Source organism: Osmia lignaria, chromosome 7 (assembly GCF_051020975.1).
Source record: "Osmia lignaria lignaria isolate PbOS001 chromosome 7, iyOsmLign1, whole genome shotgun sequence".
NCBI lineage: Eukaryota > Metazoa > Arthropoda > Insecta > Hymenoptera > Megachilidae > Osmia > Osmia lignaria.
The window spans coordinates 1,604,177-1,748,355 of NC_135038.1; the positions used below are offsets into that span (position 1 = coordinate 1,604,177).

The 144,179-nt window shown below is 40.8% G+C and overlaps 8 protein-coding genes and 2 long non-coding RNA genes across 21 annotated transcripts; 5 read left to right on the top strand and 5 right to left on the bottom strand.

Annotated features, from left to right (window-relative positions):
* Positions 1 to 270: 270 nt before the first annotated feature.
* On the top strand, positions 271 to 777 carry LOC143305445 (uncharacterized). The gene has a single exon (XM_076689113.1). It carries the CDS (start codon positions 271 to 273, stop codon positions 775 to 777), a length of 507 nt encoding a protein of 168 aa, XP_076545228.1.
* A 1,287-nt stretch (positions 778 to 2,064) lies between these two features.
* Positions 2,065 to 12,810, bottom strand: LOC117609769 (uncharacterized). The gene is made up of 8 exons (XR_004582677.2): positions 12,433 to 12,810; positions 12,134 to 12,326; positions 11,993 to 12,068; positions 3,947 to 4,714; positions 3,811 to 3,886; positions 3,626 to 3,720; positions 2,298 to 2,436; positions 2,065 to 2,228 (listed from the first exon to the last, which is right to left on the bottom strand). It is a non-coding gene; the product is annotated as an uncharacterized LOC117609769 (long non-coding RNA).
* A 2,731-nt stretch (positions 12,811 to 15,541) lies between these two features.
* On the top strand, positions 15,542 to 18,423 carry Tgt (tRNA-guanine transglycosylase). 4 transcript variants are annotated; one of them, XM_034336405.2, is made up of 9 exons: positions 15,543 to 15,684; positions 16,082 to 16,225; positions 16,289 to 16,378; positions 16,527 to 16,680; positions 17,087 to 17,219; positions 17,301 to 17,462; positions 17,532 to 17,700; positions 17,785 to 18,134; positions 18,281 to 18,423. In XM_034336405.2, the coding sequence occupies exons 1-8, from the start codon at positions 15,625 to 15,627 to the stop codon at positions 18,127 to 18,129; spliced, it is 1,257 nt and encodes a 418-aa protein (XP_034192296.1). In that variant the 5' UTR covers positions 15,543 to 15,624; the 3' UTR covers positions 18,130 to 18,134; positions 18,281 to 18,423. The 4 variants fall into 4 exon arrangements, with proteins under 4 accessions (XP_034192299.1, XP_034192296.1, XP_034192298.1 ...); XM_034336407.2 differs by having other exon boundaries at positions 15,585 to 15,901; XM_034336406.2 differs by having other exon boundaries at positions 15,585 to 15,814.
* Positions 18,424 to 18,445: 22 nt separating this feature from the next.
* Positions 18,446 to 21,804, bottom strand: LOC117609764 (coiled-coil domain-containing protein 25). 2 transcript variants are annotated; one of them, XM_034336427.2, is made up of 5 exons: positions 21,589 to 21,804; positions 21,419 to 21,466; positions 21,247 to 21,353; positions 20,792 to 21,174; positions 18,446 to 20,724 (listed from the first exon to the last, which is right to left on the bottom strand). In XM_034336427.2, the coding sequence occupies exons 1-5, from the start codon at positions 21,611 to 21,613 to the stop codon at positions 20,643 to 20,645; spliced, it is 645 nt and encodes a 214-aa protein (XP_034192318.1). In that variant the 5' UTR covers positions 21,614 to 21,804; the 3' UTR covers positions 18,446 to 20,642. The 2 variants fall into 2 exon arrangements, with proteins under 2 accessions (XP_034192318.1, XP_034192321.1); XM_034336430.2 differs by having other exon boundaries at positions 21,247 to 21,338; positions 21,589 to 21,795.
* Positions 21,805 to 22,050: 246 nt separating this feature from the next.
* On the bottom strand, positions 22,051 to 24,326 carry Kpc2 (Kip1 ubiquitination-promoting complex subunit 2). 2 transcript variants are annotated; one of them, XM_034336403.2, is made up of 8 exons: positions 23,989 to 24,326; positions 23,728 to 23,921; positions 23,508 to 23,665; positions 23,221 to 23,426; positions 22,954 to 23,150; positions 22,510 to 22,700; positions 22,308 to 22,446; positions 22,051 to 22,231 (listed from the first exon to the last, which is right to left on the bottom strand). In XM_034336403.2, exons 1-8 carry the CDS (start codon positions 24,039 to 24,041, stop codon positions 22,089 to 22,091), a joined length of 1,281 nt encoding a protein of 426 aa, XP_034192294.1. In that variant the 5' UTR covers positions 24,042 to 24,326; the 3' UTR covers positions 22,051 to 22,088. The 2 variants fall into 2 exon arrangements, with proteins under 2 accessions (XP_034192294.1, XP_034192293.1); XM_034336402.2 differs by having other exon boundaries at positions 22,052 to 22,231; positions 23,221 to 23,432.
* Positions 24,327 to 37,900: 13,574 nt separating this feature from the next.
* Positions 37,901 to 41,815, bottom strand: LOC117609767 (uncharacterized). The gene is made up of 3 exons (XM_034336433.2): positions 41,600 to 41,815; positions 41,398 to 41,501; positions 37,901 to 38,733 (listed from the first exon to the last, which is right to left on the bottom strand). Exons 1-3 carry the CDS (start codon positions 41,812 to 41,814, stop codon positions 38,585 to 38,587), a joined length of 468 nt encoding a protein of 155 aa, XP_034192324.1. The 5' UTR covers position 41,815; the 3' UTR covers positions 37,901 to 38,584.
* Positions 41,816 to 47,763: 5,948 nt separating this feature from the next.
* Positions 47,764 to 53,910, top strand: LOC117609759 (uncharacterized). Of its 7 annotated transcripts, none has more exons than XM_034336414.2 (7): positions 47,764 to 47,961; positions 48,128 to 48,337; positions 48,574 to 48,784; positions 48,926 to 48,964; positions 49,046 to 49,162; positions 49,238 to 49,429; positions 53,518 to 53,910. In XM_034336414.2, exons 2-7 carry the CDS (start codon positions 48,182 to 48,184, stop codon positions 53,616 to 53,618), a joined length of 816 nt encoding a protein of 271 aa, XP_034192305.1. In that variant the 5' UTR covers positions 47,764 to 47,961; positions 48,128 to 48,181; the 3' UTR covers positions 53,619 to 53,910. The 7 variants fall into 7 exon arrangements, with proteins under 7 accessions (XP_034192305.1, XP_034192302.2, XP_034192301.2 ...); XM_034336411.2 differs by lacking the exon at positions 53,518 to 53,910 and adding an exon at positions 50,841 to 51,197 and having other exon boundaries at positions 47,764 to 48,044; XM_034336410.2 differs by lacking the exon at positions 53,518 to 53,910 and adding an exon at positions 50,841 to 51,197.
* Positions 50,301 to 53,347, bottom strand: LOC117609761 (uncharacterized). The gene is made up of 2 exons (XR_013062334.1): positions 53,043 to 53,347; positions 50,301 to 52,614 (listed from the first exon to the last, which is right to left on the bottom strand). It is a non-coding gene; the product is annotated as an uncharacterized LOC117609761 (long non-coding RNA).
* Positions 53,911 to 103,041: 49,131 nt separating the features above from the next.
* LOC117609679 (uncharacterized) lies at positions 103,042 to 103,881 on the top strand. The gene has a single exon (XM_034336292.2). It carries the CDS (start codon positions 103,042 to 103,044, stop codon positions 103,879 to 103,881), a length of 840 nt encoding a protein of 279 aa, XP_034192183.2.
* A 17,807-nt stretch (positions 103,882 to 121,688) lies between these two features.
* LOC117609680 (uncharacterized) lies at positions 121,689 to 139,130 on the top strand. The gene is made up of 5 exons (XM_034336293.2): positions 121,689 to 124,344; positions 126,304 to 126,771; positions 136,932 to 137,378; positions 138,486 to 138,642; positions 138,695 to 139,130. The coding sequence occupies exons 1-5, from the start codon at positions 121,689 to 121,691 to the stop codon at positions 139,128 to 139,130; spliced, it is 4,164 nt and encodes a 1,387-aa protein (XP_034192184.2).
* The last annotated feature ends 5,049 nt before the right edge of the window (positions 139,131 to 144,179 follow it).

Sequence of the window (144,179 nt, forward strand, 5' to 3'; positions counted from 1 at the left end):
CAATAATAGATAGATACTCCAGGTGGCCAGAAGCAGTGCCGCTCACGGATAGTTCAGCAGATAAAGTGGCAACAGCCATATTATGCAAACTGGATTGCGAGATTCGGAGCTCCAACAACAATCACATCGGATCAAGGCACGCAGTTCGAGTCACAAATATTCCAAGCGTTGAGTAAATTAATCGGTTGTACCAAGACACGTACAACAACGTACCACCCCCAGCCAAATGGGATGATTGAAAGGTGGCATCGGTCATTAAAAGCTCCCATAATGTGCCATGAGACCAAAAATTGGGTCGAAATTCTTCCGACAGTGTTGCTGGGACTCCGAGCCAGTTACAAGGAAGATTTAAAGGCGTTTGCTGCCGAAATGTTGTATGGTGCTCCGATCAGACTGCCTGGAGAATTTTTTATACATGCGGATGAAGAAATTGATCCGCAGATTTTTGTAGAAAAATTCAGACAGCATATTCGACAAGTTAAGCCTCGTCCAATTTCGCATCACGGGAAACCTAATTCATTTGTGCACAAGTCATTGCATTCCTGCTCGCATGTTTTTGTACGGGTAGACACAGTAAGGAAATCCCTTGAACCGCCTTATGAGGGTCCATTTGAGGTCCTAGAACGGATTACGGATCACGTTTTTAGAATTAGGTATAAGGATAGAGACATAAATGTTTCTGTCGAAAGGCTCAAGCCAGCGTTTTGCGAGAGTACACTTGACGACACCACAAAAAGCAAGTCAAAGACATATGCAAAGAAAGTAAGATTCAAGTAAGATTTAAATAAGAATCGTGAGTTAAAGATTTGTAGCTCACTCGGAGGGGAGTGATGTAGCGACCAGCGACCAGCGTTGCTGGCGTTCGATGCGCCATCGTATTGTAACGTGAAACGTTATCACGTGAATATGTTTAGAGTGTTATGGCGACACTGCCATGGGAATATTTATCGATAGTCTGTTGTATCGATATGTCTTGAATGTTCTTGGAGGACCTTTTGTATCGGTGGTCATAAATTAAGAGCGAAATTCAAACATCATCTGTGCGTACACTTATATAAATAGACAAAGATTAAATTGTAAACCCCTCGACGTGGGTGATCAAGCTGAGAGAAGGCCGGAAGTCCAGAGAATGGAATAGTTTCACTTCGAAAATTCCTAAAAGACTAATTTATGATAGACCATAGCCAATTCGTTGTTTTCGACCAAGTCACGAACGGTCCTTAAAAACTACGAAGTCTTTTTCGATATCCTGTCTTTTCATACACTCTAAGAGGGTCGTAAATTTCCTTAAGAGTTGCTTTGGCAAGTACAAGGTCTTGTCGTTTCCTAATTTCTCTGGGTCCCACGCCTTCTCGTAGCACATGTGCGCTGCAACGTTCTAGCGTCTTGGCGGAGCGCCTCCACTTCCACGCGCCTGAGGGTGGACCATAACCAGGAGAAGGGGCCTACGCGGGACGGAGTGGACTCCTCCACCATTGGACGAGGGATAATCCTGAGGGAGGATCCAGGATCCACGAACGAAGGGGCATCGAACGACAACGCGCGAAGATCTTCGCCAAGCGCAGAATCGTCAGAATGATTTTGTCAGTCAATTAGACAAATCCTTCTCACGCGATAAATTGTAAACACAAGTTACCAGTCAGCCTGAATAAACCTTTAAAATATTAAAGTACAGTAACCGATAATTAGAGTTTGTTATTTTCATCCGCGCCTTGCGAGCGGAGCGCCTCGGCGCTCCACGGATTGTCATACCTGCGCCTTAATTCCCCAAATATCCCTATTTTCCGCGAACGGACACGCAACATATTTGGTGACAGCGGTGGGATACTTAAAAAAGGGATAGTTCAAAAGTGGGGATAAACATTTAAAAGGTGATAAACATTCAAAAGGTGACAATTTAAAAGGTGATAATTCGGAGAAAACAATTTCAAACAGTGAAATAACTGAATAGTTAAATAAAGTGATTATGACAAACTTATGTACACTTAAATTACTTTATCAGCTCGCGGGTGTGTATTAAACAGTTAATTAAACATTCTACAAACTATTTTATTGAACTGTTACATTATAAATAAGTGGACAAAGTTTAGTGCAACTTCTCCCTCTTGGGTTTTGGCACGGTTTCCCCAAGAGCGAAGGGTAGATACCGGAGTCAGGTGATTTCGGCTGCCGTGCAAGCCATCCACCGAAATCACGCGCATCTCGTCCACGTCATCGTTGATTCATTCCTGGAGCATAAGAGAGGACGAAATAAAATCCAGAGACCTGAGCGGACTGCTCACGGAGCTGAGGCCTACCTGAAGCAGCTGACTGCGGACGGATTTTATTAGAGTACCTGTTGCTGAATTGGGGACCATCGAGCTGGAGTACTAAGGGATTTTCCCATAAACCGAGGTCAACCTGATCAACGGGTCGCCGACGGATGGAGCCGTACACCTGTAAAAGAAGGATTAGTTAAACAAAACTTTAAGTGACTTCTTACGGATTATAAATTGATCGTTGCGACAGAACTGTAAGTCTAGAATATAAGCAATTAAACTATAGAATATTAGTTGTAATCGTTAATTCTAATTCGATAAGACGCCGCCGTTTTTAACGAAACTAATAAGGGCCAGAAGGAGAAAGGGTCGCAAAAATAGTCTGCGTGGTGATAGCGTTATACTTGAGGAAGAAAGCTCAGTAGAATCTCCCAGCATAGAGTCTTCTTCCTCAATTGGAAGATTTAAACCCCAATTACAGGAGTCATCTCTTGTACCTGCCCAGTCTATAATACAGAGTTGGGGTAAGCCGGGCGGCGTATGTGTTTCTTCTAGCAGCACGGCAAATAACACGCTAATGATTCCACCTAGGCCATTACCTTCTAATGTTTTGAATTCCTCTTCGGATGCGAATGAACATCCGATAAATACTTTAAATTTAGAGTCATTGCAACCTTCCAAGGACAATATGACTAAGGACGCGGTCACGTCATCGCCTAAACTTTCAAAAACCTTTACGGGTACCCAATATGACGTAGTAAAAGGTTTTATTCCTCATTTTGATGGAAAGCCATCCCAAATAAACCATTTTATTGCTCAATCTAAGCTTGCCGACACCTTAGCCAAAACCGAGGACAAAACTCTTTTGCTCGCTATAATTCGGAATCGAATGCAACACCGGGTTTACAGGGGCATAGTGGGTGATGACGAACCGGAAACTGTGGAGGAGTTGATAGCTCTGATCAAATCCACGTTCGCCCAAAGTTTTAATTTAAATGATACTCAAAATGAGTTGAAGACCGTTCGCCGTCATGAAAGCGAATCGATCGAAGAATATGGGTTCCGGGTAAATGATATTTTAGATCGCGGGGTACAGGCGGCGAAAGAAGATTTGAATTCAGAGGAATTTGGGGGCATTAAAAAATTGCTCATGACGAGCGCGGTGACTGGATTTTTATGGGGATTGGGAAACGACGTTGTCGCGAGTATTCTTTCTAATGATGACGTTAAAGATTTAAGAGCAGCAATTAAATTAGCATCAAAAATTGAGACTCACGTAAATTCATCGCGGACTTCTCAGAACATAAACGTTTCTGATGTAAATTCTAAAGTTCTGATCGCGGAAACGCGGACCACAAATGTTTTACCTGTGGAAAGGCCGGGCATATTTCTGCGGATTGTCGAGTGCGCCGGGATCGTCGCTTCATAAATTCGAATCGTGACCACCAGTTTCCTTCAATTTCTGAAAAGAAAATTTTCTTCAAGGAAATCCTTTGAAATCGAGAAAGAATTGTTAGCAGTTTTGTTTGGAGTGGAACATTTTCGACCTTACCTTTTTGGCCGGCAATTTACGTTGCTTACTGACCATAGACCTTTAGTTTGGCTACACAGTGTCAGGGATCCAACGTCTAAAATTATGAGGTGGCGTACTAGATTGAATGAGTATGATTATACTGTAGTGTACAAACCTGGAAAGGTTAACGCCAATGCCGACGCACTTTCACGGAACCCCGTAGACACCTGCATAAATTCAGATCCTCTACCATTTACCGTACGGTCTAGCGTGGATTCCAATCCCGGTTCGCGGTGTCTGGAAAGGGTGCTAGCCTGCGCAGGTGGGACACCAGTTGCAGGTTCTGAAACGGCCGGGATGGATGAAATGCAGTTCGTTAATAATGAGTCGCTAGTGGCCTCTGCATTCCTGGCGCGTGGAAAGGCAGCGGCTAAATAAAACGAGGTCACCAACAAAGTGCAAGGAACTTTGTATTTGGAAGCAGTATCATCAGGAAGTTTATTTAAATCTCTGAAGGGATCATCCCATGAGGGTGCCTGTGTGGTCCCGGTGCAGCTTGTGCCAGCGCAGGGGTGTGATCCCCGTGACTGTGTGGTTTTGTCCTCGCCTCGAACAGTGGTTTCGGGTGAGAGTGTGATGAGGTCGCAGCTAGTGGATGTGCTGGACCCACCGTGAAATCCACCCCAGACTTACATGCGGGTGTGGCTCGGTGAAATGTTTCCAACCGAACAGGCCATTAATTTGCCCAGCGTGCCATGATTCGTGCTATGTCGGGCAGACCAACGTGCATTTGCGCGCTCTACCTGTACAATGCCCAGCGCGCATGGATACGTGCTTGCATGGTTCTAGGGTTGATGTTGTGGAATGCCTTGGCAGGGAGACCAGGTAGCGTGGACAAGTTGGCTGGGATTCCCAAGGGGATTTGTGACCTCGTTAACAGTTTCTGTAAAGAAAAAGATAAAGATTATAAATCTTAATAATGTCGAGAGCGGTGAAAATAGTAGAAGTACAGTATTGGTCAATAATTTAGATAATGAAATAAATAGACCTACAGTAGATCCTTCCCTTTTGCCTGTTATACATTATGTAGAGGATAATCTTTTTATGAGACGCGATAATCTTGTTCATTTTACGCCTCTTCTTTTATTTTATAAAAATGAACCCCATGACGAATTAGATCTTAGTCACGTTGAATTATCGTTAAAGTCATAGAGAAGCTCTCTTATAAACTTAGACAAAGCAAACGAGTGAAATGTTTGAGATGATGAATAGCCCCAGGGTTTCGAATGATTCCCCGCGCTTTATATATCTCTCTGTTTACAAACGGTGTACAGTAAAAGCTGGATATACAGTAAAAGCTGGATATATGCAACAAAAGTTTGGCTGGATATATGCAACATCGCTATCCCCTCCACTTGGGGGGATCCCCGTAAGCCGAACCGAGCCGCTCGGCGAGGAAACCGTGTAATATGATCCGACCGTAATCGGTGTGACTAATACTAATTGAACGATAAAACTTTTTTGTTTTTAACTTTTTCTTAATGAAACTTTTACTAACGCATTTGTGAGATTTTTCTGATTAAAATGGTACCAAACACGATATAATTTGAATTATATTTATTTATTAAAATAATAATAAAACTGTACATATGTACAAGGCAGGCCGTACACCAAAGATACATCAAACACGCAACATGCAACATGCAACACGTTGCATGTTGTGTACGAACGTAGAATAGGTGACGCGGCAGGGTACAAACGATTTGTACGAACGTACAATAGGTAACGCGGCACGGTACAAACGATTTGTACGGACACAGAATCGATACCAAGACTGGATATATGCAACGTTTAAATGCCCAGAATCGACACCTCGGCTGGATATATGCAATATTAAATACCCAGAATCGACACCTCGGCTGGATATATGCAACGTTTAAATGCCCAGAATCGACACCTCGGCTGGATATATGCAACGTTTGAAACCCGAGCCGACACCGCAACCGGTTTTCATTTCCAATCGTCCTTTGCTTTTCGCCAACTTTTAACATCAATTTTAGCAAGTAATTATAATTCAAACTATATTGTGTTTGGTACCACTTTAATCACAAAAATCTCACCAATGCGCTAGTACAAGTTTCATTAAAAAAGAGTCAAAAATAAAAAAGTTTTTTGATTCAATTAGTATTAGTCACACCGATACGTTTCGGCTCTTTCCTTTGATCATCGGACCTCTCTCTTTGCGCCATTGTCTGTCCTTTTCTACGTTCACGCTTGGCTGCTCGTCGCGTGTAACCCGAGATTCGATACCTCGACTGGACATATGCAACGTCTGGGTCCCAATCTTTGTTGCATATATCCAGCTTTTACTGTATGCAACAAACTTTGGGACCCAGGCGTTGCATATATCCAGTCGAGGTGTCGAATCTCGGGTTACACGCGACGAGAAGCCAAGCGTGAACGTAGAAAAGGACAGACAGTGGCAGAAAGAGAGAGGTCCGATGATCAAAGGAAAGAGCCGAAACGTATCGGTGTGACTAATACTAATTCAATCAAAAAACTTTTTTATTTTTAACTTTTTCTTAATGAAACATTTACTAACGCATTTGTGAGATTTTTCTGATTAAAATGGTACCAAACACGATATGATTTGAATTATATTTATTTATTAAAATAATAATAAAACTGTACATATGTATAAGGCACACCGTACACCAAAGATACATCAAACACGCAACATGCAACATGCAACACGTCGCATGTTGTGTACGAACGTAGAATAGGTATCGCGGCACGGTACAAACGATTGTTTTTCTAGGGACCGTCGGTAAAGTTTTCGACTCTGAAGGTAATGCGAGCGTCGAAAACTTTATCGACAGTCCCTAGAAAAATCCCTAGACCCGAGTTCTCAAATTATGTCGTCATTTCTAAACAGAATGCAAAAAAATTTGAGGGACATGTCCAGGAGGCCCTAAAGAATGGTAGTCTGGTCTTTATATTATCCAAATCGTCAAAAAATTATAAAATATTGAAATTTATGTGTGTCAACCGTCAAGAAAATGGCGGATCGGACTCACCAGCATCAATTTATTCGTAATATAAACATTTCTGCCAATAGTTTGTCCAAATGGGTACCGGACTACCATTCTTTGGGTCAGAGAGAATAAAATAAGCACCCAAGGGATGATGTATAAGTCTCCAGGAAGAAGTAATTTGAGAACTACGATTTCGTTGATTCTTCATTCGCGAAAGACGTCAGAAAGGTGAAACAGACCAGAAATTTAGTTCCTCGTTTATTCTGTAGGGCGCAGTTCATTCGTTTTCTATGCTCGACCGCGCGCTCATTCGCAGCTCGTATATGTGAACATGTGTGCGTTGACCGAAACGTCGACGACGATACAATGTATCGTGAAGAACAACACGCTCGAGCCTGGAAGAAGCGATGGGCTTCGACGCGTGAATTTCTTTTCCACGCGACGTTCTATCGACTACAATAGCGATTTTCAACCCATATGTCACGAGATCATTGAAAACATGAAAAAATGCAATAATGTACAAGAAATTATTGATATAAAGGGAAAATAATTCAGATAGTGCTTTCAATCCCATTGTGAATTCGCGGCAAGAACAAAAATTTTGAGCTAACGTATTTTTATAAAAAACTTCGAATTAATATAAAAAATCAGGAATTTAGATTTCTCTTCTGCAATTACGGACGCTCCTTTTTCTATAGGCCCAGGCATTTGATTCAATAGTAAAGATTCTATGAAAACGAAAAATTCATCCCCACTACTGGGGGGTATACTCCTTGAGATGCCGGGAAGTTCGCTCGTTGAGTAGTGTAATATGATCTGGGATCGAATATATGAGTGAGGTAATACTAATGCAACGACTGAAGTTTGTTATTTTTCATTTCTTTTTATAAACCTTTTACCAAGATATTTGTGACGTTTTTCTGAGTAAAATGATACCAAACACGGTACAATTTGGACTAATTGCTCGCTAATAAGCCTATGCTCTAACAGTGCATACATTACTATTCTCCTATTCGGTCGGAAAGGGCAAGATTTGTAGGAATTCGGAGCACAATAGCGGGACATATTATTTTTAAAAAAACTAACCTTAGGCATTCGATTTGAAGGAATTCGGAATACAATATCGGGACATATTATTTTTAAAAAAACTAACTTTAGGCATTCGATTTGTAGGAATATTCTTCCCTTGGTTATGTTATATTACAAGAAATGTATATATAATATTTGGCTGAAGGAGTTAGGTCATTCATACATTTCCTAGGTCATGTATGCAGTATCGTATTTTATACTTTGGCTGTAACGTAATATAGCTATCGTAGCATCCGTGTGTCATTTAGGTGTATGCGAAGAGTGACGTAGAATAGCATGCCGTTAGTTGGATGCAATAACTGAGGTAGCGCTGTTATCAGTTTCTGTTCGGCCTAATTTTCAATGAAACGTTGACTGTTTTACCGACGCGGAATTCGAAGTTCGGCCTCGACGCTCGCATCACCTGATACCGTAGAATCGGGATTTGAACTGAATCTCCTGGTTTCTCATGGTTTCTCACTTCTACCATAGTGCCATGGACGAAATTATATTATTTTATCGATTCGTCGATGCTGCTGCCACGTGCTTTGGTGGTTTGAGCATCGAGCCGATAACGTAGAAATGACGAGAGCAGCTGAACCCGCAGAGCTCACACGGACACGTGGGACAACACGCTTGTGTTAGATGAAGCAACTGAAGTAGGGGAGACACTGGGACGTCGCACAGTGGCGAATTTGCCCGAAATCGTGGCCAAAAGTGAAAAAATTTTTTTTGCGAATTTGAAAAATCTTCGTAGCGTATTTCATTTATGAATTATCAGAGCATATTTTCCTCCTATTGTCAATCTTTTATATGTAATTCTGTTAGAGATATACGAGTTCAAAGTTGGCATTTTTGTAACGTCAGTTTTTTCGACCATAATTAAGGCGATGCGAGCGTCGAGGCCGAACTCCGAATTCCGCGTTGGTAAAACAGTCAACGTTTCATCGAAAATTTGGCCGAACAGAAACTGATTTCAGCGCCACCTCAGTTATTGCATCCAACTAACGGCATGCTATTTACGTCACTGTTCGCATACACCTAAATGACACACGGATGCTGCGATAACTATATTATGTACATACGTAACAGACAAAATATAAAATACGATATTGTACACATGACCTATGAAATATATGAATGACCTAACTCCTTCAGGCAAATGTTATATATACATTTTTTGTAATCTAACATAACCAAGGGAAGAATATTCGTACAAATCGAATGTCTAAAGTTATTTTTTTTATATGTCCCGATATTATACTCTGAATTCCTATAAATCGAATGTCTAAGGTTAGTTTATCCTTCTAAAGGAAATCGTCAGTGTAGAGGCACTCGCAGCTAAATTTGTGGTCTGTTTTACCTTTTTGACGTCTTTCGCGAGTGAAAAATCAACGAAATCGTAGTTTTCGGTTTTCGTCTAAACGAAAGCTTGTACACCATCCCCTGGGTGCTCGTTTTGCTCTATCCGACCCAAAGAATGGCGCTCTGGTCTCTATTTGGACATTCGTTTCGCAAAAATGTTTATATTACAAATAAATTAATGCAGGTGAGTCCGTTCCGCCATTTTCTTGACTGTGGACAGACACAAATTTCAATATTTTATAACTTTTTGACGATTTGGGTAAAATAAGGACCACAGCGCCATTCTTTAGGGCCTTCTGGACACGTCCCTCAAATTTTTTTGCATTCTGTTTAGAAATGACGACGAAAACCGAAAACTCGCGTCTAGGGATTTTTCTAGGGACTGTCGGTAAAGTTTTCGACACTCGCATCGCCTTAAAAGTAGCTTAGTGATTTATTATCGGGCTATGATGCTAGTTTATCAGTATTGATGTAAACTAGCATGTTCTTAGTTAATATACATCCCAGTGTTATTACGTTTTCTTAATTATTAAAGGTGCGATAGATAAAAATACAAGACCTATACATTTTTCTACTTGATTAATGAAAAAGTTGTCCATCGACCAAGATCGACCGGTAATTTTTTTTTTAAATGAAACCTTGAAGATTACTGAACAAGTATCTGCTTCATTTAGCTGCGGCTTTTTGCGGTCTTATGAGTTATTATCATTTGTTTACTGGCCGCACGGTTCGTGGAGCGGGTCGTTTATAGCATAGGATGGCGAGTACGCTGCTTTACCTGCTTGATGTTCTTATTCCTACGGTTAAAAGGGTCTAGCAATTTGATAAGTAGGGTATGTTTATACCACAGGCGATGAATACAGTCTTCTACCTGTTTTGTATTTTCAATCCTACGGTTACATAGTTTTGGCAATATGACGATGGGTACATTTATGACATTGGAGTTCTTTTTTACATTTAACATTTTGTCTGCTTCATTTAGCTGCGACTTTTTGCGACCTTATGAGTTATTATCATTTGTTTACTGGCCGCATGGTTCGTGGAGCGGGTCGTTTATGGCATAGGGTAGCGAGTACGCTGCTTTACCTGCTTGATGTTAACTAGTAAGGATTTTAATAATATAGACTTAGTAATGCATCAAACTATTAACAACGAATCAGCATTACAATTTGGTATATCGCCATTACATGCGTGGATTCGCTTTTTCGAATGTTTATTACATTTATCATATAAGCTAAATATTCGTCAGTGGCAAGCTCGTGGGGATGAAAATAAAAAGAAAGTGTTAGAAAATAAGAAACGAATTCAGGAGCGTTTCAGAACTGAAATGGGTTTGATTGTGGACAAACCGAAACCGGGATTTGGTACCAGCAACGATGGTAATACCGCTCGCCGATTTTTCACAAATTCTACATCTTCTGCAAACATCACAGGATTGGATGAGGAAATAATACAACGATTTCATGTTATTTTAGCCATTATTTCTAGTACCTACCCAATAAAAATAGAACCTTTTAAACTGTATTGCATCGATACTGCACAGAAATTTGTGGCACTTTATCCATGATACAATATGCCCACAACTGTCCACAAAATATTATTTCATTCTGGAGACATAATTAAACACGCAATCCTTCCAATCGGACAACTAGGTGAAGAAGCTCAAGAGTCCCGGAATAAAGATATTAAGAAATTTCGGGAGCATCATTCTAGAAAATTTTCCAGAATAAAAACTATGGAGGACATTTATCACAATTTATTGGTATCGTCAGATCCATATATAAGCAGTACGAGGAAAGTATGGCCGAAAAAAGGAAAAACATATCCTCCAGATGTTATTCAATTCTTCGACATTCCAAATATTCATGAATTTGAAGAAGAAGAAGAAGAAGAAGAAGTAGAAGAAGAAGAACGGGAATGATGTTTAGAACAATTTAGAATAAATTTTTTTAGAATATTTTGGAATAATCTATATATATATATATGTATGTTTATCTGTAAATATTATTTGTTTCATGTATATTAATGTATATATGTATTATATTGTACATTTTTCCTTCTTCTAATATTGAAATTTAACACTTCATCATGTGGAATGGTCTAAAAAATCAATCCATGTAAAAAGAAAAGATATGCTACTCAATCTAATAATTTAAACATGATTTTAAAGTCATATTGTATAAGAAATTAATATTTTTTATTAAAAAAGTACATTATTATCATTCTAGAACCATAATACTGTAAGTTATTTCATTAATTTGCATCAGATACCAAAATATTAATTTTGGCCACGAATTCGGGCAAATTCGCCACTGTGCGTCGTGGAGAGGGTAAAAATTTGTCCCAGGCCAAACTCCCGTATTTAATACTGTAACGAAAATTAGTTCACCCCCGGAATTCTAGGTAGCGCTGGTGTCGCTACAAACACATAGAAATTATATCAGTGAGATACGCACACAAGCATATGCTCCCTATATACGTGTGCATAGTCTTACCCATTCAAAACTTTGAAAAATAAAAATAATGAAAGGGAAAAAATTATAACAATATATGTGGAGTAATTTCCATAATACATTTCCATATATTAAACTTTTACTACTTTTACTGACCCCTGGTGGTCAGGTTTAACTATAAGAACAAAATTATATAATATTATACATACACTTCATGCTAGAAGTATTATTATGTATACCTCAGTGTATTAATACCATGTTAATGCTTTTATATATTGTATATGTAAACTGGATACTTACAATCTTCTTCTTTTTCTTCTTTTCATTTGCATCCAGATGTCTTGTTGCTCTATTTTAATAAAGGCAGCCTCAGACACTGTAATAAATATTTTCGTTAACAATTATTTACATATGTTATAAAAATTATATAAGAGTTATTACCAAGTAAGTTCAGTGCGGGAACTGCTGATGTTGTTAATCTTTTTCTCACGAAGTATTTTTCTTCAAAATAGCTGTTACAGATCATCCAGAAATTCAGTTTTCAAGTGGAAGCACTGACTTTGGGTTACCACGTACTTCCACCCACTGCTCCATCCTCTTCTTATCCTTTTTCTCTTGAGTGAAGGAGAACATCCTTTAAAGATACATTTTAATAATTAAAATTAAATACATATATTACTAAAACACCAATGTAAACAGTTACTGTTTTCAGTAACAATTTTAAACAATTCTGTACTTACTTAATTTCTATCTTCTTCTGCTGCATCTCATCAGTAGAAGTTATTAAAAACCTAAAAACCTAGAAAAAATTTTTAAAAATATCTTTTTAAATAATAATAATAGTAATTATTATAATAATGGAATTCACGAACCTGGAAATTCAGTCACCCACGCTGTCACCATGTGCAACCATGTGCGCCATAATTCTTTTGTCTCTTTAAATTTTGAAACAATTGAAAAAGCGGCGACAAATTTCGCGGGAACATGACGTCACGATATCTTTAGTTGTGTATGTTAAAATCAGTGATACAAGCTATGCATGTAGAGAAGCGACATCAGCGCCGCCTGGAAGTCCGGGGGTGAGTTAAAATTTGCATCAAATTCACAAGAGTGGAGCTTGGAGGTCTGATTTGTCCCACGTCCCACGGTTCTGGCCTGGCATCAGTGATCTTTACCCTCTCCACGACGTCCCACGACGTCCCAGTGACTCCCCTACCGCAGTTGTTTCATCTAACACAAGCGCGTTGTCCCACGTGTCCGTGTGAGCTCTCTGCGGGTTTGGCAGAGTTCGGCTGCTCTCGTCATTTCTACGTTATCGGCTCTATGCTCAAGCCGCTAAAGCACGTGGCAGCAGCATCGACGAATCGACAAAATAATATAATTTCGTGCATGGCAATATGGCTGAATTAAGAAACTAGGAGAATCAGTTCGAATCCCGATTTTACGGTTTCAGTTCTGATTCTTAATACATTAACGTTTTTCTAATACATAAAAATACATTTTTGATACATTAATACTATGAAACACATTAACTTGGAAAGCAGTTAAAAAAAGGAGAACTGCATCTTTCTTTGATATTGTTTTTAATATTTAAGTTTTATATATATACATATGTATGTACGTACATATGATAAAAGTACGTGATACAGAAGTAATTTCTTCCATTAGATATTACTGTTATTCTAACTATTACAATACGTAAATTCGAAGACATACGAGGAAAATTGGTTAGGTTAAATTGTAAGGATATAAAGAAATTTCAATCTTTAATGGTTTGTCAGTTTTATTTCTTATTCCTTACAACTATTATAATTTTATTCTCTGAATGGTCATTACAATGAAAGTTGGATTAGATACAACTTGATTCCTCATTTAATTTGTTATATACATATCAGGTTTCTTGCAACTATTGCACCTGGTCCACGCTTATACAATATTGCATATTTTACTTTCCTATAATACAACCAAAGAAACAAAACTATAATATAGTGATTACGATAATACAATAGAAAATATTAAGCTTGGTATAAACCTTGTTTTTTTTGTGTACTTAATCTGCAGTTACGCTTCGTTGCTTTATAATGACTGATTTTTCTTTTGAATGAAACTTCCACTAGCGTATTGATGAAATTTTTCGATTAAAACAAGATCAAACACGACATAATTTGAATTATAGTTACTTTATATATTTGCATTAGGTTTTAAATAAATAAGTAAATATAATGCAAATTATGTCGTGTTTGGTCTTATTTTGATCAGAAGAACCTTCCAATTACATTGGTAAAAGTTTCATTTAGCAAAAATGAAAAATAAAAAAGTTATGGTTAAATTAATATTGTCTCACTCAAATGTTTTTTCTCGGGCCCTTTAATTCTCGGACCTCCTTCTCTTTCGCTATTTGTCTTTTTCTACGTTCGCCAGCATTCAAGAACTCGCTCGAGCTGTGACGTTCTGCCAGCCTCGCACACTTTCAGGAGAATCGGGAAAATCCAGCATAATAACACATTCTATGCTGAAAGAATATACTAAGTTATCTGTCTAAAAAAATTTTAATAAATCTGACAACAGATTTATTTTCGGGATGCTTTTCTTAAGTAATCAGCATTTTACCAGTCTCCTGTACGGATCGGGTGTAGCAGTTTGTAGCAAACTCAACATATTTTCGATATTATGTAGAATACACAACCGATCAACAAATATTAAAAATCCAGGATATTTTGTGCCGCTTTTTATATTTCAAGGGCCATCGAAATGAAATAAAGTAAGACCAAATTAAAATAAGACCAAACACGACATAATTTGCATTATATTTACTTATTTATTTAAAGCCTAATGCAAATATATAAAGTAACTATAATTCAAATTACGTCGTGTTTGATCTTGTTTTAATCGAAAAATTTCATCAATACGCTAGTGGAAGTTTCATTCAAAAGAAAAATCAGTCATTATAAAGCAACGAAGCGTAACTGCAGATTAAGTACACAAAAAAAAGAAGGTTTATACCAAGCTTAACATTTTCTATTGTATTATGGTAATCATTATATTATAATTTTGTTTCCTTGTTGTATTATAGGAAAGTAAAATATGCAATATCGTGTAAGCGTGGACCAGGTGCAACAGTTGCAAGAAACCTGATATGTATATAACAAATTAAATGAGGAATCAAATTGTATCTAATCCATCTTTCATTGTAATGACCATTCAGAGAATAAAATTATAATAGTTGTAAGGAATAAGAAATAAAACTGACAAACCGTTAAAGATTGAAATTTCTTTATATCCTTACAATTTAACCTAACCAATTTTCCTCGTATGTCTTCGAATTTACGTATTGTAATAGTTAGAATAACAGTAATATCTAATTGAAGAAATTACTTCTGTATCACGTACTTTTATCATATGTACGTACATACATATGTATATATATAAAACTTAAATATTAAAAAAAATATCAAAGAAAGATGCAGTTCAACTCCTTTTTTTAACTGCTTTCCAAGTTAATGTATTTCATAGTATTAATGTATCAAAAATGTATTTTTATGTATTAGAAAAACGTTAATGTATTAAGAATCAGAACTGAAACCGTAAATTCGGGATTCGAACTGATTCTCCTGGTTTCTTAATTCAGCCATATTGCCATGCACGAAATTATGTTATTTTGTCGATTCGTCGATGCTGCTGCCTCGTGCTTTAGCGGCTTGAGCATCGAGCCGATAACGTAGAAATGACGAGAGCAGCCGAACTCTGCCAAACCCGCAGAGAGCTCACACGGACACGTGGGACAACGCGCTTGTGTTAGATGAAACAACTGCGGTAGGGGAGTCACTGGGACGTCGTGGGACGTCGTGGAGAGGGTAAAGATTTGTCCCACGTCCCACGGTTCTGGCATCACTGCTGATCACTGCCACACTGCACTTCAGTGAAGTATACTTATGGAGTGTGATAACGTGATAAGCGGTGATGATAATAATCGCTTAAATACTAATAAGCAGGTTATATGATGAATTAAATTGATATATATTATATTTTAACTTTAAAGTGTAGTTTATTTAATAATTACAAAAAAATACAGTTTCTGACTTAATAAAATAAACTTTATAAACAATAGTTATATTTATATTTGTAAGTACATATATACATATATTCATACAGCTATGAGGATATAATTAAACAAAAATACTTGTTGATAATTTTTTAATATAAAGTGAGGTAAGATTAATCCAATGTATTACTGTGGTATAATTTTTTATAAAATCAACAAAGTACTTCATAGAAACTTAATTTACTGAATAAAATGATATCACAAATATTTTTATATTCATACTAAATGATTATTTCAACATAAAAAGGTGATATACAATACAGATCATTTGTTTTTGATTTTATTAGTTTCAAAAAATGGCAAATAGCGTAAAACCAGCATTATTTTTTGAAATATTTCATGAATGTCAAACAACAAAAGCTAGAACTGGAAAAATAACTCTCATTCATCATTGCGTGGATACACCTGTATTTATGCCTGTAGGAACCCAAGTAAGTTACATTATTCAAAATTTATTTAGTATCTTTTAAAGTTCAATATTAATATTATTATAGGGCACATTGAAAGGTTTATTACCTCAGCAACTAGAACAACTGAATTGTCAAATTATTCTTGGAAATACGTATCACTTAGGAACAAGACCTGTAGGTTATTATTAAAATTATTTTTATTTAATTTATAGTAAAAATTATATATAATTATTAGAATCGAGTAATTTTTATTATGGAAATTAATTAATTTAAATTACTTCAACAAGTTAACTAAATTAATAAAAAAGTAATTATTTTGTAGGGTCTTAATGTTATGCGAAAAGCTGGAGGATTACATAATTTCATGAATTGGAAAAGAGCTTTACTGACTGATTCAGGTGGTTTTCAAATGGTATCATTATTAGAGCTAGCGGAAATTACAGAAGAAGGTGTTAAATTTAAATCACCATATAATGGTATCCAAGATTTCAGAAAAATGTATATTTCATTAGAAACAACCATTGATGTAACTAGGTAACAGCCAGAGTAGATCTACCTTCTTCCCCCTAGAAATGTGTACATTTTATAGTCATAAAATTCAAGAATTCAAAAATTTTAGAGTCACAATGTTTCAAATTGTTGAATTTCAAATTTTTAAAAAAGTATATACTAACATTTTAAGATTCTAAACGTACAGTAAGGTTCTTATTACGTGAAATTGTGAATAAAAAGAAGTAAACAATATTGAAAATAAGTTTAAATTAGACAATATTAAACAGTTGATACTGTTAATAAAGATAAGGGACCTAGCCCAGATTAAAATCCTAGTTACACTAATGGAAATAATAGAAAAAGATCAATGATTTTTATGCTATCTTTTAGAATCGGATTGTATGTTGACCCCTGAGCACTCGATACAAATACAAAATATAATAGGTGCAGATATAATTATGCAACTTGATGATGTAGTTAAGAGTACATTAAAAGGGCCCAGAGTAGAAGAAGCAATGCATAGGTACTTATGTGTTGTGTTTCTTGCATAACCCTATTAGCTGTCTTATTAATTCATTTTTTAATATCTGGTATTTAATTTTAGAACAAGTAGATGGTTAGACAGATGTTTAACGGCTCACAAAAGGGCAAACGATCAAAGTATATTTCCTATTGTACAAGGAGGTCTTGATGCCAAACTTAGATCTGACAGTGCAAATCAATTGATTAAGCGTAAAGTAAATGGTTATGCTGTGGGTGGCTTAAGGTAATGATTCATACGATATTCTGTGCAAAAAAAAGGAAAAGAAATTATTTTATTATTGATTGTTCCTAGTGGCGGAGAAAGTAAAGATGAGTTTTGGAAAATGGTACACCTTACTACAAATATACTTCCAAAAAATAAACCACGTTATTTAATGGGTGTTGGATTTGCCATTGATTTAATTATTTGTTCTGCTTTGGGAATAGATATGTTTGATTGCGTGTTTCCTACAAGAACTGCAGTAATTATAAAATTCAAATTCAATCTATACAAATTCTCATAGAGTTTCATAAATAAATCATTTATTGTGTATATATTTTTTCAGAGATTTGGCTGTGCATTGGTGCAAACAGGACAATTGAACCTAAAACAAATTCAATATTGTAAAGATACAAGACCGATAGATGAATCGTGTGACTGTAATACATGTAAAACATATACACGAGCCTATCTTCATCATATTGTGACAGTAGAAACTGCTGCATGCCATTTATTGTCTGTTCATAATATTGCATTTCAAATGAAGTTAATGCAAAATATTAGACAAAGTATCAACGAACAAAGATTTCCAGAATTTATACAAGAGTATATGTTAAATATATATCCAGACAAAAAATATCCTTCGTGGATAATTGATGTCCTTAAAGCTGTTAACGTTAATCTGTTATGACAAGTGTAAGTGTTTAGTCAAGTAATCGTTAAAAATTTAATAGTTATACCTTATAGAAGTGATTCTTTACATCATATTAGCTGTAAATACAGATTAGCAATGTCCAATGAAACTCCAGCATTACATTACTTTTAATTAACTTTATGATTAGGTTTCTTAGTAATGCCCATGCAACATGAAGTAGAGAAGTATTGGTCACTATCTTTTCAAAATCTTGTATATACAAACGAGGGAAGGTAATGACAGAAGAATTCCTGAAATAAACCTACCTCAAAAAGTGGCCAAGCTCAGTTCCAAGCAATAACCACTTCACAAGTACATATTGTATATTTCTTATTTTGTTGTACATGTATTTTACAGAATTAAATTATACACATTTGTATATATTTTAATGCTTAATGATAAAACACTAATGATTAGTATAAAATAAATATTTATACCTTATACTATGTACATTGACATAACTAAGTAGACAGGGGCCAGGATGAGACTAGGTCCTCTCACCATTCTAAAATTCTAAAAATCTAAGGTTCTGAAATTCTAAAATTTTCTTGTAAAATTGTAACTTAATAAAAATAAATGTTTTGGACGAAATGCAATAAGTGAAGCAACTGAAAACAAGATACACGATATTGTTCTTGTTAACTAAAATTATGAACAAAATAATTGAACCATTAAACTGGTTAAAACTGTTTTTTTTTTCTTTTTGATAGGAAATTGTCGGTACACAGTATTGATCCGTAATAAGCAACAGTTTTCCGGCTCGAAATAAGGAAATCTCTATCCCCACCTTTTCGTTTAATGTCGCCCGCAAAGTGAGAGTTCCGTGAAAGCGAGAAGCCGATGTTTTGGGTAATAAATTGTCACGCTCGACTGAGCAGTGACATCGGTTAGTAGAAGGATGGAATATATACAGGGTGTCCCAGAACTGGGGTAGGAACGGAAGAGGGATGATTGGTGAGGTCATTCTAAACAACTTTTTCCTTTGCCAAAATGTTGGTTAAGGCTTCGTTTTCGAGTTATTATCGAAAAACACTGGCCAATCAGAGCGCGCCGTTAGCGCGGGCCGAACCACGAGAGTGTTGGGTATGTTCCGCGCGGTCGTGATCAAGTGCATCGGCACCACGTCGGTGTAATAGAATTCGTTGTTCATGAGTAATCAATAATTCGATACAATTATTCTTTTCTTTTTTTTATTCATTATCCGATGCAACTTCTACTCAACGAATCCCATCATACCGACATAGTGCCGAGGCACTTGATCACGACCGCGCGGAACATACCCAACACTCTCGTGGTTCGGCCCGCTCTGATTGGCCAGTGTTTTTCGTTAATAACTCGAAAACGAAGCCTTAACCAACATTTTGGCAAAGGAAAAAGTTGTTTAGAATGACCTCACCAATCATCCCTCTTCCGTTCCTACCCCAGTTCTGGGACACCCTGTATAATGTTTTCTCAGTCTAGCAGATTTGCCTTGAAATAAGCGAAATAGTGCGAGAATGAGAGGGCATGCTATATTCTATCCTTGTTCAATACATAACATCCTTGCTCGGCCGATCACTTTATGATTTGCCGCTACCTCGGATCTCTCACTCGTTTCTCGTGTTCTCTATCGTCCCGTTTCGAGAACAAAGTCGAGCCGAATAGCCTACCTGATCCGTAATAAGCAACAGGCCAGACCCGAGCGTGTTGCTTATTACGAGGCAATCCTGTATTTCATTTTATTTTAATAATAATATTCTTTATTGATACTGCGGGAGGTTTTTTATTAAATGATTTTACACTTACTTTTTCTAATCTGGGCTTCGAGGGTTTCAAATCATTCAAAAATATAAATTTCAAATTTTCGAAACTTTCTTGGATTTCGATGTTTCGAGTAACCCATCTCTAAAATCAGGTTCGGATTAAATAATATTAAACACTTGACACTGTTAGAAACGCTAAGGGATTTGCCCCCCCCAACAAAAAAGTTCTAGCAACGTCAATAACTATGTATGCATTTTACTTGTTTAAAAAAAGTTTAAAATTAACAACAGTATTAACATCATTAAATAATGTTGTAGGGAATCACTAAATTTGATTGTTTCTCAAGCAGGTAAGTGTATCTCGAAATTTCACAATTGTTGTAAAATACAATATCTTAGAAATATTTTTTGATAGCCTGAATTTAATTTGAACAAAATTGATGAAATTACAAGAGTTGAAAATATGTTTCTCAAAATCTAGTACAAAGCATATTCTAAGAGAATGTTAGAGAATACACCATTTTATTCAAAAGAAGAAATGAAATAACTTGTAATAAAAAAAGAAAGAAAGTCAGTAATATCTCAAATTTATCTCATTCAATACTACTGACATCATATTAATATATTCACATATTTCAGTGATATTATATTTGATTTTGTAATTGTCTGCTATAAATTATGAAAAACTAAACTTTTAAATTGCAAGATTTGTCTGTTTCAGAAACACTTTTCTGTTGTTTCAAACTATGATAAACATCAGTAATTTCATCACATAAAATCATCCGAGTCATATCCACTGTTCTCTGCATTTGATGTCATATTACAGGTACTGAATAAGGAATTGTAACTCCTAAAAAAGTACAAAATAATACTACTCTTAAGAATACTTTTTGATAATAAAATAAATGTTTACTTGCCTCATTTCTGCCTCTTCCTTTCGTCGTTTTTCTTCAGCTTTTTCCTTTTCCTTTTGTTCCCTTAAAAGTTTCTTTTTATCTTCTCGTTCAATTTGGTCTCGTTTTTCTCTTTCTGCTCTAAAATTCACTTCTTCTATACGCTTAGTTTTATTCAATCGATTAACAATAGTATTTATTCGTTTTGCAACATGAATCTTACGAACATCTTTATCTTTGTGAAAACCAACTTGACCTACTTCCATACCCTGAGTTTTTTTTAAATTAGACCACATTGTATATACCACATCAACATCATTCATTTTATTTCCTTCAATACTGTTTGCTTTTACTAATTGTGCAGCATCTTCTAAAATTGCACTTGGTATGTCATCTATTGTTTGTCCCTATAAATACATCTATGTGTGAATACTAATATATGTGTAATAATACATATATTTATAATGAAAAATGTTTACAAAATTGAGACGCAAATATACGTGTGCTGATGAGTATTTATCCACATGAAACCAAATATCCTCTGGCCAACCCCATTTTATAAGGTCTTCATCTATAAAATCGCATACTTTAAAACCTATGAATTACGGGTGTTTTTAAACATTATGATAAATTTTCATATTTTTAACTTACTTTCATATTTATCAACTCCCATAAATAATGTTACTGGTGGTTGAATAACTGTAATTCAAAATTATGAACATTATTCTAACCTTATTAAATGCTATTATTTTTATTATCACCATACAAGAGTTACAATTGATATATACAATAAATATAAAGCGAACAATAAATAAGAATACCTTCGCTTGTAAAATAATAAACCATTCTTAGAAAACACGATTTAATTTCAATACTTCTTGCACTATTATATCTTAAATGTTAAACCGACACCACGATAAACGTTATAATACAAATTGCTTTTTTCAACTAAGTAATATGCTTTCCGTTTTAAAGTAACAAGCAATATTCAGATTTTTATATACATATATATATATGTGCGTGTATACATTTACATACGTAAGAGCTAATAATGATATTTTTTAACAGTTATAAAAAAAATTAAAGTACGACGACTTTGCATTTTATATATATATATGTATTTTGAATAATTCTATATCATATCATATTATATATCTACTATAACAATAAAAGCCATATTTTATAAAGTATCAACAAAATTTATTAGATATATAATAATTTTATTAACATAATTAATAAAAAACTATATTATTATAAATATTTCTAGAACTTTTTATTATAAATTTATAATAAGACAATTTCATTTTTTGTGATAATAATATTAGTTATTTATATACTGATTTATATGAATTGCATGTTTTTCAGCATGATATGTTTTAATGATTTGATTAAGTATAGGTGACACTTCAGGATCGCTCAACCACATATTTATAGAAACTGGGGTTTCTAGTATAGATAAATACACTAAAAATCAAATTTATATTAAATATTACATTTTTGCTATAATTTTTATACAATTAATAAAAGTAATTAATTTTACCAAGCAACATTTTAGGATTGGTAAGACTTAGTTGAATATGCGAGTTGCTCATAATCGCTTTGAAAATTGGATTCTCAGAGTCAAATCCTTCATTTAAATCTTGTAAACTATGTCTTCGTTCTCCGAGCAACCATTCACACTGAAAATAATAATAGATTCTGAATTTAAAATACAACTACTGAATTAAAATCATGGCACTTACAGCATTAATTTGATTGTTTCCAGTAACTTTTAGTGCATTAATAATACCTTTTTCATCAAATCCCATTTCTAGAAGTGATTGCACTGTTTTAGAATTAGGTTTGAAATCCATCTTTTTATAAAAATGAAAACTTTCTAGTAGAAGATCTACTATATTAATCAAATTTTCTTGTTTCTGCAACCCTTGATTTTCTATGTGATTAATATTTTATATAAATGTAATTATAAAATACAATTAATAAAAATTCATGATTATGAAATTACAAATAAAAATTTCCTAATATTAATGCCTTGAAAAGATTTTAAATACTAAATATCATTTCTAAAATAATTCAGTATTAAATTTTCAAATAGTTGATAGAATTTTTCATATTATCAAAAAATCATTGTTTTTTTGATTGTCTTACAAATGTGTTTATAACTTTTACAACTTCTAAGTAATTACCTCCTTTAAATAGTTCAATACACATTTCCTTCAAAGATCTTCTTTTCGTATTATCAGATAAACTGGAACCTGCTACAACATTATCATTATCTCTTTCAGTTAAAATGCCTAAATCATTATCATCACTATTATCATTATCATCATCTGAATCGTCTTGATGTTCTATTAACCACTCCAATGCTTCTGATATATTTGATCTAAAATAAAATTAAAGTTTTTCTATAAAACGTTGTTTTTAAATTATTACCACTGAATAATATTATGTACTTTCGTAAACAAAGAGCTTTTATGACTCTTTGATGAGAGTAACCCATTTCCATTAGAACTTTTACAATATTTGGATCAATAGTAGGTTTACATTTTATTTCTAATTTTTCTTTTAAAATTTCACAGAACTTGTTTACTTTTGAACTATACGTTAAAATTTTCGCTGATGCTTTTACAAGAGTTATTAAAATTTTCCGTATTTCATTCTGAAACTACAATATTTCTGCAATACAAATTCTCTTTATATGAAAAGAATAATATAAATATATGTATATAAATATATTTACATCTACAGAACAATAAATAGATGAAACATGATGATGTGGATTAAATATAGGTAGATCATTTGTTGCTTGTAATATTACTTCTTCGCTTGGACCTTTTAAGGTATCTTCAGATAAATTTTCTTTTGATACAGGACGAATTTTTGTTAATATTAATTCATCTACAATGAATAAAATTCCTTTTATTTTTATATATAAAATGTTTAGTTGATTATAGTTTTACCATGTTCATTGATTTCTTCATCATTCACGCTACATCTATCTGTAAGTTGTTTAAACTTGGATAAATGAATTAAACGGAACTGAGACGATGTTTTTGCTGTATCATGACCATAAAAATGCTTTATTACATTTATTTTAATTTTTTCTATTGTGAAATCTGAATTTACAGCCACATCTGTAACATTTCCTTCAAGACTATATAAATAAATTATAATCGACTATTAACAACTTAAAAAATTTATTTTTAATATTTGAGATATACCTTATAACATTAACCGAGAAATTTTTTGGTGGCATAGGTATTGCCAAAAGCATTCTGTTGTAACTTTTAGAATTGTCTGCTTTAATATTCAAATTTGTCCTTTAGCTATTCTTGTTACAATTTTTAGTTGAGTGTTTGATATATTACATTGATGATTTTATAAGACAAATATTATATTTGTTTACATAATACACCAAAATTTTGTTTGAAAATGTATTTCAATCACACATATTTTGAAACATCAGTTTTCTTAATAACTGAGGTTAATACATATGTTTTTTCATTTTACGCATGTCAGATCTTGTTCACGAATCATTTTACCACAGGCCCTCCAAGCTCCACTCTTGTGAATTTGATGCAAATTTTAACTCACCCCCGGACTTCCAGGCGGCGCTGATGTCGCTTCTCTACATGCATAGCTTGTATCACTGATTTTAACATACACAACTAAAGATATCGTGACGTCATGTTCCCGCGAAATTTGTCGCCGCTTTTTCAATTGTTTCAAAATTTAAAGAGACAAAAGAATTATGGCGCACATGGTTGCACATGGTGACAGCGTGGGTGACTGAATTTCCAGGTTCGTGAATTCCATTATTATAATAATTACTATTATTATTATTTAAAAAGATATTTTTAAAAATTTTTTCTAGGTTTTTAGGTTTTTAATAACTTCTACTGATGAGATGCAGCAGAAGAAGATAGAAATTAAGTAAGTACAGAATTGTTTAAAATTGTTACTGAAAACAGTAACTGTTTACATTGGTGTTTTAGTAATATATGTATTTAATTTTAATTATTAAAATGTATCTTTAAAGGATGTTCTCCTTCACTCAAGAGAAAAAGGATAAGAAGAGGATGGAGCAGTGGGTGGAAGTACGTGGTAACCCAAAGTCAGTGCTTCCACTTGAAAACTGAATTTCTGGATGATCTGTAACAGCTATTTTGAAGAAAAATACTTCGTGAGAAAAAGATTAACAACATCAGCAGTTCCCGCACTGAACTTACTCCCTTTCATTATTTTTATTTTTCAAAGTTTTGAATAGGTAAGACTATGCACATGTATATAGGGAGCATATGCTTGTGTGCGTATCTCACTGATATCATTTCTATGTGTTTGTAGCGATACCAGCGCCGCCTGGAAGTCCGGGGGTGAACTAATTTTAGTTACAGCATTAAATACGGGAGTTTGGAGGGCCTGTTTTACCACGCCCAGACCCTCCAAGCTAGGGATGGGCAATATGTTTCGATTAATTAAATATCGATAGTTTTTTTCCTAATAATCGATTATTTTTGTCAATGTTTCTGTAAATCAATTAATCGATTATCGATACTTTTTTACATAACATCGAAATTTTTTTCTCTGTGAGAAAACTGAACAGCATGATAACGAGACGCGCATTAAGTACATATGTATATACATACATACATACATTTCCCCTTTCAAGTATGATAAGGGTGGCGTTCTTTAGGGACTCTCCGTCCCTTCCCTTCCTGCTCAACGAACACTGACGACCACGCGCTTCAGTGGTTGGCAAGTCTGCCAATCCCCTAGCGCCTTTATGTATGTGAAGCCTCGTACTGACCTGAGCATTCGTGTGCCGAAAACGTTCGTTTGGGCAAAAATGCTCATGTGAGTACGGTCCGTTAATGTGTTCGCGAAGGCCCAGAGCACGAATGAATGCTTTTCGACGGCTGTAGCGTTGTACTCACTAGAGCATTCGTGCGCCGAAAACGGCCCATTATGTGTTCGCGAAGGCCCTGGGCACAAACGAACGCTTTCCGACGGCTGTCGGTCCATCAAAGGATATTCGTGCGAACAATTTTACTGTGCCGGTTACAAATTTCCAAGTACCGTTAGTTGACCGCTGTGGAATTTACCTTTCGGAAAAACTCAGTTTATGATATGGCCTGATGAACCGTCATAAACTGATTTTTGAAATCCGACATGTGCAATTGTTGATATTAATTGTTTGGACACTTTAAACAAATATTGAAGACTCGTATATGAATCTCCCGTTGCTAAAAAACGTAGCGTTATCGCTAAGCGTTCTTTCACCGTCACAGCTTTTCTAAATCTGGTGTCGTTTTTTTGTATTTTGGGGCCAATAGCATTTATTAAAAATTCAAAATCTTCTGACGACATCCGCACAAAATTTTTAAAATGTCCACTAGCTTTTACCTGTAAATCTCTAATTAGATTTTCATCACTAGAGGTTGCTCTATTTTTATATATTTGACTAATCCACCATCGTTTATCTTTTTCTTTTAATTATTGTATTCATAACAATATACGCTGCACTGGCGATCGTGACATCTGTTCCTGACGATATTCTGACTTCGACTGGTTTACGGTAGAAAGAACCCAAATAGAAAGGTTTACGGTACCCCACGTAGAAAGGTTTGCGCGAATAGCCGGAGAAATTTCAGTTTGGGCAAAATGCACAAGTCAGTACGAGGCTTAAGGGGGTAGACACGGCACGTGACCTCGCCGATTTGGGACGTCGGTATTACAGCAGTTTTTTCGTTGGGCCTGGTGGAGCCACTTGCCTGGTCTGGTATGAACTTGAAAGGTTTAATTCTCAGCTAGCGTGCGCGCAACACGATCTAGGAAGGCAACAGCGCCTCAAGTATTTTTACAAACACATTCAAACGTTCATCTCGCCAGAGGCATCGCAACGATACGCCTGAAGAACGAAAGCGAAACATTGGCGCGTGTTTAGAGTGAGATGTACGGTGATCGTGCTATCCTTCTTTCAACCCAAATGATAGAATTGTCCCGCTCCGATAAATTCTGACTGACTGAACGCGTGGATTTTATATAGCGCACCGTAGCACCCCTCGCTGCTGAAAAATATATGCCTACTCTGAAGAACCGAAGGAACGTGCAATCTGAGAAATTTGTTAGAAAAAGTTATTAACTCTTTAAATAAATGTTTTTTAATTAATAAAAGTATACAGGATACGTCATGCAATTGGGACGGGTTATATCTTGAATTTGGTAAGAGATAGGAAAAAGCTGTTTATGTAAAGGTTCAATGGTATGATAATGTCTATTTTTCTGTGATTTCATTTTCTTCGTGAATGCAACGATGCACTCAAAAGATACAAATCTACTTTTTATTTAAATGGTATTGCATTTTTTTTTTACTTGTGTCAACTCCTTGAAACATTCTGCATAAAAAAGTACTATGGTACTATCAGAACTAATAAATGGAGGGTCCTCGCGTCTATACAGTAAAAGTTGACTACATATATGCAACAAAGATTGGAACCCAGACGTTGCATATATCCAGCCGAGGTGGCGAATCTCGGATTACATGCGATGGCCAGCCAAGCGTGAACGTAGAAAGGGACAGACAGTGGAGGAGAGAGAGGGAGGTCCAATGATCAAAGGAAAGAGCCGAAACGTATCGGTGTGACTAATACTGTTTCAATTATAAAACTTTTTTATTTTTGACTTTTTTTTACTGAAACTTTTACTAGCGCATTGGTGAAATTTTTCTGATTAAAATGATACCAAACACGATATAGTTTGAATGGGGCGAGGTTTGTTATGGGGTGCTGTGAAAAATCCAGGCGGGCGGCAGTCAAAACCTGGCGAAAAGGGACAATCTCAACATTCAGAATGAGAGAAGGACAGCATGACTGTAGTGCGTCTCACTCAGCGTTCGGGCGTTGTTGCCTTTTTCGCTTGCATTCGCAGCACAGTTCGAGTGACGTAATCAGGCTGACGCTTGATTCTGGCTACGATTCCAGATCGGCAGCGTTTCTACTTAGACGCCACCTTATAACTACTAGCTGAACTAAATTTGTCACGTGACTTGCTCTGTAGTATCCAGATAATGGCGGAACTCGTCTTTGGGAATGCTTTTACGGGAATCGGTTATTCGTCCTGAGCTGAATAAGGGCTCATTCGAAAGAGGAAGGTTCAATGCAGGGCGGTCAACTCACCGTTTGAGTCACAAAACTCTTTTAGTGGCCTAAAAGTGCTTCGATTCCGGAACTGTATTTTGTCGATTTTTTCTTGTACTTTGGACACTGATATTATTAAATATGGACTCAATCTCGTTAAACCATGAGTTGGCCGCCCTGCATTGGACCTTCCTCTTTCGAATGTGCCCTCACCCAGCCCTATGTGTTCTCATATAAGGACAAATAACCGATTCTCGTAAACCCATTAATAGGCCCATTTTTGCCGGTAATGTCACCTCGCTGCATTACCCGTGTCTACCCCCTTAAACCATCATACCTACTGCATTCCCACAAAACATGGTACAGATCTTCCTCCGCTTCTCCGCAGTCGCAGGTAGAATCGTGTATAATATGTTTGCGTGCAAGCGACTCGCCTAGATTAAAATGGTTGGCCCTCAGCCTGCTTAGCAACGAGATCGTGTCTCTCTTTTGCTCCTTGAAGCGTCTGAACCATGGTCTCCTCGCATTTTCGTTGGAGTCATACTCAGTGAAGTATCTATGGCCCTTGAACGACGCCTCACCCCGGAGTTTGCTCGCAGCCGCACTCCACGCATTTTTAAGAGCATTGACTATAAGGTCCTCTACTGGGATCACCACCTCAGGCTTCGGTTCCCTCTCGGTCGCTCCCTTGGCCGTTTCGTCTGCTCTCTCGTTGCCTTGGATACCACGATGGGCGAGCACCCACACGAAGACCACCGGAACCGATTTAGTTGACACACCTCCATCACATGGTAAGTTCTTTTTTCTATAAATATCTTTTAATGTAGTTAAAATTCTCAACAACCACACATCGCGCTTTCGAGCCTTGACTTTATTTAAATTTTTATTTTATTTTCTTTATCCAGCACTTTCAGTACACTGGCCGAGTCGCTGTATACCATCAGTCTATCGGTACAATCGGACGAGTTATAATGATCGAGGGCACGCGATATCGCAATTGTCTCCGCGGTAAAAATCGTCGCTCTCGCATCGACGCTCACAGTTATTTCAGTTCAACCATTGTTAGTTTCTTTTCTCACCGCAGCTGCTCCAACCGCTATTGCACATGGCCTCTTCGAACCGTCTGTGTAGTACTCAGCAAATCGCTCGTCCACGCGGCCATACTTCAATCTGGCCTCTCAGGGGATGGAACCGGGCCGACCTCCAGAGGCTGCTATCGTTTCACCAATCCTCCACTCGACCGCAGGCTGCACCCCAATCAGCTGGTCATCGCCATCACGCTTGCTTCCACCAGCTACCGCCAACGCGTACACGTCCAAGCTCCTGCTAAGATCATCCAGTACATTAGGTATCGTACGAAGTGCGTGTGGTCCAGCGCAACCTTCTTCATAATGTATTTTTTTAGTAGGAAATCCGCTCGTATTCTAAGATCCATTACGCCTGACTCCACATGCATAACATTCGTGGGCGTAGATATGCGATAGCCTATCGCTATTCTGAGTCCGGCATTCTGGATCCTATTGAGTTTGCTCCAAATTTCGTTTCTTCCGTCAGTATATATAAAACTGGCGTACTCCATCACGGATCTGACCATAGTCTTATACAGCAAAATCATTGTAGACTGCGATACACCCCTATACAGAGTGTCACATAACGTATTTTCACCCTCTGAGGTGGTGGTAGGTGGGGTGATTCTGAACAACTTTTTCCTTTGCGGAAAAGTGGTTTGAAGCTTCCTTTTTGAATTATTAAGCAAAAACACTGACCAATCCGAGCGCGTATAGCGCGCGGGCTCATGGACGGCAGCGTCGGCTACGAAAGCGGGGCTTGACGTAGGTCGTGAACGAACGGCTCGGCACCCCATTGATATAGCACAATAAAAAAATTAAACTGGTAGAACATTTTTAGTCGTTGTTTAAAATGAATACGGAACCTAATCTCTTGTCGCCTATCATAATGTAAAAAATGAAATTCTAAGCATTCTAAACAACAAATGAAAATGATTGAAATGGAATAATTAATAAACGTTTGAATTGGAAGCCACGTTAATGATGAAAAATTTGAAAACAATATAAATGAAACTTTCGCATTCGTTCGTAAATTAACCTACTACGCTAAAAGCAGATAATTGTCACTGGGAATCGAGGAAACACGTTCGGTAGAACAGCAATTTTCATGATCGGGCCAGTGAACTCCCCTCATTTATTGCACTTAGGTGTGAATAATAGGCGAGGTGTTTGCTCATCGAATGTCCAGAATCGACACAGTGATCTAGTGGGAATTATTTGCTTTGAGCGTAGCAAGTTAATTTAGAAACGAATGGGTAAGTTTCATTTAAATTGTTTTCAAATTTTGCATCATTAGTGTAGCCTTTAATTCAAACGTTTATTAATTATACCACTTCAAACATTTTTATTTGTTGTTTAAAATCCTTAGAATTTCTTTTTTTACATTATGACAGGCAATAAGAGATTAGGTTCCATATACATTCTAAACAGCGACTAAAAATGTTCTATCAGTTCAGTTTTTTTATTGTGCTATGCCAACGGGGTGCCAAGCCGTTCGTTCGCGACCAACGTCAGGCCCGGTTTTCGTACCCGACACTGCGGTCCCTCGGACTGTGCTCTATCCGCGCTCGGATTGGTCGGTGTTTTTTGTTATTAACTCGCAAACCAAGCCTTAACCAACAATTTGGCAAAGGAAAAAGTTGTTTAGAATCCCCTTAGCAATCATCCCTCTACGGCTGTCGAGGTAGTCGCCTGACACCCTGTAATTCCTACCAAATATGAAAGGTTTCATCGCGAACGATACATTCCTTGCAGAGTAACATGAAGGCGTAGATTTTTTGCTATAATAGTAGTTATTAACAAATTCAATAAATTTTTGCAAGTGAGATCACCTCGCGGATATACCTCCTACTAAATGTGAAAGTTTTCTTCACAATCGATACATTCCCTGCAGCATAAACGCCAGAAGACATAAATGAAGTATTACGTTTTTTGCGACATAAGTCGTTAGGAATGAAAAAATACAAACATTTTTTTGCGAGACCAATCGGGAAATATACTTTACAAGATGCAAAATTTTTTATTTGATTGGTTCATCTGTCTCGCGGTAATCGGTGAAAAATGTAAGTCAAGCATTACGTTTTTTGTAAAAAAATCGTTAACAATGAAAAAATGCAAAATGTTTTTTTAACGGGACCAATCGGGAGACATACTCTACCAGATGCAAAAGGTTTCGTTCCGATTGGTCCATCCGTCTCGGCGTAATCGGTGAACATACATTAAAAAAAAAAAAAAAAAAAAAAAAAATATATATATATATACACATCGAATTGAGTATCCTCCTTCTTTTCGAAGTCGGATAAAAAAGAAGTTTTTTACTCAATCACCATTAATCCACTTCCAGTTTATTATATTTATTACAATTTTTTAAATTCTTATCGATCGACCACGCGCCCCTACTTTTTTTCCCACCGTTTATTATTTACATGAATGTCCGAGACGCGCATTATTCAATCAGCGTATAATTTTTGGAGAAATGTTCATTGGGCATAAGTCGTGTTCAGAAATTCACTGCCAGCACTGAAAATCGTATCTAGATTCCAGCACTAGCAGTGAATTTCGGAACGTGACTAAATAAGAACGCCATACGCATTTGTGTTATTATATTCTTGTAACTCTTATTAATTGTTCTTCATTCTTATTCTGTGATCTTAGATTTAAAAAATTATCTTATCCAAATACTCTATCTATAATTTTCTTTATCATTTCAATCCTTTTGTATCTGTTTTGCTATTGCAGGTGCAGTGACTTTTTATAATGTACGCATGATGTTTTGAAGTTTATGCTGCTTATGCATATTTATTCTTAGAATATCCCATTCCCTATAGATTTAATAAAAACTTTTTTTCTAGTCGCGAAGTCAACCCTGTTGCACTTACAGTTCAAAAACCCGCAAAATACTATTACTACTTGGGGGGAATTCATTAATATTCTTCAAAGTTAACATTAAATGTACGATTTTGATTTAAATATATTTTTTAGTAAAACTTAAATAAGAAATATAGTGTAATATTTCTTGTTTACCTGTATATGCATTTTGTAGGCTACGTCCTAGGAAATGTGCTCAGGGTGGTGTTTCCAAAAGCAGCCTTATTAAAAAAGAATTCGATACTTCGATATTTTTTAAACAACATCGATGTTCAATTATCGATTTTTTAACTAATCGATTATTTTAACATCAATATTTTTTTCGAACATCGCCCATTCCTACTCCAAGCTCCACTCTTGTGAATTTGATGCCAATTTTAACTCGGCGCAGAAAATTCAGGCGGCGCTCATGTCGCTTCTCTACATGCATACCTTGTATCACTGATTTTAACATACACAACTAAAGATATCGTGACGTCATGTTTCCGCGAAATTTGTCGCCGCGTTTTTCGATTGTTTCAAAATTTAAAGAGACTGAAGAAATATGGCTCACAGTTGCAGTGGGAGACAGAATTTCCAGGTTCGTGAATTCCATTATTATAATTATTACTATTATTATTATTACTACTATTATTATTACTATTGCTATTATTATTATGACTGTTATTATTATTTAAAAAGATAATTTCTTAAATTTTTTCTAAGTTTTTAGGTTTTTCAGTAACTTCTGCTGATAAGATGCAGCAACAGGAGGAGAAGATAGAAATTAAGTAAGTGTGTGTGTGTGTACCTCACCGATATCATTTATATGTGTTTGTATCGACACCAGCGCCGCCTGGATTTTCTGCGCGAAATTAATTTTCGTTAGAGCATGAAATACGGGAGTTTGGAGGGCCTGCATTTTACTACCTGCGCTATCTACAACCAATGACTACTAATGATGGGCGATACAGTATCAATATTTGGAATATCGATACTTTTCAGTTCAAATATCGATATTTTGTAGCGATATTTAACATGACGATATTGTCACGTCCGGCAAATTTTACAAATTTGTCCACCTCACGTTCCCTTATCAAGCTTTTCGGGGGTTGTAGGAGTCTCCTCATGTAAGGGGCATGAGGAGGGCGAATTACTACTTCATCGTTTCAATTTTCTCCTCAACTCCTCAACCCCAAGCCTTCGGGTTGTAAGAGACTCTTCATGTGAGAAATGCACAGGGAAGAGTTTGAGCTTATAATTATTCTATTTTTGTCTTTCCTTTCCTTTAGTTCTCTTTTTCATTTCTCAATTCCTTTCTTTAGTTTATTACCCCTCCTTGGAACTATCGTCGTGCTCAACCGCGTAGTAACAGAATCCGTCATAGAAAACCTCGGTTTCGACCGAGGAGAGGTATCGTAAACAGCGTTCGCTGCGCAGTTAGCCAGTGCTTCGCATTATAGGGGTCTCCTCAGGTTAACTGCGCAAAAGCGTAAAGATCAATTTATCTTTTAGATTTTCCACCGATACTCTCCTCTCTTTCACGCGTAGGCGCCAGTCGGTCCCAAACCCGATCATAGGTGTGAATCGAATGCTGGAATGGATGTGCGAGATAGCATAGAAATTTGAATATCTGTTTGAATGTAAAGAACGAGGAATGAGAACCCTCACAAGCGAGCGTTCGAGGACTGTTTAGAGCGAAGGGTCGAACGGGGCAATAAAAGTCTTTGTATCGAATTCCGAGAATTTGCCTGAAACTACGGCCCAACGGTAGATTTCAAATAAAAAGAACGTTCTCGAAGACTGCTGGAATACCAGTAAATCACCGAATGCTATTGTAATTTTCACAACTTGCGTTACCAGCGCAATTCACATTGTTGTTCCGTTTCTTTACGAACAATATAATTATGGATAAAGCCGATTGTTAATTAGATATTTCATGACGATCAATCTGCTAATTACATATAAAAGTTAATGTTCATCAATCATAATTTACGTCCAGATTTGAATTGTTAGTCTGCTACAACCTGTTAATCATATCATTTTTATGTTTAATAATGAAATTATCGATGAGGATAGAATATTCCGGAAATTGTACGGCGTAGAAACACCGAAAAGCCGTTAGACAGAGATGAAACACCAGATGAGAGAGAAAGTACGATCTAGAGAAATTCAGCTAGCACGCGCCCTTAGCCAATAGCGATGTCAGCAGGTTCTGATTTGTCGAGATGTCCCCACGTAGGACATCGTCCTCGCGACGGGCCCTTCCGGCCAGGATCGCGATCGATTCTGATCACTCTTCGTTGAGCAATCGAGTAAGTCGTGACGGGAGCCCGTGTGTCTAGAGATAGAGTTGCGCCTTTTGTACTTTGTGTAATTTAGCTGCGCGGCAAGTCCTAATCGTAGGCAGAGTGTCGTGAGGGTGAAATTCCAAATACGCGGCAAGGACTCAGAGACGCGCACGTTAAGCCTTTTCACACTTCTAAATTTCTATCTTTTCTCTTTCTTTTTAATCCGTTTGATCGCGTAAATTCCCGAATTAAATTCACGGCGGCGAGATTGAACGGAGCCTCTCGCAAGCGCTCGTCCGTCATGCCGTTCGGATATATATAAGTTCCGAATAGCGGTACGATAGATGTCTGGGGCAAGGATCGTCTGTTGTCAGCCCCACTGACGAGTCTGACAGACGATCCTGAAACGGAACGCCTTTTTCTCTCCTACATATATTAAATTTTTACAAAAATATAATAAATATACAGGGTGTCCCAGAATGGTAGCTGGGGTAATTCTGAACAACTTTTTCCTTTGCGAAAAAGTTGTTTAAAGCTTCGTTTTTGAATTATTAAGCAAAAACACTGACCAATCCAAGCGCGTATAGCGCGCGAGCTCAGGGACGGCAGGGGCTTGACGTAGGTCGCGAACGAACGAAGCTAAATTCAGGAGGAGGAAAGAGCTGACAGCAGCTAGGGAGGCCGAGAAGAACAAATAAATTGAAGAACGGGAGGCAACTAGAATCCTCTCTGGACCATCGTCCTGGAGAAAGGAAATAGATAGGGAGTTGGAAGAGGAAGCAGAGTCAGAAGAGAGAAGACGAGAAAGGATGGATACCCTGAAGAAAAAGGCTTTTGGTCAACACCCCGCAGGGGGTGCTAGTAAAAAATAAAAAAGGCTAGGGAAGCGCGTTTTAAAGTGGAAAAAAAAGTGTTTGGGTTTGTGTTCTTGGAAAACAATGTAGAAATGGAAACTTTATTTTACTGATTTATGAGTGTGTTCTGGTATGGAGGAGTGTATTCACTGTTTACTTTAATTTTTGGTTTGGTTATGTGGGAAATTTTGAGTTATTGAGTCTCACTCTATGGTCTATATATTATAGGTTAGTTTTAGGATTTAAGAGGAACTCTCGCCAATATCCATGGCTGATCACTATACCTGGCAGAGGTCGCGGAGGGACCCCCACGAGCAAAAGGCAAATGGAAAAAAGGGGAAACCTTTTTGAGTTTTTCGAAGGCCCAATAGGTCAGTTTTATGTTTTGCCCCCGGATACCTTTAAATGTCGGTGGTACGGCGGGCCTGGATAAGACTATGGTAATGAATGAATTAGTGGATTTGTGTCTAGAAAATCTGATTTGTGGGAAAAGGTTTGAGACATGTAATTATGGTGTAGTATGGATTTTCCTGCACCTGAGACCTCGAGGGGTAAGGGCGTCGGGCTGGGTTTGTTTCAGGGCGGGACCTCCCCTTATGGCCACTAGTAAAAAAATAAGAGCCAGGGCGATTGTTATGCGATCGAGGAAAAACGTCTGCAGTGATGGAAGAAGCCCCAGTAAGGTTAATTTGTTCTTTTCCTTTTTGATTTTACTAACAATAAGTGTTTGTTATGTTATAAGGAAACCTAGAATAAGGATTACATGTAGATCCATGGAAAAAAAGAATTTATTAAATTTTTATACTTTTTTAGGTAGGTCTAGTTATTACCTTGTAGAAACCTTGACTGAGTTTAAGTTCGACGGGATTTTAGAAGGACGGTCTTGGAAAAATGGAAATAAAAGAGATCAGACGTGGGGTGTAGTAATGAACCACAATGGCTTATATGGACAATGAACAAGGTGCGACGACAGCCGCGGATCGGCGTCGCGCATCGCGGGCCCCCACCGCGGCGGCCTCCCCACTCCCGCGAGCGAGGCTATAAGTAGGATCGATCGACGCGTGGATCAATGAGGTAGGCTCGACGTCGCGGTTTGTCCAAGCGAAGAGCTCACCGGCCGTCGGACCGTGACGTACGTCGCGGGCTGGCAGCTCCCAACCGGTCCAGCAGCCGTAGGCGCCTAGTTTCGTCAGCCCCGAGGTTTGTCCCAGGATGACCAAACTAGTGCGCGTCCGTAACATCCGCCGGTTTGACCGCGGGGTTCCGAACGCTAGCTTACACGGCACCGCATCCGGCCTATGGCAATCGATTCCGTCTCGTCCCGAGGTCCGACCCAGGGCGAGCCAGGAATGGTCGTCGCCTCGTTCGCTGCTCGGTTTGACCACGGTGTACGAGAAGACAGCCGCGTTAGGCAAGCGGGCAGCAACTCCACCGCAGCGTGAATTTAAAATAAAGACCGACGGTTCTAAGGGGCCATCTCTTCTCCCAGTCTCCAACGACTCCGCGTTTCACGCGTGCGCCGTAACACCGCGTCTATCTCGTTCGCGTTCGCGCTCTGCTCAGCGCTTTCACTCCGCGCTCCGATTCCGCGCCGTTAGCCAGTAAGACCGCGTACCGACAGCTACGAACCGCGCTAGGTTAAGACCGCGTAACTTCTGTAACGGACCGGGGTCCGCCCGTAGCTTGTAAGTCATGTACACCTAGGCTTAAGTACGACACGGCTCCATCGCGAGACCATTTTCTGTTGCAGCGAATCCGGCAGGAAATACCGCCACCACTACCGGCATCTCCAGGGGCCGCAGCCGGCGGCCCAACCCTTCCACCGTTATAAATCCACGTTACTTTTTTTCTTGAATAAATATTTCTATTTTTCATACTAACACCTCCTCGTTATTTCTCGAACGTGTTCCCCAGCGAACCCTGGCACGGGGAAACTGACCGCGGTGCGCAACGCCGTGCGCACCGACCAGACCGCCCCGTTACAAAGGTAATATCTGTCTAGGAATTTGGAACGCTAGAAGCATCAGAGGGAAATTTAGGGAGCTTAGGGAATATATCCCTACATTTCATATATTTGGAATTACAGAAACCTGGCTGAAAGTGTCAAACTGGCTGGTAATCCCGGGATTCAACGTTATTAGAAAGGATCTTGGAGAAAACAGACAGGGGGGAGGGATTGCACTGTTAGTTAGGGAAAACATTGATTATATGGAGCGAATGGATATAAATTGGAGGGGAGATGGCAGGGAAGTGATGGGGATAACCGTCAATTTAGATGTAGGGGAAATGGACATTGTGGTGGTATATAGGAGACCGGGGGTACCGTGGGGTAAACAGGATTGGGAAGCTTTAATTGATAGAAACGTCAGGGTTGGGGCTAACACCCTGATAATGGGGGATTTTACTGCCAGGAATAGAATTTGGAATTGTGCGGTAGATAGCAAGGAAGGTAGGCTGCTAGAGGAGGTCTTAACGGAAACGGACCTTTTCGTAATGAATAAGCATACTTTATCAAGAATTGGTATGGGGGGTCGTCCCACGTCCAATCTGGACTTGTTTATAGGGACGCATTCTTTGATGGATAAGGGAATTATTGCCCAAGAGGAGGAAACCCTGGGGTCAGACCACCAGGTTATTTTATTGTATCTGGAAAACTGGAATTTTGGAAATGAAAATGTGTTGGGAGGGAGAAATAGGAAATACAAAGAGAATAAGGTTAACTGGGGGCTATATAATGTTTTCACGGGCGAGGAGGCAGTAATGCTGAAGCAAAAATGGGGGAACGAGGGATGGGAAAGGTGCAATATAAATAAAAGGTGTAGGGAACTAACTGAAGCCCTAGATAGGGCAATAGTAAAAGCAGGAGGAGGCCCCAGGCCAAACGGAGGGGAAAATGCGAATGGAAACCGACCTAGAGTTAGGAGCGGGAGAAATGTAAAAAAGCAGGTATGGTGGGATGGGGAATGTAATGTTGCGAAAGGTAACAGGAGACTAGCCGTAACAAACTTTATTAGAAGACCGACTCAGGAAAGATGGATTGAACTAACAGAATCCGAAAAAGCCATGAAAAATGTAGTTTGTAGCCATAATTAATCGAAAATGCAAGGAAATCTGTTGGAAAGATAGGATTTATTTTAGGAGAGGTTACAAGGTGTAGGATACAGTTTTCCTTTTTATTTATTCGTACAAAACATTTTACAAAGAGCGCCATGTTTATATTTTTCCCGTTCGATAGGCGTCCAGGTATTATCGCCGAACTCTCCATATCGAACGGGCGTTTAGAAAACTAACTCTACTAGGGCGTCCAGGAGATGCTCTGTACTCTCTCGACCGACAGGCGTCCAGGTATTATCGCCGTACTCTCCGTGTCGGTCGAGCGTCCAGGTATTGTCGCCGAACTCTCCTACCGGGATCTCTCTCTCTCTCTTCTCCGGCAGGCGTCCAGGTATTATCGCCGTACTCTCCTGCCGGAGTCCCTAACCGGCTGACCAAGAGCGGCCGATGGTTTTACCTCGTCCTTTCTCTCTGTTAACAGCAGGCGAAGTAAACCGAGGCCGTCGCGAGCCCTTAATTTATATCCGCTCGTTGCTATGCGTGGTCGCCGAAATCAACGATCTCGTCGTCAGGAATCAATTTGGCGTTTTCCGCGCTCGCGTTCCGCGTGTCCGCTCGCGCCTGGCGTCTGTTTCCCGCAATACTCTATCATCGGTTTTCTCGAAATCGTCTGGACGTTTCCAGACTGCGTCGCTTTTGCGAAGTTTCTTTTTACCGCTGTTACAAGTTAAGGAAAAAAAACAAAAGGCATGAGAGACGTTTGCGGAATCGATTGATTGTTTTACTAGTGTGAAAGATGCGTGGCAAAAGATCAAAAGACTGAAGAATGGAATGTCTACAGAGGGGGTAGAAAGTATACGACATGCGGATAGAAAATTATTGGAGGACAGAGAGGTAGAAAAAATTCTGGGCGGGGACTCAGAAGCAGATGGGAACCAGGGGATAGCGGGGGCGGTGGCCACGCAAAGCTCCAGGGAAAAAGGACAGGCGTCCTCGTTGGATAACGAGGTAAACGAAGCCTTTGATCATAGGGAACTAGTGGGATCCTACAAAGCAACAACAAGTCAACAGCCCCAGGAGAGGACGGAGTCACGTACCCCTTCCTTAGGATGGCGTATAAAGAGATGCATGCTTTATTTTTAACCATATACAATTGGATCTGGGAAAATGGTGTTGTCCCGGATAGATGAAAGGAAGTTGTGGTTAGCTTTCTGGACAAACCTGGGAAAAAAGCGGTAAGGCCTATATCCATGATTGACTGTTTAGGAAAGACGTTGGAAAGACTGGTCAAAGGAAGGCTTCAAGAGTGGTCAGAGGAATTAGAAATAGTAGACCCTCATCAGGGCGGCTTTATGAGCGGCAGGTCAACAATGGATAATATTATTACGATTACGACAGATGTGAAGGCAGCTTTTGGAAGAAAAGAGAAGGTACTAGAGGTGTTCGTTGATGCAAAATCGGCTTATGACAATGTCAACCATAAGAAGCTGATTGAGATTTTAAAAAGGAAAAAGTGTCCGAGAACTTTACTAAAATACATCGAAAACTGGTTGACTAACAGGATGGCGACCTGTAGAAGAAGATACGGTGCGGAGGTTAGAGGGAGAATTAGGAGGGATCTCCCACAAGGGTCGGTCCTTAGTCCCCTGCTGTACAATATATATACGGCAGGAATCACGAGTGGGATAAATCAGGAGGAGGTGAAGGATCTCCTGTACGCGGATGACATTATTCCCTACATAATAGGTGGAACTAAATCCAGGAGAGAAATCATCTTGAATCGGGCTCTGGACGTTTTATTAAGAAACCTGAGGAAATTAGACTTGGATTTGGCGGTGGAAAAGACACAGTTGATTAATTTCTCGAGAAATAGACTGAGGGGGATAAGGGGTTGCAACATATGGATTGAGGAAAATAGAATAGAAAATTGTAACGAAGTAAAATTCTTGTGCGTTATCTTACAAGACGAAAGCCTATCCTTTGGGAAACAGGTGGATTACGTCTGTACCAAAGTTAAAAAAAGACTGGACCTGCTGAGATATGTAGCAGGAATCAAAAAAGGAGTAGAACCAAACACCATGATAGTTTTTTTCAAGGGTTTGATACGTTCCGTGTTGGAATATGGGATTATAGCGTACTTTTGGGAAAATAAAAAGGGAATGGAAAAGTTAATAAAACTGCATAATGCTGGAATAAGAATGGCTATGGGTTATAGGATCACAACACCGATAAATGTGATGAATGTAGAGTCGGGTATCATGGACCTGGAAACTAGAGTCGAAGCCCTGGTGGAGAGGTTTTTCCTCAAACCCAGGATTAAGGGTTGAGGAATGGTATGGGATAGCATATCCACGTCCCTGATTGTCCGGGATAAGGAGAGGTTAGAAAATATGGAACCTTGGATAGGGGCGTGGTACAGATTGGAAGGAATAATTCATAGGATGAAGAAGGGTGATCTTAAAAGAAAGGAATGGATAAAACTGGGAAACTTAGTGCAGGAGGAGAGATTTAGGATAGAATGGGAGATGGGTAAAATTAGAAAGAAAACGGAGATAAATGATAGAGGACTCATGAGGGAAATCAAGGGGAAGCTTTGGGGTTGGCAAGATAATCAACAAGTCATAGAGATTTACACGGATGGGGCTAAGAAGCAGGGAGCGGAGGCGGTGGGAGCGGGTATATATGTAAGGATGGGGGAGGGAATCTGGGAGGATAGAAACTGGGCGCTTCACAAGGCCACCTCAGTCTTCTCAGCTGAAGCTTTCGCAATTCTTCAGGCAATGAAGTATGCTAATAGTCCGTTAATGGATTGTAAAGTGTGAATAACCACTGACTCTGCCAGCGTTCTGGAAAAAATGAGTAATATTGCAAACAGGGTGTGCGATAGCCCGTGGATTCTCGAAATTCTAAAAGAAATTGAGGTTTCTGAAGCGGAAAGAGAAAATAATGAGGATAAGGGAAACAGGGAGGCTTACAGAAGAAATAGGGTGGGTTTCGCCTGAATCCCAGACCACGTTGGGATAGAGGGAAATGAGAGGGCGGATTTACAGGCGGGAGAAGCAACAAGAGGGGAGAAAGAATACGAGTATGAAATTTCGGAAAGGGATTCGAGAAACTATATCATGGAAGGGGCGTGGACAAGGTTTACAGAAAGAGCATGTAGAATAGGCGAGTGTAAGGGTACAAAGTATTTTAGAAGTGAGAAAAACAACATAGGGAATAGAAAACCATGGTTTAGTAAAATCAAAGGGGCAGAGAGGGCTTTTTTGACTAGGATCAGTAGGTTGAGGGCTAACCATAAGGGAGTCTTTTTTTAGGAAGAATTTGGTAAATAGCAAGGCTTGCCCTTATTAGCTGACATATTATCTGCATGTTGCTCACTGCTTTCAGTGACATCCTCATCATGTTTGTCGACAACTTCTGCCTTAATTGCTGGTGTATCATTTCCATGCGTATCAGGCAATATATCCTCTGTATCGGCCACACTACAAAATAATATTTCAAATGGACAAATACAATACAGTGAAGTAATGAATATACCACAAATTTCAACAATGCACTACTGATGTACTGTAATTGGTACCTTTCTTTCACTTCATTGAAAAACAGTGTTGGCACAGCACCTGCTTTTAGCCGACTAGGTGCAAATCCATTTGTCAGAATGCAATGTACTTCAAAATGTAAACTGCATATGCTACTGTGTTTTACTATATTATCTTGACTACAACCCCAATTTACAATGACTTCTATCCACTTACTTTGAAAGGAAGAGTTTTTCGGAAACCTGTTAAATAACATCAATTAGCTTAACTACTATGTTAATATGCAAATATGTAATACTGCAAAACACAGTTGAATGTAACAAAAAATTTATGCGTTGAACATAAATAATTTCGACTGTTATTTTTACATACGACTCACTGGAGTTGTGAATGTTGTAGGTTATGAACCAGATAAACTACTTATTTACCTAAAAAATGTTGTAGCCCGAGTTTTATTCCCGTTCGCTTTTCTACAGGGAGATTCTCTCGGCGCGCAACACAATAGCCGCCCCGCACAATGGAACCCTGCTCTGTTTGCGGGCAAAAAGCCCAGAAGGTCAAGTCGCCGGACCCAAGACTGCTCTGTGCGTCTTGGGTCCGGCAACGTGACCTCCTGGGCCTTTTGCCCGCGAACACAGCAGGGTTCCATTGTGCGGGGCGGCTATTGCGTTGCGCGCTGAAAGAATCTCCCTGTATAATCCGTGGATTTGCAACTTCTGATGCAGCAATAACGCGTCATTATAATATTACATCAATCCTCAATCTTTCACGCGTTGTACTTCCGTAACAAAGCCAAGAGTCAGTGCTTTTTCACTAGACGAACGGACACTTCGGGCCGTATTCACAGTCGCAACTTAAGCAAAGACTTAAGACGTTCTTGACTAAGATCGTCTTATTCGAATAAGCTTAGAAATAAGTTGCGACTGTGAATACGGGCCCTTATGAACTACATGAAGCTAGCCGGAAGGAATAATAAAATATAATTATTTTTAATTTTTCTTAGTGTATTTCGTTTGTAAATCGTTTGTGATTGATTGTTAGTCTATTTTTAACGTTTGTGACAAATTAGTTCTTTTGTAGTTAGCAATTTTATTTCAGTCATGATGTGAGCCGAAATTTTTTAGTAATTTTTTATAATAAACAGATTTTGTGATAACTGATAAATGTAATTGATTGGAAATCGTTTGTGATTTACAAATATATCAGTTTCATTGCTTGTGAGTGAATAATTTCCTAATTATTTACAAAGTTTTATAATAAATAATTGTAGTGCGCATGCGCAAAATATACTCAGGACTCTTGCCAACAGAGAGCGTATCGGCGCGTTACGCTGTGGAGAACTTATTCCGTATTTAAAATGAATGATCAACGCTTCAATTGTGAAAATATATATTTGGAAATATTGATGTAAAGGAGGATACGTCTTTTTGCTTGAATTGATCTTTTAGGAATGAATAGTTACAAAAGTTATTCCAATTTGTTTTTAAAATAATAAATGAACAATAAACGTAGTTATGAAAAGGTGGCGGTGAGAATTCGACATCAGTTGTAATCTTCCTTATCGACGACGGCCAGCTGCAATCTTCCTTATCGACAACGGCCGCCACAACGCATAGCGGAAAAAAGTGTAAACTATTTGAAATGCCTACGTCATTGACTCTGGGAGAGAATGAATACAGATTAACAGGAATTGCACCATATTTACCAAATCATTATTTAGCTTATTGTTGCAGAACAACGAATCGATGGGAAGTATAGAATGATCTTTCAAAAAGCGTTCAATCATGTTCATCTCATCAGGATATTGAGCCACGTGCCGCAATTGATATCATAAAAAGTAAAAATCAATAATTTTTAAATGATTTCATATATTTTTATCCGACTTCGAAAAGGAGGAGGATACTTAATTCGATCAGTATATTTTTTTTTCTGCATCTTGTAGAGTATGTCTTCCGATTGGTCCCGTTAAAAAAATATTTTGCATTTTTCCATTTCGAACGGTTTTTATTGCAAAAAAATGGGAAGTTTCTAATCTCAACATAGAATGATTTCAATGATCCTTTAATATATTGTCGGGGGCATGATTCTGAACATCTTTTTCAGTATGCATAATTAACGGAAAGCTTTAGTTTTCGAGATATTCGTGAAAAACTATTGTTATTTTTTCTGCACTTGTTCGCCGATTACTCCGACACAGACGGACCAATCGGAACGAAACCTTTTGCATCCTCTAAAGTATGTCTCCCGATTGGTCCCGTTAAAGAAACATTTTATATTATTTCATTCCGAATGGTTTTTATTGCAAAAAAACGTACTATTTCATGTACGTTCGGCATATGTTCACCGATTACTCCGAGACGGATGGACCAATCGGAGCAAAACTTTTTGCATCTTGTAGAGTATTACTCCCTATTGGTCCCGTTAAAAAAACATTTTGCATTTTTTCATTGCCAAGGATTATTATTGCAAAAAATAGAAAGTTTCTAATTTCAATATAGGTTGGTTTCAATGACCCTTTAATATGTTGTCGGGGGCATGATGCGGAAGAACTTTTTTATTATGCATAATCAACTGAAAGTTTTAGTTTACGAGATATTCATGAAAAATTATTGTTACTACTACATTGAATTCTACGTATGCCGACGTGTATTCTACTGCCTACTCTGGCGGTGTATGGGTCAGCATGCAGTCGCCTGTCTCTACTGTTGATCAAATATACCATAAATGCTTCTGACTGAGAATCATTGAACTATTCTTATGTCTATTTTACGTCTGATGCGTGCAAATCGATTTTACGTCTTCCAGAAGTGATAAATTGTGAAAAATCGAATTTCAGTGATATTGTGCTAGTTCAAAGAAGGTCGGTCTGGTGTGCTATCGGTGAAAAAAACCATTAAATCGTCCAATATTTGCTAAAATGCAGCCGAACGCAGCATTCGGCAGCCATGTTGTTTGCTTACAACAGCGTCTGTCTCAATCTTACAATTTCGAAAATACGATTTTACTCAACGTATGGTGTTTATTAGCGTTCAATCGGACTAGACTGACCTGTACCGAAGTCTACCCGTGTGTGCTGTACCTGCGAAAATTTTATTTATGCAATTATCGAGACGAAAAATCGATTCTACGAAATTGAGTGTCTCTCTCGCGCATGGCGTATACGTGCATGCTTTCCATTGATTGTGTGAGTGCATGCATACAGGTCATGGCATAAGGAGTCTGTGCCCTTAATTCCTATTTCCTACTTAATGTATAAAAGTGAAAATGTCTGATTGTTTGTTTCTCTTTCACGTTTAAACGGCTAAACGGATTTTAATGAAATTTGCACTGTTGGGCAGCTTATTCTTTCAAGATGGACATAGGCTATGTCATATTGCAATTCGTTATGTTTTTGACTAACAAAGAAGCATTAAAGAATTGGTTTGGTAATACTCGGCATTGCAACCTAGACCCCATCAGTATACTACATTCATAATATACATTTATCAGTTTTTTGTTTTTCTTTGGCATTCGTTTTCTTATTCATGTCGTATTAGATGACACAGAAATATTTGTCATTAAAAAAAAACTGCGTCTTGCATTTAATAGTATTTCTGTTTGTATTAAAGTGTGTTTTAGCTGATTTTTTTTCCATTTTTAACATTCAATTTAAAATGAACTGTTGGCGAATTTACGAAAGTACCGTTTAATTGTTGGGACGTTACGAAAACGCCGTCGAACACTCTCCAAACGTCACTGCTGTTAGTCTATCGAAATATGACTCTCTCCCCACCTATGATCGTCACCTTCCTACCCAGATAGCACAGAGACATCGTTAAAACGTCTTAAATATATCTGTCCCAGATATTCAGATGTCTTATGGACGATTGAAAATCCTGCTAATGCCTGAAATACGTCTTGTAAACATCCTATGTTAGAAAACAGGATGTCTTAAAGACGTCGTACGAATGTCACAGAGACGTCGTTAAAACATCTTAAAGATATCTATTCCAGATATTCAGATACGACGTTCCTTTCGTACGTTCTTAAGACGTCTTAAAGACATGAAATTATTTGAATTCAATTCAAAAACCGCGTCACTAAGTAAGAAATAATGCTACATTTTCAAGAATCATTTTCATTGGTTGTTACAGCAGAAAATCGACGGAAATAGTTGAACGTCAAATAAGCATTGCTTAAGCATGGACTTCACTAAGCAAAGCTTAAGCATCGCTTCCTCAACTAAGTCGGTCTTATCCGCCGACTGTGAATACATAGCGACTTAAGCATTGCTTATTCGAATAAGACGATCTTAGTCAAGAACGTCTTAAGTCCTTGCTTAAGTTGCGACTCTGAATACGGCCCTTAGTGATCAGGAGCTGTATACTTGCGGAATCGCTGTCCTTAATCTTTTGTCCTTTGTTCTTTGTAAACGCTCAAGAGAAGTACTCGTGTAAAACATTTTCAATCCAATTTATTGTTCTTGTTCCAATACATTAAACTTAAAGTTAATCGTTATTAAAAGTTTAGTTCATTTTAAATAGTTAAAAATTAGTTTTCTTTTCTTTTACATAATTCACGTGAGCAGAGTGCTTTAGCGCTCCACGGGCGGCTTACCCACGTTCCTTAGATTAAAAAAATCCCTAAGTAAATCATCGTTAGCAACGCTCATTAATTCTATCCATGACTAACATTTGATAACGAAAAACCGATTCTCTTCTACTGATCGAGCTGTATAATAAGGAGTCCTTTATAACAAAATACTGTTCTTCGTTTACAATTTAAATTTGACGCACTTCAGCCACCACATTCAACTTTCCTTACAACCTAGTTCATAATTTATACAGCCTGGTTCATAATACGTTTCGCATCTATATTCCATTAAACCAGCGAGGATCGCAACAGTAACGCGCCGATACGCTCTTTGTTGGCAAGAATCCCGAGTATATTTTGCGCATGCGCACTACAATTATTTATTATAAAACAAACTTGTAGATAATTAAGAAATTATTCACTCGCAAACAATGAAAATGATATATTTGTAAATCGCAAACGATTTCCAATCAATTACAGTTATCAGTTATCACAAAATCTGTTTATTATAATGTAACGTGAAACGTTATCACGTGAATATGTTTAGAGTGGTATGGCGACACTTCCATGGGAATATTTATCGATAGTCTATTGTATCGATATGTCTCGAATGTTCTTTGAGGACCTTTTGTGTCCTTTTGTATCGATGGTTATAAATTAAGAGCGGAGTTTAAACCATTTCTGCGTGTACACTCATATATAAAATAAACAAAGCCTAAATTGTAATCCCCTCGACGTGGGTGATCGAGCTGAGAGAAGGCCGGAAATCCAGAGAACGGAATAGTTTCACTTCTAAAATTCCTGAACGACTAATTTATGATAGACCATAGCCAATTCGTTGTTTTCGACCAAGTCACGAACGGTCCTTAAAAGCTACGAAGTCTTTTCCGATATCCTGTCTTTTCATACACTCTAAGAGGGTCGTAAATTTCCTCGAGAGTTGCCTTTGGCAAGAAGTACAAGGTCTTGTCGTTTCCTATTTTCTCTGGGTCCCACGCTTTCTCGTAGCACATGTGCGCTGCAACGTTCTAGCGTCTTGGCGGAGCGCATCCACTTCCACGCGCCTGAAGATGGACCACAGCCAGGAGAAGGGACCCACACGAGACGGGGTGGACTCCTCCACCATTGGACGAGGGATGATCCTGAGGGAGGATCCAGGATCCACGAAGGAAGGGGCATCGACGGACAACGCGCGAAGATCTCCTCCGCCAAGCGCAGAACCGGCAGAATGATTTTGTCAGTCAGAATAGACAGATCATTCTCATGCTCTAAATTTAACGCATTATAAACACAAAGTTACAAGTCAGCCTAAATAAAGGTTTAAAATATTAAAGCACAGTAAACAATAATAATAGTTTATTATTTTCATTTTCGTGCCTTGCGAACGACATGTGCCTTAATTTCCCCAAATATCCCTATTTTCCGCGAACGGACACGCAACAACTGAAATAAAATTGCTAATCACAAAAGAACTAAATTATCACAAACGTTAAAAATAGACTCACAATCAATCACAACCGATTTACAAACGAAATACACTAAGAAAAATTAAAAATAATTATATTTTATTATTTCTTCCGGCTATCTTCATGTAGGTGGATCTGTAGTCACTGCTACAATTTTACATATATTTATTGCATGGAACCGAGCGGCCTGTGTCGTACCAACCTTACTTTTGTCTCTCTTGTTCTTGGAATCACTCGTTAATTTTCAAAAACATTCTACAGGTCAAAGTTCAAGGAACCAAACGGTGTTTTTTTCAAATTGGTTCTATGGAATGTGTATTTGTGTATATACATACAAATGTAGTAATGCGTATGTGGCAAAGTGTGTAAGTAAATACATTGGAAAGGTTATGCTATAACTTCCAATATTAATTCTATAAAAAACAATACATTACAATGACAATCATAAGTATGGATATACTATGTTCAAATTTTAATGATAATCATAAAGAATAACACTCGCAATTGTATATTTAAAACAAATTATTTCAGTTTAAAACAAATGCAGTTAGTAGATATTTATTATTAGAGTAATAAATTATTAAAATGACTGAAAAGTCTGGGTGTGGCGAATTACAACAACTAGTACAGGAAGAAGAATGTGAGGAACCATTAAGTCAAGGTGGAGAAGCTACTCCGCCTTCTACTCCAGCAAAATGTTATCATCCAAATAAAAATGATACTCATAGTTCTCACGTATCGGTATGAATTAAATATTATTTATTCAACTTTGTTGATATGATATAAATGGTTTATAATGAAATTTTAAAAACAATATTTTTAATTTTAAAGCATATGAATTTAAGACTTATATTAGTTTAAATAAAAAATAATAATATGAATTTTGAAAAGTGACAATAAAGATAAGAATAAAAAAAGAATACTCTATATATGTAAAAAAAGAAACAGTTTCTAAGAAAAAATGTATGTTATTTTAGCAACAAGTATTATGGGAACCTAATGTACAAACATCGCCTATGGTTAGTAAAGGAAGTTCTGGTCAAGCAACAAGTCAAGGATCTATGATTTCTGGCCGTGCTGTGAACCTCTCAAATCATGGAAATCAATCACGTTTAATTTTCATGAATGAAAAAGAAAAACAAAAACCAAGTCGACCAGAGCTATCAAAACTGAATCGTCAACACAAAGGTAATTTTATGTGTTGCAACAATATTTTCAAAATTTTATTTAAAATATTCTTGTTCTTGAAAAGTGAAATCTCACATACAAACCTTTTTTATCATAACTTTATTTTCATAGAGAATCATACCTGTTCAATTCTTATTACAGCTACTCTGTCATCACAGATGTATAGTCACTATTATTATTGTTAGTATATTATCTTCTGATAAATTATAATTTTTATGTTTTTATTACATTTTTTGGTTGTTTTGGTGTCATAAAATAAAGCCTTGACGCCATGCAAACATCATTGCTTTTTGTCAGAGGTTCCTGATGTCCGCCACATGGAACAAGCTTTATTACAACTGTTGGAAGATTTTCATAGTGGCAATTTACGAGCATTTGGTACGCTAAATGTATTTTTATGCCACATGTATTATAATAACAACTGGATTCTAAAATAAAAAAAATTCAATTCAGGAAAAGATTGTAGTATGGAACAGATGACAGAAATACGAGAACAACAAGAACGACTGGCTAGGCTTCACTTTGAATTAGTACAGAGACAAGATATTGGAGGGGAACAGTCAGGTCTTCGACATTCAAGTGCTAATATGCATCATTTGTTGCATCGCCTTCAACAACTCAGTGTTTGTATTGAAAAATTACATAGTAAGTGATTTTAAAGTACATGTAAAGTGTACAAAAATTATTTAAACAAAGTATTTAAATAAAAGTATAAATTTATATTTTATAAAAGATTTAAATTTTAGAAGCTTCTTGTGACACTGTTTTTACATAATTCAATATTTAAATCGTAATTATTTAGTTTTGAAGATATTTGCGAAAAGCTTTTGGTATTACTGCAGGGAATTCGGCCTATGCGCGAGCGTCGCATAGTGGGTCAAAACGGCTTCGGCGATCAAAAATCTGTAACTTCGGTTCTATTGGAAATATTTTAATGAAATTTTGGGAAGTTTTTGCCTATATTATGGTACTTAAGTTGTACCAATATAAATCATACTGAACTACAGGGTGTCAAAATATTCACGTATAAAATGTAACGCGTTCAATATCCTTCACTTGTTAGACATATTTTATGTTATTTAACAAAAATTTGATTCAAAACTGTTAATAACTATAAGAGAAACGGATTTAATAATTAAAAAATGCCAAGACATGTGTTATTATAATATATTTATTTATATTTATTATGATCTATACCAAATCATTCGTGAAAACAATTTCGACAATTATGAAAGATTATTATGGCATATTGCAAGGACGAAATAAAGTTTTGGATGACGAATATACACGTGGAATGCAGTTAACTGATTAATAATCGTATCTGGTACTGTTTTTTTTGCCAAGATGGGTGTAATTTCATTCAATCGCCATTTTCTTGAACGGGGGCAAGTAGGGGCAACCAATTTTTTTTGATTCTGATAGAGGAAGGTTCACTCTTTACTACAGTAATAATCAAATCCCACGCAAGTTGCGGCATTTTTTTAAAATCAAACACAAAGTTAAGATTTTAGTTAAATGTACTTCGTTTCAATCAGATCCTATTATTTAAAAAGTTGTTAACATTTTAACTTACTTTATGCACTGAATAGAATCTATACTAATCTAGTAAACTTTATAATTCATTTGAATTTTATCTTTCCGAGTAAAGTTTTTTAAATTCGTACATTGAAGTTACGGGTAATATCATCAGCGTTTCGTGCTGACGAATTTCTACTGACTTTGAGTGCGAAACCACAGAAAACCGGAAGCAAATATAAAAAAACAGATTACACTACGTTAAACTACAGTTTATTCTCTATCCATGTACGCAAATAGTTTTTCAATTTTCGAATTCACGAAAATCGACTTTTGATCGCCGAAAGCCGTTTTGTCCCACTGTGCGTCGCGTCGGTGAGAGCGCTCGGCGTTCGTATTGGTGAGCGGTAGCCGACCGCTTATCTTTTGTTTAGACACGGGGAACCGAGTGGTTCCACTACATGGTGGCCCAGAAATATCTATTCTAGTATATATCAGCTGTATGTAAATATCAATCATAGTGTCCGTTCGTCTAGTGCAGGGGTCGGCAAACTTTTGAGAGAGAAGAGCCAAATTGTCGAGGAAAACAGGATAACGAAGGTATCAAAGAGCCATATATATACATATGGATACCCCCCCCCCCCCCACCGGTGGCAGTCATAACCCAAAATGAAGAGCCATATGCTAAGGGCCACATGCGGCTCGCGATCGGCGGTCTGCCGATCCCTACTTTTGGTAATTAGTATATTTCTAGGCCAGTGGTCGACAAACTCATTAGTTAACAGAGCCAAATGTCAAAAATACAACGATTGAGATTTCTATTCAGGGTCTAATTTCTTAAACTTAAGCTATATAGGTAGGTACTCTGTTTATTAACTTAATAAACTTTAGTTGAAGTTTTGAATCTTAATTAAATTATAAGTACACTGAATAAAACTTGATATCATGCTTAATAATGATCTTATTTATTCATAGAAATTAAATTGTAAGTAAGGTATCCATAAAATTAAATTATGACAATGACTGACAGTGACAACACTTAATGTGAACAATGGCCTTGCATCTCCTTCGAAAGTTTGGGTAAGTTAGGTTTGTATGTTGTTGTTTTTAATTTTAGGCACGATTCCAGGTTCTCATCAGTAAGTCGACTTCTTAATTTACTCTTGATGAGGTTCATGTTCGAGAAAGATTGTTCGCATGAATATGTAGAACCGAAAAGAGAAAGAACATCAAACGCTAGTTTTTTCAACTGATCAAATGAGTCAGGAATACTGTTCCAGGTGTTAAAAATTATCATATCTTCCTTCTCCCGGTCTCTCAAAGCAGACCACTTCTGCTGTGAACTAAGTTCACATTTGTTTTTCTCTAATATTTCCAAATCAGCACAAAGACGTTCAAATTTAGAGCTCCATAATTCTTTGTTTTTTAAATCCAGCAATTGCATTTCAAAGTTGCCAATGTCAACATCAAAGGGAGAAAAGTTTAATTCTGTTACAATAGCATTAAGAGGATTTTTAACAAAGGCTAACGTCGCTTTGCTGTTTCTGAATTCCTGAAACCTACTCAGAAAAGCCTCCCTCATATTTAAGATTGTTATTTTGAAATAGCAAATATCAATATCAGAATTATTTTCTTGGTGATGTTTCCGCAGGCTTGGAAAATGAATCAAAGTTTCCCTTTCAAAACCTTGAGCAAAAAGGGATAATTTGTTTTCGAATGAAATAACTTCTTCTAACATCGAAAAAATTGTATTTCCTTTCCCCTGTAGTTTACGATTAAGCTGATTTAGATGAAATGTAACGTCTACATTAAATACAGAACTTGATTTTTCTTCACTTTTTAGAAGTTCCTCAATTGCTTAAATACAGAACTTGATTTTTCTTGACTTTTTAGAAGTTTCTCAATTGCTTTGTTCCTTGCATCACCGACAGGATATTTAGTGATAAATGACTCGTGTTTAGTTATAAAGTGTCTCTCCAAATTTGACTTCTTATTATGCGCCAATTTTTTTTTACAAATAAGACAGGTCGGAACGCCATTTAAGTTTTTAATAAACGCAAAAGTCTCGTTCCATTCAACTTGAAATTCACGGTTCCTGTCCTTCATTTTTATTTGCTTCCTCTTTGTAGCCATGTCAAATGGGTAGCACCTGTAGAATTTGCAACTTGCTTGAAAAATACAACTAACTTTATACTTCGAGTATGCAACTAGCACTGACAATTGTATGGAACGCTACAAAACCTTGCGTGAACTAACGCGATGTGTCCAGCTGGCGCTATCGAGTGTACAATAAAATCTCTCTAGTTGTTCGTAAGCTGAGAAACGAAAATGGACATGTAGGCAGGATAGACACGATTTTTCGAGCTTCGCGGCTGCTTTTAATCCCCGGCGACAAGTCGTAAAAGAGAAGAATAGCACGAGAGCAGTAGCAGACAATAAATTAACAACAGTTTAACTTTCTTATTTTCAGAATTTTCTAGATGCAAATTGTGTTGCATATTGGTACAATTTTTCTGATTAAAATGAGACCAGATATGACAAAATTTGGACTATATGGACGAAAAAAAAAATTCGCACTGGATGTTCCGTTGTACATAAAATAAAGTAAAAATGCTCCAAGTTATGTCGTGTTTGGTTTCATTTTGATCAGAAGAGTTTGGCCAATATGTTTAAAAAATCCGTAGGTAAAAAGAATTAATATTAAAAAAGTTACAGTGCTTTATTATGAACTACCAAACTCTACCTCTCATCAAAGATGCCGCGACGTGTGTCGCGTGACTGACTCGAATAAACAAAACATAGGCGTCGAATAAGAAATACATAGGTGTAGGACAAAACCGACGAACACTGTCAGCAGGGAAACAAACGAAGAACTAGAGAGATTTTACTGCGCGGCGCGATATTTGAAGCACCAAGTGAGAGCTGACATAGCGTATACGCGATATTAACCACCATTAGCGCCTGCACGTGGTCATTTGCAGAAGAGCCACACTCGAGGGGCCAAAGAGCCACATGTGGCTCGCGAGCCACGGTTTGCCGACCACTGGTCTAGTGTATTTTGTAATTTCAAATAAATTATTGAAATTCTAAATTATTGAATATTCTAAAGCTTTCATCAGATGATTATGATAATTATTTTAATGCTTTTATTAAATAATTACATTTATGATATTTGCTGCGGTTAAACTTGAACTCCAAAGTCAGTGCTTTTTCACTAGACGAACGGACACTATGCAGTGACTACAACATGCCTTTGTTACCGATGGGGCGTCATTATTGGAGTACCCGGTATCCCAAGGCATCGACGAGATACTGTTAAAGACTGCCAACCCCTGTGTTAAAGTTCGGCACGCCAAGTGGGCCCAGTGGGCCTGGGGTACGATCGGTAAATAGGAATGATGGATAATGTAGAATAGTGATATTACCCAGTGTACCGCCGAAAAAAACTGTTATACCACCAACGAGATGATTTAGCTTTGCCACAGTACAATAATTATCTCGTCGGTGCTGCTTGGAAAACAATTATATTTAACCTTATAATTGGATTACATTTTTATTGTAATAAACGATACTACATAAATATATGAAAAATAAGAATATTTGGTACGTAACATTCTGAAAAAAATAGAAGAATTGAATAAAAAATAATTCGAAAATTACTGTTATATTTATAAAATGATTCTTGAACCAAAAATATCATTTAACTGTTAACAGAGACTCGTCTCTTAGCAGACTGTTAACAGGTGGGCATTTTTACCTTTCTCACAGGTAGCGGAAGTAGGCATTTTTAACAGAGAATGACATACTAGTATTCCCTTATTCTGCCATGTGGTGAACAGAGTCGAACGTCCCAATCGTTTAAAAGCTTGCGTCCTTGCATACCCGCGCTGACAGTGGCGCACTCAAGGGGGGCTAAGGGGCTCTAGCATCCCTCAAAGAAAAAGGAAGGAGAACAACAGAAAATTTTCCAAAATCTGTTCCTAATTAAAGTAGTGTTACTGTTTATGTAACATATTAATATCACTGTTTTTTGTATTAAAAATATTTTTATTCGTTCAACTTAGCTCCCTCCAAGAATAAATCCTGAGTGCTTCATTGTCCGCACATACCCCATCATGGTCTATCATTGACTGTCCTTTCTTTTTCAAAGTTTTATGGCAAGACTTTATAACAGAAAACAGACCCCGAATATTCTGAAAGGTCGCAGACTATGTCAAGCAATAGACAAATTTGTATATACTATTGTGGTAATTTTAGATATTTATTTTTTCGTGGAATACAAATCTAACACTGAAAATACCGCGACTTACAACTTTTACAACTTTTGCTATCAATCGCACCGTGTGTTGCTCGACTCACAATCAAACATGGAATAAAGTTAAAAATAAAAAAGTTTCATCGTTGAATTACTATTAGTCACACCGATATTACGGTTCGGATCATATTACACGGCTTCCTGGTCAAGCGTGTCGGTTCGCCTAGGAGGGTCCCCCCAAGTGGAGAGGTATAGTACGTTTGCAGTGTTGCCACATCTGTTTCCATATGCATGGCAATTGGTGTTCGCACTTCACACAATCATATATCTGCTTTCATCCGTGTACGCTGCCGCTTCGGTGCTTTCCACCAACAATTCACGTATTCTGACGCGAGTCCCGAGTAATCTGACAGTCACAACCAGAAGATCGAGTTCGAATCCCACAGGAACAATTTTATTTCTTATTCTTAATTAATTCGTAATTGTACTTTACAAATGTTTAGATGTTACAAAATTCGGTGAACCTGCATTACAATTACCTCCTCTTCGATTTAGATGAGTTTTGGATATGTTATAGAAATCGATATTTTGAACAATTTTTCCTTGTACATATAAACGGCGGCCCTGCTTAGTTAGTATCCGAGATATTCGTGAAAAATTTTCGATAGTAACACATTGAATTCTGTGACAGCACATTTCTGTTTAGAAACGAGAGTCTAGGGAACGTAATGGCTCTGTTTACAGCTGCACATACGAGACTTCAAAAAATGTCTATTAAAACTCAATTAAAAATGAATATTATTGATATATTAGGAAATTTATTAAGCAATTCTAAGAAATGAACAAAAGCAATTAAAAATACATATTATACATTATGTGTCCGAAAAAAAGCGATATTTTTGGACGAAATTACTACTTTTTACTTCTTTGACGAGTTTCTACTACAGTGAATTCTGCCTCTATGCGTCTGTAGCAACAAGTGCGACGGCCGCTTGCTTACTGTTTCTGCAAACAGCAGCACTAGACTCATCAACTCCTTATATATATATGAACGTAAAAGTCAAACTTTACAGATTTCAATATGTTGTAGTCTTTAGTTGAATTCAAAGAAAAATAAAGTTTATTCAAAAGTATAATGCTCACTCATTCCTTCTCGCTCTCTCCTCGTCCAACCTATCACTCGCTTCATTTGAAATACATTCACTCGCCCATTCGTCATTTCATACTCTCGCCATTTCTCTCTCTCGTTCAATCCCTCTCTCTCTGTCACAGTCACTACTCCCGTACAAATTGAAATCTTAATACTTAAATCTTATAAATCTTTTACCAGGATATTTGTAACATTTTTCTGATTAAAATGATATCAAACGCGATATAATTTGGACTATATTTACAAGTTGACGATAATAAGTATCGAACACGGGGAAGGATGGCGAATGAAAAACGAAGAGAATCCGCGATCGTAACAATCCGCAGTCCTTTTTCCATTCGCTGTCCTTTTCTAACAATGTAAGAAGTTTATGTTTATTTGTTTCTAGCGTTACGTTCTTCCAGTTCACGTCAGTCTAAAGAACTTATGCAAGCGGTGCAAACGTGTAATATACAAATTTGTAACCGCTTTCAGTGTTCAAAAAATGGTATTTCGTGATACGCGCGCTAGATATGAAAAATGTGTTTATCGCGGTTGAGGTGTTACGTCGCGTCCCAGTTGCAGACAATGATCGGGTAATACAGTGGATCGTGAATAATGGAAACGACGATTTCGCGCATTTAACTGATCTCCAATTGAAACACCGGTATATTTGTTCAAGGCATTTTGCCGAAAAAGACAAGGTGGTGCAACTGAAATTGAAGAAGGATGCCGTACCGGTATTGTATGATTTGGGTGAGGAGAATGAAGAGCCTAGGTGTAACAGTCGTAAGCATTCACTCAAATTCCTTTGTAGATTGTTCGAGTTTTTGCGTGGTCAGAGCGGGCTGAGTGAGACACGAGCGTGTAACAGTAACAACACTTAATTTATTGAACACAATGATATTTACAAGCGAAGGTATTTACAACAGTTCATAAACGAGTTCTGAGCTGACACACAAAAGTTCACAATGAACACGTAAAACTGTACAATAACTAAGAATTAAATATAAGTGTTTATAATTATAACAAAGTGTAACTAACTGGATAAATGGCGCGGACTAACAAGGAAAGGCCGCGAAGTGTCCCCCTTCGATTTTGATGAAACTTTGTACATTTGTTAAGCAGGTAAAAATAAGGGACACGTATTTTTTTATATTGGCTGAGACGCGACTTTAAGGGGTGAAACCACCCCTCAAAGTTTCGACTTGAAACTGCTATCTCCAAAACCAAAGAAGATACGTGAAAACTTCTAATGGGCGGATTTAATGGTTTTTTATGTACAATAATATGGCGTTAACAGATTGTCGAAAATACCATTTGTTTATAACAAAAAAAAGTTTATAACATTATTTTACAACTTATTTAAATTTATGTAATGAACAAAAATGTAGAGCATTTTATTCCAAATCCATTGATATATAAGAAATCCGAAAATAACGGTTTTTGATTTTTGTAAGTACGCTGCACTACACCTAAAAATCTGAAAAAAATTCGAGATAATAGTCATGCTAATATCTAACTACTGTGAAAGTAAAAATCTAGTCGCTCGAAAGCTTCTATCCGAAATCTCAATTTTTCGACTTTTTTTTGCGTTTTTGATTCTTCACGCCTAGGATTTGCAACCGAAAAATCTGAAAAAATTCACAATCATAAAGAAGCATGTCTAGAACATTTTAGAATTTTTTCCGATTTTTTCATAATGTTAAATAGGAGATATATGGCAAATACTACTTTTTCTTTCTTACCCTGTAACTACTCTCCCGGTTGAGGTACAGGGTTGAAACTTGGTGTACCATGGTTTTTTGGGATAAGCTATCGAATGGTGCATTGCGAAGTAAAATCGGTTCAAGGGCATTTTTGACCATCTTATCCTGCTATACCCTTTAAACATGTGAACATTTTGAACAAGTTTTTCCTACACACATAACCGCCGCTCGGCCTTAGTTTTCGAGATATTTTCGAAAAACTGGCGAAACTAACATATTGGATTCTGGCCATACGTGTGTGTCCGTGACAACGTACGCATTAGTATGGGATCGCTGCTTTTCTACTGTTTTTGCAGGCAGCAACACGGCGACCGACATCAATATATACTGAGCAACAAAATTAGCGCAACATACATTTTTATCAAAATTTCACTCAAATTTAAATAATCATAACTCCGCGAAAAATGACTGTATCAGATAAATTTGTTTTTTATCTTAAAGCTCGAAGTCTCCACTTTCAACAGAATTTGTCATATTTTGATTTTCTCCTTCCCCCTCCCCGCCATCTCCTTTAAAATGAGGTGATGTTTTGTTTTAAAAAGTTTGCACACTTTGACGCGTTCCACGGGGTGCAATGAATTTTTCCCGCAAATTTCACAAAAATTGTCGCAGAGTATAAACTATTCTGCAGAAATTAAAAAAAAATTGAAGTCTCTACAATTTTTTTGGGCGGAGTTATGAGTGTTACAAGTGTGTGCGTGTGTGTGCGTGTCCGTGTGTATATGCGTGTGCGTCTGTATGTGCGTGTGTAACATTTAATAGTGTGTGTTCCCGCCTCGTCTTTGATTAACTTCCTCAAGACGTTCCTGCATATTGATTCAGGATCTTATTGCATCTTGAGGAATTTCGTGCCATATCTATTGTAATGCCGACTCCAGTTGTTGGAGGCTAGTCGGCGGTCTCTCTAAATTTGGCAATACAATCCGAGCGGTTAGATTGTATTGTTGTGGGAACTGTCACTGGTTTCACCGGGTTTGAAGAAGAATGCTAATGTGGGTTTGATACAGTAATGTATATTTTACAATCTCAGACTATTATAATTGTTCTTGTCACGATACACACCTTTATAGGTGTGTAATGTGTATATTACCTATTTTCGCTGGTGCTCGGTTTCGACGCATTGGCAATGCGAGGGTGTGTGGTTGATTAAAATGCCAAATAGAAACACAGACTCGCGGATTCTATAAGGTTAAACTTTGCTTGAAGGGGACTTCAACCCGATCTCACACAGTAGCAACCAGCTCACGATCGTACACGACGTGCTCAACATTAGATCAACTTTGGTACTGCCCCAGAGTGTTAGTACGAACGGGTTTATATATATGTTAGAAAAGGGAGGGTCACGTGACGATAGTTATAGAGACAGTACGTGTCGGAGAGAAGTGAAATAAAATCAATCAATTCCGAAGGAAATTCTTAACGGATAGAGGTGCAAAAAATACCGCTGGAAAGAGAAAAAGCCAAAGAACACAGGTGAATAACGGCATCAAAAAGGTACACAGAAACAAGTTACTTAAAAGAAATGAAACTGGCGAAAGAGGTAAGAGGTTAGATTGACTAATAAGCTACGTGGAATAATACGTCGATAACAGTAGATCGATTGGATGATAAACTGATAAGATAAAGAAAAACGAAGGCAGCGACATCTAGAGGCAGACCAGAGCGGCCGCGTCAAGTCTGGCGCAGCCACGTAGTGAAGCATAGGCATAGAAGCGAACACAGAGAGAGAAAAACATAGATGAGTAAGACAGGAGAGACGGAGAGCCCAAAGGATTCCGGAAAAAGAGGAAGGCCGACTTTAGCTGAACAGTTTGGGAAGTATAGGTCGGTCAGCCAAGGATCACTGCTGAACTCTTTTAAAAGAAAAAGAGAAGAAGAAGCAGAAGAAGAAAGAAGAAGAGTGGAGAAAGAACTGATAGAAAATTTCCAAAAACCAAGAAGAGTAGGAAGATCACCACCGCACGAAGCTACGGAAGGGGAAGGAACAGAAAGCGAAGGAACAGAAGGCGAACCTAAAGATATAAAAATGGACAAGTTAGACGCATTGACTGAGCTTGTACTGACAGTGAAGAAGGACACACAAGATATTAAGGAAGAAAACGAATCCATAAATAAGGAAATAAGAGAATTAAAAGAAGAATGGAAAAGAAAGTAAGAAGCGGGGGAGCGAGAAAAAGAAGAAATACAGAAGAGAATTAAAAATCTAGAAACTAAAAGAGATAAGGCGGACGAATTAATTGAAAGAATAAACTGAATAGAGCGAAAAGAGGAGGCAAGAGAAAAAAAGAAGAAACGAAACAATATCACACTGAAAGGAGAAGAACTACCAAGGGGCGAAACACCAAAAGATACAGCAGAAAATGTAATATCAGAAAATTTGCAGGTGGAGGTGGAAATAGAGGATGCTTTCTGGACGAGAAAGGGAGAGAGAGGGAGTATTTTGATAGCAAAGTTAAGAAACTGGCAACAGAAAAAGGAGATAATGAGGAAGGGCAAATTGAAAGATAAGAAAATATACATTGATAATGATTTAACAAAAAACGAAAGAGAAACTCAGAAGGCAATCTTAGGAATTGCGAAAGCGGAGAGAGAGCAGGGAGCACATGTGAAAATAGGATACAGAAAGGTAAGGATAAACGACAGGTTTTTCAATTGGAAAGAGGGAGTAGGACTTGAAGAGGCAAAATTTTGGAGCCGACAAAGTTCGGTGACTCTCTAATTTCAGAGAGAGACACCGAGCGAAAACGGACCGCGACAGAAGATAAGGCTCTAAGTACCACTCCTCCCGCGTCTGGAAAGACGAACAGGGGAGGAGAGGGAAATTACAACAATAAAAAGAACGAGAAAAGAAAACGGAAGGTACAAGCTAAGTAGCAGATAAAGAATAAGACATTATCGATAGGTTTCTAGAACGTCGCAGGTCTGTACAATAAAGTCAAGGAATTTTTGGAATACGTGGAGACATACGATTTCGTCGGACTAACTGAAACTTGGGTAGATGAGAAACAATGGAATGGATTACAGAACAGGTTGCCGAACAGTTTCAACTGGGAATGTCAACTGGCGAAAAAGAGAAGAACAAAGGTAGAGCGAGCGGAGGCATCATAACGGGAGTGAAGAAAAGGATAACAGAAAGAGATACACAGGAGGAAAATTCAGGATACAAGAAAGGAAGATTGAGATACAAGGTAATATATGGAGGGAAGGGAAGGATAATATATAATCACGGTATACAGCAGACATATGAAAAAGACGAGAAAGAATATAAAAGATGCAATCGGAGGTATGAAAGAAGAAAGACTTATAATTTCAATGCAAGAATAGGTTTAGAAGGACCATTTAGCAATGAGGATGGGAAGGGCAAAGAAACGAGAAAATCGAGAAATAAAATAAAAAACACAGAAGGAACCAGGCTAATAGAAATGGTAGAAGACAACGGATGGGAAATTATGAACGGTAATTTTGAAGGAGACGAAGAAGGTGAATATACTTTCATTGGGGGCAAAGGAAACTCGATAATCGATTATGTATTGATAAACCCAGCAATTAAAGAAGATATCAGAAGTTTCATTTACCACTGAAATTAGAAATTTATGGAGAAACTAGCGTAGAGAAGCAAGAAGAAGAGATATGGAAGGAGAGACGGCTTTGGACGGAGGAAGGAAAGAGACATTACCAGGAGGAAGTGGAACAAATTGAATTCGAAAAGGAGGATCCAAACGAAATGATGGAAGAAATGGTACATAAGATCAACGGTACGGTACTCAAGAAAGTGGTAAAGGTAATGAAAATGAAACTAAGGTACAAGAAATGGTGGGATAAAGAATGCACAGAGAGAAAAAGGGAAACGCGAAAAGAGCTGAGAAAATGGAGAAGAAAGGAAGGGGAAAAGGTGACATATATTCAGAAAAGAAGAGAATTCAAGAACCTCTGTGAGAAGAAGAAGGACCAACAACAGAAGAAAGAAGAAGAAAAAATAGAACAAATTAAAAACACAAACGAAATATGGAAATATATCAGACGGGAAAGGAAAAGAAAAATAAAAACAACAACCAAAGTAAGCATACAGGGCTGGAGAAGATATTTCATGGAATTATTAGAAGGAAAAGAACAAAAGGACCAAGAAGAAGAGAGATCAGAGGAAACAGGAACAGCAGGATACAAATGAAATTATAACGGAATAAGAAGTGAAGAGGCAAATTAAGAAATTGAAAAAAAGAAAAGCAGCAGGGAAAGACGGCCTAGAAAACGAGATCTGGATACATGGAGGAAGAAAGGTACTCACCAGAATCACAACACTGATAAACAAAGTATGGAAGGGAGACGGAATGCCAAGGAGATGGAAAGTAGGTATAATTAGCCCTATATTTAAGAAGGGAGACAGGTATGATGTAAAGAATTACAGAGGGATAACGCTGCTAAATACGCGATGATTCTGGAGAACAGATTAAGTGCAGAACTAGAGGAAAAGAAAATCATACCAGAGACGCAAGCAGGCTTCAGAAAAGGAAGAAGCACAATGGACAACATTTTTATTCTGAACTATGCGGTAAACAGAGAAATCAAAGAAAAAGGAGGAAAGCTATATACTTTCTTCGCAGATCTAACAGCGGTTTTCGATGAAGTAAACAGAGAAAAACTGAACAAGGTTATGGAGGAAAAAGGAATAAGTAACACTCTAAGAACGAGAATTAACGAAATGTACAAAGAAACAGAGAATAGGATAAGAATTAATGGGTATCTAAAAAGTTTTGGACAACGAAAGGATTAAGGCAAGGATGCGCACCTAAGGCCTACCTTATTCTCGTTATATACGGCGGACCTGGTAGAGAAATTGAGAGAAGGACAAGCAGAAGGAATGGTGATCGGAAAAGAGAAGTTTTGGTCACTGTCGTACGCAGATGACATCGTACTGTTAGCAAAACATTCGCCGGACTTAAAGGAAATGATAAACAGAATGAAAAGATACTTTGAAAGAAGAGAGTTAATGCTAAACGCTGGAAAGTCGAAGATAATAATTTTCAAGAAAGGAAGAAGTCAGAAGAAAAAGAAGATATGAAAATGGGGAGAAGAAGAATTAGAAGAAGTAAAAGATTTCAAATTCCTAGAGTATCACTTCCAGAAAAATGGAGGAACGGAGATGCACTGGAGAGAAACAGCGAAAAAGGCGATGATAGTGATGAAGCAAACATGGGGAATAAGAGAAAGAAGATTCAAAAGCCTTTGAAAGAAGGATGAAGATCTATAGAAGTTTGGTGAAAAGCGTCATGATGTATGCAGCAGAGATATGGGGATGGAGCGAATCTGAGAGACTTGAAAAACTACATACAAAGTACATAAAATGGGTGTTAGGATTGGACATCAATACACCAACATATATAGTAATGGATGAAACAAAGGAGGACAAAATAAAAATAGAAGCAGGCAGGAACGGTGAGATACGAAGAAAAAACAAGGACGAAAGGAATTAACAAGATAATACTGGAATGCTGGAAAGAGGTAGATACAAAATGCGAGAGAAAAAGATCGAAATGGGAAGAACAGAGAAGACAATACTACGAAGAGAAAGGAATAGAAATAAAGGATGTCAAATCTAGATGCACGAGAGACCTGACGCTAGCAGAAAATCTAGCACAGTTAGACAGAGCAGAACAGTGCCAATTTTTTTATGATAGAATAGTAATAGGAAGGTATAATGGAAAGTACAGAGGAATAAGGGAGGAAAACCGAGCTTATTATCTGAAAGCTGAATACAAAGGAAGGGACCAGTGGGAATGAAGAAAGAGGCAATAGATACTGGAAAAAGAAAGAGGACAACGTCTGTAGAATGTGTGGACTAGGAGAGGAGACAATAGAACACTTGTTAGAAGAATGTAGGGAAGTGGAAAGGGATAATGAATTAACAAGGTGGAATATTTTGTAGGATCAAGAGCTGGGCAGAAAATGGATGAGGGAAATAATTCGAAGAAGGAAGGAGATAGATTAGAGACAGAAGACCTGAAGCTCACGGACGATACTGTGTTACCTTAATGTACATAATTTATAAAATATTGTAGGCGTACCCACGTGCCAAACCCCCTTTCAAAGCCGAAAGGCAAGAAATAAAGCTATCTATCTACTAGTTAAAAAAGGGGTTGTTACGAGCCGGAGGGGGCGGCTGCGTAGCCGGGGCTAAATTTCGGTTATGGTATTTGTTAATGGTTTGACCAGTGTTGTTATTAACACCGGGAGCCTAAGGAAGTAGACGTGGAGACGAACCTACGTATGGCTAACGTAGGGAGCTCCAGGAGGTTGGTTATAGTGGACGAACCTACGTATGGCTAACGTAGGGAGCCGCAGGAAACGTTAGTATTAGGTCTCGTAACTTGATTGATGTGCCTCGAGCGGTAAAGGTACACCTTAGTGGGTTTCTGGATAGTAAATATAATTGAACAATAGTATGTAAGTTAAAATAATGTGAGTTTATTCTCTATTCCGGGACCTTACAATTGTTGTGTGTAATTGTCGCGGTGTTCAATGAATTAAACTCTAGGTTGCAAGTTTTAAATGAGTTGAATAAATACAATTTAGTTTCGATTCCGCGAAGCAAGAATCTAATCCTTCTCGGTTTTCACAAACGCGAGTAAACAGGGGCGGACTACAACGATTAGAATAATGCTTAACAGTAGTGTCACGTCCTGTGACGCATTCTATATGCATATAAATAAACATAAGTTTCCTTAATTTTGTGATTGATTTCACAATTAAAATCAGTACAATATATGTATTGTCACGTCCTGCGACGCATTCTTGAAACTTCTAAATTCATCGTTCCGCAAATTCTGAGTGAGCAACTCAGCCGGGTCGTTGTACGGCGAGAACGCTGACGATCCGAACGAGGTGGTTCACCCGAATTGCCAAATCAAATGTCGACCTCATTCATCAATATAAAATAACGCGACCGGGCCCGCCCGCAGTCAGTCAGTTTTTACCAATAGTTCTCGTAAGAAGTTCTCATAAGGCGCAGTTCTTATCAGTACATCTAAACGGTTCATCGACTTATCAATATAGTACGAAACCGAAAGTATCTCGATCAGACTAGATCATTCAGACCATCTGTAAATCATTAAATCCGCGAAGATAATCCGCGAAGTACCGCCCAGAGTTCGATACTCTAGAATCTACACGACTCTGCTACGAAGCTCAGTACTTCGACAGAGCAAGATTCCGGTAATATCAATAAATTAACCAAGTCTAGCGTTTATGACTCTGCTACGAAGCTCAGGGCTCCAACAGAGCAAGATTCTGTAAGACTCGATTGTAAACGTGCGCGAATCAAAAACTGTACCCGTAACGAATAAACATACATTGTGATCGGAAGTGCGTGATCTTCACTCGAAACATCTACCCTACCGTTCCAACACCTGGACGACACACCACCACAGGTTCCGTCCATAGATAAGTTCTACTCATCCAGCGAAGGTAAGTGAGAACCTCTATCTACTTGACAACGCAGATCAAATTTCCTAAAGTACGCCGAGGATTCAGTGAGAGAGAGAACTCAGCGACTTTACAGTAGACAACGTACCGTATAGTTACTGTGAGTGCTTGAAAGGGACTTGAATACCCGATCTCGCAGTTTCCTCGTTGCAGAGATTATCCGTAAAAGAACGTACTGTCGTGTATCGAACTGATTCTAGACTTCAACTAGATCCGAGGTGCCCTTGTCGCCACCCTTTTTATACTTAAAAATTAGAGTAAAAAGAGTGGTGGGGACTGACTCTACGTGACCCGTAGGACCGCGCCCTTGCTTTGCGTTGGTCTCGAATTTTCTAGAAGACGGTTGGTGTCGGGTGCACGCATCCGATTCCATATAAGGAAATTTTTTGAGAAGGGTTTGTAATACCATATAAGAAAATTTCCGAGACGGATACGTAACACATTATAAACAACGACTAAAAATGTTCAACCATTTCAATTTTTTTTATTGTGCTATGCCAACGGGGTGCCGAGCTGTTCATTCGCGATCTATGTCAAGCCCCGCTTTCGTAGCCGACGCTGCCGTCCCTGACCCCGCGCTCGGATTGGTCAGTGTTTTTGCTTGATAATTCAAAAACGAAGCTTCAAACAACATTTTCGCAATGGAAAAAGTTGTTCAGAATCACTCCAACTACCACCTCTTCACGGGATCAAAGGGAGTTCTGAGACACCCCGTATAGCACACCGTAGTACGTCTCGTTGCTGAAAAATATATACATACTCTGAAGAACTGAAGGAACGTGCAATTTGAGAACTTTTTTTAGAAAAAGTTATTAACTATCTTTAAATAAATGTTTTTTAATTGATAAAAGTATACAGAGTGCGTCACGGGTTGAGTTTTACCAAAAGTTGGGCGGCAAATCCAGATGGGTCATATATCATTGAAAAGCCCTTGACGAGAGGAACACAATGGTGTGGTTGGGAGGTCTTAAATATGAGACCTTGACCCGCTGGATGTCAAAAACTAAAGTGACCTGAAAGATATAAATTCATTAACTTATTCATTATCATCAATATCAATTCATTAACAAACCTAAACTTAACCTAAACCTAACCTAAACCTAACCTAACCCCCAGCACCCCTGGGGAGTCAGCGCCCCGTGCCGGGGGAGGGTCTAACCTTTGACCCTCCTCCGCGTGCCAACTCCGCCGCTGTCGGGGCCACACCCGACGCCAGCATTTCCTCGAGTAGCGCACCATGACGATCGGGGTCCCAGGCCCGGCCGCCTGTCTGCGGTGGGGGAGAGAGGCGTACCCCTGTCCCCATCCTCCAGCGATGGGCGAAGGCGGGTGCCTCCCCACCGTAGATCCTCTTTGGGAGGGAGTCGGTGTTCCCCCCTCGCCCTGTCCGCCTCAGCTAACCGTGCCATCGGGCTAACTTCCGACCCCGCTCCGCTGCCTCCTTCAGGGCGATGACCTTTTCACAATAGGAGGTCATCGCCCGCCATTGATCCTCGCCGGCGAGCATACTCCTCACGATTGCCGCCAGCGAAAGACCAGCGCCCACCTCGCATTGCAGATCGTGACGGACCTGCGCGAACATCGGACAGTGCTCCAGTGCGTGTTGCGCGGAGTCCCGACCCGGCCCGAAGTCGTGGCATGCAGCCGTCGCCTTGCGACCGATGCGGCACAGGAAGTCACCAAATATCCTCCTGCCTGGCGGAGGCCGCGCAAGCATTAGAAAATCGTGCCGCAGGTCTCCGCCTCGTACTTAAACGGTACGATCCCCGCCAGAGTCATCGCCGCCGCGTGGGAGACCGTGTGGTATCCCCTCACGACCCTGATGGCCATCCTCCCTTCCACTCGCCGCAGCACAACTTGGCTGCGGCGAGACGCCATCAGGGCCTTCCCGGGACAGGTGCTCGGCGAGGCGGTCAGCTATAACGCTTTCTAAGAGCTTTCCGACCTCGTCGAGCAACACTATGGGCCGGTACGCGGAGGGACTTTCCGCGGGCCCTCTTTCCTTTCTCAGCAAGACCAGTCTTCCATGCAGAGGGAAATACACCCTCCTTAAGACAGGCGCTGAAGAGGCGCCTTAATCGCGGTCCAAGGACTCGCAGGGCCAATACCCAGGCTCGGCCAGGGACGCCGTCGGGGCCCGGAGCGGTGTTCCGAGCCCCCATGCGTCTAATGGCCTCGGCCAGCTCCCTCTCGGTGACCCCCATGTCGTCGGTCCATTCCACTTGGACCAGCGGGGGCCAGGGGTGGCTACCGTCGTCACGAGGGAACAACGTGACCACCACCTAACCCAAGAACTGGGGGTCGAGGCTCTCCGTCACGGGGGCGACGAGGGCCTCAGTTTGCCCATTGCCCACATATAAGGGCGCCCCCACGGATCGTCGTCGAGAGAACCGAAGAGCTCTTGCCACGCCCGGGATTTGGCCTCTCTGATGGCCAGCTGCAGGGCTACCGCTAACATTCTGTAGCACCCGTACTGCTCATCCTCCCCCGCTGGGTCGCGGTTCCTTTTCCGACGGGCCCTTTGCCATTGGCGTCGGGCGACGTTACAATTCTGCCGAATGTCGGCGATTTCGCCCGACCACCAGTAGGCGGCCCGTCTGGGGAGGCATTTGGCCTGGGCCATGGCGATGTCACAGATCGTCTTCATCGTGCCCCGGAACCACTTAACCTCCCCCCCTATATCCGCGACCGGACCGACCGGTTGCTCCGGCCAGGTCAAAGCGAGGGCTCTGGCCATCAGTGCGTCCCTGTCAAGCCTCTTCAGCGCCCATCTCCGCGGCGCAGGGCCGCTCGGCGGGCGACGGTCGGCGGTGGAGAATCCGAGGCGGATATAGCGATGATCGCTAAGCGTCTCCGCCTCCTCCACCACCCTCCAACTCCGCACCATGCGTGCGGTCGAGGGAGTCGCGAACGTTAGGTCAACTATCAACTCCCCCCGAGCGCGCACGCAGGTGCTGACCGAGCCCCGATTCAATAGCCTGAGTTCGAATTTCGCCGCCCACTCGAGTACCGCCTCACCCCTCGCGTCAGTTCTCGGGGACCCCCACGATTGGGCATGGGAGTTGAAATCCCCGAGGACGAGTGTCTCCCATCCGGCCTAAGTATTCCTCAAAAGCCGCGAGGGGCCAACTGGACGGGCAATACACGCCCACCACCGCGATCTCGCACCACAGCACCACCACGAACCCCCGCCCCCGTTCTATTAGCGTAGGGGGCAGGGCATAGGCGGTGCCAATCTCTGCCGCGGAGCCGTCATCGTCCCCGAACCGTGGGGACGAGTCGTGGCTGTCGGGGATCCTGAACGGTTCCGCGGCCACTGCCAAACCAATTTTCCACTCGGCTAGGTGGTGCAGAAGAAGATCTTGTCCCGATGGGCCCCATTACTTGTTAGAGGGGGCCGCCTCCGCAGCCTTACCTCCCTTCAGGGTGGCAGACATACCACCCCTCTTCTTACTCGGCTCAGCCTTGACTGGCTGCTGCTGCGCCTGTGGGGGGGGGGGGGGGGGGGGGGGTGCTACTCACCCCTGAATGGCGCTCTTCTACCACTGGGCCTCCGGGACTTGGGGGCGCACAACTTTGCCCCCAACCGATGCCCCGCGGGTCGCCTCAAGTCGGTGCACAAGGGACACCGCGGGGAGGCGCTGCATGTGGCGGCCTTATGGCCCGACTCGCCGCAAACATAGCAGCGGTCGGACCGTTCCACCACGCATGTGCACCGCTGCCTCACATGGCCCTTTTCGAGGCAGCGGGAACACTGCAAAGGCCGCGCCGGCAGCGCCTTGACCCTGGCTGACGGCCAGCCAACCGGAGGCAGCTATTTTATTAAGCGCCGTCAGGGGGCATTTTGCCCAGACAGTGCCCAGCCGGGCCGGGGAGATTCTGTTCTTCGCGACCTTAACATCGACTGGGGCACACCACCCCACAACGGTCAAGGCAGCCGCAATCTCCACTGGGGACACCGAGTCGTCGAGGCCCGAAATCCTCATCTCGCCCATTTTCATGGGGCGAGACACCCGGACCTCGGTGCCCCCGAACACCTCCTGAAGGCGGCTGGCTCCGTGCGCTCCCGGCCTGGAATTTCCAGGACCAAGCCGCCAGTGACCGCCCGTCGGAGTCGAATCTCCGTTATTCCAATAGTCCGGAGGTCGACCCTCTCCCGGGCGGTGGCCATCACCTCGGCGTATGTGGCCTTAGCCTCTGGGGCCAAAGTCAAGGTGACGGCCGCTGTTTTTGGCGACCTGGCTACCCTCTTCTTTGTCGGGGCAGTGGCAGGGGCAGTAGTTTTTTTGGTGGGCGCCTTTGCCCCCTGCTGCAGTACCGCTGGGCTGCCGGAAGCCCCCTCCTTCTTCTGGGTCCTCTTGGCCTTACGGCTCACAACAGTGGCCCAAGTATCCCCTTGGGCGGCGAGGCGGGACTCCTCTTGGATACCCCGCATCCTCGCCTCCAGGTCGGACTCCCTCTTCTTCCGCTCCTCCGGAAGGGCGTGGCCTTTGCCAGCGGGCTTCGGCTTGGCGGCGGTCTTGGCCTCCCCAGCAGTCTCTCCCTGCTTCTTGGGTGGGCGGAACCATCGCGCCCCCTCTAGAAGCAACGAACTCTGCCCTGAGGGAGGAGATATGCTGCATTAGGGCAGCAAGGCACCCCCTGATATCCCCCCCCTCAGGGTCGTTCGCTTCCACCCTCCGAACCTTGGGCGCCCCCCTGGTCGGGGTGGGGGCGCGCGGCTCCATCTCCATCCAGGAGGGTCCTGTCACTGGCTCAGACAGGACCAGCTCCTGGTCAGGCTTGCTCCTCTTCTTGCCCCCCCCCCCTGATCAACCAGTGGCGAGGCCGGCCTAGCTGGTTTTTCAGTGCGGGCGGGGGCGGCAAAGATGGGGGCCTCGACATCCTCCAAGCAGGCTCGCACCTCCGCCAGCTCCTTGCCGAGGGTGAGCAGCTGCTCACTCTCTTTGGCTAGCTGCTCGTCCCGCTGGTGGAGCTGACGCCTCAGCTCCGCTACCTCCTCCGCTCTGCTATCCGGCGCCATTCTCTTGGCCAACTCCACGTTGATGGCCCTAATGCGCCGGGCAGCCAGTCGGAGGGACCTCTGGAAGGTCCCCTTGAGGGGCCCTCCTTGACGCCCCCCCCCCCCCCCCCCCCCCCCTCCTTGACGGGTGGTCCAGTGAGGCAGCGGATACAAAGGACTCATCTGAGTCCTCCCCACTGTCAACCGAACTCGGAGCTCCTTTCCCCGAAACAGAGGAGCTCCTACCTCCGCGGGGTCGCAACGTCCCGCTTCTAGCCCTCTGGGGGCGGGGAGCAGCGAACAAGTTCGCGTTTCATTCGGTGCTGGTCAGCACTGCCATATTCTGGTCCATGTCCCGGTCCGTCGCTGTTGTCGTGATCGAATCATCCCGTCCAGTGTTATTTTTTGTGTTTAATTCGTCCATAGTATTCCCACGAGTGGGTCGGTCTGTGGGACCACCCGGGCAGAGCCGCCTTACCCGGGTAAGGTTAGTACACCCGGGTGGGGGGGGGGGTCGCCAGGTTGGCCGCTAGAGACTGATGCACCCATTAGCCATGCCCGGCGCTTACCCCGGACATGCCTTCCTCACCGCGCACCGCAGCTTGGGGCTAGGGATTTTTATAGAGGTTGTCATCCTCGCGGGCCGGCCAATGAAGGCAAGCCCCTCGTTCCAGCGAGACGTGACCACTGGGTCACGGTATAATTGCTACGGCATTCCGGGTTCGCTACCCGCAACAGACCGCCACGCAGCCTGGCCCCTGGAGATCTCAACGACGGCGCAGTCACCTTTTCGCCTCTCCGACCCAGGCCTTACCGGCTAGGGAGGCTCTGCCAGGATCCGCAGATCCCACCGGCATCGCCCCGGGTCATCTGCGAGGCTACTTAACATAACCTAAACATAACCCAACCCAAATGTGGCGGTTACGGCGCCGTATCTGCAGTGGATTGCACGTTATACAGCAACATTCGCTTGGACACAAGTGAAGTCGCCGCACAACAAAATTAACGTCATTTTAGTTTGTAATCTCTAGCGGATCAGGGTCTGATATTTAAGACTCTCTGCCCACACCATTGTGTTCCTCTCGTCAAGGGCTTTCCAATGATATATGATCCATCTGGATTTGGCGCCGATTTTTTGGTAAAACCCAACCGTGTCATGCAATTGGGACGGGTTATATCTTGAATTTGATAAGAGATAGGAAAAAGCTGTTCATGTAAATGTTGAATGTTATAATAATGTCTATTTTTCTATGATTTTATTTTCTTCGTGAATGCAACGATGCACTACAAAAAATGCAGATGCACTTTTGATTTCAATAGAATTGCATATTTTTTTACTCGTATCAACTCTTTGGAACATTTTGCATAAAAAAGTACTATGGTACTATTAGAACTAATAAACGGAGGGGCCTCGGCTCCCGAGATCAGGTTTCAAATTCTGTAACACAAAACCTTTTATTTTTCCCAAAAAACACAAAAATATAGAATAGTAACTCGCTCACGATCATAACATAATTAACATAACTATAATCGCTTTGGTCCGCTGTGCTCGTGTCTATATCTCCTTCTCTCCCCTCTCTACTGTTCCCTCCCTTCTATTTCGCTAACGCGCCTATGTTTAACAGTACAATGTTTAAAAAACTAATATTTTTCATAAGTCATCCATTCAACTTTTATATCAATAGCTTTTTCCTATCTCTTTCCAAACTCAAGATTGCACCTTGTATTTTCAGAAACCTATAGTAACTTTGTTTTTCGAAATTAATAAAAAATACAGAGGAGTATTAGTCAATATTCTGAGTGAATGCAAATAATTTAAATGCTCACGGACCAAAACCGGTAAACAAGATAAGGAACCGCCGAAAACTCAACATAGCCAAAACTCTACGTGACGAAAACACGACCAGGCGACAGACTAAACAATAAGCCACACGGGACAACATGGCCTATACCACGACTGCACCACGATGACGTGATATCGAATCATATAAAAGTAATAGCCAAAAAGGTACGCGAGTTCATTATGACGTAGTCCACTCTGCAACGTGCAACTAGTTACTCTATATCTTCGTGTCATAAGAACATTGTAATTCGAATATAGTGTAAAAGCCTGCAGACAGGCTCACGGGTAAAATAAAGTCTTTTTACAAACAAGAACGCGTGGGTTCGCCCGTAACAAAATAAATAAATATCTCACATTCTGAGAATATGCGTTCCCCTCCATCACCTTCTCCACTCTCCCCACCTAAGCGGCCCAGGGGACTGCGTCGCTAGCTAAAAAGTTCGCTAAAGGCACTTACTGACCACGTACCAAAGAGAAAGCTTTAGTTATCGTTACTCTTACATATATTCTAATTTACTGCTATTATTGTATCTAATCATTCCACATATATCTATATATATAACCTTATCTTCGTTTATATAAATATATTAATCACACTAAATACCAGATAAGAGTTTTTCGTTACCGTCCGGAATACCTAGAGAAGAAACCGTATCCCATCACACATACAACTTATGTAAACATTTGCAGAATTATTGCAGAGAGAAGGTATATTCTTCTCTTGTTATACCTTCTCTTTAAGCGAGGTTTGTTATAGGGCGCTGTGAAAAATCCAGGCGGACGTCAGTCAAAGCGAAAAGGGACAATCTCAACATTCAGAAGGAGAGAAGTACAGCATGACTGTAGTGCGTCTCACTCAGCGTTCGGGCGTTGTTGCCTTTTTCGTTTGCCTTCGCAAACACAATCGAGTGACGTAATTAAGCTAACGCCTAATTCTTGCTACGATTCCAAATCGGCAGCCTTTTTAGTTCGACGCTACCTTGTAACTACTAGCTGAACTAAATTTGACACGCGACTTGCTCTGTATTATCCACAAAATGGCGGAACTGGTCTGTGGGAATGCAATCACGGGAATAGATTATTCGTCCTTGTATGAGAAGATTTTGAGCTGGATAAGGGCTCATTCGAAAGAGGAAGGTTCAATGAAGGGGGCTTAACAAATCGTTTTAGTCACAAAACTTTTATAGTTACCTAAAATGTACTTGGATTTAGCGGGCGTATTTTCTCGATTTTTCCTCTACTTTGGACACTCATATTATTAGATACCGACACAATCTCGTTGATCCATGACCAGACCGCCCTGCATTGGACCTTCCTCTTTCGAATGAGCCCTCACCCAGCCCAAAATCTTCTCATATAAGGACGAATAACCGATTATTATTGGATATGGTTTATTAAATAAAATATACTCTTATTTCTTTACTATTGAATTTTATTACGACGGCTCGGAAAGTATGTATATACGCTGTGGAGAACTGTTAGGAACTGACTAGAAATCCCCAAAAGAGAAATCGGGGCCCGTTTTACCCTGAGGACATTTATGGCATTAGCTCTTGCCGTAGAACTTCTTGACTTAGAGAAAAACCAAATACATCTGGCCGCTTTCTCTACCCTTTGTTAGGGACAGAGGTTCTCTAAACATTGAGGTATTTTTGACTTAAAGAAATTATATATTTAGTTAATAATTCAACACCGATTCCCGTGAACCCCTTAATAGCCTTAATTTTGCCGGTAATGTCAGCTGCCTGCATTACCCGTGTCTACCTCCTTAAGACGACACAAGGACCACCCACTCATTGCAAGGCACGGCGCCTTGTCCCGGTATGTCTCAAGTCGGCAAAGTCGGAAATCGACCTGATGCTTCACCAAGGGAGTATCCGCCCCTCGAAGAGCCCGTGGGCCTCGCCGTTACACCTGGTGGCCAAGAAAGATGGGAAAATTAGACCTTGCGGTGACTACCGTGCGTTGAATGTTCGCATTATTCCGGACAGGTATTCGCCACCACATATAGAGGACTTTTCTCAAAACCTTCACGGTAAAACTGGTTTTACGAAAATAGATTTGGTTCGTGCGTACCACCAAATACCCGTCGCGGTTAATGATATCGAGAAAACGGCAGTAGCGACGCCGTTTGGCTTATTCGAATTCATTTTTACACCCTTTGGTCTCCGGAATGCCGCGCAAACGTGTCAGCTTTTCGTGGACCAATTAACCCGCGAATTGGATTTTGTGTACGCGTATATTGACGACTTTCTAATAATTTCGAAGGATAAACAGGAACACATTCAACGTTTCCGAATTTTGTTTGAACGTTTAAATCGATGCGACGTCGTTATTAACCCGTCGAAATGCGTTTTCGGGGTCAACGAGACTAAATCCTTGGTATATACCGTGAATAGCGACGGAATTAAACCCGTTCCCGAACACGTCCAAGCAATTGCGAATTTTTCAAAACCGATAACAATAACACAGGTGAGAAGGTCCCTAGGTATGATTAACTTCTACCGTCGTTTCATACCCGGGGCCGCTGCTCTCATACAACCTCTCAACGCTAACTGGAAGTTGCTCGGCTACTTCGAACACATCGCGGGCAAATAGGACTACCCGACCTTTGAACCAATCCTGACTGAAGAGATTTTGAATTTTCATGATTTTAAGAAACGGTACTATTCTGCACATTTGTTTTTCGATTTCCGATAAATCTGCTATCTCCTAAGGTACAGGTATTAGTTCCATTTTATTCCAGAATGCCTGTAATAGAACTTTCTGTGTTTTAAAATAATGTAGGCAACGAGAACATGTTGTTATTTTCTCTGATTCTATTAGATTTGCAGAAATTAGACGAGACAAAGGCCGCGCGTGCAGAGCGTAACGTTGCTGCGGATATAAAGTTTTGCAACACATTCCACACGGTACATCAGCAAAAATATTAATAGCCGATTTAAAGTAGTCTTCCTGAAAGAGAAATTCTTTTCTTCGGTTTTTAGCTAGTTCACGCATATTCTTTAAACGTGTATTCCTTGATTCGTTTCGTTCACTTAGGAACCATACCGAACTGTCCGTCTCCGATTTCAATGAAACTCAGTGGATATATTAAGCAGGTGAAAATAAGAGACACGTATTTTTTTGTAGCGGCCCAATCGCATGTTTAGGGGGTAAAATCACCCCTTGAAATTTCAGCAGAAAAATGGTATCTCGAAAACTATCACAGATATAAGAAAACTTCTTAAGGAAAAGATTCATCGTTTCTTGAGGTAAAACAAAAGGTGGTCGCAGATATTGTAAAAAGTGCTTTGTTTATAATAAAAAAATGTATTGTTACATTATTTTAAGAGATACAAAAATTTACATTATGACAAAAAAGAATCGACATTTTTTTCTGAATTCATTGATATATAATATGATAGATTTGCTTCCTACAGTTTTGTAAATTTTCATATAATACGCAGAACGCTCAAATCCGCCGGGATACGGCCGCATGAGATATACATGTATAGGCATACGGGCGGCTATTTCTGTGAGATACGCATTTATTAATCATAGCAAGATCAATTAAAATTTACAACAGTAATCTTAATTACATTAGTGTGCATTGCAGGGTGGTATTATTAGGAAGTAATTTGTTGCTTGGAAATTAATATACGTTAATAACAAAATTGATGTAAAAATTAAAGAAATCGTAGACATTAAATTCGAGAAGGCTACCAGTTTCTTTACTTTCATGTGTGTATATGATCGCTATCAGACGAGGATGATTTCGTCAAATTTAACAATTGATATCGTTCTGTTAGGCGAAAACCTCTGCTAGCTTGACTAGCAGAGATAACACCCTGCATTCCCTATTCCCACGGTACGGCAGCCCAGAAACTGATGACACATAGAAACATAAGAATCCGACGACTGGCTGCTTCTTCGCGAACGAAACTGCGCAACATATTCATATATATAATAAAAAACCGCACCCGGCCATTCTGCGCCAGGCGACTTCATAGCAAGGGTCACGATCACTTAATAATAGTTAGTTCTTGTGCGAGATTTGAACCATTGTCCGAAATTAAATTATTAATTTAATAAAACGAACGCGTGTGGAAGTAATACCGTGTAGTTTTAATTGCCCCCCTGAGTTGCGACGTAACAGTTCCATTTCGAATGAAGATTAAATATATTTGGCGTGTATACTATTTGTTAGTGAATTATTTATCCCAATTATGATATAAAAAGTACAATATTAATAGTATGAAGACTGTGAATTTACGGAACATAGGTTTCACAGAAATGGTAATGCGTAAAGAAATGTTGGAAACAAAATGTTTTTTTACACCACGCACAAGTAATAATAGCAGCATTTCTACAAATGTCACATGTTGGTGCTGAATTTGCACTGAAATAAAAATCTACTGGATTGTCAAAATGAGGGGGCCTGTTTTCTATACATATAGCCACTCTTAAAATGTTATTCTGATATTCAATCGTATTACAATTGATATCACGAATTGATATTTTATGCCCGTACGATATTTAGGTATTTACAGAACGCAGCTTAAATTACATTAATTAAAATTAATTAATCTTCAACACAAGTGATTTCAACAATTATTTGTTATTTGCGTATATAATGGGTAGTTCTTTACCGCACAGATATGTGCGTATAAAGATACATATGTTAAGTATGTACATGATAATAATTTTGTTATCGTAATGTCTGCATGTCTCAATGCCAGCCTTTGTTAGACAGACGTGACGCGAAATGCAGCGGAAATAAGATCTGACTGATTAATAAATGCGTATCTCACAGAATTAGCCGCCCGTATGCCTATACATGTATATCTCGTGCGGCCGTATCCCGGCGGATTCGAGCGTTCTGCGTATTATATGAAAAGGGACTGGCGGGATATGCATATGAAAAGTGCCCCCAAACGGATTAGTTTGATTTTTGGCTAGATATTACTTCTAGATATGTATATAACTTCCTTAAATTTTTAACCTGAAATATGCATTATTTTTTATGTTATTTATGTTACGTTGCGCGTGCGACGGCGCAACGTAAAAGGAAAGATAAAAATTGGAGGATATAGGGTGGTTAAATTTCAGTTAATTGGTTGGAATTCAACCTCTAATTCCTGCTTTCCTATTTTAGCGTGATGGTTGGTATCGCTACCACCAGTCTCGAGCGTGTTAACGCTCTCGACAAATTAAAAGACCCAAGACAAATTGATAAGATGTTAAGAAGTTATAATTATTAGCCTTTCGTTGGGTTCGTTCAACGCTTGGTCCCGTACGGGTGCCTCCTTGAATCTGTATGAGTTGGTAGGCATGTTTGGCTGAAATGTGTGAGGTGTGTTTGAAATAAATTGAAACTGTTTAACTAAATGAAACTGGTTTAATTGTGAATGAAAATCAGATAATTGGTAACCGTGAAATGCCAAAATTGAGAGTGTAATAATTTAGAAATTCCGTTAATAGAGAAGATACCAGTTTTGAAAAAATTGTGAACAAATGTAAAGATGCTTAAAATTAATTAACAAAATATGATTGTATAAACGCTCTAATATCACAACTGAAACCGACGAGTATATTACCGGACACGTAAAAATGATTATCACAATTTCGCTTTCCAAATTTAACTATAAAATTGGCGGTTTCCGCCCGCGGTACACCCCAGCCTGAAAGATTCTCGTAACTCTCGAAAGAGCTGGACTAAGGTGCCCTTTTGATGACGAGAAAGAGAAATTGGAATTTCGAGATTGTAATAAACGAAAAATTAATACTGAAATCAGTTGATACCTGGTACGGTGGAACGATCTGACCCGAGAAATTCTCGTAACCCCGAAGGGCTGGACCAGATCGCCCGTTTTGCCAATTGATAAACGTCGTGATCGAAAAATGTAATTGAAACGACTTACCGTTACGCTGTTTAATACAATACAAGATTATAATTTTCGCTTGCTAAGATTCTGTGTATTCGCTTGATGATCTGGAACACCAAAGAAACGGTAAGATGTCGATCACTGCACTTGTCGCGGCGGAAACAAATTAAAGCGGACGAGTATGTCGACGAGAGACAAACGAATAACGAATTACGATTAATTACGGAAACAATATATGATTTACGCGGAATGAAGTTAATTCGAGAAATTACTACGCGAGCAAACGATTTAAAATCAGAAAGAAAAGATAGAAATTTTGGTAGCAGGAAGATTTAACGTGCGCGTCTGTGAGTCCTTATTCAGAATTCCGATTATTTTAACTACCACGGCACTCTGCCTCGCTACGCGGAGGACTTTACCGCAGAGAAAATATCGCGAACTTCCGAATAACTCTGTCTCTCGGACACACGGGCTCCCGATCACGTACTTACGATTGATCGATCAAGAGTGACAAATTTTGTGCGCGATCGATGGTCGAAGGGCCCGTCGCGCGAACATCGTCCTTGGAGGGGACGGTTTGGCGAATCGTAGTCCGTTTTCGGAAGTGTCGCGTGCCCGGTGATTGGCTAAGACGCGCGGGCTAGACGAAGATCTCTCATCCCCTTTCTTTGGTGTTCCTTTCTTTTCTACTTCGTCGCCATGATAGTTTCAACGGTTTTCAGAAACTACGCAGTATTTCTCTTTATATGTACAATTAATTAATTGCATTTAATCGAGATATAACTATTGATTTGATTGAATTGTAGAATGAAATTTGAATTTGAAATATTCAGGTTTTGATAAAGGAAACCGTCATCCGTATATCGTGATCAAAATTATTCATTTTCCTGATTTACAATAAAGATAGTCTGATTTATTATGTTTAAAAGCGGACAATGCGCTTACGGTGGTTGTAATGCCGTGGCGAATTATGCATTTTACAACAATCTATCGCATATTAAAACTATCGCCTTGATGAATTCGGCATTTCGCATTCTATGAATTTTAAACAATTCTAAATCTGGCGAACGTTCCTTCGAGAACGTTCTTTTGTTCAAAATTTGCCGTTATCGCTAGGCAGTTCTTAGAATTTCGATACAATAGTGTTTATTGCTTCGAACGACCCTTGATTTTCGAACGGCGGTCGAACGTTCGCGACGTTCGCTTTCCTAAGGGTTCTCAATTCTTACTTTCATTGTCTAAATTCATTTTCATCCATCCACTCTCTCACACGGTCGTTACAATCAGGTAGTAATGATCCTTGTTGGACCGGCTGACGCTTTGTGCAATAGAGAGAGAAAGAGGTTTCCAACAAAAGAATTATTACGATTTTCCCGTCAATAGCACACCCGTCCGTCGACATATAATTCAATTATTTTAATTAAATTATTTTATCACATTTATTACCTTATTATATTTATTATTATATTACATATTATTTTTTATTTTATTATCTTGTATCACATATTATTATTTTTTATATTATCTTATGTTATATATTATTATTTTTTATAATATTATTTTATATAATTCTTTTCTATTATATTTATATTATTATTGTATTACTTTTATTATTGTTATTTATATATTATATTACTTATCATACTTGTATCATAGTATATTATATTACGAATGTTTCGATTAAATTCATTTTTATTTTCATTTAAACGCAGTAGTTATTTTGTCTTTTTAAATATGCTCTTTTAGAATTTACCCTTCCTATATGCTGGCATTGTGATTGAAATTCAAAAATTGTCTTATAACATGAAATTCGAGCGATACGCGAGACTGACGCGCCAAGATCACTGAAGAGGGGTACCGCGCGACTCAACGTTTAATGCATTAACGTATAGGGAAACTTTGGTGGCTTTTTTCTAGGGGAAGGGTTGATTTCCGGCACATGGTTCCTTTCAGACTTTTTATCCCCTCGATGAGCACTATACGATAAGCCAATAAAAAAGTTTGACCTTGAAATTAGGGGTGAAGGTCAATTTTGCGGTCGCTTTCTTTGACAGATCTCCACCGATCCAGAGGTGTAGAATCACCCCATATAGGTCGTGACATTTAATTTTTTTATACCCTGTACAACATATATATTTTTTTCAGAATTTTCGAACCAGTAGTTTTTTAAATAAAAAATATTTTGTAAAATTCTTTATTGTTAAATAACATAAAAAATAATGCATATTTCAGGTTAAAAATTTAAGTAAGTTATATACATATCTAGAAGTAATATCTAGTCAGAAATCAAACTAATCCGTTTGGGGGCACTTTTCATATGCATATCCCGCCAGTCCCTTTACAAAACCGTAGGAGGCAAATCTATCATATTATATATCAATGAATTCAGAAAAAATTGTCGATTCTTTTCTGTCATAATGTAAATTTTTGTATCTCTTAAAATAATGTAACAATAAATTTTTTTGTTATAAACAAAACACTTTTTACAATATCTGCGACCACCTTTTGTTTTACCTCAAGAAACCATGAATCTTTTCCTTAAGAAGTTTTCTTATATCTGTGATAGTTTTCGAGATACCATTTTTCTGCTGAAATTTCAAGGGGTGATGTTACCCCCTAAACATGCGATTGGGCCGCTATAAAAAAATACGTGTCTCTTATTTTCACCTGCTTAATATATATACTGAGTTTCATTGAAATCGGAGACGGACAGTTCGATATGGTTCCTGTTAGTAGTACTTCTTGTGAACGATTCCTTATAACCATTAGACGTTGCGAACGTTCCTCAGTAGATTCGTTCGCTAAACGCCTGCAGATTAATCCGATACGACGTGACCGTTCCTCAGAAGATTCGTTCTTCAAACGATTAGACATTCTGCTTAGTCGACGTTTTTTCTCATCTATCGTTTCGATATCATCTATCGTGCAAACTTCAAACAATGTAGGAACTACACGATATTCGTGGATCCATATGACGCAACAGCAAAACATTGTGTGCGATCATGGAATATGTCCTACCAATTCTCTTATTCTCTTCCTTTAGAAGTCACAGATATTTGCTCAGTTTGAATCGAAACGAGTTGCTTTTGAACAGTAAGTACTAAATAACAAGCAATATTTCATTTTAATACGAGGATGGATCAAATATAATTGGGAATTATTTTTTTAAAATTTATTTTAACACCAAAGCAGAAATTGAATACATCTTATTTTTCAACATAATTTCCTGCTATATTTACACATTTGTCCCAATGGATAGACAACTTTTTGATTCCGTCATCGAAAAAAGGCGTTGTGCTGGTCGTAAGCCCGTTGCACACGAACGCCTCCACGCCATCATCGTCGATGAATCGATGTCCTCCCAACTCCTCCTTTAATAGGCCAAACATGTGATAATCACACGGGCTTAAATCTGGACTCTAAGAAGGGTGGTCTAATGCCGTCCAATGCATTTTCTTCGATTTTTGTGAAGTCAATGCAGCTGTATGCGGTCGTGCATTATCGTGTAGAAGAAAAACTTCTCGGATCGACATATCTTGTCTTTTTGTCAATATGCAAGTTTTGCCTCAGCAAGAAGTTGGCAATAATAGGCAGCATTGATCGTATGACTTTCATAAAGAAAATTAATTAACAATACGCCTCGGAAGTCCCAAAAACTAGTCGCAAGAACTTTCCCAGCCAACAGGCGAGTTTTGGCTTTGACTGGGGCTGTCTGCCCATTTCTCCACTCCATGCTCGCATGTATTGACTCAGGTGTGTAATGGTTCACCCATGTGTCATCGCAGGTAACAATGTGACTTAAAAATTTCAGCTGGTTTTTCATCCCCCGGGTCAGACACTTTATGATAATGTGCTGCACAACCGACGGGTGTATCTCCTGCTCAGTCATGATGCTATTTACTAACAAAGCGGAAGTGCGAATGCAACTTCCAGACACTTCCACCCACAATGACTCAACGTCATACGCAGCACATTTAATTATACAAGACGCAATATAAAAATTCCCGGTTATATTTGATTCACCCACGTATATGTTAAATATACAGGGTGTCCCAGAACTGGGGTAGGAGCCGAAGAGGGATGATTGCTGAGGTCATTCTAAATAACTTTTTCTTTCGCCAAAATGTTGTTTAAGGCTTCGTTTTCGAGTTATTAACGAAAAACACTGGCTAATCAGAGCGCGCGTTTAGCGTGGGCCGAACCACGAGAGTGTAAAGTATACTCTGCGTTCAAGCCGTGGTTGTGATCAAGTGCATCGGCACCACGTCGCTATAATAGGATTCGTTGAGCAAAAGTTGTATCGAATAATGAATAAAAAAAAGAAAAGAATAATAGTACCGAATTATTGGTTGCTCATGAACAACGAATAAAGTAATGAGTCGTTGTTTATGAAGAATAAATCGAATTGATCCAACACTTTATTATTATTGTTATTATTATTATTATTAATAGGTTGAGGCTAACCGGATACTTAGTCCTTAGGGACCATTGTATCCGGGCCGCTAGGCAGCCTCCTTACTGGCTGTGCCTTAGCAGCTGGGCTTCTACTGCGAAATTTAGAAGCGCCGGCACCAGGCCAGCGGAAATGCTTAATGATGAGGGTTCCGAGGTCCCCAGGATTGATCCTCTTAGGGCCCTTAGTTCCCTTCATCTTAGAAGTACGTGGAGAGGTGTCTCATCCTCCTCCCCATACCTCGGGCATGTCGACTCCTCTGTGAGTCCCATGCGTGCGAGGTGTTTTCTCGTGTACCAGTGTCCTGTCACTAGGTCCACGAGCATGCGCAGCTGCGCCCTGTCCAGGTGAGTTAAGGTGTCACCCAGCTTCTGTGACGGTCCCTCAAATAAGGCCCTCGTGTGTCTCATACCGTTAGCGTTATGCCAGAGCCTGGTGAATTCCTGGTCAACCATTCTTCAGCCAGGCCCTTCAACGCATAGGTTGAGACGCCAATAGGGTACTCATGGTATGGCTGGGAGCTTGTCGCCCCCAGTCGCGCCAGTTCGTTAGCCCTCTCGTTGCCTGAGATACCAGCGTGACCTGGTACCCATAGCAGCTTGACTCTGTTGTTCAGAGATAGCTGCCTCAGAGTCAGTGCACAGTCCCTGACTAGCTTCGACCCAATCTTCACTTTGTGGAGGGCTCTAAGCGCAGCAAGGCAGTCACTGCAGATATAAATGTGTTTGCCTGAGTGAGCCCTTTCCAAATTATATTTGGCGCAGGCCCAGATGGCAAACACTTCTGCTTGGAAGACCGTAACCTGGTGGCCCAGCTTGTGGGTCATTTCGACCCTTGGGCTCTCCCCCGCAATTCCGGCTCCGGTGCCAGATCTGGTCTTGGAGCCATCTGTGAACCAGACTAGTCCCTTTGGAGTCAGAATGCCGTTTGGGTCCTCCAGCCATTTCTCCCTGTCTGGGAGGATTAAATCGTATTCGTGTCTGAGGAGGTACTCCGTCTTGCAGCGGTCTCCATCGTGGGTCAGAATTAACTCCGATCCCAGATCCCTGAGGATCTCGGTGTGCCCGCCGCTCCCGGGGACCATTCTTCAGCTTGATGGAGGTGGATGGCCGCTCTCCAAGCCGTTGCCATCACTTTTAGATGGGGTGGCTTGATATCGAGCAGCGCACTCATTGCCATAGTGGGCGTGGTGGGGAGCGCACCTGTTATCCCCAGCAACGCTATTCGGTATATTCTTTCTATAGTCCTTCTGTGTGCTCCCCTCTTCATGGAGGTCCACCACACAATCGAGGCGTATGTTATGATGGGTTCAAGGATGGCCTGATATATCCACCTGACCATCCTTGGTTTGAGTCCTCATGTAGGGCCAAACATTCTGCGGCAGGCCCAGTAGGTGCTGATTGCTTTCTGTGTCTGCTTGTTCACATGGTTCTTCCAGGTGAGTTTTTTATCTAGTATTACACCTAGATATTTTACCTCATCTGTGAGTTGTAGTTGCGTCCCAAAAAGATGAGGAACCTTAAAGTAAAAGCGTCGTCTCCTTGTAAATAGGACCAACTCCGTTTTGCTCGGGTTAACCGAGAGCGAGTGTGATCGACACTAGGATTCTACGAGTATGATAGTCTTTTGCAATCTCCTCGCTAAATCCAACGGGTGTCTGCCTCTGACCGTAATAGAAAGGTCGTCGGCGTAGTCCTGAGCCTCAAAGCCTTCCGTGGTGAGTATAGGTATGAGTTCGTCAACCACGGGGGTCCACAGCAGGGGGAACAGGACTCCTCCCTGCGGGCAGCCCCTCGCGACGTCAGCCCTCACCGTCTCCTCTCCCAGGCTCGCTGTGGCAGTTCTATTCGTCAGCATGTTGTGGATCCATTTTACGACGGAGTCCTTAATATTGTATCTCCTGGCAGCTTCTTGTATTGTATCGTGAGGGGTGTTGTCAAACGCCCCCTCGATGTCGAGGAAGATGCAGAGAGCGGATTTACCTTTCGACAGTGCACCTTCAATGAAACCTACCAGGTTATGAAGTGCCGTCTCGGTGGATTTGCCGTTTTGATAGTCGTGTTGAGAGGGGTGCAACGGTTTGCTGGCCAAGACCTCATCTCTGATGTACCTATCAACCAGCCTTTCCAGCGTTTTAAGCAGGAAGGAGGAGAGGCTGATGGGTCTGCATGACTTTGCAAGGTCGTAATTGTCCCTCCCAACACTACCTTGAAGTATCTCCAGTCTTTGGGTATATAGCCCTTCGCTAGACAGGATTTGAAGATCTGGCCCAGCCACCTGTACAGGTTCTCTCCGCGTTCCTGAAGGAGTGCCGGGAAGATCCCGTCAGTGCCTGGGCTCTTGAATCTTTTGAAAGAGCCAATGGCCCACTTCACCCTGTCCGTGCTAATCACCTTCTCAGCCATTCCCCAGTCTGCCGGGGCAGGGTCGGTACGCGTGGTATCCCAACGACACCGCCCCCGACCCTCCACCCAGCCTGGGAAATGTGACTGGACAAGGTATTCTAGTGTTTCTCTGTGGTTGTTCGCCAGACTTCCATTTGGGAGTCTGAGACGATCCAACCTTGGTGAGGGGCCTATAGAGAAGACCTTCCTTAGCCTGGCAACTATAGGTAGCGCCTCGGTCTCTTTACTGAAGGTCTTCCAGGCCATCCTCTTACTCGTTCTTATTAGCTTTTTGTAAGCCTGCTGGGACCTTTTATAGCTGTCCCAGGCTGGCTCCGTATTCGTCTTCATGGCTTTATTCTGTAGTCTACGGGTATCTGGTTCCGACATGGCAGGCAGCCTCGTAGGCTTGAGTAACGGCGGAGCTTAAGTGCTTCACCGCTTGCTCGATTTTGCCTACGGTCCCCGGACGCTGACAGTGCCCCTTAAGCCTCCCTTCCAGGCCCTCTCTGTAGAGTGCCCAGTTGGTGGCCTTTGGGTTCCTGTAAGCCTTTCCAGTGCCGCCTTCCCTGTCACCTATTAGATTGAAAGTGATAAGGCGGTGGTCCGAGAGTGTGTTCTCGTCCCGGATCTGCCAGTGTTTGACGACCTGTGCCACCTTTGCGAAGCCCAGGGTCAGGTCAATCACCTCCTGTTTGCGGGAGGTAACAAAGGTTGGGGAGCCTATATTAAGGATCTCCAAACCCGTGGTGGCGAGGTACTCTAGCAGTGCTGTGCCTCTACCATTAGTATTGGTACTGCCCCATACGGTGTGGTGCGAATTGACATCGCAGCCGATCACCAGGTGCAGACCATTGACAGCACAGTGATCTACCAGTACTCTGAGTTCCCTCGTAGGTGGAGGGCCCTCTGAGTCATACGGAAGGTACGCCGAGCAGATCACCAGCTCAGACGTATTCCCGCCGGGTTAAGTTTGACCTTAACCGCTAAGAGATCAGCTGTGCAGAATTCATTTAGTTTCAGGGCCGTTATCTCCTTCTTGACGAAGATGCAGGCCCTGGGCGTTGTAGATGTGGCATCGTAGTAGAGTGAGCCGCACCTCATATCGAGCCCTCCTACACGTTCCTTGAAGATCCAAGGTTCTTGTATGAGGACTATATCTGTCTGCCTTGTCGCAAGGCGGTGATGGAGGATATCCGTTGCCGCCTTGCAATGTTGCAGATTGATTTGCGAGAACCTGGTACCGTCTGACACCCTGTTGGTGTCAGCACTGGTTCGGCCTCGCTTGGTACTTTTGGTTCTTTTATGTTCCCCAGAGGGGCCCATAAAATTTACCTTTGAGGGGGGCCCCTCCCGGAGCCTCTCCCTCTCTTATCCCTGGTACCGGCTTTCAGGGAGTGGGGTAGGGTACGTTGAACGCCCCTTTGTACTCCCATCAGCCCGGTCTTCTTTGTGGCTTCTGCCAAGGTCGGCCTTCCCCTCGACAGCCCAGCCCTGGGGATGTATCTCCCCGGCGGGACGGTTGTACCGGTTTTCCTTGGCCGCTGCGAGGGTCCGGCCTCCTCATTCTTTTTTCCCACCTCATGGGGTGGGTCGGCTTCGGTGTGGGTGGGGAGGGTACCTGAAGATGTTTCTTGCGACTCCGCAGGTTCCCCTTCCTCTCTTCCCATACCTTCCTCTTCTCCGCCCTCCGTTTCTACCGGTCCCGGTTCAGGGCGGCCTTCTTTGTGCTGTTTCGGGTCCTGCGTGGGCCCGGCAGGTCCCTCTCTGAAGAGGTCCCTGCGCATTCCCACGTGGACCTCGAAACCTTGCCTTACTATGAGGCTATTTGAGGCAGGGTCAATACCCAGCACCAGAGTGACCGAATTCGGCCCCTCCCTCTTGCTCCAGACCCTCCAGTGCGGAGACCTGGGTTTTGACCCTCAATGAGCCTCATGATAGCCTCCGTTTTTGTTGGAGGGCCGGGGATGACAGTCAGCATCCTCCTCAATTTGGGAAGCCGCTGACTGTCAATGACCTGGAGGTGGTCTTTAGCCACTCTATTGAGCCGGCATCCGCGCACGTAACAAGCAGAATGCCCCCGCCGAACCGGCAATCGTCAAAACGCGGCATGGTGCCCCCCTAAGGGGTCCCACACAGCGCCTCCACGATCGCCCGCTCGACATTGGAGCCCTGCTCTTCCGAGAGTGTCGAGTCCGTGTAGTTGGCCGGCGCTATGGCCAACCTCCTCTCCGTCGTCAACGCCTTCTTATAGCTTACCGGCGACGGGAACACCTTCTGTCGCCGTTTTGCGAGAGGTTGGATATTCGGGGATATGGACGGCCGGGACCTTTTGAGCCCCTTACCGTCCACCCCCTGGCCTGCCATTGACGTCCCTGCGATGGGTTGCCCGATTACCGGACCTCCCCTCGCAGCCGCCGTCACTGGGGCCTTCCCAGCCTCACGTTTATTGTCTGCAGGGACAGTCCCGCCAGAGTTCCCTTCGAGCGCTTGGCGCGCCCTCCGGGCCCTCTTCTTGGTTGCCCCACAGCGTTTAATCTTCGTCCATGCTTCCGGTTCCTGATTCGGGATTTCTCCCTGCACGGCCTCGGTTGTATCGGAGGAGAGCTCTTCGTTGAGCGTGAGCGAGTCCAAGGCTGTACTCTCGCCCGCCGCAGACGCGCCCTCCCTTAAGTCACTCATCAGCGGTGTTTCGGGGGCGGTTCCCAAAATTGGGCCCCTTATCCCTTCCATTGGACTGCTTCCGGGCGTGTTTTTGTTGGTATCCGTTACGTCTATGTCTATGTCTATGTGTTTTTGTTTATTTGTATCCATGAACCCGCTTACAGGGGTAAGGCTAGATACAATGGGGGGGCGCCTGGTACCCAAAGGGCATCATTCGAGACACCATTACCTCGGTGCCATCCAGCTCTCGGCACGATAGCTTACACCTTAGCTTGGGGAGCTGGTCCGCGTAGGGGCTTTGATTCTCCAGCGAGGGTTTTTGGTCCCTCAGGAGTCCCTTATGGCACCCATTGGCCAGGGCACTCCATGGACTCACCTTTCCCGTGTCCCGGTCACCTGAGGCGAGTCAGGGTCCACTCGGGGTCCACTTCACGCACCCGGTCGTCTTCCTATCCGCCACCCGGAGACGCGCTCGGTTGGGGCTCAGCCTGGATCGACCGATGGTCGTCCTGGTTCCCCGCGCCCCTTTCGGGGGTTAGGGCACTCCGAGTATATATATATATATATACGTTCCTAGTCAAGTTTGTAAAATTAAAGTTAAAGTAAGTTTAAATCAAAATAACCAACTATTATCTTTTAAATCATTGACGTTATTTACATATATATATATATATATATATATATATATATCTTCCTCTTTTCCTTTTATTTTCAAGTATCGTTTGTTGATATCTGACAACGGCGAAATCTGTTAGCGGGACATAGTCCCTCACACAGATCTTTCCTCTGTTTCATTTATACAACAATTTTTAAATGATTGTGTCAACGCCCTTACAATCACACGCTCGAGACGTGGAAATATTCCTGCAAGTCACTGCCTTCTGGATTATATTTTCACATGATCCTAAATCTTATTTAAAGGATTGTAAACAATTTGCCGGACCACGTATCCACAATTATTTTTACAAGTGCCAACAATAAGAGACGTGAGCGAGTCGAATCTAAAGGATTCCCTCTACCTACTTATTTTATAAAGCGTTAAATTCAAACTCCGCTGTTATTTAAATTCGTCTTATATGCGAGCTGTAATATTGTTCTTCAAAGATCACGCGCCGTTCGACCTCGCGATACGTTACGTGTTTACCGGTGATTTTGCTGTCTATCACGATTGTCTGTTCGGAATGTACGTTTCTTATATGAGTCGAACTTCGGCAATGTATGTATAGAAATTTCTTGTCAATAATTACAAATAATTACAAATATTTACAGATACTAGAATAATTACAAATACTTGATCCATTTCTGCTCTCATCAACAGAATAAATTGTGATATATTTTCATTTTCTAAATGTTGGAAAGTAACTAAAAGCGGCACTCTTGCGTCATCTGTAATCTAGTTTCTTTTAATTTTCATGTATGTGCGTTCTTACTAAAATAAAGTTTATGGTATTGTGTCGCATCGTTCCGTGCAATGTGCTTTTCCCTTTCTGTATATTTTTTAACACTAAATAAGTCTAATTTTCTTGCTAACGTCCCATTTTCCGCCTTTGATAATTTCCCAAACTCAAACTCACTCCTTGAGAATTAATTGCCGAAGGTTTCTGCGTATCGAAGGTTCTCGGAAACATCGATACACGGACACCTCTAAATAGAGGCAAAAAGTACAGTGTGCGGGCTCAGAGGCGGCAGTGTCGGCTATGAAAACTGGGCCTGACGTAGGTCGCGAACGAACAGCTCGGCACCCCGTTGTCACAGCACAATACAAAAACTGAACTGGTAGAACAATTTTAAAATGAACACGGAACCTAATCTCTTGTCGCATGTTATAATATAAAAAAGAAAATTCTAAGCATTCTAAACAACAAATAAAAATGATTGAAATGGAATAATTGATAAACGTTTGAATTGGAGGCTACGTTAATGATGAAATATTTGAAAACAATTTAAATGAAACTTACGTATTCGTTCCTAAATTGACCTGCTACGCTGAAAGCAAATAATTGTCACTGGGTCACTGTGTCGGTCCCAACCATTCGACGAGGAATCGCGTTCGGTAGAACAGCTGTTTTCATGGTCGAGCCAGTGAACCCCCTCATTTATATGCACTTAACTTATGAATAATAGGTGAGGTGTTTCCTCATCGAATATAAGGAATCGACACAGTGACCTAGTGGAAATTATCTGCTTTCAGCGTGGCAGGTTAATTTAGGAACGTACCAAGACATGGCGCGGTCAACCGGGGAAAGGATTTCCCGGTTCCTGACCGTGGTCGAAGAACAAGCCCTGTGCTCACATATATGCCAGGCGGAACACATGGCGCGATCACCCGATGAGTGGGAAAGTCCTCCGGTTCCTGATCGTGACCGAAGAGAAAGTCCTGGCCTCGCTAAAGGCAGGCAGGTGAAGTAGGGGCGCGATCACCCGTTGAGCAGGAGCTCCGGTTCCTGGTCGTGGCCGAAAAAGAAGCCCTGTCTTCGCATTGCAAGCAGGTGAAGTAGGGGCGCGATCACCCGATGAGTGGGAAAGTCCTCCGGTTCCTGATCGTTGCCGAAGAGAAAGTTTCCTGGCCTCGCTAATGGCAGGCAGGTGAAGTAGGGGCGCGATCACCCGTTGAGCAGGAGCTCCGGTTCCTGGTCGTGGCCGAAGAGAAAGCTTCCTGACCTCGCTTATGGCAGCCTGGTGAAGACACGGCCCGATCACCCGATGAGTGGGAAAGTCCTCCGGTGCCGATCGTGGTTGAAGAAAAATGGCCTGTCCTCGTGGAAGGTCAGGTGGGCGTGATGACTTCAAGGATAAGCCACATCATCATTATCAACCTACCATGGTGGACGAAGATTGGTCGGTCACCCGCGTGATATGATATCCCGGTCCTGATTGCGACTGAAGAAGAAGCCCTGTCCTGGGTAGTGCCAGGCAGGTGAAATTTGGCGCGACCACCCGTTGAGTGGGAAAGTCCTCCGGTTCCTGGTCGTGGCCGAAGAAAAATCCTGCGCATAAACCGTGCAGGTTAAAATATCCTACCGCTTGATCGGAGGTGTTACGGCGTGGCTCCTCAATCCCCTGTGGTGCCTAGCGCATAGCGGATTGAGGGTAGACGAAAGCGAACATGGAAGCTTGGGAGCTAAAGCGCCGTCGCGGCTATCGCCGGTACAACTGGGATATCCTCAACGGATGAAAGGGTACCGGCGGCCTACGTCAGGGGAGAGGTTTTTAGTGGGTAGTATATCAGGCCGCGGATGCCCCTTCTGGGCGCCGCAGGGTCGCCCCTTCCGGGCTGTGACCGTTATCATTTGTGCCCACCCTTTAGGGTTGGGCTATCAGGTTGCCCCTTCTGGGTTGCCTCTTTGGGTTTGCCCTCACCAACGGGAGCCAGGCCCCCCTTCAGGGGATATGAGTCCCACACTGCCCGGGCCCCTCTAGCCGAATAGTGCAACAAGGGGATAACCTGCGCGTGCGTAAAAGCATTTTCCTCTTCTATCAAAACAAAACAAAAAAAAAAAAAAAAAAAAAAAGGTTAATTTAGGAACGAATACGTAAGTTTCATTTAAATTGTTTTCAAATTTTTCATCATTAACGTAGCCGACACTGCCGTCCCTCAGCTCGCGCGCAGTACGCGTTCGAATTGGTCGGTGTTATTTGTTAATAACTCGAAAACCAAGCCTTAACCAACATTTTGGCAAAGGAAAAAGTTGGTTAGAATCAACCTAGCAATCATCGCTCTTCGGCTGTCGAGGTAGTCGCGTGACACTCTGTACAGGATCGCCTCGAAATAAGCAAGTAGTCTCTGCTTCGAAATAAACAACTTGCTATGCCCTCTTCTGTGTTTGAAGTCGCCCGCAAAATGAGAGGTCCGTTTGCCGCTACATCGGATATCTCTCACTCATTTCTACGAGTGACGTTTCTTGACGATCTCTCGTTCGTCAAGCTGAACAGCACACCTGCTTCGTAATAAGCAACTGTTCGGTCCCGAACGGGTTGCTTATTTCGAGGCAGTCCTGTATATCCTACTAAACATGAAAGGTTTCATCGCGAATGATACATTCCTTACAGAATAACATCAAGGAATAGATTTCTTGCTATAACAATAGTTATTAACAACAAATTTCATAAAGTTTGCAAGTGGGATCATCGCGGATATATCTCGTACAAAATGTGAAAGGTTTCATCGCAATCGATACATACCCTGCAGAGTAAATCCGAAAGATATAAATGAAGTATTACGTTTTTTGCAAAAAAAACGTTACCAATGAAAAAATGCAAAATATTTTTTTTACGGGACCAATCGGGAATTATACTCCACAAGATGCAACAGGTTTCGTTTCGATTGGTCCATCCGTCTCGGCGTAATCAGTGAACATACATAAAAAAAAATATATATACACATCGAATTGAGTATCCTCTTCCTTTTCGAAGTCGGATAAAAATGTCTACATGCTTCCACTATGGCTAGCAACTCTTTTTCTATTGTAGAGTAATTTTGTTCGACTGTATTCAGCGTCCTTGAATAGTATGATATAGGATGTCCTAGTTGAGATAAGACAGGTCCGATCGCGACGTTCGATGCGTCTGAAGTGATGTGAAACTGTTTCTCAAAGTCAGGGTATTTTAATATGGGCGCATTGGTGATTAATTCTTTTAGGTGTTGTAAATGTTCTTGCAATGATTTTGAAAATATTACAATGTCATCCATGTAGACGAAACAGAATTTGTGCAGATACTTTCTTAAAACTTTATCCATCATCCTCTGGAAAGTGGCAGGGGCATTTTTCAGCCCAAATGGCATTCGAGAATACTTGTAATGACCATTTTCCACTGTAAAAGCTGTTTTTTCTATAGAACCTTCGTGTACAGGGATCTGATGAAAGCCCTGAGCTAAATCCAATGTACTGAAATAGGCACATTTACCTAAGTTTTCTAAGATGTCATCCATCCTCGGGAGTGGGTGACTATTTATCTTCAATAGTTTTGTCGTTTAACTTGCGGTAGTCAATCACCATTCTCCATTTCTTCTTCCCACTTGCGTCACTCCTTTTCGGTACAATTCAAACAGGCGAATTACTAGGACGAATTATTTTGTCTTTTAGTAGTTTTCTTATTTGTTTTTGTATTTCCTGCTTTAAGAGATATGGGTAGCGAAAACTTTTGACGTAAATTGGATATTCGTCTTTTGTTCGGATATTGTGGCTAACTGCACTAGTGGCTGATAAGTTCTTATCCTCATTATAAAAGCAGTCTTTATATCGATGGCATAGATTTGTAATTTTATCCCTTTCCTCGCTGTTCATGTGGCTAGTCCTTATCTGTGTTATTATTTCTCGATGACGGTTCATTCCAGCGGCCTCGCATTTGCCCGGTATATTGTTTAGATAGTTTATTTCAAACTTCGTCGTAGTAAATATTTGAGTTTTATAGTTTATATTTGCTTCTAATTTTTGCAGATCCTTGTTTCCAATTCAGCATTAGTAAGTGGAATGCCATTGTGCTATGAGAAAAGTAATAGATGTTTCGTCTCCTAATTCACGTAAAATCGGAAAAGTGAGTGCACGTGTACCCTTTGTTACTTTATGTACTTATTTGATTTCGAAATTATATGGGAAAATATATTGGAAAATATATTATATGGGAAAAATATGGGTCACACGTGATAATATGTGGAAGTTCAGGCAAAGTTCCAATCGAATTTAGGTTTACTATATCTCTTGATTCATATCGGGGTCCTGTGGAAAATTTTCGTGATTAACTTCTTCCTGATTTTCTAAATTTTCTTGCTGTTCTTCCTGATGATGAAGTTCTTCCGCTACGAAGTTCGGAGGTCCTGTGCTTCTGAAGAAGTTATTGCGTCTCGCCATAAAATTATTACTTGGTTGTATAAAATTGTTATTAGCCCTATTAAAGTTATTATTTGGTCTGTTACTGTTGTATTAATCGACATAGGTGTAAGCTAAGGATTTTGAGGTAATTATGCATAAAAGGTCCCCACCTCCAATGAGCTTGACCTTGATATATGTTAGCAAGGTCATGACCCTGAGTTACCTTGACCTTGAGAAACGTGGCGGTCGCGATCCGTTCAAAAGTTATGAAGCTTATCTGCACGCAGTGTCATTGATTGGACCAACTTCTGTCGGGAAGTAAGTAGAATAAAAACTTAATATTGTAACAACGGAACTTCGCGAAAGCGACGCAGTCTGGAAACGTCCAGACGATTTCGAGAAAACCGACGATAGAGAATTGCGGGAGACAGGGGCGCGAGGCGCGAGCGGAGACGCGGAACGCGAGCGCGGAAGACGCCAAATTCATTCCTGACGACGAGATCGTTGATTTCGGCGACCGCGGATAGCAACGAGCGGATATAAAATAAGGGCTCGCGACGGCCTCGGTATATTTCGCCTGCTGTTAGCAGAGAGAAAGGACGAGGTAAGACCATCGGCCGCTCTTGGTCAGCAGGTTAGGGACTCCGGCAGGAGAGTACGGCGATAATACCTGGACGCCTGCCGGAGAAGAAAGAGAGAAAGATCCCGGTAGGAGAGTTCGGCGACAATTCCTGGACGCCTACCGGAAGAAGGGAGAGTACGGGAGACCTGTTCCTGGACGCTCGACCGACACGGAGAGTACGGCGATAATACCTGGACGCCTGTTGGTCGAGAGAGTACAGAGCATCTCCTGGACGCCCTAGTAATGTTAGCTTTCGAGACGCCCGTTCGATATGGAGAGTTCGGCGATAATACCTGGACGCCTATCGAACGGGAAAAGTATAAGCATGGCGCTCCTTGTAAAAAGCTTTGTACGAATAAATAAGAAAGAAAACTGTATCCTACACCCTGTAACCTCACCTAATATTTTGTCATTCCTAGGAAAAATTGTAAAGTTGCTGCTTTATAATTATATAAACAGATTATGGCGGCCGAAACCTAAGGAGTATAACGGGTGAACCAAAAAATCAAACTTAACTGATTTCAATGATTTTGAATTTCGACTTGCGTGATTATTCTAGCTTAACCTAACCTAATTCGCTGATTAACAAGTTCACTAATTTAATTTTGTATTAGATTAGATTAAGTTAGGCTAAACTAATATTCCGACCGCCGTGAGGCGGTCGGCCACGCATGCCAAAATTGAAAAAATGATTGCCGCTTGTCGTCTACTACTTTTATAAACAACAACGCTATGACCGGCAAGCTATATGTGCATGTTAAAATTTACCAAAAGCCACCCGCGCCTTTCTCACCAGCTATCGATAGACATCTGGATTGCCCTTTTTCACAATAGTTTCTTCGACCAGTGTCGGTACTATAGTCAAGCGGTGGTTATATGTATAAGAAAAGGTTGGTTAAAACGCGAAAAAAAGCGAAAGGTTTAATGCTTCGTAACTTTTGAACGGATCAAGACTGCCACTTTTTTCAAGGCCAACGTTACTCATAAGGAGTAGGCAAGCACTTCGAGTGTCAGACTTAGTTGAAACTTCGTACACTTATAGATCTCGTTTGCCTGTTTACGAATATATACCATTATAGGCGTAGATGCTCAATAGTTTTTTAGATATTTGTATTTGAAGTTTCATTATACACAGAAATATAGGTTTAGTGAAATGTTTCAACAAATAGCGAACTGGCGAAGTGGCAACGTACCTGACATGTACTGAGAAGGTTTGGGATCGAATCCCCTCGTGGTATGTAATTTTTTTTTTCGATTTATTTACTGCAATTAATTGGATTTCAAATATGTATGCAATGATACTATTCATGACAAACAAGAAATAAAAATTGTGTGCAAAATTAATATAATAAATAATTAAATCAAAGCATACCTCGTTGACTGTGCCTGAAAACAAAATATAATATGCGTAGTTCGCATCTGGACTACCGACAGAAAGAGAAATTTTTGAAAATATCAATCAGGTCTGTTTTCCAATAGAAATACAGAAAAGCAAATGTGCATGCAATGAAACTACACTTATGAGATGTGCAAGGTGTTTTTCTCATTTATGTTTTGTTTGCTTTTACGATAAGTATAACTGTTGTAATTAATAATAATTGTGAGTACTACATCTTATTGTTATTCTTAACCTATTCTATTTCGTATGTATCGCATGACTTTTTTATCTTATGCTTTTTTTGTTTTCAGGCACAGTCAACAAGGTGTTACGAGCCGGAGGGGGCGGCTGCGTAGCCGGGGCTTAATTTAGGTATATGGTATTTGTTAATGGCTTGACCAGTGTTGTTATTAACACTGGGAGCCTAAGGAAGTAGACGTGGAGACGAACCTACGTATGGCTAACGTAGGGAACTCCAGGAGGTTGGTTATAGTGGACGAACCTACGTATGGCTAACGTAGGGAGCCACAGGAAAGGTGTAGAGTGGAGGACGAACCTACGTATGGCTAACGTAGGGAGCCTCAGGAGCGTGATATGCGGACGAACCTACGTATGGCTAACGTAGGGAGCCGCAGGAAGCGTTAGTATTAGGTCTCGTAACTTGATTGATGTACCTCGAGCGGTAAAGGTACACCTTAGTGGGTTCCTGGATAGTAAATATAATTGAATAATAGGATGTAAGTTAAAAATAATGTGAGTTTATTCTCTATTCCTGGACCTTACAATTGTTGTGTGTAATTGTCGCGGTGTTCGATGAATTAAACTCTAGGTTGCAAGTTTAAATGAGTTGAATAAATAGAAATTAGTTTCGATTCCGCGATTGCAAGAATCTAATCCTTCTCGGTTTTCACGAACGCGAGCAAACGGAGGCGGACTACAACGATTAAAATAATGCTTAACAGCAGACAACGTACTGTATAGTTACTGTGAGTGCTTGAAGGGGACTTGAATACCCGATCTTGCAGAGTTTCCTCGTTGCAGAGATTATCCGTAAAAGAACGTACTGACGTGTAACGAACTGATTCTAGACTTCAACTAGACCCGAGGTGCCCTTGTCGCTACCCTTTTTATACTCAAAAACTAGAGTAAAAAAGTGGTGGGGACTGACTCTACGTGATCCGTAGGACCGCGCCCTTGCTTTGCGTTGGTCTCGAATTTTCTAGAAGACGGTTGGTGTCGGGTGCACCCATCCGATTCCATATAAGGAAATTTTTTGAGAAGGGTTTGTAACACCATATAAGGAAATTTCCGAGACGGATACGTAACAGAGGTATGCTTTGATTTAATTATTTATTATATTAATTTTGCACACAATTTTTATTTCTTGTTTGTCATGAATAGTATCATTGCATACATATTTGAAATCCAATTAATTGCAGTAAATAAATCGAAAAAAAAAATTACATACCACGAGGGGATTCGATCCCAAGCCTCCTCAGTACATGTCAGGTACGTTGCCACTTCGCCAGTTCGCTATTTGTTGAAACATTTCACTAAACCTATATTTCTGAGTATAATGAAACTTCAAATACAAATATCTAAAAAACTATTGAGCATCTACGCCTATAATGGTATATATTCGTAAACAGGGAAACGAGATCTATAAATGTACGAAGTTTCAACTAAATCTGAGACCCGAAGTGCTTGCCTACTCCTTGTCAGGGTCATGACCTTGACAACATATGTCAAAACTGGGGTCTTTTTGTGCACAATTACCCTTATTTCTAACGGCGAGACCTAATCCTAACGGCGGTGCTTATTCTAACAGCGATACTTATTCTAACGGTGTGGCGCGGTTACGGTCGGCGCGGTCACGGATCGGCACGGTTGCGGCCCGGTGCAGGTGCGCGTCGTGGCGTGGCACGGTGCGGCGGAGTTAGAGGGATGATCGGGATACGAAGCTAGATGTCCCTGAGGCGGACGACTACAGTCAGAACTCGTCCAAACTCCGACAATCGAATGACCGTTGACCCGGTAGACGGTCGGCTGTCGCATGCGTCCGGTTCGGCGGTCGGGAAGCCGTTCGGGAGAATCCCAGCAGTGGCCAGCGAGAACAGCGCACCTATCGGCGAACGACCGCAGTCGCAACTCGTCCGTCGATCGCTGCTGAAGGAAGCTTGAGGAGTGCAAAAATAGAAGCTGATCTGTCTCGCTATGTCGCATTCGTGGGGTGACGCTCGGAGAGCTTATCTCGTCTTCGTCGGTGCGCGCGGTCGCCACCTGGCGACGGTGTTCGCGCCAGCGGCGCATGCCGGCGGGGTCCTGGTTGCAGGCTCGCAGGAGCCCGCGGTTTCGTGGCCTCTATACCTATCTCCTCACAACTTTATTATAGTGTTTTAGAAAGTTCTCGAGATAAGCTGCAAGAATATGTAATAAAAAATAGGGGTTTCCATTTAAAAACCATTAATGACCTTGACCTGATTTTGCCAAGGTCACTCAAGGTCAAGTCCACATTTCCATCATGTGTTTCTCTTTACGCCATGCAACTTTTGTTTTTTTTTTTCAATAAAATCATCGATTCGTAAAATAATTGACATTATTTTATAAACGCTTAAGGGGGGAACCTCATGTAAAATGAAATTTTTTCGCATTTTTTTTTTTCGCTTAAATCGATAGGAAATTTCCTCGGGAATGCGATAAAAAAAGTTAGAAAGTGATTAGAGATGTTGTTGTATGTTATTTTCAAAATAAAGTGAACGGTTGTATTGGGCGGAGCGGTCTCTTACTCAAGTTTTAAACGCATTTTTCTCGAAACGCAAAATTTCGCATGCTGTGCAACGTAGCTCAAAAACTAATTACTCGATCTTTATGAAACTTGGCATATATATTCTATAAACAATTGGTCTTAGCATGACGAGCTCCGATTTCTTTATTTTTGATTTAAAATACTGTTATTAACAATTTTTCATAACCGAAACTCCGGTTTTTTTTTCAAAACTTTGCCATTTTCGCAATTTTGAAAATTTTAATAAAAGAAAAATGTCATGCTGAGCGTTTTTGCATAAAGTAGCTATTCCATTTTGATTTTTTTGTTCCAGATCATTTTTGTGCATTGTACCCTGCACGGCGAATTTACAGGATACCATTTTCAAGCCGCCATTGCACCATCGTTATTAAGAATTAAAATTTATAAAAAATATTTCTGTTTACATTATAACGTTAATAAATGACATATCAAATTTTAAATCAATCTGCGCATTACATTTTCCAAAAAAAATTCTTGAAAAACAGACCATTTACATGAGGTTCCCCCCTTAAAAACACTTTTCACTTTTTAAACCTTCTTTTAAACTTACATCAAAAACGTGATGTAATGGAATACTTTTGTTCTCAAATTCGTAATCTACGGAAAAAACCTATCAAAATGACCTATCGCTCTTTCAAAAGCAAAAAAAAGTGTTCAAAATCTTGTACGGTAACGCCTCCCCCAAAACAAGATTTGTATGCAAAAAAAATGCATTTTCACAAAGCTCACCAAACTTTGACCAATGTTAAGCGTCAGATTCGCAATTAGCAGGTCCAGAAACATAAAGATAGACTAATTTCATACATTTACATGGTGGGCAAAGTTTGGCCACTTTTGGACATCGTTCTATCAAGCAGCCTTTACTAGATTGCGCGAGAAGCGCGAGGCCTCACCCGCTCGACGGATGCCGTCAAAATTACCGGACATAACGCTCCCTACATTTGCCGGTAATTATGAGGCGTGGCCCGCATTTAGTGAACTGTTTGACTCGATAATAATTAAAAACGAGCAACTCTCTCAAGTCGAGAAATTGCACTATCTATGCTCATGTCTACAAGGTGACGCAACGAGTGTGGTTTCGAACCTACCGTTCACCAGTGATTCATTTCCCTTCACGTGGGCGAATATGAGACAACGTTTCGAAAACAAGTGCATCATTATGCAGGCACTTCTCGACAGATTATACTCGACACCGCCGGTGCATCAAAGGACTCCTGTGGGACTCCACAACGCGGTATTCAACCTCCGCGATCTCAAAAGCTCGTTGTACGCTCTCGCCACGCCAGAGGATTGTGCAACTTCATGCTGATTCATCAGATCTCGCGCAGCCTTGACAAGTCCACGCGAGAGGCCTGGGAGACAAATCTAGGTTACCACATTCTATTGTTGCTGTTAGGCACTGGACAAATTGGTCACCGCTTGTCATATGTTATCGTTTTTCCATCTAACCCCGCCACCGCTCGAATGCGAGTGCCCACGTGCCATGTATCTGTCCCCCCACATTAGTTTAAGGTTTTTTTTGTAATATGTTATTTGCACCTTCATTTCTTTATATATGTCACACTAAGCAAATAAATATCTTTGAAGAAAAAAAAAAACAAACAGGGAGACAAGTCTAAGAACAACGGCAGATTTCCCGAAGCCCGAATTACTGGAGGTCTTCCTTACTGCAAAAGCAAGAGCTCTTGAGAGCGTTGAGCAGTCGACAGCAACGCAACAACCCACTTAACCCCAAGTGAAAGCCAAGGCAACCAGTTAACGACCTGCTCTAACTACAACTCACGATCAGGCTTCTTCGATCGCGAGGGCAGTTGCGCATGCATATCCGTGTGACTGTTCTCAGGCGGTGCATTTCATAATTTCGTGTACGAAGTTCCGGTCAATGACCGTCCAAGAAAGACGACGTCTTGTGGACAAACTGTCCTTTTGCAGAAACTGCTACGGCCGCCTTACTACGGCCAACTGCAAATTAGAACACCGTTGCAAGCAGTGTGGACGGCCACACCACACAATTCTTCACTTGGCTGCAACGCAGCCACAGGCGGCAACATCACCTGCTGAGTCTCATAAGGAAGCGACAACGTCAACCACTACAACACACGCACAATAAGGCGTCGGTGCAATCGTCGCACAAACAAGCTCAAGCTTAATGGGTCAACGATCCATCTCAACCGCCAACACGCAAGATCAATGCTCAAGCTCGCTTGCGACGCACACCGAGCTAACGATGTTAGCAACAGCAAATGCATAAGTTATCTCTTCATCTTTTACTTACATCATACAGCTGCTCGTCGACTCCGGTTCGGAGCTCAGCTTTGTTTCTGAAGATCTCGTCGAACAGCTGGGGCTTCAACGCACTCAATCGTCAATCTCCATCACTGGCATTGATGGCAAAAAATGAACGCAAACTCGAGGTATTGTATTAATCAATTTACAATCTCTTTACAATACTTCGTCAATTTCAATGCAAGTTCATATTCTGCGAACATTAACCGCAATTTTGCCATCTTCTGAGGCACCCCAGCAAAACTGGCCACATCTCAATCGTCTCAAGTTGGTAGATCCTGAGTTTTTCAAACCAAGATTCATTGACGTCATCATCAGTGCCGACAATTATGGACGAGTAATTAAGCCAAATCTAATTAAAAGTTCACCATCAATGCCAGTCGCCCAGCTCTCAATATTCGGATGGCTCGTCATTGGACCAGCAAGCACATCATCAGCTCGTGCTTATTCATCATTCAACGCGTCAATTTCTCAAGACAGCAATGCTGCTTTGCGAGAACTACTAACGAAATTTTGGGTCCAAGAGGAACTTCCATTGGATACAATATCGCAACTCACACCCGATGAACAAGAGTGTGAAGATCACTTTCGTGCGACGCACAGTCGTGATCCTACTGGGCGATACGTGGTGCGTATTCCTCTCAAATCATCTACTAAAGTCTTGGGCACTTCTTACAGTACAGCTCGCTCCTGTCTGTGGCGCACGCTTAGCAAGCTCACAACAAATCATAAGTACCGTGAATAATATCAGCGGTTCATGAAGGAATCCGAGGATCTCAGTCATACGAAGAAGGCTTCTTCAATCTTGCCCAACGACTCTTCAATTTACTATCTTCCACATCACGGAGTTTTCAAGCCTGACAGCTAAACTACAAAGCTGCGGGTCGTCTTTAATGGCTCGAGTCCAACAACAACTGGATTCTCTGTCAACGACATCATGCACACTGGTGCGAATCTCCTGCTCAACATCTCAGATGTTTTGCTGTGGATTCGCCATCACAAGTGCATTTTCGCCACAGACATCACAAAAATGTACCGTCAAGTTCGAGTCCGCATTACTCAAGGCCATTGTGCCTTCTAATCAATCTCAGAGCACATCAATCTCTTTAGACGACCGCAATGTTAGATTATTTGTCTTTCCTAGCTTAGCAAAAATGAATTGTGGAGTTGAGGGACACTGGGTGCATTGTATAGAAAAAGGTCTAACTTTGTAACCAGAGTCAATGGGTCTCTGGCCGTATCTAAACTTATAGGCCTGAGTAATAAACACGTTGCAGACCCAGGCCGTTATTTTCTTTCTAAAGTGGGCACCGAATTTCCTGCGTTGCATTCGGAGAAAGCTTCACTTCTTAGCTCAGCTTTCATGAATAAAAACGTCCTTCCGAGCTTATAATAAAGTTCACTTTTAATTTAACATTGTGTGTTTTATTTAGTTTTAAACCCCATAATCTAATACGCAATACCAAAATCCTCGGATTACGATGGAATACAGCTTCACGTTTACTTCAAAGGCGCACAACAATCTCAATCTCACCAAACGCCTCGTACTATCTGAAGTAGCACAGATATTTGATCCACTTGGCTTCTTATCACTAGTCATTATTCGAGCTAAAGTGCTCTTGCAAGAATTATGGCTCCACAATCTCAAATGGGATGATCCACTGCCATCCACGTCACAACTCGATGGATCGCGATCAGAGAAGATCTTACAAGTCTGGCCAGACTCTCAATACCTAGGTGGTTCAACACCTACAGCAATTCTACAGTGGAACTACATGGCTTCTCCGACGTATCTCAATTCGCCATGGCGGAAGTAATATACATTATTGTTATCTCGCCGTCCACAAATCTCAAAGTGACGTCACTCGTGTGTTCCAAAACAAAGGTAACACCTCTTAAAAAACTGACAATTCCCCGTCTCGAGCTCACAGCTGCTCTGATGCTGGCAAAATTAATGAAATACGTTCAAGCAAATCTCAACATTGCTACGGACTCTCAACATTGCTACAAATCTCAAACTCAACGGACTCTCAAGTGACACTTACATGGATCAAATCTCACGCATCGCGGTGGAAGGACTACATCAAGAATCGTGTGACACAAATTCAAGAAATCACGCAAACTGCACATTGCATTCACATTCCTGGCACATCGAACCTGCTGATTGCGCATCACGAGGCTTAACAACTGCTCAGCTTGAACAACATAGGCTATGGTGGAGGGGACCACCATGGCTTTCTCAATCACGTGAATCATGGCCTGCACAACACAATTCATCTGACGACACTTGCCTGCAGGAGTGTCGTCCAGGAATCTCACACGTACTCACGTGTCAAAAACTCGAATACCATTGGCACTTGATTTACAAATACTTTTCACTACACAAACTCTTTCATATTACCTCAGCTTGTTTCAGCTTTATCTCCAAACTGAGGAAATCGACAGCACCTTCAATTTTCGTCTCAAATTTGCCAGTTGACTTGAAAAAGGCCAAGACGTTCTGGATCAAGGCCACTCAATCGGCCTACTTCTCACACGAGCTCAAGATGATGGTCAACAATCAAACATTGCCTTCATCTCACGTCTTCAGCCGACTGACGGCCTTCATGGACGATCAAGGTGTCATTCGAGTTGGAGGAAGACTCACAAACGCACCGTTGACCTATGAAGGTAAACACCCAGCCATACTTCCACGTCATTCACGTCTGTCTGAATTGATTGTAGATCACTCCCACAAAGCAACGCTTCATAGAGGTACAGAATTCACACTCGCTCACATCAGGCAGACTTACTGGATCATCGGTGGACGAGCTCCAGTTAAATCGTACATCCTGCGGTGTGTTGTGCCCATCAACTGATGGGCCAACTACCTCTCTTTCGAGGTACACCCTCACACCCATTTTCTCACGTAGACTACGCCGGTTCCGTCACACTCAAGACGTGGAAAGGGCGAAGTGCGAAGACACTAAAAGGATGGATCTGTGTCTTTGTATGCATGACAACGTCTGCAGTTCATCTCGAATTGGTCACCGACTATTCAACAGATGGCTTCATTGCAACGTACCGACGGTTCGCAGCAAGAAGAGGCATTCCACACACAATCTACTCCGACTGCGGAACAAACTTCATCGGAGCGGACTTAGCACTGAAATCGGTGTTTGTCGAGGGTTCTCAAGACAATCAACGATTAACCAAGCTGTTCGTCAACGACAATACTACTTGGAGTTCCAATCCACCCGCTGCTCCGCACATGGGAGGAAAGTGGGAGGCAGGGGTCAAATCCGTCAAATACCATCTGAGACGAACGGTGAGTGATACTTTGCTCACCTTTGAAGAATACAATACACTTCTAAACCAGATTGAAGCAACGTTTAATTCTCGACCACTAGAGCCTCTCACCGATGACCCTGACGATTTCTCAGTGCTCATACTAGCTCACTTCCTCATTGGAAGAGCGATCTCGACATTGCCCGAGCTATCTATTGAACAAACTCAACTTTCGCCGAGAGCCAGTTGGCATTTCATACAACAAAAACTGCAACAATTCTGGAAGCACTGGTCAACACAACATCTCCAACGGATGCAATCAATCTCGAAGTGGCATCACCCATCCAATAACATCAACGTTGGATCTGTGGTGCTGCTTACTGACGAACGCTTCCTACCATGCAAGTGGCCTCTTGCTCGAGCACTCGCAGTTCACCCTGGACCAGATGGACTGACGAGGGGCGTCACGATCACGACGGCAACGACAACTCTAACTCGGCCAATTGCGAAGTTGGCTTTACTTCCTGTTGTAGATACGATCACATCACGATCTTCTACGAGCTGCTGATGGCGGGCAGAATGTTCAAAAATGAACTAATTAAAACCGTCGCCACGCGGACTGCGGCAACACTCTGCAGCGCGACCGGCAGCCACATCAGATGCCGGTCAGATCGACCAATTAACGCGCTCTACGTCAACGAGAAGAAGCCGGTTGATCGGCCATTATCGTTCTGTCTCGAATAGCAAGCGCACGTGCATAACGCAGTTCTGTATTTCTTCTTGTAATCTCACGAATTCGCATTAAAATCTCGACCTTGTGACCGCGTATTAAGTGTCAACGGCCACCGCGAACGCGTGAGTTCATCACCACTAAAATTCCATGTGAATAATATGGTAATTATGCACAAAAAGATCCCAGTCGCCGATGACCTTGATCTTGACATATGTTGTCAAGGTCATGACCCTGAGTAACGTTGGCCTTGAAAAAAGTGGCAGTCTTGATCCGTTCAAAAGTTACGAAGCATTAAACCTTTCGCTTTTTTTCGCGTTTTAACCAACCTTTTCCTATACATATAACCTTTCTTCTATAACTAAACTTCGAACACCGCTTGATTATAGTACCGACACTGGTCGAAGAAACTATTGTGAAAAAGGGCAATCCAGATGTCTATCGATAGCTGGTGAGAAAGGCGCAGGTGCCTTTTGGTAAATTTTAACATGCACATATAGCTTGCCGGTCATAGTGTTGTTGTTTATAAAAGTAGTAGACGGCAAGCGGCAAACATTTTTTCAATTTTGGCATGCGTGGCCGACCGCCTCACGGCGGTAGGAATATTAAATTTAACCTTACCCAATCTAATCTAATACAAAATTAAATTAGTGAACTTGTTAATCAGTGAATTAGGTTAGATTAGGTCAGAATAATATTCCGGCCGCCGCACAGTGGGGTATTTGCCTCTCAAACGCGGTAAAAAGTCATTTTTAGAAAATTATCTCTAAAGTCAAAAAGTACTATGAAAATAGTTAATTGAATATTTGGCCCACTATGTAGTATATTTGTTTTTCACATTTATTAATTTTCAACGTGGGTACAGAGGTTCAAAGAAGGCAACTCCGTAATTCTTAAAAACTACAACTATTATTTATGCTTTTAATTCTCACTCAATTTAATTAATCTATGATGGGTTTAAACGTGCCAGGTATGTATTTTAATTGTACCAAGTTTCATTTAATTATCTATAATATTTTCGGAATTATACCGTATTGAATATTTTCCATCTTTATTGTTTATTTTAAAAAAAGTCCCGTGGAATCCCGCGTTCTATTTGGTATCATTTGAAAGTGCAAAGTCTTGCCTTTAAAATAAAAGAAGAATTAGCTGCTACTAGCTGCTACTCAGGTATCTACAGTGATTTTTACTATTATTGACACCGATGTTGAGTCATCGGTTTCAACGCCAAACCGATCACTTTTCGACATCACCATCGAAGATTTTGTTCTAAATGAAATATGTTGTAGTCCATATGAAATTAGAAGGGGTTTAAGTCATCATTTTGCCGGTTTCGAATTTGTTTAATAATTACAGACCTTCGAAGTTTGCAATTTGCCCATTTGGACGAAAACGGGCTTCACTTACGAATTTTTTTCTTAGGAACTGTTTGTCCGATTGAACTAGATTTTTTTTTCTTTTATTCAGAAAGGATTGGGCTATTACAAAATAATTTTTTCGATCTGGATAATTAACTTTATAATTTTTTATATCTATACCTTTGTTAAAAAAAACATCCTAATGCGATAACGTTAGACTTATTAAAAAATAGAAACTGTAAGCTTTAAAATGGTATTTGTGTCATCAAATTTGGATGAAATTTAGCAATGTTATGACAGTGTGAAGATTGAGCAAATTTTAAAGTAGTTTTTACCGCGTTTGAGAGGCAAATACCCCACTGTGCGCCGTCAAGCGGCCGGCCACGCAAGTCAAAATTCAAAATCATTGAAATCAGTTAAATTCGATTTTTTAGTTCACCCGTTATACTCCTTAGGTTACGGCCGCCATAATCTGTTTATATAATTATAAAGCAGCAACTTTACAATTTTTTCTCAGAATGACAAAATATTTTCAGCGTTTTAAAATATAATAACTTTCTATTCTACTTACTTCCCGAAAGAATACATAAGTAAGAATTACATAAGTGTAACATCCCGCAGGAAGAAGGATAAGAAGAAAAAGAAGGGAAAAAAACATGTAAACATTTTATTTTTATAATTTTTGTAACCGTTTTATGTTTTTTTTGTATTCTACGATTAATTAATTATAATAATAACGGTCTTTGTGTTTTATAACCATAAAGCTCTTTATTTATTGACGATAACCGTATTTAATTAATAATTATGTTCAATATTCAATCGAGAATCATTTAATAAAATAGATCGATAATTGTCGCATCGATAAAACCACCGCGTCGATAAAAGATCGACGTTACATAGAGCGCGCGTTTGTTGAAAAAGAGAGAGATAACAACCGCGCCATAAAAAGAGACAGCAATATAGCACTTCGATTCTGATCGTAGTCTGACGCAAATCTTTGATGCGATTATCATATAGAGTATTGTAGCTTAATTCTTTTGTCGATAAAACGGCGTAGGTTCCAGACCCAGAGCGCTCTATCATCAGTTCGCAACGGTTGTTCTGGGTGTCAAGTTCGCAACCAGGCTTAACGAGCGAGCGTAAGCGGACGCTCCTTGAATGCGGCATATCAGCACTCAGCTCTGATGTAGCCAGAAACCGTCCTGCAGTGTTCCCTGTCAAGTGTAAGAGTTAGGAAGGAGCTGGGCTCATTGAAAGGGGCCTATCAGTCATGGCGAAGATATCCAGAAATTGTTCTGCGGCCGATTGAGCAACCTCCTACAGTGTCAGGACGGTTCCTAGCCAATTACCGTCAATTAGTTTCTAAATTAGGACTTCCGTTTCCGGTGACTGTGTGCATGGTCAGTGTGAAAAGTGTGCAGAGGTTTTCAGTGATTAGTAGGAGAAATCTAGAAGTGAAAAGGTGGTGAAGAAGAGTAGTTGATAGAGTTTGCAAGGGGCTGTTGAGGGAGTAGAAAGAGTAGTGAAGCGAGTAAGTAGGTGAGGAAGAAAATTAAGTGGGAGTTAGTTAAGGTTAGGGTTAGCAGCGAGCACGTGGTTAGGGAGAATAGGTGGCGGGTAACTAGTGCTGAGCAACACTGGTGGCGCGTAGCGGAGAGCGCGGAAAGTACGTAGGGCGCACGAAAGTTTAAAATAGTTTGGGATAGTCTCGACAGTAAGGAATATTGGGGAAGAAGATGGAAGGAGAATTAATCGAGACAGGTAGGGCAGGGAATGAAGAAACGGAGGGGAGCAAAGTGGAGGAGGGAAAAAGAAGAGGAAGACCGACAAAGGTGGAGTGGTTGAGTAGGGGCGGAAGGGGAGTTTCGGGAATATAGAAGATATGTTGATTAAAGGAAAAAGAAAAGAGAGGGGTATGGAAGAGGAGAAAGGCGGCGGGAAGGAACAGAAGATTTTTAAAAGAAGTAGGAAAGTGGAGAGAACTCCAGAAAAGTTGGGAATAGAGAAATCGGAGTTAGAGAGAATGTTAAGAGAGATGAGAGAGGGGATGAGAAAAAATATTGAGGAAGATATAAAGAAATTAGGGAAGGAAATGGAGGAAGGGAGAGAGGAACTGACAAGACAGTTGAGTGAGATGAGGGAGAGTTGGGAAAAAGTAAGAGTGGAACTACTGGAGAAGATAGAAGTGTTAGAAAAGAAGGTAGAAAGGCTGGAACGAAAGGAGAAAGAGAGTCAAGGAATGGGGGAAAACGAGGAGGGGTAGAAAGAGATAGAGAGGAAAATGAGGGGAATTAGTAATAAGGGTAGACAAAAAGGAAAGGGTAGAGAGAAGAAGCAATATTATAGTAAAAGGAGTGAAGGTGGAAGGAAAGGAGAATAAAAAAGTGATAGAAGAGGTATAGGAGAAAATAGGTGTTAAGGAAAGAATAGAAGAAGTAAAAAGGGTGGGCAGGTTGAATGGAAACGGAAGAAGTATGATGCTGGTGAAGATGGAGGGAATGGAGGTGAAGAGGAAAGTAATGATGGCAAAGAGGGAATTAAATGGGAGACACGAAAGAATAGAAGATGATTTGACTGCGGAAGAGAGAAGGGCAAGATGGAAGATAGAGCGGGAAGCTGAAAAGGAGAGAAGGAAGGGAAAGAGAGTACAAATAGGATATATGAGGATATGGGTAAACAATAGAATGAGAAGAAGGGATGAAATAGAGGAGAAATGGATAGAGGAACAGGGAAACGAGTAAAGAGGGGTACAAAAGAGAGAGGAGAAGAGGAGTGTTTGAAAAGAAAAGTAGAAGGAAGGATAGGAGATTGTAAAAGGTGGCTTTTTGGAATGTGGTTGGTTGGAAGAATAAAGACACGGAGTTTTAGGAGGGAATCAAAGAATGGGATGTAGTAATAATATGTGAAACGTGGATGGGCAGAAGGGAATGGGAGATCGTGAAAGGAAGGGCGACGAAAGGGTATGTCTGGGAAGTTCAATATGCAGAGAGGCGAGGAAAGAAGGGAAGAGCGATGGGAGGGATGATCATTGGAGTGAAGGAAGGAATTAGAATGAAGAAAGATGAAAAGGAGGGGGAGGAAGAGGGAATAGTAGCACAGAAAGTATGGAATGATGTATGGAAAATAATAGGAGTATATGTTACTAAAGATTTGGAGAAGAAGATAGGAAGACTGAGGGAGCGGATGAAGGAAAAGGTGAGGGGGGTAAGGGTCATAGTAGGTGGGGATTTTAATGCTAGGACGGGTGGACAAGGAGGAAGAATACAAGAAGAGAGAGAAAGAGAAGAAGAGTCTAGAAGATCGAAGGATAAGAAAGTAAATGGGGAGGGAAAGAGATTGTGTGAGATTTTTGGAGAGTTGGGGTGGCAGATAATGAATGGAGTCATAAAGGACGATGAAGAAGGAGAATTTACGTACACAGGAAATGGGGAATCGGTGATAGACTATGTAATAGGTAATGGGGAGACTAGGGAAAGAGTGGAAAGGATTGTAGTAGAGGGGAAAGTGGATTCGGATCATCAACCAGTGGTGGTATGGATAGAAGGAGGAAAAGGGGAAGAAAGAAAGAATAGGGGGAAGGGAAGAGGGGGGAGAAAGAAAAACGGGTGGTGGACCGAAGAAAGAAGGGAGGAATTTGCGGAGAAGTATGGGGATAGGGAAGGTAAGGGAAAGGAAATAGATAAAGAATAGGGAGATGTAATAAAGAAAAATAATAGAGGTTTTAGAAAGGATGGAGAAGAAAAAGGAGAAAAAGGAAGAAAAGGGTGGTGGGGCGAGGAGTGAAGGGAGAAGAAGAAAGAGGTTGAAGAGGAATTGAAAAGATGGAAAAGAGAAGGGGGAAGTGGGGAAAGACTTAGGAGGGCGAGAAATAAACTAGGCGCGTTGTGCAAAGAGAAGAAGAGATGGGAAAAAGAGAGATGGAAGAAAGTGATAGAAGGGGTAAGAACAGAGGGAGAGGTATGGAAGATTGTCAATAGAGGAAGAAAGCGTGAGGAAATTGAGATAGAGGTGTGGGACAACTACTTTAGAGGTGTGTTAGGGGGAGTTAATTGGAGGGTTAGAGGAGAGGAGGGAAGAGAGGGAGAGGAGGATGAAGAGGAGGAATTAAGTAGAGAAGAAGTAATAAAAAGGTTGAAAGAGGGGAAAGCGACAGGAGAGGACGGGATTCCGAATGAGGTATGGAAGTATGGAGGGGAAGTAATAAGAGAGAGACTATGGGAAATATGTAATTGGGTGTGGAGAGGTCAGGGCTGGCCAGAAGACTGGTCGGAGGGGGTGGTAGTGCCCATAGTCAAGAAAGGAGAAGGAGAACATGTGGAGGATTATAGAGGGGTGACACAGACAGCGTATAAAATTGTGACGGTTTCGTCCCGCCGGTGTGTGTCGACTCAGTCGTTTGGCCGGGGGTCTAGCCGTGTGAAGTTGGCCCCCCAATATTAAAAAATTCAAAATTTTCTTTTTGCAAACGTTTGTCGATCGCTTGCCCATTAATGCTCCGTTGGAATTTTCGTTTGCCCCCTTTTAGTTTAAAAGTTACAAGCAATTCAATTTTGGAAAATCTAAAATCTTTTTGGAAACATTTGCCCACGAATACCCCGTTCGAATTTTTTCCCTCCAGTTAAAAGAATCATACGCAATTAAATTTAAATAAGATATTATATTCACTCTCGTTGTTCGTTTAGAATAATATTTTTGTATGTCACAAGTTGTTAAAATTTATAATGCTGCCGGCATTAGCTTTACCCAAGGTGTACAACGTGAATGTTGCTCGGTTGGATTTACACCTCTTGTGTTTATGTGTGCGTATGTGTGTAGGTGTTTATGTGTTGTGTGTGTTTATGCATTTATTTTTTTTTTTTTTTTTTTTTATTATTTTTTGTCACGTCCTGTGACGCATTCTTGAAACTTCTATTTCATCACCCAAATTCTTTAAACTTTTATTGCACCATCCAAATTCATCGTTCCGCAAATTCTGAGTGAGCAACTCAGCCGGGTCGTCGTACGGCGAGAACGCTGACGATCCGAACGAGGTGGTTCACCCGAATTGCCAAATCAAAATGTCGACCTCGCTCATCAATATAAAATAACGCGACCGGGCCCGCCCGCACGCAGTCAGTTTTTACCAGTAGTTCTCATAAGAAGTTCTCATAGGCAGTTCTCATTAGTATAACAAGCGCAGTTCTTATCAGTATATCAAAAACGGTTCATCGACTTATCAATATAGTACGAAACCGAAGGTATCGCGATCAGACCAGATCATTCCGGCCATCCGTAAATCGTTAAATCCGCGAAGATAATCCGCGAAGTACTGCTCAGAGTTTGATACTCTAGAATCTACACGACTCTGCTACGAAGTTCAGGGCTCCGACAGAGCAAGATTCTATAAGACTCAATTGTAAACGTGCGCGAATCAAGAACTGTACTAGTAACAAACATACTACGAACAAACATACATTGTGATCGGAAGTGCGTGATATTCACTCGAAACATCTACACCGTTCCAATACCTGGACGACACACTACCACAGGTTCCGTCCATAGATAGGTTCTACTCATCCAGCGAAAGGTAAGTGAGAACCTCTATCTACCTGACAACGCAGATTAAATTACATAAAGTACGCCGAGGACTCGGTGAGAGAGAGAACTCCGCGACTTTACATTTTATTATTCTTTTTTAAATTTTTTATTTATTAAACTTATATATTTAGTGTGAGATTATTAAGTATCTCTCATTTTAATTTGATACTTTAACATACCCTATAATAGCTGGTCGAACTAGCGTGTTTGATAGGGATCCATTTGAAATTATATCTGCTTTAAATTTTAGATCATTATGTTCTTTCCATGATCCAGTTACTGTTTTGCAAAACGCAGTATAATGACCATTGCCATTTTCAGTTTCAGGTGGTATAAAATGTACGATACTTATTAAAACATATTTAACATTTTTTATCATAATGGAGTGTAGTATTTCAGATAGAGATATTTCAGATGAAAATCCGAGATCTATTTGAAGCATACTGATAAAAGGATGTTCTGAATCAATTAACAGATGTGGACCCGGCTCTCTAGATTCATATCCGTATCTCTTGCAGGAATCACAATAAATTGTCTTGTTTGTTATTGAAAAATATTTATTAAGACGTTTCTCTAAACCGATTTTTAATCCTTCAGTTAATATTGGCTGTGATTCTATTTGCAGGACTGGTTTAATAATTTTGGAACTAATTTTACATTTTTTACAGTTGAACTCATTAATTGTACTTGGTACAGCATGTAATAACTTTAAAATTAAATTCAATATATTCTATGAACAATCTAGTGTGTTTGTCAGAGGTTTATCAAGAGCTTTAGAAAATCAAAGTGCTGTTTTAATGTACCATTTGCTTGTAGCTGTATTTAGTGCATAGTCAGTTACTAAATGAACAAATTCAGAATCAGAAAATTCTGCTTTCACACATCTATGATATACAATGTAATCCGAGAATCCATTAGCTATTAGTTAAATAAGTGAATGAAATGAGCAGGTATTCATAACTTGAACTTTTACTTTTTCTATTTTTACAGGAGTAAATAAATTGCCATTTTGTATTATCATATTCTTCCGTTTGCGTAAAAGACGATTATGCATTAAAGTAACATTTGGACAAGCCTGTAAATACTTTCCTCTTTAGACGGGAGAATATTCGAACGGGGTATTCGTGGGCAAATGTTTCCAAAAAGAAGATTTTAGATTTTCCAAAATTGAATTGCTTGTAACTTTTAAACTAAAAGGGGGCAAACGAAAATTCCAACGGGGCATTAATGGACAAACGATGGGCAAATGTTTGCAAAAAGAAAATTTTGAATTTTTTAATATTGGGGGGCAAACTTCACACGGCTCGGAGGTCTTGAGAATGAGTGAAGCGAGTAGATGTGTGTGTGTATAAGGGAGGTTTATTCTACAGGGTGTCCCGTAACGCATTTTCACCCTCTCAGGTGGTGGTAGGTGGGGTGATTCTGAACAACTTTTTCCTTTGCGAAAAAGTGGTTTGAAGCTTCCTTTTTGAATTATTAAGCAAAAACACTGACCAATCCGAGCGCATATAGCGCGCGGGCTCAGGGACGGCAGCGTCGGCTACGACAGCGGGGCTTGACGCAGGTCGCGAACAAACGGCTCGGCGCTTCGTTAGCAGAGCACAATAAAAAAATTGAAGTAGTTAAACATTTTTTGTTGTTGTTGAAAAGGAATACGGAATCTAATCTCTTGTCGCCTGTTATTATGTAAAAAAGGAAATTTTAAACATTCTAAATGATAGTGATTTTGTGCGGTCGTTTTAGTGAAAAAATTGACCCCGACACCCTGTGGACGCAGGGTGAGGAAATCTTCATCGAAAACCAAGCATCTCTGGGGGAGTATTTGGACCGTTTCGCTCGTACTCCCAAACCATCGCAAGGCACTGTTGCTCAGTCCATCACGAATTGCGCTAATCAACTTGGTCAACCACGGACATTACCTAAGCTCGTGCTGCCAAAATTTGCTGGACATCACAAAGAATGGACGCCGTTCCGCGATCTGTTTCAATCCATGATTAGCGACAACGCATCGATACCCGAGGTAGAAAAATTGCATTATTTAAAAATGAGCGTGACTGGCGAAACCGTCCAACTCATCCGCAACTTATCCGTGATCTCGGAGAATTTTAAACTCGCGTGGCAAGTCCTCTCCGACCGTTATGAAAATCGTTGCGTTCTTGTTGACACCCAGCTTGACTTGTTGTTTTCAGTCAAACGGTTACAGCGCGAATCGGCGACCGAGCTCAAACGGTTATATGGAACAACAAACGAAGTCATCGGAGCTCTTAACGGTCTTAAGTGCGACACAAAAAACTGGGACCCAATAATCGTGTACTGGGTGTCGCGTAAATTCGATTCGAACACTTTACGAGAATAGGAGCTGCATATCGGCAACTCCACTGAAATTCCAACGCTTACGCAGCTTAACGACTTCATGTTGATGCACATTCGCGCGACGAAATCAGTTGAACGCTTTTCCGGATCTTCGCAACCGCTATCCCGAAGTCGAGAAGTTAAGGTCGAGGTGCATCAGGCAACCATTAACGCGTCCGCCTGTCCAGTATGCAACGCTTCACACTCTCTCACGTCGTGTCCTACTTATCTCGCGAAACCAGTAGAACAGCGTAAATCAGTTGTCGCTCAGCAGCGTCTGTGCTTCAATTGTCTTGGCAATCACCATCGCAAGGCATGCCGCTCAAATCGCCGCTGTATTACGTGCAAAGTGCGGCACCATTCAACTCTTCACGAAACGACGACCTCTACGTTCCCGATGGCGAAGCCCTCATCCGAAGCTGAGCCGTCCGCGTCCGAAGGAACTGCAGCGTCATCAGTCACGTCGCACCTCCTCTCGAACCATGTCAACCCTTGGCCAGCATTTGGGCGGATGCAGCTGGCCGCAGCACTTGTTAGAATTGCATCTCCACACGGTGAAATCCGGATCGCCCGCGCCCTTCTAGACCAAGGCTCCGAGGTTTCGTTCATCACCGAATTCAGCAGCTGAATCTCCCACGACGACACGCAACCATTCCCGTCTCAGGCATCGGAACAGGAAGGACGGTCGTTACTCGGGGCGCCCCCACTTTCCGAATATCGTCCTTGGTCAACTCAACGTTCAGTTGTGAGGTAAACGCTCTTATCTTGCCAAAGCTCACCGATTACATTGCAGATCGCTCTCCCAACCTGGTCAGCCTTCCACACCTCCACGGGCTTCAGTTGGCGGACCCCGATTTTGCGCAGTCAAGGCGCATTGACCTTATCATCGGTGTCGAGATCTACAACAGCGTACTGCTTTCTGAGGTTGTTCGCGGCCCACCACGAACACCTATCGCCCAGAAGACTCAACTCAGGTGGATCGTATCCGGTCCTACGCCCCATCCGGCGGAGGGCCCCAAAGCAAAACAATCCCTACCTAGGATCGATCGAAGGAGATCGATGCGGGATCGATGATCCAGCACTCTACGTTCGAAAGCGCTAGCGTTAAGACGCGAAATACGAGGGTCCGTTGGGCGAGAAACGGTACGCGAAGGCGAGTCAAACCGACTTGGTAAAATCGTCAAACTGCCGATTTACTGTCTTCGTGTATGCGCCTCAAACCGAGGAGTCGCATGCACAAGCTGAGCCGCGGCACTGCTACAAGGGATACCCGTTCGCGAATAACCAAAGTTTCGTCGTAGTAGTCAGTTTAATGAATTTATAACATCCAAATTCTGTTACACTAAATCGGTTCACATCAACACCAGTGAAATACAAATTCCGTGAAGCAGTGCCGCGACTCAGTTTGTGACTCCTGGGTTTGTGGCACATATGACTCGTGCATCGCGTTTTATATATTCAAGACAATTATTTCAAATATTCATGTAACAAATAGTATCAACATCAAGGTCACTGTTTGTTAGAAACAGAGAAATCGTCGAGGTCACGTAATCGTGCCCTGCCGAGACCCCTTAGTTGTTCTAAACAAGAGTGCCAAGATAGACAAATAACATAGTCTCGCCCAACGTAACAAATTACACCATTAGTTGCGTTAAATTGATAATTTCGGTTCTTGTCAGTCGAATCTCAAAGACATCTAATAGCAACCACCGACAGTGCATGCCTACCCATTACTGGTGGCAAGTGTGCAATTGTCGTTCCGGCAAATATTCCATTGTGGGTGAGGAAGCACGGTACTGAACGAACCACTGAATCTGGAAAAATCCAAGAGACCACGGAAGTGCCTCTGGACATTTCCTAGACATCACGGAACGCAAAGACTTTGTGCACATCAGTGACGTGCGACTCTATCCCGCAAGGGCAAGACCTCTCGTCGTTCTGATAATCTCATATATACACCAATTGCTTAGATTCTATTCTTTCTCACAAGAACCGAGATTATTTCAATAGGTCGTTCAGCCAAGCATTGTCCTTCGAGCCAGGAGTGGCGTCCGCGTTTTTCTTTAAAGCCTTTAACATTCGGTATAAATTGTTGTACTACGAGCCAGGAGTGGCGTTCGCGTTTTCTAAAGTTATTCGGTATAAATTGTTATACATATATACACAAGCCAGGAGTGGTGTTCGCGTTTTCTAAATTAAAGAATATTAATTACAGTCGTAAAAGTTCCTTAATGTATGACTCTTCAGAAAATATATAAGCAGATTTCTACCAGACATCTATCGCTGTTTCTTGTCAGACAACCTAAAAATTCCCCGTTACCAAACGAGTAAAAAAGTAAGACAAAGTATAGTTAAAGTACTGTTACAACCCCTTCGGAGATGACCGCGCGCATAGCATATTATTTACCACACCACGGCGTCCTACGCAAAACGGACACGACAAAGGTCCGCGTTGTTTTTAACGGGTCGCACAAAACGTCATCGGGCCTATCGTTAAACGACTGCCTCCATTCCGGTCCGAAATTACAAAACGATCTCGCCGATGTGTTACTGCGTTGGAGACAATATGCGTTTGCATTTTTGGCTGACGTCGAAAAAATGTACCGCCAAATACGAGTGCACGACGACGATCAATCACTGCAGCGTATTCTTTGGCGTCGCGATAGCTCTGGTTCTGTAGAGGAATATGCTCTTTCCACGGTTACGTATGGACTTGCTTGCGCTCCATACCTCGCACCCCGATGTCGAAAAGGAGTTTCCTCTAGGATGTACCATTCTCCGCGACCAAACGTACGTAGATGACGTTCTCTCCGGCGCGCACAGCCTCCCGGAAGGCCTCGAAAAAATATCTCAAATCAGTGAGCTGCTGCGATCAGGGGGTTTCCAGCTTCACAGATGGACCGCGAACGACGACAGATTATTAACGAACCTCTCGTCGCAATCCGCTAGCGCGCTAGGCGAACGTTCACTGATCGACGACGCGTCTCATTGAGCTTTAGATCTCGCGTGGAACGTGAATCGTGACGCGTTCGTGTTCACGTTTCTTAGTCTCGCTCATTCATGCACTACGAAGCGCAGCGTACTTTCAACCGTCTCGCAGCTTTACGATCCCCTCGGATGGATCGCTCCGGTCATCGTGCAGGGCAAAACCTTCATGCAAGAATTGTGGACACTAAAGGTAGGCTGGGACGACCCACTCCCCGCAAAGTTCGTTAAGCGTTGGAAAGAAGTTCAGCTCCAATCTTTCGGAAGTGCGAGCTGTAACAATACCGCGATGGATCGGTACCGCGCCTACGAATGTTTCCACGGAGATTCATGGGTTCGCGGACGCGTCCTCCCTTGCCATGGGAGACGTCATCTATTTAATCACGAAAGATGAGACCGACCAGATTAGTACTGCCTTGTTGATGGCAAAAACAAAAGTCGCACCGCTCAAACACGTCACCATCCCTCGACTGGAGCTCTCGGCTGCAGCGCTACTCACGCGTATTGTCAAACGGATCCGTAAGGTTCTAAAAATGGAGGAAGCTCCGATACATCTGTGGACGGATTCCGCGGTCGCTCTTGCGTGGATCCGCAGCCACCCTTCTCGCTGGAAGGAATTCGTGCATAATCGCGTGTCCGAAATTCAAACGTCGCTGCCAGACGCCATATGGCACCATGTTCCGGGTACTCAAAATCCAGCGGACTTGGCTTCGCGAGGCACGACGCCTCAACATCTCGTCAGCGATACACTCTGGTGGTCGGGACCCCCGTGGTTGCGTTGCCCGTCCCCCGCGTGGCCTTCAGAAAAATTAACTCCGGATGACCGGATCGACGTCGAGATGCGAAAATCTCGCGTTCAAGCCTCCCTCTTCGGAACCACCGAGTCATGGATGGACACCCCAAAGCGCTACTCCTCGTTATCGCGTCTGTGTCGCGTAACTGCGTGGTGTTTCAGAGCGGTTGTCAAATTTCGGTCACGGTCTGCACCATCACCAACCCCGCTCACGCCCTCCGTCTCGGAGCTAGATCGCGCGCGTTTATATTGGGTGAAAGAAACTCAGAAGGAGCATTTTCAGGATGAACTCTCCGCGCTCGTGTCGGGAACTACCGTCTCGAAAAAAGCAGTCTCTACAATCTTATGCCGTACATAGACGAGAAGGGACATTTACGAATCGGTGGTCGGTTGCGTCACTCGCTGTTGCATACCGATCAGAAACACCCGCTTATTCTCCCGCGCTCATCTCCTCTTACGTCTCTCGTCATTGATCACGCTCACAAAAACTCACTTCACGCTGGGCCCCAACTAACGTTAGCCACGATCCGACAATCGTACTGGATCATCGACGGTCGTTGCCCTATTCGCGTGTTTATCAACCAGCTCCCAGCGCGTCACGTTACCCCCTCCAGGGCCTTTTTGCATTCCGGAGTGGACTACGCGGGTACCTTCAGTGTAAGAACAATCCGCGGCCGGTGGGGAAAGATTCACAAAGCATATATCGCGGTCTTCATCTGCCTTGCTACCGGAGCGGTCCATCTCGAGCTCGTATCCGACTATTCTGCGGAGGCGTTTATCGCAGCCTATAAGCGATTCAGCGGGCGTCGCGGAATACCCGCTACGATCACTAGCGACTGCGGAACCAATTTAGTCGGCGCCGACAAAGAGCTCCGCACCATGCTCACGAAAGCGTCTCGCGATCCGGTCGGGATTGCGACAACACTTGCCAACGACGGCACCGACTGGAGGTTTAACCCCCCTTCCGCGTCTCACTTCGGGGGGAAATGGGCAGCCGCCGTCAAATCTATAAAATTTCATCTTCGTCGTGTGGTGAGGGATACGGCCCTCACCTTCGAAGAATTTGCAACTCTTCTGACGCAGATCGAGGCTGTTCTTAATTCGCGACCTCTCTGCCCCTTAACAGACGATCCGTCCGATCTCAGCGCCTTAACGCCTGGGCACTTCCTCACCGGGGACGCGCTAAGGGTTGTTCCTAAACCAGACTTGTCCCTCGTCAAGACGTCAGGCCTTTCGCGGTGGCAACTGTTAAAACAGTTCACGGAGAACATCTGGGATCGGTGGTCACGGGAGTATCTAACCTCCCTGCAGACAGCCTCAAAATGGCAGGCCCCACGTAACGGAGTCCAACTCGGAAACGTTGTCCTCATAAAGGACGAACGCACTCCTGCTTCAAAATGGCCACTCGCCCGCGTCACACAGCTGCACCCAGGGCGTGACAACCTAACTCGCGTCGTAACCCTGCGCACCGCGTCCACCACGTCCACCACGTTAACGCGGCCAATTACGAAGTTATGCGTCTTGGCCATTGACGCTACGGACCTCAGCGCTCAGGTATCTGATCACGTCACAGACAATCGCGACGGGTAAGTGCATCTTGCCAACGTACGGTCACGTCGGTAAGGCCCGGCAGGAATGTTGCGGCACAGCGGGCCGTTTACCGTTCCTAATCCACGACGAACCCCCCCTTGACAATGTATCCAACGACGTCAGAGTGACGTCACCAGGCTTGCGTTATAGTATATCTCCAGCTGATCAGGCGCGACCGATTTAGAGAGGTATTTAAGATAAGAGGCCTTCAGTTGCGCACTATACAATTGCGCACTATCTCATTGCGCACAGCTCCTTTGGGCACAGTATTATTGTGCACAGTAAGAATTGGACGCAGCTCTATTGCCCACGTGCAGAATATCACACAGTACAGTTGGACACCGAAAAAATTGCGCATAGTATCAATTGGACACTGAATTAAATTTGTGCGCCCATTTCCCTTCTTATGTCGTGATTTTATCTATGGATAGATATATCTATGGAATATTAATATATAAACTATCCTAACCTGAATTGCACGTATAAATAAAACATGAATACAGGACATCACCAAATTCAGGAACTGTTATTTCACAAACCGACAACAGTCCTAGTTAGAATAGCAGACAACCCTGTGGTACACAATAATTTCATAAAAATTAATCTTTCTATTATTAACATTTTGAATTTATTATAAATCCCTGATTACGAACTATTCTTAATATAGATACAACATTTGGTAAGCCTAAAACAGCTCCCATTTAAGATGGGTGCTGGGAGTAGAAAGATCTGTGCCAGGGTATATGGTAAGAGAGGAATTACAGAGGGAGTTATTAGCAGGAAGGGGTGGTATGAGGGCGTGGAAGAGAGGAAATTGAGTGAAGGTAAAGGTGGATACCTAGCAAGGAAGTGCTGGATGGAGGTAAGAGAAAGAGCAAAGAAAGGTAGGACGTTAGAGGGATGGGAGGAGGAGAGGAGAAAGTTCTATGAGAGAAAAGGGTGAAGTATAGAGGAAGTAGAGGAGATGAGAGAAGAAGGGCGGTTGAGGGGGGGAAGGTACAATTGGAATCGAGGTACAATTGGTGGTATAAGATAGTAAAAGGAGAAGGTGTGTCAGGGTACCTGAGTAAAAATTGGCAGGAAAGAAGGTGGCAATTGATAGCGGGATATAGGTTAGGGAGTAGAATGAAAGGGGGAAGGTATTGGGAAGAGGAGGATAGAAGGAGTTGTAGGATTTGTGGGAGAGGGGTAGAGTCCTGGGAGCATATATGGGAGGAATGTACAGACTGGGGTAGAGATAAAGGTTGGCAGGAAATGGTGGCAAAGGTGTTACGGGAAGAAGGAGAAGGGGAGGTATGGATGAGGAGAGTGGAAGAGATGAGAGAAAGAGCGAGCAGCGAAAACGGGGGTCCAGAGATGAATGTGTGAGGAATGAATGAATTGTGTGCTCTCTCTCTCTCAATAGAGATTTAGAGGTAGGAAACACCGTATGGGAAGGTGGAGTTTGTAAGCGGAGCGGCGGTCCGCGTTTGTACCCCGCAATGGGAATAAAATATATTATTATTATTATTAATTTCTAAATTATTTAATAAATTCAATTAACAGAATTATAGTTTTACAATTTTGTTTAACCAGATGATAATCGAATCTAGATTTTCAAGCCGCGTTTATAAAAATTACTAATCACTAATTTAATATTTTCCTTTGTATTTCTCATTTAGGGCGAATTTCATTTGTAAATTAATAATTTGATTTTCTTTTTGTATTTCAATTGTGACCCGCTTCGGGGGTTCACTCTATACAGCTCCACAATCTTTTCTGACTCGCTCTAATCGTTTACAACCGTTGGGCGCCAGCCACGTTTCGTGGCGATCTAAATCGAAAAGGAAAAGGGGGGTGTTGCGGCGCAGTGGTCATGGGGCCATCAGGTATATTTTTGATTGTTTTTTTTTTCTCTTCAAACAAGCAATAGTTGCCTTCTGCAGCTGTGTGCCATATGCAATCATCGCCTAAAACTTTCTTTAGTTTACCATGTTTTTCGAATTCCTGCTGGGTTTATGGTTTTATTGTTGTCGAACCGTTGGGTGGACAGGCGATGTCATATTTCTTGGCTCAGGTCAGACTCGACCTGAGAACGAGCGTTTGGCAGGGGCGGTTCTTGACCACTTCCCTGAATTTTCTTTTAACCAATCAAAATTTGTGACTCTAGCAAATTCGCTTGTCCACCCCTGCGACATGTCAATCCCCACCAGACACTCAAAATTTTCTTCGTGAACGTTTCTTCTTGTACGTAAGCTTTTTAGTTGTCAACTCTCGACAAGTACAATTCGGAGAGTCTGTTACCGTTCACGAGGTGTTTGAAATTTATACAAGGACAAATATTTGTCCTTTAATAAACAAGATATATTAATCCTTTATCAGTTGTTCTGTTATTCTTTTTGAACGAATGGTTTCACTGATCCACACCCAAACTAGCTCGCGTTTGCATTAAGTTGAAGCGCGAAGCACATACATATTTTTTGGTCCTTCGAGCCGGATATCAATGACAAGATACATCCACTGTGCAACGAAGCAACTGATATCGAGGATTCAGTTTTTGAGGGAAAGGATTTTTTACAACAAATCAATATCTACCTCATTCCTGGAGCATTCAGCCACACTTCATCGTCACGGAACAATCGACAACGAAAACACAGCCTGTGAGGGAGAGGACTTTTACAACGTTGGACACTTAATCCGTTTGAGGCATCAAAACGGACATCAAGTTTTAGTGCACGTATACTTGATCAACGCCTGATTCAGCAATTCAATATCATCCTCATTCCGGAACACTGAGCTGCATCTGATCCTGAATACATCATTCTGAGGGTCATCTTCAAAACTTTCATCGGTGCTTCATTCCGAAGGCAACAACAACCAACAAATTCATTCACGACACTGTGCTTATAACAGGACTGGTTGGAAAGTCATCTTGGTAAGCTCTTGAATCGCCTATTTTACATTCCTTCTTTAACCGCGTCAAAAATCCTATTTTTGTATATTGCTCAATTATGGCCGAACAAGTGAAAGGTTTAAAAAAGCAATGCGCTTCGATTAAGTCTCAAACAACTCGTATTAGAAATTCGCTTAACGAATCGTTAGATACAGCCGCGTTGAAAGTACGGAAAACAAAACTCGAAGAGTTGTATAACGCGTTTCAGGAGACACATTTCAAATTGGAAGCGGTTGACGAAACAGGCGATTACGAGTCAAATCTAGTTGAATTCGAGGATTCATACTATGCGGGCGCGGAATTGGTTGAACGACTATTATCTACACGTGACAGGTGCGCGAGCGTAAATTCAAAGTCTAATAAGGGTCAGGTAAATGGAAATACAAGGCTACCTCGTATAGAGTTGCCTATTTTTAATGGAAATCTCCTTGAATGGCAAAGTTTCTATGATTCATTCAAATCTATGGTACACGACAACGAGGATATACTAGGCGTTCAAAGGTTTCATTACCTGAAACGGTCGTTACGCGGAGAAATAGCTAGCGTCATCGATACCCTCAACGCGTCGCACGAAAACTACCTGGTCGCATGGGCATTGTTAGAAAAACGATGTAATCAACCGCGCAACATCATACAAATGCATTTGAAAACTTTATTTGAATTGCCGACTATGTCAAAAGAATGTCCTGTCGCACTACGATCCTTGATCACAGCCACGGAAAAACACACTAACGCGTTAAAGGCATTAAAGGTACCAATAGAGTCGTGGAACGAAATTTTAATATACATAATTACAACGAAATTAGACAAAGAAACGCGTCGTCAATGGTACCGTAGTGTGGATGATGATGCCATGCCGACCTTGATGGAATTTTTAGAATTTTTATCAAAATTTGCTCGCGATGATGCAATAACGAACATAAATTCACGCGAGATCACAAAAACACAAACTCCATCCGTCAATCGTCAGTTTCCGAAACGTTCTGAAAAGCGTCAAAATTACGTAGCAACACAATCAAAAATCGTGTGTGCATATTGCAAAAAGGATCATTATATACAAACGTGTGATCAATTTTTGAAACTTTCTGTGGAGGATAGAATTCAAGGCGCACTATCAGCTAAAGTGTGCATCAATTGTCTACGACAGGGTCACGCGTATAATAATTGTTATTTTAGTAAGTGCAAAAAATGTCATAGCAAACACAATACTTTATTACATCGCGATTTCGACCCAAATAAGGATTCATCGGCAGTAGTACCGTCTACTTCAAAGACAGCTATAGTGTCGTCTACGTCAAATAATACGGAATCTACACCGGTATCACTGTCCGGACGCGTACCGTCCGAGGTTTTATTGTCGACAGCACTTATTTCAATTCGTGATTGTCAAGGAAAATATCAGTCGTGCAGAGTTTTACTCGATTCTGCATCACAAATTAATCTTATTACAGAAGAGCTTGCATCTCGATTAAATCTACACAAAACAAAGGTAAATATTCCATTGTCTGGTTTTGATAATTTATCAACTCGCATAAAATATTTTATAAAGACAAATATTAAGTCGAGAAATTCCAACTACAGTTCTAATTTAATATTTTATGCGATACCACAAATTTCGTCATTTTTGCCCTCTCAACGAATTGACCATTCACACATGGAAATACCTCGCAACATCCCATTAGCTGATCCACAATATCAAATTCCAGCTAAAATAGACGTTTTATTAGGGGCAGAAGTATTCTACAAATTATTGTGTGTAGGTCAGATTCGTTTGGCATCTTCGTCATTGACGTTGCAAAAAACTGTATTAGGTTGGATAATTGCTGGTTCGATCAATTCAACGTCGGTAAAAACTCCGAAATGTCACGTTTCCACTACATCAATAGACGATCAATTACTAAAGTTTTGGGAAATTGAGGAGTGTTTTGTTAGTAAACATTTGTCAGAAGAAGAACAATTGTGTGAAGCTCATTTCAAGCAGCACGTCCGACGTGATGCATCTGGACGATATATCGTTAGGTTGCCTTTTAATAACAAAATATCCGAATTAGGAGAGTCATATAGCCTCGCATTAAGACGATTTTATTCTTTAGAAAAACGTTTGGATAAAGATGCTACGTTAAAGGCTGAATACGCGAAATTTTTAGAGGAATATCAAACGTTAGATCATATGACTGATATTTCTGGAACAAATTGCATTGAGCATGGATATTATTTACCGCACCATGCAGTGCTCAAACAATCAAGTACTACAACAAAATTAAGAGTTGTTTTCGACGCCTCCACGAAAACAAGTAACAGTTTGTCACTCAATGATACATTATTAGTAGGACCTACAATACAAGATGATATTTTTACGTTGATAGTCCGATTTCGCTCATATAATTATGTACTCACTGCAGATGTTGAAAAGATGTATCGACAAGTTCGAGTGCATCAAAATGATGCGGTATATCAAAAAATTCTTTGGCGAGGATCTCATGAACAACCAATACGGGTATACAGATTAGACACTGTAACTTACGGTACGGCCTCCGCGCCGTTTCTCGCGATTCGATCGTTGCAACAATTGGCCGAAGATGAAGGCGAACAATTTCCGTTAGCATCAGAAGCGCTTTTAAACGATTTTTATGTAGACGATCTTCTTACGGGCGCACAAACGTTTGAGAAAACGATTGAACTTCGTGAACAATTAATCCGTCTTACGGCATTAGGTAATTTTCATTTACGCTAGTGGTCGTCGAATGATCCTAAATTGCTAGATGATTTGTCAAATCGATGTTTCGAAAAGTCGCATCTATTGGATTCAAATACAGTGGTGAAAACGCTGGGAATTTTTTGGAATTCGTTAAATGACACGATCACATACAGCGTAAATATTGACAAGACACAATCTCACGTTACTAAAAGATTCATTTTATCAAAGATCGCTCAATTGTTCGATCCTCTAGGTTTGTTAGGGCCCGTTATTTCAAGGGCCAAAATTATTATGCAGGATCTTTGGAAGACTCGTATAACGTGGGATGAGTCAGTGCCGCAATCTATTCATTTCGTATGGAATGAGTTTCAAAATCAGTTGCCTTTACTGACACAATTTGAAGTACCACGAAATATCAGTTCTCATCTTGCGTAAGATATCCAACTTCACGGGTTTTGTGATGCCAGTGAAAGAGCATATGGCGCATGTATCTATATTCGATCGTGCAATTCGTGTGGAGAAGTTCTGATTCGTTTGTTGGTTTCTAAATCGCGGGTCGCACCTATAAAATCTGTGTCGATTCCGCGTCTGGAACTTTGTGCAGCTGCGTTGTTGTCCAAATTATATCATAAGGTCAAAGAGTCGATACGGCTCAATTTTACAAAAATCAAATTATGGACCGATTCAACAATTACGGTATGTTGGATAAACACATCACCCCATTTGCTTAAAACGTTTGTTGCTAACCGCGTATCTACTATTCAATCACATTCGCAGCCTCAGGAATGGTCTCATGTGAAATCTCTAGAGAACCCGGCGGATGCCATTTCACGAGGTCAAACGCCTGCCGACTTCTTGAAAAATCAATTATGGTTAAACGGGTCATTATGGCTATACCAAACAGAAAACACATGGCCTCTATTAGAACACCTTCCGATCGTTACTTCAGAATTACGCAAATATGTTGTTCTTAAAACTACACGCGACGATAGTATATTTGAACGTTTCTCATCCTGGAACAAATTAAAACGAGTAATAGCATATTGATTACGATTTTTTGAAATTAGTTCAAGGCGGTGCCATCAAGGGAATTTTTTAACCGTAGACGAATTAAAGAAAGCATACGATCGTATCATCAATTGCATTCAGGTCCAACATTTCAACAAGGAAATGGACTGTTTAAACTCAAATAAACCTCTTGACAGGAGCAGTACGGTTTTGTGTCTAAATCCATTTATAGACTCTACTGGTCTACTGAGGGTAGGTGGTAGATTAAAACATGCAAATTTGGATTTTCAACAGAAACATCCTATTCTTATTCCCCGTGCACATCATGTTACAAAACTGATTATTCAACATTATCATATTCAAACATTTCACGGTGGTTTGCAGTCCACTGTAAATGCGATACGCCAGAAGTATTGGCCTATTGATTGCAAAAATACCACGCGGCACCTGATCCGAAAATGCGTTACCTGCGTCCGAGCGCGACCCTCAAATGTAAATTATATTATGGGTAATTTACCAGAAACTCGAGTCATAGAATCTAGGCCATTCAAGATTGTCGGGATAGATTTCTGTGGCCCTTTATTTATAAAGGAACGAAAATTCCGAATCCGTTCTAAGATTAAGGTATACGTTGCCGTATTTGTTTGTTTCGTCACAAAGGCTGCACACTTGGAACTTGTTAGTGATTTAACAACAGAGTCGTTCCTCGCCAGTTTGAAACGATTTTTTGCACGTCGAGGTAAATCTCGACATATTTATTCTGATAATGCAACCAATTTTATCGGAGCAAGAAATGAGTTACATCAAATTCAAAACTTTATAACCTCTACGAGGGATAATGAGAATATCACGAGTTATTTGGGGTCTGAAGGTATTTCCTGGCATTTTCCCCCTCCACGATCACCACATTTCGGAGGTCTATGGGAGGCATTAGTGAAGTCTTTTAAGCATCATTTGATTCGAACAGTCGGCCATCAATTATTTACATACGAACAATTAAATACGTACATAATTGAGATTGAAGCAATATTAAACTCACATCCATTGACTCCGATTTCTTCTGATCCTAACGACACCATCGCCCTTACTCCTGCACATCTTTTAATAGGCGATTCGTTAATGAGCGTGCCAGAGACTGATTTTCATCAGGTTCCTAGCAATAGATTGTCTGTTTGGCAACATATACAAAAGGTCAAGCAACATTTTTGGACACGTTGGCACAAGGAATACATCAACCAACTGAGCACACGCAGCAAATGGAGGTCGCCCGGAGAACAACCAAAAATTGGAGATTTGGTGATACTCAAGGAGGACAATGTACCATCGTTGAAATGGACATTGGGTCGGATCGTGGATTTACATCCAGGTGACGATGGAATTATCAGAGTCGTCACCGTGAAGACGACAGGTGGTACTTATAAACGAAGTACCACACGTTTGTGTCATTTACCTGTCATGATTTAAAAATCTCGTGTCAATATTTTTTTTGTTGTTGTTTGGTTATTTTACTAATTATGCTAAGGATAAGGGTAATTCTTATTTTTTTTACAAAATATAATATGATAATTGTATTGTTTTACTATTCTATTTTTTCTTATGCTTCGTGTATGTAAGTTTGGACGATTCCTGTCTTTTTATTTTTATTTTTTTTTACATAACAAATAATTAAATTCATGTAGATATTAATTTTTCTTTTTATTATTATTTTTTTTGTTAGATCTACGACAAAGATTAATCTATGTATACTTGTGCTCATATTGTTCGGTATATGTATTTAGGGTAATTTTTTTTTGTATTGAACGTAGCCGTTCAAGGGGGGCGGCATGTTGCGGCGCAGTGGTCATGGGGCCATCAGGTATATTTTTGATTGTTTTTTTTTTCTCTTCAAACAAGCAATAGTTGCCTTCTGCAGCTGTGTGCCATATGCAATCATCGCCTAAAACTTTCTTTAGTTTACCATGTTTTTCGAATTCCTGCTGGGTTTATGGTTTTATTGTTGTCGAACCGTTGGGTGGACAGGCGATGTCATATTTCTTGGCTCAGGTCAGACTCGACCTGAGAACGAGCGTTTGGCAGGGGCGGTTCTTGACCACTTCCCTGAATTTTCTTTTAACCAATCAAAATTTGTGACTCTAGCAAATTCGCTTGTCCACCCCTGCGACATGTCAATCCCCACCAGACACTCAAAATTTTCTTCGTGAACGTTTCTTCTTGTACGTAAGCGTTTTAGTTGTCAACTCTCGACAAGTACAATTCGGAGAGTCTGTTACCGTTCACGAGGTGTTTGAAATTTATACAAGGACAAATATTTGTCCTTTAATAAACAAGATATATTAATCCTTTATCAGTTGTTCTGTTATTTTTTTTGAACGAGTGGTTTCACTGATCCACACCCAAACTAGCTCGCGTTTGCATTAAGTTGAAGCGCGAAGCACATACAGGGGGTGATTGAACACCTTCTGAAATAAATATTTTTCATTGAAAGATACAAATCTTACCTTTGCCTTCTTTCCTGACAAACGTAATTTCCTCATTGAGGATCGCGGGAAGGTCAACATGTTGTACATCGTTGAATTTATTTTCTTATGAACTATAAGACTGTTGTAATGAAAATATGTAGTCCCATTTAAAAATATTCTAATGTCACGTAGACAGACCGTTTTTATCAAACGTGTCTCCTTTCAAATAAGCTTAAACATCTGGAAAGGAAAACTCTCGGGCAAACCGACCATTTACTCTCGTAATAAACAGAAGGCCCACCGATAGCAGAACCAAACACTTGGGAAAGCAATGGGTCCGCCGTAATCAAATAGCAGATGCAACCACTCTAAACTGTCGCAGAGGCAGGTGGACCCAGCCTGATCACTCGAATAGTAACCAGACCACCCTTCTTAATTAGTATATAAACCCGTTCGTACCAACGATCGGGGGCAGTACCAGAGTTCATCTCGTGTCGAGCACGTCGTGTACGGTAGTGAGTTGGTTACTATTAGTGAGATCGGGTTGAAGTCCCCTTCGAGCAACATTCACCTTATAGAATCCGCGAGTCGTGTTTCTATTTGGCATTACAATCAACCACACACAACACCCCCGCATTGCCAGTGCGTGAACACCGAGCATAGTGGAAATAGGTAATATATCACATTATACACCTATATTCGCGACAACAACATCTGTAATAGACCAAGATTGTAGAATATATACATTGCTGTGTCAAACCCACATTAGCATTCTCCTTTAAACCCAGTGAAACCTTGTGACAGTTCCTACCACAATACAATCTTACCGCTCGGGTTGTATTGATAATAAAATAAGTTACGCGGCCGCCAATCAAAAAGCCTCTGATAGCCACGCGCGCTGCCAAGCCGTCGGCCACGTAACAGAACTGGTGACAGCGGTGGGATACAGTCACATAGATCATTTTCACTGGCATAATTACTTTCGTGGAATTTGACACACGGCTATTACTTTGTTGAACAACGATTGTATACTAGTTTTCCTAGTCAATCGGGTAACAAGAGGTATATACTAGTTTTCCTAGTTACATTCTTTAACCAACAAATTCATTCAACATGGCGAATGAACAAGCCAATATTTCTTCAGCCGATCTTATGAACTTAACAGTTTCGATCGCAAATTCTATGACACTTTTGACACAAAGATCCTGCATACAAAATGTTGCGTTAACAATACCAACATTTGATGGTGAGAATCCACCTTTATCACGTTTTGCACAACTGGTAGAAGATGGATTGACCTTGATTCCTGAGGGAACAGAAAGGGAATACCTTACAATTATTTTAACTAAACTCACCGGTCCGGCGCGAAGAAGTACTTTAGAACATCAATTCACTTCGGTATCCGCGTTGATCAAGCATTTGAAGAGAAGATTTGGACCAGGAAAGAGCTTATCGCAATTTCAAACAGAAATTGCCAGGCTTCAAATTAGGGAATACGAAAGTTTGAGAAACTACATCGATAGAACAAGCCATCTTGTTTATTGTACAAGAGGAGCGATTAAAGAGAAATATCCTAGACATTCAGAGGAAAATATTAAACAAATGGAAATGGATATTTTAGAAAATTTCCTAGATGGATTACCAGACCGCATCTCTTTTAAGGTATCAGCACAAAATAGAGACATTAAAAACTTAGAGGAAGCTTTTGACGCTGTGCTAGAGGTAGACAGGAAATTAAGAAGTCGTCGTGATTTGGCACGAAACACATCACCAGGAGGCTGGAACAACAGGGATCACCACAGCAACGAACGTCGAAATGAAATTTCATACCCTCAATCTCCAACACGACACGATCGATATAGAGATCGACAGAGGAGACCATCTAACTCTGAAGACGAGAGAGAAGGACGACCACGTACATCAGCATGGACTGTGCGATCCAGGAATCAATCGAATTCACCTTCTTATCGTTCAAATTCACCACGCACAGATCAAGATGAAAAACGGTTTACAGTTTTAAAACGCAGTGAAAAGGATGATACTTCGCAGCTATATTGTTGGCGATGTGATACCCAAGGACACGATGAAAAACGTTGTAGGAGGAATTCGCAAAATTTCAGACAGCGATCATACTCTCGAAATTCTTCAGTCGAATCAAACAAGTCTTTAAACTCAGAAAACGCTCAACGGAAAGGCGAGGCGGTGAGCGATCTGCAAAGACCTCGCCAAAAGATAGTCAGATTCACGGGAGAATCCTCATCAAGGAAACCCCAGCACCAAGAATAAAAATCAAAGTTCCGGAATTAGAATTAGAAACAGCTGAATTTTTAATTGACGGTGGCGCGGCAGTTAACTTAATAGTGCGCGATGTTCTCGGAGATCAAGCCAAACGTATCACTAAAGAAGTTATTGAAATCACAGGACTTACAAAATCACCTATTTATAGCATAGGAACCACAATTCTTCACATTCACGGTAAGCCTGCATTATTTTACGTAGTAGAGAACCTTGCAATAGAAGCCGATGGAATTATAGGCAGCCCATTTTTATTACAAGAAGAAGCAGAAATTTCATATTATCATGGAACACTAGTATTGAAAGATAAACCTATTCGACCACTTCGTTTTTCAAATTACCGAGATTTAGCTCAGCAGAAAAATCCGAAATCGACTAAACACCGTATCGAAGCTCGAACAACAAAACAAATTGCAATTCACATAGCTAATCCAAATATTAAAGAGGGATACTTACCGCGACTCAAAACATCAGAAAATATATACATTGGCGAAGCAGCAGTATATAATCGTGACGGCATTTGTTACGCGTTAGCAACGAATACCGGAGAAGACGATGTAGACATCGAAATTGAACCTCAATACATTCATCCTTACGATATTTACGACTCGTCGGACGACGACCCAATTTCTTCATATATGACCGAAAACACACCAGAAAATAGAGCAACACGAATTAGAAATCTTTTAAGAACCGATCATCTCAATGCAGAAGAACGTAAACATGTATTCAACATCGTCGACGAATTTTCAGACAGATTTTACTTGCCTGGAGACAAACTAGGAGAAGTACCGAATTTTTACCATTCAATTCATACAACAGATGACGTACCGATTAATACAAGACAATACCGATATCCACCAGTACACCAAGACGAAATACAACGTCAAGTAAAGGCTCTGTTATTACAAGGAGTCATACAGCCATCTAGTTCACCATATAATTCTCCGTTATGGATTGTACCAAAGAAACCAGACGCTAAGGGCAATAAGCGTTGGCGTATGGTAATCGATTTCCGAGCCTTAAACGAAAAGACTTTGAGTGATAAATTTCCTTTGCCGAATATCACCGAAATTCTAGATAAATTGGGAGGAGCAAAATATTTCACAATTTTTGATATAGCAAATGGATTTCATCAAGTTCAAATGGATCCTAAGGATTGTCCGAAAACAGCATTCACAACACCGGATGGGCATTTTGAATTTGTACGCATGCCATTTGGTTTAAAAAATGCACCACCGACATTTCAACGCTTAATGAATCAAGTTATATCTGGTCTAGAGAACGCTCATGTATTCATAGACGATATGGTTGTTTTCTCTTCATCACTACGAGAACATGAAATAAAAGTAAAAAAATTACTCAATCGGCTCAGAGAATTTGGACTTACACTGCAGATTGATAAATGCGAATTCTTACGTAAGGAGGTTACTTATTTAGGACACATTTTAACAGAAAATGGTGTTAAGCCAGATCCTCGTAAATTACAAGCTGTAAAAGAATTTCCCATTCCTAAAACACAGAAAAATGTCCAGCAGTTCTTGGGACTGACAGGATATTATCGCCGTTTCATAAAAGATTATTCTATTAAATCAAAACCATTAGTTCAGTTATTAGGTAAAGGAATTCGTTTTAAGTGGACCGAAGACCAGCAAAAAGGTTTTGAAAATTTACGCGACGAACTCTGTACACAACCAATTTTACAATATCCGGATTTTAATCGACCGTTCATTGTTACCACTGACGCATCAGATTACGCAATTGGAGCTGTACTTAGTCAAGGAGAAATAGGAAACGATCTACCAATTGCCTACGCATCTCGTACCTTAAATAAAGCCGAAAGGAATTATTCTGCTACAGAAAAGGAATGTCTTGCAATGGTTTATGCAGTACAATATTTCAGACCGTATCTTTATGGAACAAAATTCACACTCGTCACAGATCACCGACCGTTAGTCTGGTTACACTCTGTCAAGGATCCGACATCACGACTTATGAAGTGGAGACTCAGACTCTTAGAGTACGAATATCAGGTTATCCATAAAGCAGGAAAGACGAACAAGAACGCAGACGCATTATCACGTAACCCAGTACCATCTTGCTTACCACTTATACCCCGAGATCCTCAAGACCCCGATTACAAGCACATAGGACAGAAACCAGAAATCGACACGGATTCCATAGGATTTCGTGTGCGGCAACTACAAAGGGACAGGGAAAGGAGACCGAAATATCAAGAGGAAAACACTAGCTCTGATGAAGAACCAGCCCGTGGGAAGGTTCAACATTCTCCAATAGCAGATAGACCGAGAGTCTTACCTAACTTATCGCACGAGATAAGTATGCCAGATGAACACATGGAAACAATAAACTTTCATCCGCAAGCAAATTCTACTAAAATCACATCGACAGAAGAAGACGTAAACTTGATTTCATTCGAAGAACCATCAGAAAATACCATTACGGAAAACACGATAATCGCAAACCCGCAACAGGATTTACTTAACCATACACCATTATCACTTGTAACAAATGAGGGAATTTTACAACCACAACCTGTTAACGAAACAATAGGAACGGCAATCCAGCAACCACAGGAAAACTTTGACCGTACCGTTGACCCTTATCCGTTCACACTTCTTGATACAGACACTCTTTCCACGGAGGGAGATGACCTGCGAAGAAAAGTGCAACCTTCACAGACACTTGAGGTTATTATCTCTCCAAACACCCTGACCACCGAGGAAGGTCATTACGCACATTTCATACCTGCGGACTGTGAATTGGTAACCCCCATTGGAAAACTGTTACTGGACACAGAAGCAATAGATTTACAACAGCTCATGTCAAAGAAACCGCAGAAAGGAGACGTAATAGAATCAGCAAATGGCTCATACAAAGTTTACAGTATAATAATATCAGATAATTTTTACGACACCATTAAAAGTGAAGATATACTAAACGGACTACAAACACTGAAACAGCATTTAGATCAAAATCCAATTAAATCATTTAGAATATCAGCAGTCGGAGATTTTCATAAATTACCAACCAATGAATTAACTAAATTAATAAAGGACGTTTTCAACGGTACAACACAGAAAATCATCATATGCAATTGTTCAACGATTACACCATCAGAAGAAGATCAATTACAAATAATTCGCGAAGCTCACGACAGTTTGATAGGAGGACATAAAGGAGTCACAAAAACATATAAACGCATCAGAGCGAAATATCAATGGCCAGAAATGCACAACGAAATACGAAATTATATCAGGAAATGTCCAAGCTGTCAAGAAGAGAAATTAGTTAGAGCAAAAACTCGTCAACCAATGTTAATTACCGATACCCCGATAGAACCATTTGATAAAGTTGCTTTAGACACCGTAGGACCTTTACCTTTAACGCCTAGCGGAAATAAATACATTCTCACAATGCAAGATTGTTTAACGAAATATTGTATAGCAGTAGCAATACCAAACATTAGAGCAGCCACAATAGCAGACGCTTTCGCGAGACATTTTATTGCCATATATGGAACACCACGAGCAATATTAACAGACAAGGGAACTAGTTTTATCGGAAGCTTAATGAAAAATCTTTCAGAAATATTCAAAATCAAACAAATCACAACTTCTGGATACAGACCACAAACTAATGGATCACTAGAACGAAGTCATATAGTACTAACAGAATATCTTAAACATTACATGGATAATTATGAAGATTGGGACCTATTAATACCATTTGCCATGTTTTCTTATAATACTTCCGTACATGAAGCAACAAATTTCTCTCCATATGAATTAATATTTGGAAAACCAGCCCGTGAACCAAGTTCGTTTCCAACTGGCGAAAGGTTAAAATCATATGGCGACTATTTAACAGAATTAATAACTCATACTATAAAAATCCGCAACATAGCAGCCGATAATTTGATTGCCTCCAAGCACCGTTCGAAGAAGTACTATGATAAACATTCCCGACCGGTAGAATTCAATGTAGGCGATTATGCTTATGCATTGCTAGAACCACGAATTAGTAAATTTGATCCACATTATGTAGGGCCATATGAGATCATTAATGTAACAGATATGAACAACCAACTGAGAGGGACACCAGTCGCATCGAGCTGCTGATGAACTTGACGGCCCGCCTGTGCATGCGCAGCACTTGCTACAGATTAGACGTTGGCATTGTCTGTATGCAGTGTGCTCTCGAAGCAGCCCTTGGAGCAGCAAGGATCTATGACATGGTGGAGGTACACTATCCACTACCAACGGCATATCCGCCTGGGGCCTGCGATATTTGCAGCGCGCCCCTGATGGAGTTGCAGGCCGCCTACCACTGCGAGGAGTGTATTGCCGCCATCATCATGGAAATGGAATACCAAAGAGCAAACCAACCCATACCACCGCCTGCAATAGTACCAACCTGGTACACCGAGAGACAAATCCGATCGAGGCAGCCTGGACCCAGACGTACGCTTCGACTTCATACCGCAGTTAGCAGCATCACCAACCATCACACGTAGCGATAAGTACACACACATCACACATAACACCCGACATATTGCATTACAACACCAAAACTTCAACACATTCTAGTGAGTGTTTTCCTTTCCAATTGAAAGCATCACGATTACCGCGATGTTTCATCTAAGGGGGGAGGTGTCACGTAGACAGACCGTTTTTATCAAACGTGTCTCCTTTCAAATAAGCTTAAACATCTGGAAAGGAAAACTCTCGGGCAAACCGACCATTTACTCTCGTAATAAACAGAAGGCCCACCGATAGCAGAACCAAACACTTGGGAAAGCAATGGGTCCGCCGTAATCAAATAGCAGATGCAACCACTCTAAACTGTCGCAGAGGCAGGTGGACCCAGCCTGATCACTCGAATAGTAACCAGACCACCCTTCTTAATTAGTATATAAACCCGTTCGTACCAACGATCGGGGGCAGTACCAGAGTTCATCTCGTGTCGAGCACGTCGTGTACGGTAGTGAGTTGGTTACTATTAGTGAGATCGGGTTGAAGTCCCCTTCGAGCAACATTCACCTTATAGAATCCGCGAGTCGTGTTTCTATTTGGCATTACAATCAACCACACACAACACCCCCGCATTGCCAGTGCGTGAACACCGAGCATAGTGGAAATAGGTAATATATCACATTATACACCTATATTCGCGACAACAACATCTGTAATAGACCAAGATTGTAGAATATATACATTGCTGTGTCAAACCCACATTAGCATTCTCCTTTAAACCCAGTGAAACCTTGTGACAGTTCCTACCACAATACAATCTTACCGCTCGGGTTGTATTGATAATAAAATAAGTTACGCGGCCGCCAATCAAAAAGCCTCTGATAGCCACGCGCGCTGCCAAGCCGTCGGCCACGTAACACTAATGACCTTGAAATCTCGAAAGTAGTGGCATTGAGAACATTTTTTTGCCTATCACCGCATTTGCCCCATTGAACCGAATATCTTCCTCTTGTGATACTTTTTCCTATCATAAAAAATAAGCGAGATATTTAAAATGGTCAAGTTAGGTGAAATACCCTGTATTTAACTAATCTGATTATTTTCTACTAAATTTCCAATTTTAGGGTGAAAATTTTGTACGATTATAATTGATTATAATTAGGTATTCATTTTCTTCATTTTTTATACTATTTTATATTTTCACATACTACATTTTTTCTTTTAAATAAACAAATTATAGAAAGGAATTAACGTTGGATTTCACTCCTTTACCGCGCACCACCCGATCCTATAATCTCTAATCTAATCTAATACGAGTCTGTTCGAAATTGAAATCGATAATGTCCGCGATGTTAACCGAGACGACCGGTTCGGTTTCCGGGGATTGGCGGTGAGACGAACTTGAATGCACTCGAGATTGAACAAGACGCAAGTATATTTACAGAACAAAATATATACACTATTTACAATGGTTTACAAAGAATTTGAATTCTGTACAAGAACGTTGCACGTTGTGGTTTGTTTGCGTCGCGACAAACTCGAGATTGTATTCGAGCTGTGTAGAAACCACGTGTTGGTTCAATTTTATTAATTGCGTGGATGTTTTCGAGCTAAATTAGACTCACGCGTTCACGCAGGCCGTTAACACTTTCACGCGTTGACTTGAGCAAGCGATTTGAAGAGTTTAAATTGCAAATAACGAAAATAACTGAGACTAGCACGTGTATTGTACGCTGTACTGACCGATTAACCGGCTTCGTCGCAGCACGAGCATTTAGTTTCCTCTCGATGACGTACAGCGCGTTGATTAGTCGGCCTGACCGGCATCCAATGTGGCTGCCGGTCGCGCTGCAGAGTGCTGCTGCGGTTCGCGTGGCGACGGTTGAAATTAATGCATTTTCGAACAGAGTCGCCTTCTAAGGGAACCGCTCTCCCTACACGTCGGTACAGTGACGTACTCACTTTGGGACGTTACACTTATGCAGTTTACATATCCTCTAATAGGGAGTTCCGCGGTGGCAACCGTAGGAATCAGACGTGTGAAGAGAGTTCGGTGAAGTTAAGGAGTAAAATCGGGTGGGATAAGTGAAAATTCTTTTTGGGTAGGATTGTCGTTAGAAGTAAAATCTAAGGGGGGTGGTTTTTCTTTATTGTTCAATTGGGGCCCTTTTATAAAAGATATCGGGTAAAAAGTAAAAGAAATTGAGGGCCGGGAGGGCGTCGACCGCCTTTGCAGCAGTTCCTTGTCGCAGGGTGGAGGAGTAAAAAAAAGAAGATTAAGAAAAAGGATATTGTTATAAAAAATAGAAGTAAGAGTGAAATTGAGGCAATATGGAGGGAAAAAGGACTGGACAACATTGGAAGTGATGGCGACCTTGAAGCGGAATTCCTTGAGGTAGACATTGACGCTAGGGAGTTTTTTGAAAAAGCTAGGAAGAATAGAGCAATACAACAGATGGCCAACAGAGGCCTGGAAGAAAATAAAGAAACCAGAGTGGAAGAAACAGTGGAGCCAATAATGATAGAAACCCTAGATTTCCCTAACGGAAATAAGTTACTAATCTCAGAGGTTAGTATTACTGATACAGAAGAAGTGGACATGGAAAATGCTACGGCGTTACGCTCTTGGGAGAAAGACGCTGGAACGAGGATAGAGACGGAAGAAAGTAAAAAAATAAGGAAAAAAAGCGCAGAGGATTTAGCGGATAAAGAAAAAGAAGGTAAAAAACGAGATAAAAAAGAAAAGGGTTTCCCCGACACTGACAATACAAATTTAGGTGATACTGAAAGCGGTAACGAGGCGCACACCCTCGAAGAAAAAGCGACATCAGGAAGCACAGAAGAAGAAATTAGGGAAAATAAAGAAAAAGACGATAAGGAAGAAAAAGAAGAAAGAAATAAGACCAATTGTTTCTTCAAGTACGCGTCCGCGACGAGACTAGCGGTTTCGATACGATCCGCGTCAATGAGGGTCGTAAGTACTCGCTACGATTTGACCGACGCCACGAGCCGCGTACTACCCTGCGACCGGTTAAGGAGACAGAGCGTACTAGGGTTGTAATTCATTATAGAATGATTGTGATGTTTAGATGTATTTGATACTTGCATAAAGACTTAATGGTTTGATGAATTACTCTGACTCAACTGTTAACAGTTGTTCGTATATGTGATTTAAAGAATGCTTATGAAGCAAACTGATCGGAGTCTCAAGGGAGGACTTTAGAATACGAACGAAGTGATCTGGTCGGAAGATCAACAAGAAGTCCTGCGTTTGATGTTTTGTCTCTAGTTTCTATTTTCCCTCTCCCGGGTCTCAAGAACGGTCAGTTAGGAGCTGCAGCGAAACAGCCGTGATGCATATGGAAGCCATTTGGTTTGGAAGAATCGGTTGTACCCCAGGCAATAAATGAATGAATGCTTTCATGGTCAAGGTGACCGTTGGTGCCTGGGACCAACAACTGGACTGCACAGGGTCCGTCTAAGACCCGGAAGAGAGGAAGATTTGGGCCTTTTGTTTAGGCAGTGAAGATGAATGTTTTGAGTTTATGGTTAGGAACCTTCTAAGCCCTGGGTGGTAATTTCATTAATACGTAATGAACTACCACTCCGGCCAGCTTAGGGTAGTTTTTAAGAGTCATGTTAAATATGACAGATCGTGTTTCTGAATTAGTGCAATAAACTGTGAAAGCTGCCATGCCGCGTAACACCAATAAAGGGAAATCTAGAGGTAAGGGCAAAACCTTCTATGTGGAGGAGTTAAAAAACAGGGAATATATTGTTACAGTTGTATTAAAAAAAGAGGCTACAAGCAAATTTAAACGAAATGATGTTGTTAAAATCTACAAAATGTTGGGAGTGAGTTAGGAAGGGCGTGATTACGAAGTGGGAAGACTCCATAGAGGAACCAGAAGAATGCATCATGCCGGGACAAGGCGAGTTCTCACTTGAGAGAATGAAGAAAAAAATGATTAAGGAAGGGAAAAGTAAATGGGTGGACGGCGTAGCTATTCTTGTGACTTTTAAGGGAGACCATCTCCCCACCGAATTGTTGATTGGGTATGGACATGTGGGTTTGAGGATTTATCCATATATTTAATCTGTGAAACAGTGCTATAGATGTTTTGCGTATGGTCATGTACAGAAAGTGTCTCGTGTGCCTAGACAAGGAGCATGGGAGGTGTGATAAAGCACCGACTTGTATGAATTGTGGTGGAGATCATACTAGCCCGTCGACAAAATGCTGGGTATTCCAAAAGGAAAGAGCCATTAAAAAGGTAATAGCATACAAAAATGTGGCATACACAACGGCGAAGGAGCTAGTTGCGGGCCAATTAGGAGAAAACTGGGATGTGAACGTAGTGGGTGGGGAAAGAGGAAGCAGAGACTTCCCGGAATTACCAGTTAAACGGGTAGACTTTTGGGAAAGAAAAGAGGTGCCTCTGAAGACAGAGTTGGAAGAAATCAGAGGAGCCAAAAAGAAAGTGGAGCCTTCAAGAATAGAAGGAGCATCAGCCAAACGGGAGGTAAAGGGAGGGGTAGACTAAGAGAAAAAGATAGGATGGAAGAGAGGATGGGGGAATATAGTTGTCAAAGATCTCCGACTCAAACCAGCAAACGGATGGAGAATGTATTCAACCGATTCGCGACCCTACATGAGGAGGAAACAACGGAGACGGTGGACGAAACAGAGTACGAGTTTGGAAATGGTTTACCAGTAGAAAGGGCGAGTAAGAAAATTAGTTCAGTGGAACGAAGAGCCAATAGATCCCTTATAGAACAATTAAAAAAGAAAAGAATTGTTAACAGACCTTCTCAACCTCATCGTGGATAAGGGGTATGAGCAGGAGGTCGAAACTATGCTATCAAATAATAAGAAAAGCCAGGCTTCAAAGGAGGATGAATATGCGGAGTGGAACTTGATCAGACATAACCCTAACTGGGATGTGTCAATACCAGAAAAAACAAGGGACAAATTAAAAAGGAGAAAAGAAAGGTTGGAAACTAAGGAGGTTGCTCGAGAGACACAAAGACGAGAACTGGAAGCTATAGCAGTACTAGCACGCCAAGAATATGGGAGAAACCCGGAGGAAGAGAGACAGGAAGAGGAGTCTAGAAGAAACAGATTGGAAGACCTGATGAGAAGGATTGAGGGCAGATTACGGGTCAACAGAGAAGAGGAAAATGAAAACTAATGTTAAGGACGATAAGGTGTGGCTGGTGAGGTGGAATGGTTATGAAGTCGTGGATGGATGTGAGAGATGGTTGTATAATGGTTTGTTTTTTGTGCGATTTTATATCTTTACCCCAAAATACGTATTGTCTAATAGAAACAACATTGTTTATGGTAAATATGAAGCAAGTAGGAGAAAAAACCTAGAGAGGACCAGGGTCAAAAAAGTTTTATTTTGGATCATGTTAATATTAGGAAAAATATTTTATGTTATTTTTATATCCTGGGATCTCTTAAATTTAAGAGATAACCTCGATGAAAGGTCTAGATACTGTAAGAAAAAGGAGATGGACTTAAGGTACGAGTGGGATGCGAGAAATTATGCAGGAAGTTGAACTATTGCGGATTAAACATAAGCATTTAAGTAAATGTAAGTTGACTATGGAGGTGCGTAAGATTACTATAAATATTTCATCTATTTTTGTAAAATATATACGAATTCTTATGTGTATTGGGTGGAGGTTTGTGTTGATATGTTTCTTGTGGTTAAGGTATTTTTTGGGTTGTACGTCTTCCAAGACATATATGTATAATAAATTATATAATGTTTATAGGAGAAAAATCATTTCACTACCCCGCTCCTCAGGAAATAAGGAGAGGAAAAGGTCAAAGAGAAAATGTTGGAAGGGTGGGAGAAAGGGAGTAGGGAGACGAATAGGAAATGTATCTCAAAAATGGCTACAAACAACAGAATAGGTAAGTCTTGTATAGGAATCTGGAATGCGCGTAGTATCAGATGCAAAATGAGAGAACTAAAAGAATACGTGGATAATTTTAGCATTTTTGGGATCACAGAAACATGGTTAAAGAAAAAGGATAGGTTAGTGATACCAAGATATAATATTATTAGAAAAGATTTACAGGAAGGTAGGTAGGGAGGAGGAGTTGCTTTAGCATTGGAAGAAAACATTAAGTTTGTTATAAGGAAAGATCTATCTTGGAAAGGGGAAGGGAGAGAAATATTAGGAGTAACGATAGGGATGGAACAGAAAGAATGGGATATATTAATAATATATCGTAGACCGGGTATTAAATGGAATAAAGAGGATTGGATGAGTTTGTTTAAAAATAGAGGATTAGGAGTGGAAACAATTATATGGGGGATTTTAACGCGAGAAGTAAATCGTGGAATTGTTGGGTGTAAAGTAAGGAGGGCAGACTTTTGGAGGAAGTTGTTAGAGAAAATAACATGTTTGTTATAAATACGCAAACTAATTCAAGAATAGGAATAGGAGGCCGCCCTCCTTCAAATATTGACCTGTTCATTGGAACACATAATATTATGGATAAGGCACAAGTGCTCGAGGAAAACGAAACCCTCGGATCGGACCATTAAGTCATAGGTATTTTTTTTAAGGAAGAAAACTTGACTAGAATACAGGAAAATAGAGAATCGACTAGGATGTTTAAAGAGGACAAGGTTAATTAGAATATATTCACCTTACAATCAGCAGAAGAGGCTGGGAAACTAACAGATAAACGGGACTCGGAAGGGTGGGAGGGTTGCGATATAGAGAAGAGGTGTAAGGAAATCACGGAGGCAATACGAAGGATAATAGTAAACTCGGATGGAGGGGATATAGAGAAAATTAATAGAACGACAAAAAATAATGGAAAAGAAAGAAAAAGGGGAAACAAACACAGGAAACAGGTTTGGTGGGATGAGGAATGCAACAAGGTAAAGCAGGCACGAAGAGAAGCGGTTAAGCAATTTATTAGGAGGCTAAACCAAGTAAATTGGGTTAACCTGAGGGAGTTAGAAAAAAAGATGAAAAAAATGGTAGCAGAAAAAAAAAGTAAAGCGTGGGATGAGTTTGCAACGTTGATTGACTGCTACACTAACCCAAAAGAGGTATGGCAGAAGATAAAACAAATTAAAAATGGAATTAGTAAGACGGGAAATAGAGGGTTATCGGAAGAAGAAGTAGAAAAATTGGAGGAGGAAATTAAAAAAATTGTTGGAAATATTAAAGATAATGACAATAATGAGAATGACTCAGAAAAAGATAGGGAAAGAGGGGAACAAGAGAGAGAAAGCGAGACCGATAATGATATAAATAGAGTCCCGTTGGGCCCCTTTGTAGAAAGAGGCTTACGTAGAATCTTAAGCCGAGTATCCACCTGTATCCAACGCCCGTATCGTATCACCGTTCCGAACCCTTTTGAATAGGCAGACGTTGCCTCGTTGCATGCCACGGCGTGCTACGGCTCGGACAATATTTTTTCGTTTCTTGATAGAAACGGTTCGGCAATAGGACTGGGCCACTACAGGCGAGGAGTTTCGTTTTGCTGCGTGCCGTTCCAAAGGAACGGAGGCAACGGACCTATCCGAAAAATTTGTCGATTCTTTGCCGTTGCATCGAAGGAAAGGTTTATGCATTTGCACTTGAGATAGCGTTTCGTGCCGTCACTTGGGTTTCAATTTATTTGAAATCTTGCGGTATTATTGGATTCATTTCAAAATCGATGAAATTATTTATGAACTTAATCTAATTTAATTTAGACAAATTTTATCGTCTAAATATATTTAAACAGATCAATTATCTTCGGTGATACGCTGTACATAAAAGAGCAATGTTAATAAGAACCTCTGTGATTATTGAAAAAGGACAATGTTAATTTTCCAGAGATTTTTCCGTTGCCGAGTATCGAAAGTTCTATTGGGTTGTGATACGGAGGTGAAGAAACGGGCCGATCCGAAAATTGTCGGTTTCTTGCTGTTCAAAGGATAGGTTCGGAGACCACTTGAAACGTAAAAACAACATACCCAGGCGAAGGCCCGAAATGCTATGTCAAGTGGAAACATGACACTTGAGGCTCGAGATAATATGATCTGGAATCGGATATATCAGTGAGATAATACTAATGCAATGACTGAACTTTGTTATTTTTCATTTTTTTCTTATAAAACTTTTACCAAGATATTTGTGACGTTTTTCTGATTAAAATGATACCAAACACGATATGGTTAGGACAATTACAATAAAGAAACAGCATGCAGGAAATCGAAACTTCTCGCCTATAGGAGTTTCTTTCAAGAAACGAAGAAATATTGTCCGAGCCGTAGCACGCCGTGGCATGCAACGAGGCAACGTCTGCCTATTCAAAAGGGTTCGGAACGGTGATACGATACGGGCGTTTGATACAGGTGGATACTCGGCTTTAGAGAATGTCAGGAAAAGTTCTGCCCCTGGGGAAGATGGTATTTCTTATGGATTTATAAAAAAATTAGACAGGGAAATGATGCAACGCCTTCTGAGCTTATATGTATAATTGGATCTGGGTAAAAGGTAGTGTCCCGATGGACTGGAAACAGGTCATAATAAAATTCTTGGATAAGCCGGGAAAAAAGGCCCTAAGACCAATATCACTAATAAATTGTTTAGGAAAAATATTATAAAGGCTAGTAAAGGAAAGACTAAGTGAATGGGTGGACAGGAAGGGTATTATTGATCATAGACAGAGTGAGTTCATGAAAGGAAAGTCCACGATGGATAACTTACAAGGGACATTACCCAATCGACACACGCCGATTTTGATGCCCTTTGAGTATGATATAAAACTGAATAAAATATCTGACACGTATTTTTTTTATCGGCCATCGTCCATGCTGAAGGGGTGAAAATAGCCCCCAAAGTTGGGGTTGCAAAACATATTTTCTTGAATATCTCAGGAACTATTAGGTGTAGGCGAAAAATTCAAAATGGAATTTGTATGTTTTTGAACAGCACATTTTTCTATGTAGCCATCTTTTTGATAAATTTATTTGTTTAAAAAATATATTGAAAAATAATCTATTTTTGTCATTTTTTTTGGTAAAATGTTGATCTATTTTCATACAAATTTGTACAAGTAAACTATACATCTTGACAAAGAATGCGGATGAATTGGAATTTTTAAGTTCACCGTCATAGTAGATATTATTACGTTGCAAATAGTACTCACATCTCGACTCTGCTGGCCTTCTATAGCGATGTCTACGTTTCATTTTGATATAAATTTGTGTAATGTTATTCAATTAATTTACACTATGCTTTGCTAATCGCTTCATGAGTAGTGGAAAACGGCATGGCAAATAAAAGTACCGGCAATCGTAAAAGAGGTAAATACGACAGGCGTGGAAAATGCCAGTGGTTTGTTGAAATAGGAGTGGTTGTTCCTTTAAAATTACTCCACGTTTAGAAGAGTATGGTAGCCCTGAGAAGAGCTGATGTTATTAGTTCTAAAAAGAGCTGATTTTGGTACCCTCAAGAAGGACTAGTTTTTTAATTTTAAAAAGTGCTGAAAAAAGTGTTTGAAAAGTTGTAATTATAAGGAAGTGATAGCTGATACTAATAGTGCATTCCAAATATTTTTGAAGTAG

What these genes read in the sequence shown, in the direction of transcription:
- LOC143305445 (XM_076689113.1), top strand. Translation starts at nt 271, where the DNA reads ATGTGCCATGAGACCAAAAATTGGGTCGAAATTCTTCCGACAGTGTTG.
- LOC117609767 (XM_034336433.2), bottom strand. Translation starts at nt 41,814, where the DNA reads ATGTTATTTAACAGGTTTCCGAAAAACTCTTCCTTTCAAAGTAAGTGG. An exon ending in TTCAATGAAGTGAAAGAAAG is followed by an intron (nt 41,502 to 41,599) that starts GTACCAATTACA and finishes ATTATTTTGTAG; the next exon opens with TGTGGCCGATACAGAGGATA. An exon ending in TGAGGATGTCACTGAAAGCA is followed by an intron (nt 38,734 to 41,397) that starts GTGAGCAACATG and finishes AACTTGTAACAG; the next exon opens with CGGTAAAAAGAAACTTCGCA.
- Tgt (XM_034336405.2), top strand. Translation starts at nt 15,625, where the DNA reads ATGGAGTGTGATAACGTGATAAGCGGTGATGATAATAATCGCTTAAAT. An exon ending in TTATGCCTGTAGGAACCCAA is followed by an intron (nt 16,226 to 16,288) that starts GTAAGTTACATT and finishes ATATTATTATAG; the next exon opens with GGCACATTGAAAGGTTTATT. An exon ending in ATCACTTAGGAACAAGACCT is followed by an intron (nt 16,379 to 16,526) that starts GTAGGTTATTAT and finishes ATTATTTTGTAG; the next exon opens with GGTCTTAATGTTATGCGAAA.
- Kpc2 (XM_034336402.2), bottom strand. Translation starts at nt 24,041, where the DNA reads ATGCTTTTGGCAATACCTATGCCACCAAAAAATTTCTCGGTTAATGTT. An exon ending in TGAAGAAATCAATGAACATG is followed by an intron (nt 23,666 to 23,727) that starts GTAAAACTATAA and finishes TATTCATTGTAG; the next exon opens with ATGAATTAATATTAACAAAA. An exon ending in CAATCCTAAAATGTTGCTTG is followed by an intron (nt 22,232 to 22,307) that starts GTAAAATTAATT and finishes TTTGATTTTTAG; the next exon opens with TGTATTTATCTATACTAGAA.
- LOC117609764 (XM_034336427.2), bottom strand. Translation starts at nt 21,613, where the DNA reads ATGGTTTATTATTTTACAAGCGAAG. An exon ending in TATATTTGCGTCTCAATTTT is followed by an intron (nt 21,175 to 21,246) that starts GTAAACATTTTT and finishes ATGTATTTATAG; the next exon opens with GGACAAACAATAGATGACAT. An exon ending in AAGGAAGAGGCAGAAATGAG is followed by an intron (nt 20,725 to 20,791) that starts GCAAGTAAACAT and finishes GTACTTTTTTAG; the next exon opens with GAGTTACAATTCCTTATTCA.
- LOC117609679 (XM_034336292.2), top strand. Translation starts at nt 103,042, where the DNA reads ATGACAACGTCTGCAGTTCATCTCGAATTGGTCACCGACTATTCAACA.
- LOC117609680 (XM_034336293.2), top strand. Translation starts at nt 121,689, where the DNA reads ATGGCCGAACAAGTGAAAGGTTTAAAAAAGCAATGCGCTTCGATTAAG. An exon ending in AATCCGTCTTACGGCATTAG is followed by an intron (nt 124,345 to 126,303) that starts GTAATTTTCATT and finishes TGATTCGAACAG; the next exon opens with TCGGCCATCAATTATTTACA. An exon ending in TTTAGGTGATACTGAAAGCG is followed by an intron (nt 137,379 to 138,485) that starts GTAACGAGGCGC and finishes AAGACTCCATAG; the next exon opens with AGGAACCAGAAGAATGCATC.
- LOC117609759 (XM_034336411.2), top strand. Translation starts at nt 48,182, where the DNA reads ATGACTGAAAAGTCTGGGTGTGGCGAATTACAACAACTAGTACAGGAA. An exon ending in ACTGAATCGTCAACACAAAG is followed by an intron (nt 48,785 to 48,925) that starts GTAATTTTATGT and finishes TTCTTATTACAG; the next exon opens with CTACTCTGTCATCACAGATG. An exon ending in GTATAGTCACTATTATTATT is followed by an intron (nt 48,965 to 49,045) that starts GTTAGTATATTA and finishes CATAAAATAAAG; the next exon opens with CCTTGACGCCATGCAAACAT.